General features: G+C 56.5%; 6 protein-coding genes across 10 annotated transcripts in view; 3 read left to right on the plus strand and 3 right to left on the minus strand.

The window, feature by feature from the left end:
• Nucleotides 1-13,602: 13,602 nt before the first annotated feature.
• PAK6 (p21 (RAC1) activated kinase 6) lies at nt 13,603-53,865 on the plus strand. Of its 3 annotated transcripts, none has more exons than XM_055131471.1 (12): nt 13,603-13,683; nt 14,890-14,960; nt 15,288-15,492; nt 27,117-27,234; nt 44,474-44,682; nt 45,580-46,212; nt 46,893-47,390; nt 47,484-47,617; nt 48,080-48,206; nt 48,542-48,667; nt 49,283-49,417; nt 52,448-53,865. In XM_055131471.1, the coding sequence occupies exons 5-12, from the start codon at nt 44,479-44,481 to the stop codon at nt 52,613-52,615; spliced, it is 2,025 nt and encodes a 674-aa protein (XP_054987446.1). In that variant the 5' UTR covers nt 13,603-13,683; nt 14,890-14,960; nt 15,288-15,492; nt 27,117-27,234; nt 44,474-44,478; the 3' UTR covers nt 52,616-53,865. The 3 variants fall into 3 exon arrangements, with proteins under 3 accessions (XP_054987446.1, XP_054987447.1, XP_054987445.1); XM_055131470.1 differs by lacking the exon at nt 13,603-13,683 and adding an exon at nt 13,790-14,356; XM_055131472.1 differs by lacking the exons at nt 13,603-13,683; nt 27,117-27,234 and adding an exon at nt 13,789-14,356.
• Nucleotides 53,866-55,618: 1,753 nt separating this feature from the next.
• On the minus strand, nt 55,619-59,552 carry ANKRD63 (ankyrin repeat domain 63). The gene has a single exon (XM_055129864.1). It carries the CDS (start codon nt 58,818-58,820, stop codon nt 57,675-57,677), a length of 1,146 nt encoding a protein of 381 aa, XP_054985839.1. The 5' UTR covers nt 58,821-59,552; the 3' UTR covers nt 55,619-57,674.
• Nucleotides 59,553-60,450: 898 nt separating this feature from the next.
• Nucleotides 60,451-100,524, minus strand: PLCB2 (phospholipase C beta 2). Of its 3 annotated transcripts, XM_004609767.2 has the most exons (34): nt 100,346-100,524; nt 85,730-85,899; nt 83,912-84,114; nt 80,674-80,751; nt 80,084-80,152; nt 79,409-79,549; nt 79,240-79,319; nt 79,113-79,166; nt 78,749-78,824; nt 75,058-75,158; nt 74,753-74,919; nt 74,517-74,663; nt 74,278-74,435; nt 74,035-74,117; nt 73,757-73,841; nt 73,171-73,318; nt 72,929-73,059; nt 72,712-72,808; nt 71,587-71,671; nt 71,350-71,474; nt 70,756-70,910; nt 70,085-70,249; nt 69,572-69,671; nt 68,989-69,093; nt 68,824-68,918; nt 68,623-68,698; nt 68,349-68,405; nt 68,058-68,265; nt 67,800-67,959; nt 67,636-67,712; nt 67,449-67,544; nt 66,932-66,989; nt 65,839-65,925; nt 60,451-65,570 (listed from the first exon to the last, which is right to left on the minus strand). In XM_004609767.2, the coding sequence occupies exons 3-34, from the start codon at nt 83,993-83,995 to the stop codon at nt 65,379-65,381; spliced, it is 3,540 nt and encodes a 1,179-aa protein (XP_004609824.2). In that variant the 5' UTR covers nt 83,996-84,114; nt 85,730-85,899; nt 100,346-100,524; the 3' UTR covers nt 60,451-65,378. The 3 variants fall into 3 exon arrangements, 2 of the variants coding, with proteins under 2 accessions (XP_004609824.2, XP_054985838.1); XM_055129863.1 differs by lacking the exon at nt 83,912-84,114 and having other exon boundaries at nt 60,452-65,570; XR_008629098.1 differs by lacking the exons at nt 60,451-65,570; nt 65,839-65,925; nt 66,932-66,989; ... (8 more) ...; nt 69,572-69,671; nt 70,085-70,249 and having other exon boundaries at nt 70,774-70,910; nt 71,350-71,479.
• A 338-nt stretch (nt 100,525-100,862) lies between these two features.
• INAFM2 (InaF motif containing 2) lies at nt 100,863-106,230 on the plus strand. The gene has a single exon (XM_055129865.1). The coding sequence runs from the start codon at nt 101,217-101,219 to the stop codon at nt 101,682-101,684; it is 468 nt and encodes a 155-aa protein (XP_054985840.1). The 5' UTR covers nt 100,863-101,216; the 3' UTR covers nt 101,685-106,230.
• Nucleotides 106,231-109,412: 3,182 nt separating this feature from the next.
• CCDC9B (coiled-coil domain containing 9B) lies at nt 109,413-117,342 on the minus strand. Its single transcript, XM_055132508.1, has 11 exons — nt 117,238-117,342; nt 116,208-116,321; nt 115,974-116,072; nt 115,278-115,433; nt 115,108-115,188; nt 114,321-114,511; nt 114,013-114,071; nt 113,592-113,645; nt 113,391-113,490; nt 112,864-112,903; nt 109,413-112,784 (listed from the first exon to the last, which is right to left on the minus strand). Exons 1-11 carry the CDS (start codon nt 117,247-117,249, stop codon nt 112,260-112,262), a joined length of 1,431 nt encoding a protein of 476 aa, XP_054988483.1. The 5' UTR covers nt 117,250-117,342; the 3' UTR covers nt 109,413-112,259.
• A 14,051-nt stretch (nt 117,343-131,393) lies between these two features.
• DISP2 (dispatched RND transporter family member 2) overlaps nt 131,394-137,510 on the plus strand; it is an 18,493-nt gene continuing 12,376 nt past the window's right edge. The window contains exons 1-2 of the mRNA XM_055130902.1: nt 131,394-131,573; nt 137,090-137,419. Of these exons, the coding sequence (XP_054986877.1) occupies nt 131,458-131,573; nt 137,090-137,419 (446 nt within the window). The 5' untranslated portion in view covers nt 131,394-131,457. The remainder of the gene's footprint in view (nt 131,574-137,089; nt 137,420-137,510) is intronic.

Here is a 137,510-nt window from a genome sequence, read left to right on the forward strand (position 1 = left end):
TAACCCCTGTACATCGAGAGGTGTGACCCAAAAAGAAAAAAAATCTGTCATGTGTTTGGTAACTTAAAGATAAGGTGAGAGATTGGAGCCATAGGACAGCAGGTTGGGCTTTTGCCTTACATGCGGCCAACTCAAGTACAATTCCTGGCATTACTCATTACTCAAGCACCGCCAGCAGTAATTCCTGAGTGCAGAGCCAAGAGTAAGCCCTGATCCCTGCCAGCTGTGCCCCCAAAAATGAGAGAGAGAGTCTGGAGTGATAGCACAGTGGGTAGGGCGGTTTCCTTGCACACGGCCTACCCGGGTTCAATTCCCAGCATCCCATATGGTCCCCTGTGCCCCACCAGGAGTAATTACTGAGTGCAGAGCCAGGAGTAACCCCTGTGCATCTCTGGGTATAACCCGAAAAGAAAAAAAAAATTCACTGTCACTGTCATCCCGTTGCTCATCGATTTGCTTGAGAGGGCACCAGTAACGTCTCCATTGTGAGACTTATTTTTTTTTAAAGAATTATTTATTTATTTATTTATTTATTTATTTATTAGTTTGTTTTTAATTAGAGAGTCATCGTGAGGGTACAGTTACAGATCCATACATCTTTGTGCTCATGTTTCCCCCATACAAAGTTCGATAACCCATCCCTTCACCAGTGCCCATTCTCCACCACCAGTAAACCCAACATCCCTCCCCCCCTCCCCAGTCCCGTCTCCCCCCACCCCACCCTGCCACTATGACAGGGAATTCCCTTTTGTTCTCTCTCTCTGATTAGGTGTTGTGGTTTGCAATAAAGGTGTTGAGTGGCCATTGTGTTCAGTCTCTAGTCTGTATTTGGCCCACATCACCCTTCCCCCACATGACCTCCAACCACATTTTACTTGGTGGTCCCTTCCCTGAGTTACCCAGAATGAGAGACCAGCCTCCAAGCCATGGAAACAACATTGTGAGACTTATTGTTACTGTTTTTGGCACATCGAATACACCACAGATAGCTTCCAGGCTCTGCTGTGCAGGCGGGATACTCTCGGTAACTTGCCGGGCTCTCCAAGAGGGACAGAGGATTAAAAAATAAAAATTAACTGATGCCAGTGGCTTCTGTCCCAAAGGGTTTCAGGGACAGTTCTAAGTGCCGAATGGCCACTGCATATGTTCAGAAGTTCCTCGGCTCACAGCACACCAGCCTGGAGCTGGCGCCCAGGAGGCAGCTGGGGCTGGAGGAACCCATGGTGCAGTCCGAACCAGGATGAAGATGCCAGACATGCTGACTCAGGCCCCAGCTTCAACCTGTTGACTCCTGTCTTCCTCGTCATTGAAATGTGTTCACTTACACCCTCCAGGGCAGCGCAGAGTCTCTTGAAACGTGTCAAAGAAGATTAACCAATAAATATTTATTAAGCTCTACTGGAGCGCAACACTAATGGCAAGGCCCCACCGAGGCTATAAAGAAATGTGTGGCATGCACACTCCCTCCGGGCAGTTTGTAATTTGGAGAAACGGGATCGTGCAGGTTAAAAGGCAAGAGACTATCGAGAGAAATCAAAGACATCTCTAGGCAAGCCATGACCAAGAACCAAGAGAGCAGATGCTACGAGCATCTTGAGATATGTGAGTATCTTGGGATATTCACGGGGTGAGGGCCGGGGGCTGGAGCAGCAGCACAGCAGGTAGGGTGCTTGGCTTGCACGTGGCCCACCCAAGCTCAGTCCCCGACCACCACAGCTGGTTCCCCAAGCACTGCCAGGGGTGATCCCTGAGCACAGAACCAAGAGTAAATCCCGAGCAATGCTGGGTGTGGCCCAAAAATAAACAGATGAAAATGAGGGTCAGGTATGCTGGGGTATCCCAGAAGCCATCACGTGGCAGGGATTAGAGCTGGTTTATACTGAGTAGTTTTCAGCTGCCAAAGAGAAAAAAACCTAAGAGGGAAAGGAATATCTGTCTTAAGGGAGATAGTACAGTGAGGATAGTGTTTGCCTTGCACACATCTGACCCCTGTTCAATCCCTAGGATGAACACATGCTTCCCTGAGCATCACCAAGACTAACCCCAAGCATCAATTATTGTGAACAACTTTATGAAAATAAAGTTTAAAAATTTATATAAAATAACCCCATCAAAAAATGGGGAGAAGAAATAAACAAAAGTTTCTTAAAAAAAAAATACAGGTCTGGTGGCTGGAGTGATAGCTCAGCAGGTAGGGCATTAGCCTTGCATGCGGCCAACCCGGGTTCGATTCCCAGCATCCCATATAGTCCCCTGAGCACCGCCAGGAGTGATTCCTGAATGCAGAGCCAGGAGTAACCCCTGTGCATTGCCTGGTGTGACCCAAAAAAGCCAAAAGAAAAAAGAAAAAAAGAAATACAAATGGCCAAAAGGCACATGAAGAAATGCTCCACATCACTATCAGGGAGATGCAAATCAAGACAACAATGAGATCTCATCTCACACCACAGAGACTGGCACACATCCAAAAGAACAAAAGCAACCAGTGCTGGCGGGGAAAAAGGGACGCTTTTTCACTGTTCGTGGGAATGTCAACTGGCCCAGCCTTTCTGGAAAACAATATGGACAGTCCTTCAAAAATCAGAAATTGAGTTTCCATATGACCCCACGATACCACTTCTGGGAATATATCCCGAGGATGCAAAAAAGTACAGTAGAAATGACATCTGTGCCCATATGTTCATTGCAGCACTATTCACAATAGCCAAAATATGGAAACAACCCAAGTGCCCTAAAACAGACGACTGGTTAAAGAAACTTTGGTACATCTACACAATGAAATATTATGCAGCTGTTAGGAGAGATGAAGTAATGAAATTTGCTTATGAGTGGATAAACATGGAGAGTATCAAGCTAAGTGAAATGAGTCGGAAAGAGAGGGACAGACATAGAAGGACTGCACCCATTTGTGGAGTATAGAATAACATCACATGAGGCTGACACCCAAGGACAGTAGAGACAAGGGCCAGAGGATTGCCCCATAGCTGGAAGACTGCTTCATGAGTGGAGGGTAAAGGATGATGGAATAGAGAAGGGATCACTAAGAAAATGATGGCCGGAGGAACCAGTTGGGATGGGAGATGTATACCAAAAGTAGATAACGGACCAAACATGATGACCTCTCAGTGTCTGTGTTGCAAGCCATAGTGCCCAAAAGTAGAGAGAGGGCATGGGGAATATTGTCTGCCATGGAGGCAGGGGGAGGGTGGAAAAGGGGGGGAGGTATACCCAGGATATTGGTGGTGGGGAATGTGCACTGGTGGAACAATGGGTGTTTGATCATTGTGTGATTGTAACCCAAACATGAAAGCTTGTAACAATCTCACGGTGATTCAATAAAATTTAAAAAAACAAAAATTTATATAAAATAAAAAAGACTAACCCCTGAGCATAGAGCCTGAAATAAACCCTGAGCACTGCCAGGTGTGGCCCCAAATCCACCCTAACCCCCATAAAAGAAGGGAGAAAAAGGTACCTGTCCTCTTGTATACCAAGCAGAGTTCAGCAGTGTGGGGAGGACACGATGGAAACTCCACGTTTCCCTTCTGCCTTCCTTGGCATGTTGGCTCTGTCTTTGGCCTGGTCCCCTTTCTCACCCCAGTTGGCAGCCACAGTTCCTAGCTCAATCATTTGGAGAAGCGCAAGACTTTTCCCAGAAACCCTCCCAGCGAACTTCTTGTCTCTTGGCTGAATTGTCACATTCCTGGAGCCTAAGCCAATCCCTGGCAGAGAGAGAGAGGAATTACCAAGATTGGGCTAAACTAATCAGAGATATTAATCAAGGCGAGGGCTGGCGCTGGTCGCTCAGATAAGAGAAGGTGTGCATGCAAAGGAACTGGGTTCATCCGGCAGGTAAGAAGAGAGGAGGTGGGGGTGCAAAGTGATAGTACAATAGGGAGGACACTCACCTCACATGTGACTGACCTGGGTTCGATCCCTGACACCCTATATGGTCCCCCCAAGTCTACAGGGAATGATTCCCTAAGTGCAGAGCCAAGAGTGACCCAAAAAACAAACAAAAAAAGAAGAGATGGGTTGAAAGGTACAACCAACAGTGTCTGTTGCATGGATATTGGCAGAAAGGGAAAAAAAAAAAAAGAATTTACTAAGGAAATAGTATTTAGGTCTGACCCACATTGTGAGTTGCCAGCACCGAGGTGGACTGAGGTGGAAGGGCACAGGGTATAGCGATATGTCCGAGAACATCGGCCTTCAGCCACTGTTGCTGTAGAGACCATTGGATCCTTCCATATCTTCTTGCCACTTTGCACCGCCTCTGGCCCCCATGAGTCACAGCCCTGGCTCCTTGCAGATGCTGGCATGTACAGAAGCTCCTTCCTGCCGAATGAGGCGAGGCTGCACCGTCCATGCCATCTCTGCGACCGAGGGGCCACCGTGAGTCCAATCCTTAGAACTCTCTGACTCGTGGCCAGCCCTCACGGCCATCCACTCCTCAGGGCTCACCCTCTGAGAGGTACCAAACTCGCTCCTGAGGACTTGTAACCTGAGTGGAGGGCCCAAGCGCGGTGTTGCTTCTTTCTCTCCCGTGAAGACCCAGCCTGGTTCTGCCACTGCCTCCTGGCCTGTTCCTCCCCCCACCCCCGTTGCCCCTCCCCCCAGTTAGCCGGCACCCCAAGGGGCTCCTGTCCGTCTGCTGTGCCCCATGTTCTGCCATTGTGCTCCCAGTCACTGTGCTCACCCATTCCATAGCCCTTGGGTCCCCCCCAGAGCAGGTGGTGGCCGATCCCCAAATCAGCAGTGCCCTTCAGCTACATGTGCAGGGCACCCATAGCTCAGAGCCCCCGGGTATGACGTGGGGAACACCCGCCTCGCCTTGCAACCATGCTCTAATTTGGAGCAAATTATTTAAATTGGACTTGGATTCCTCATTTGTACAGATGGGGATAATCTGGGTTCAGGGGCTCAATAAACAGGCGGGAGGAGACCGAGAGGATGTGTTTGGTGCTTGGCTGTCATTTCAGCTCATTTTCTCTGTCGTAAGCAAACACACCTGGTCCTCAAGAAGGAATTTCTTTCCCATCGCCTCTGTGAGAAAGCCTGTGTCTGGGCTAGAGAGAGAGCAGGGGGGTGGAGGTGCTTGCCTTGCACGTGCCCACACCACGTGGGGTCCCCCACGCCCACCAGGAGTGATCCCTGAGCACTGCCGAGGGGGATCCCCAAACAAAAGCATAAATAAATAAATAATCACGTTTCTCCTGAGAAAAGACTAATGAGCGGAGTGCCTCGGTGGGAGCTGGTCAACAAAGCCCAGTTCTGTTCTTCCCGGTGCCCTACTTCCTGTCCCCACGCACTATGATAGGAGGGTAAGGCCAGCTGTCCTCACACGCCCCGGCTAACTGCCCCCTCCCTGGGTCCATCTCCTCGCTGACTGTGCCCCTGTCCCCCTCTCTACTCACTTTGCCCAGTGGCCCCAGAATAGCCCTGTGTCTCCTGAGACCAGGTGAAATTTTCTTCTGTGACTCCATCCTACTCATCAGGTCTCTGGATGGTTCTGCCACCCCCATGGGCAGCTGGACAACCTAATCCTTCCCTCTTCCAGGCATTGAGCCAGCCCTGGGCCTCCGGCCAAGGTCACGGGCAGCAAGGCTGCTGGCCAGAAGTAACCTCACCCCTGGGCTTTTCCAGTCTGCTTTTGTGGACCAGAAAAGTTTCCAGAGGAATTCCCTGAGGTGCAGACTGGCAGGACCCCCTTCCCGGATCCTTGGGGAAGAACCTTCTGGACAGCGTCCTCGTCCCGAGGGGAGGGATGAGATCTATCCCAGCCTGGCTCTCTGACCAGGCCCGCTAGCTCCCCCCCCCCCCCCCGCCACACACACACACACACACACACACACACACACACACACACACAACACACACCCCGCAGCCCCCTGGCACTTGCCCTGCTTATGCCCTCTCCCCTGGAGAATGAGGGGGTGTGCTGTGCAGGGTCTGCTCCCAGGCAATGCACTTGCCATGCAGGAAACCATCTGGGAAAATCTCTTTTGAGGTCCCTGCGTCTGGGCTGGGCTCCTGGAGTCCTGGGGCTGCGTGATACCTCTGAGCTCCTACTAGCCACATCCAGGCCCTGCCACACCCGAAGCCCTTTCTGGAACCTTCCCCGGGCCCAGACTGGAGGGGGTGAAGGCGGCCAGAGGCTTTTCCTCCCTCTACCGCCGATGAGGAGCTGATGGGAGGAGGCAGGCGGGGACAGGCCCGGCACAGCTGTGGTTAAGCCCGACCAGTACCTTCTGTCCTGGCAGCACTGGGCAGGACATGGGGAAGAACCCAAAGGAGCCAGGTGAAGGGCCCTTTCCCTACCATTAGGCCTCTAGTCTTGCTTCTGAAACTTTTTCTTCTTTGGGAAGCTTTGCTCCGACCCTGTTAGGCCCTTGTTGTTACAGTAGCCTTACCCACTGCACTGTCTCTCCAGTGCCCTCCAAGTGATTTTTTTTTTTTTATTAAATCTATTGCACGTGCCTGACCCAGTTTCGATTCCTCCATCCCTCTCGGAGAGCCTGGCAAGCTACCCAGAGTATCCCGCCCGCACGACAGAGCCTGGCAAGCTTCCCGTGGCATATTCGATATGCCAAAAACAGTAACAACAAGTCTCACAACGGAGACGTTACTGGTGCCCACTCAAGCAAATCGATGAACAATGAAATGACAGTGATACAGGGATACAGTGAATTAAATCTATACATGGGGCCAGGGATGTGGCTCAAAGGGAGAGCACATGCCTCATGTGTGTGAGGCCCTATCTTTGAGCCCTGGGATAAAGCAGGGAGTAAATAAACTAGCTAAAAAGCCATGCAGGGGTGCAGTGTTGATGTAAGCTGTCTTGGACCAGCCTGACCGCAACTTAAGACCAGGGGTATCTGTAACTCAGTGGCAGAGCAGTTTGCTTTACAGTGTGTGAGGCCCTGGGTTTGATTCCTATGAAAGTAAAAGGGGAGGACAGAACTGGAGAGACAGTACAATGGGTAGGGCACTTGCCTTACATTCAATCCCTGAGCTCAAGCCCCAGCAATCCCGTGGTCTCCTGAGCACCACCAGGAGTGATCCGTGAGTGCACAACTAGGAGTATGCGTTGAGCACCACCAGGTGTGGCCCTCAGACAAAACACAAAAAGAAAAAAGAAGGAAGGAAGGAAGGAAGGAAGGAAGGAAGGGAGGGAGGGAGGGAGGGAGGGAGGGAGGGAGGGAGGGAGGGAGGGAGGGAGGGAGAGAAAAGGAGGAAGGGAGGGAGGGAGGGAGAAAAAAAATCACATCCAGCTTGAACTCATCTCACCAAAATGAAGCAGATGAGGCAATGCCTTGGGAAGCGACACAACTATGTCCATTCACAAAAACAAAAGCTCCAAGTGAAAGATTTAATTAAGAAACTGTAAGGCGCCTGGCATGACTGAGCTCCCCGGAGGCAAGAATCCCATTCATGGGTTGGTGACAGCCGCCTTGCTGTGCAGTCCAGAAACATGTGGCTTTGAGTGACAAGGGCCACTGTGCGTCCAGTTCCCTCTCCTCCCTTTTGTTGAGTCACTTCCTTTTCTCACCTGCCGGAGGGGTGGGGCTGACAGTCTGAAGTCCCTTTCAGCTCTATGATGCACCACGTTGGAAGTGTGGGTGTGGGTAGCTGGAGCTGGAGCTTTTCGTGCTGGAGTCCCTGGTTTGATCCCAGGCACCACATGGTCCCCTGATTGGTCTCCAAGAGTGACCCCAGAGTACAGAGCTGCCAGAGCTACTGCCAGTGTGGTCCAAAGAACAAACATGGGCTGGAGCCATAGCACAGTGGGTAGGACGTTAGCCTTGCAGGTGGCCAACCCAAATTCGATTCCCAGCATCCCATACGGTCCCCTGAGCAATGCCAGGAGTAATTCCTGAGTGCAGAGCCAGGAGTAACTCCTGTGCATCGTCGGTTGTGACCCAAAAAGAAAAATAATTCAAATCAAGTGAGGGTGTGCCTACGAGGCAATGAGGCATCTGCATGTGCCAGGCACCGCACTGCGCTTCCTTCCCTAGAGAGGTGAAGTCTGTGGCACTGAGCAGAGGTGCCTGGAGGGAAGCAGGGACAGGGCGTGGCACTGACCCAGAACACAGGCATCCGCCCAGGCCGTGGTGACCAGGCTGAGGGCATCCGTCCAGGCCCCAGGAACCCTGTGTCCTTCCAAACTCTTGCCCTGCATGTTCCTTCCCAGATTTCTCTCTCAGTGTCCGGAATTAACTGCCCGATAGCGCCAAGATTTCTCTTCCCCGGGACAGGGATGGAACTGGAGCGGCCGAGCCCGGGCCTGGCATGTAAAAGGTCCAGGTACAAGTTCCATCCCCCAAACCCTCCCTGCCCTCGGGCACTGCCTGAGCACTGGCCTGGCAGGTCCCTACCACTTCACCCCTGAGCACCACTCGGGTTAGCTCTATATGTAAAAGGGAAAAAGAAGGGGGCCCCAGGGGTGGACGATATTCTCTGAGGGGTAAGATGCTTGCTTTGCATCTCACAGACCCCAGTTTGAATCTCCGTGACAGTTTATGGTCCCCTGAGCATTACCAGGAGTCACTGCTGAACACAGAGCCAGAAATAGCCCCTGAGCACCAACCTTCCCCCCTACCCCTCCCCAAAACAAAGAAAAGGGAGAAAGATTTATACTATCTGAAGAGAGGCTGGAGCAATAGATAGGCTTTGAATGCGGCCTACCCAGGTTTGATCCCCAGCATCCCATATACGAAATAATTCCTGAGCACAGAGCCATGAGTAACCCCTTGAATATCACCAGGTGTGACCCCAAAACCAGAAGGAAAGAAACAAAGAAAGAAAAGAAGGAAGGAAGGAAAGAAAGAAAAAAAGGAAAGAAAGAAAAAATTCCAATGAAGATTGGAGAAAATGAAGTATCATCAAAAAGAGATGGGGCTAGAGCAATAGTACAGTGGGTAGGGCATTTGCCTTGCATGTGGTCGATGCAGGTTTAATCCCTGGCATTCCATATGGTTCCTGAGCACAGAGCCAAGAGTAATCCCTGAGCACTGACAGGTGTGCCAAATCCTCTCCCCCCTCCTCACCCAACAGGGAAAAAATTCCTTTTGTGTTTCAAATGGAGGAGGAAGAAGTTGGAAAGTTGAATCCTTCAGTTGCTTGTTAGGGATCTGTCTCCAGCTTCAGGGGAAGTGGATTTGTTAGCAGATCTGTCATAAAATAGCTGTTTTCTGCACTTGTTAGGTGCAGAAGCAGAAATCTGGACCCCATGATTTTTCTCTCCATTGACATTGTTGATTGTATCTCTCTGCTTCTCAGAAAATAGCAAAAAATTGTAAATACTACTCTTTTAAAATAGGGCTGGAGGATAGCACAGCAGGTAGGGCGTTTGCCTTGCATGTGGCCGACCCGGGTTTGGTTCCTCTGCCCCTCTCGAAGAGACTGGCAAGCTACCAAGAGTATCCTGCCCCGCACGGCAGAGCCTGGCAAGCTCCCCGTGGCGTATTTGATATGCCAAAAACAGTAACAAGTCTCGCAGTGGAGACGTTACTGGTGCCCGCTCAAGCAAATTGGTGAGCAATGGGATGACAGTGACAGTGACACTTTTAAAAGTACTTTTGGGGCTGGAGCAATAGCACAGCGGGTAGGGCGTTTGCCTTGCACGAGGCCGACCTAGGTTCGAATCCCAACATCCCATATGTTCCCCCGAGCACCGCCAGGAGTAAGTCCTGAGTGCATGAGCCAGGAGTAACCCCTGTGCATCGCCGGGTGTGACCCAAAAACAAAACAAAAAAAAGTAATTTTATCTGAATAAGTTGTTTTGAATTTAATATAATAACTTGATTTCACAGCTCCTTGACCTGTCCCTCTAAGCTAGAACATTTTTGGAATTTGAAGAGAAAGAAAAGTATTTTCCGCTCTCAATATAGTAAATGGAATTTGGGAGGGTGGGGGGTAGGAAAAAAAACTGTCCAGACACATTGATTTTAGGTGATCTCCAGAGCTTTTGGATTTATTTGTTGAGAGATTTGGCACCCTGAGGTATTTTCAACATGACATTTATTTATTTATTTTGCTTTTTTTGTTTGTTTATTTGTTTGTTTGGTTTGGGGTCACTCCCAGCAGTGCCCAGGGCTGCTTCTGGCTCTGTACTCAGGGATCACTTCTGGTAGGGCTTGGGGAACCATATAGGATACCAAGGATTGAACCAGATGTGCCACTTGCAAGGCAAACACGTTATCCTGCTATACTACCACTCCAGCCCCATACAAGGAACATTCCTATACAAACATCTTGGGGTCCACATACAATGACTTCTTAGAATGGATTACCACAGGACCATTTGCCAGATGAAGTGGATGCACATCTTGCTTTTTCTTTGGTTTTGATGATGCTCAGGGCTTACTCCTGGCTCTGCACTTAGGAATTATTCCTGGCAGTGCTTGGGGGACTGTGTGGGATGCTGGGGATTAAACTCCAGTTGGCCACGTGCAAGGCAAGTGTTCTACCCACTGTACTGTTGCTCTGGCCACATTGATGCACATTTTAAAATTCTAATTAAGGAAGATAGTTCAGAAGACTAAAGTGTGCTCACACGATCCTTTATATTTTACCTCGAGCTTCCCAGATCACTTGTGAAACTGAGCAAAAGTGAGCTATTTCTAGCTAAGTTTACTCATAAAATTATGTGATATTTTTAAAATAATGGGAATACTGATTTCCACTGCAAAAAGAACTGAGGGGGAAGAGAATGAGGACAGCAGTGAAGGCACATGCCTTGAATGCAGCCAACCCAGGCTCAATCCTTAGCACCACATGGTCCTCTGAACATTGCCAGATGCAGCCCAGAAGACCCCCGAGTGCTACCAGCATCACCCCCAGAAACCTATAGCACTAAAGAGCTCAAGCAGCACCGCCCCCTGGGTCTCTCACCCAGAAACACTGGCCCAATGGTATGGGAATCTCTAGAAGTACCCCCGGCCCCCTCTCGACCCAACCACCACCACTTGGACGCTCCCTTAAAAAATGAAAATCTGACAGCTTAGTTAAAGAAAAACGCTCATTTGCTCAAAGTTCACCTGAGAGCAACATTGAATATTCGGTAGCCACTGTAGCACTGTCCTCCCCTTGTTTATCGATTTGCTCTAGTGGGCACCAGTAACGTCTCCATTGTGAGACTTGTTGTTACTGTTTTCGACATATCAAATACACCACACGTAGCTTGCTAGGCTCTGCCTTGCGGGCAGGATACTCTCGGTAGCTTGCTGGGCGGAGGAATCGAACCCAGGTCAGCCACGTGGAAGGCAAACGCCCTACCTGCTGTGCTATCGCTCCAGTCTGAATATTCGGTACAAGATGGAATTTGTGATAGGCAAGCTGGAAGAGAAGTTTGTTTAGTCTCAAGCTATGATCAAGAGTCTACACAATTTGCTGAGCCCACTGGTCAGCTCAGAGTGGCGTCATACTGGCTGCCTGCAGGGGCCCTGGGAGCTAGTGATGCACGTCTGTGCTGAGGCTGATGCTCACCGTTGAGGGAACAGGCAGCAGACAGCTTGTGAGGTAACAAGGTCACGAACTGTTCACCATTTGACCAACAGGATCATGCCCTTTGTTCCCAGCGAATGCCAGTTGTGAGCAGTCAGTGTGAGATGCTGGCGCGTTCTCTGTGTCAATAAGATGTTCTTCATCAGGAATGGTATCATCTTTAAGGTGAACCTTGAGCAAATGAGGTGTTTTATGTGACCATCAATAACAGTGGGTAACTTTTCCAGTTTGCAGTTTCAGGGGACAAATATTAGTTGTTTAGCATAGGACACTGATTTAAGTTTAGTATTTGCACTGTTTGGATAATTTTTAAAGTTTTTATAGACACTATGGAGACTTGGTTGCTGATTTGCTTTGAATATATTTCCTCTCTGTATTTCTCATCCTTTGTAATGTCCTTCACCTTTTGTATTGTTTTATTTTTTTTGGGGGGGGGAACATCCAGCAATGCTCAAGGGTTACTCCTGGCTCTGCACTCAGGAATTACTCCTGGCGGAGTATTGGGGGACCATATAGGATTCGGGGATTGAACTCCGGTCAGCCGCGTGCAAGGCAAGCGCCCTATCCACGGTACTATCACTCCAGCCTCTGTCCTTCACCTTTTATTGGAATGTAAGTGAAAAGCCACTTGTATATGTTGCCAGGAAATGCATTTTCTTAGTTGAAATCTGTAATCAGCAATAAAAGAGCCCTAAAATATATTTTTAAAAAAGAAAAAAGAAAAAGTGTCAGGTCAGAGTGAGAGTCCTGTGGGTAGGGAGCTTGCCTTGCATGCGGCCGTCCAGGTTTGACCCTCCGTGCCACATATGGTCTCCCCAGCCCTCAAGGACTGACCCTGAGCATCACCAGGTGTGGCAAAAAAAAAAAAGGAAGGAAAGAAAGAAAAACTATATAATGCGTCAATAATCAAAGTTTGTGGCTAATGCCATGTGGCCTAATATTTGCAATTCAATCAATGTGTGTGCAGCTTGTAACCTCTAGAGGGATGGGCAGGACCATGGCTCTGGAAGGCTAGTGCACCTGTGCTGTTGGCACATGGGTAAGAGCGAGCAACGACACAGCGGGCAAAAGTTGAGAAGGACATTAATGGCCTTTTTTGTTCGGGTTTGGTTTGGTACTGGGAACACACCCAGCTGTGCTCAGGCCTTCTTCCTGCCTCTTTGCCCAGGGGTCACTCCTAGCCGAGCTCAGGAGACCCTCTGCAGTGCCAGATATGGTACCACAGTTGGCTGCATGCAAGGCAAGCACCTGCCTATTATACTATCTCCCTGGTCCCGAGAAAATTAATGTTTACCGGACTCTGAGGAGGAGCAGTCCCTGCCCCTGGAGCTTCATTTCTTTGATTCCCACCACCCCGGTGAAGCTGGTGAAATTGTCCCATTTCATGGATGAAGAAATTGAGGTTCTCTTGGTTAAATAATATATCCAAGGCCCCTGGGCTGGGGTGTGAAACAGGACCTGGAGGACGCAGGATCCTGGGACACGGGATCCAGAGGACGCAGGACACCAAATCCCACATTGCTGGGCTCGGAGAGGTGAGGATGGATCTCAGGCACCATCATGAGGGTTCCCCTGAGTGGGAGAAGAGAGAACCACAGGAACCGCTGTATGCTGCTCCCCAGGTCCACGGGGGTGGCCAAAGCCAACAGTGGTTAGTGTTCAACCCAGTGAGGAGCCAGTCTGGTGGGGTTGGGAGGGACAGCAGAGCACCAAGGCTGGGTTTGGGTTCCCCTTTTTTGGACTCTGGGATAAAAACGGGCATAGGAAGGAGAGGAAGCTTGGAGGCGTGAGCGCTTGGGGACTTCACCTAGCGCCCCTGGTGCCCTGCTGGAGCAGCTCTGCCCCACTGACCAGCTTCACCTGGCCCCCCATGGGCAATTCGGGCGTGTTGGGAGGGGGGAGAGCGCGGAGGTTGGGGGGGGCTTCTCGGAGGGAGTAGGCAGCCCTTCCTCCCCCTCCTCCCCCCTACAGCGAGACAGGGTAAAACGTGCTTTTATAAATAGCTCCAGCCCCAGCTGATTTGTAAATTCAGTGGGTTTTTTTGTGTGTCAATGACATCACCCTCCTCCCCATGGCAACCCCCGACGATATCCGAATTGCCAAGCAACGTTGGAGCAGATCGGCGCCCCGAACGAGCAGGTCTTCGCCCGAGGATTTTAATGGAGGCACCCCAAAGTGAGCGGGGGTGCTCGGTGGAGGAGAAGGAGGAGGAGGCGGAGGAGGAGGGGCGCGCCTCCAGGGCCGAGCGGGAGGCCGCGGCCCGCCCACGCCGCGCGCCCCGCAGCCCCGGGAGAGCGCGCGCCCCCGGGCCCCGCGCGCGCTGACAAGCCCGCGGGGGGCGCCGGCAGGTGGGGGAGGGCGCCGCTCCCCGCGGGGGGACGTGCCGGGAGCCGGGAGCCGCCATCCAGGTGACTAAGCCGGCCCACTGGCTCTGAGTCACCCTCCGGCCCGGAGCTTTTCTGGCTTGGCGTTTGCATCCGCGGGCTCGGCGAGCTGCAAACTTGGAGCTGCACCTGAGTCCCGCCCCTTCCAGCTCTCCCCTCCCTCCCCGCCTCCCCGAGGCTCCGCGGAGATGGGACCCGCCGGGACGCGGCCGCCACCCCCCGAGGCGATGGAAGGCCCTGGAGGGGCCCGAGGAGGGCTGCGCGCCGGCCAGGTGCAATAGCAGAGATGGGGAGCGGGCTGCCCAGGGGGCCTGGAGGTGTCCGGAGAGGCGCGGCCGGTCCGCAGGCTGGAGCCCGCCCGGGCCGGCTTTGAACTCCCCTCCCGCGGGAATCGGCGGTCGGTGAGCGGCTCCCAGGGCGGGAGCGAGCGCGGCCCCATTGGCTTAGGCCGCCCCGGCGGCCAGGTAGGTGGCTGCGCGCTGGGTGTGGCCCCCCGTATGCGTGTGCGCCCTCCCCCTGCCCGGGACCCAGAGCTGGGGGGCTCCCCCGGAAAGAGAAGCTGGGGAAAGGGTCCCCGCGGCCCTGGCCTGAGCAGGCTGGCCGCGAGGACCAGCCCTTTTCGGAGGCGCTAAGGACCGAAGCCTGGGAGGGGCTGGGTCAGAGGGTCCGCTGACGACGGAGCCCACCAGGGCTGGGGCGGCGGGGCAGAGGCGCGGCTCCCACGCGTGAGCCTCCCCGCGCGCTGCCAGGCAGCACCTGTGCGTGTCTCTGCCGGCCGGGCATGGCGCCCCCTTCCTCAGGCCAGCCCCAGTGTGTCAGGCAGAGGGGCGTGGACCCTCCGCCGCCCCCACGCAGCTCCGGGTCCTGCTCCTCAGGGGCACCGGAGTAAGCTGGCGCTGCCAAGGGAGGCAGGAGGCTGTGCCCACGGAGCAGGGCGCGCGGGAGCGCAGGCCAGCGCTGAGGATGCCTTTTCCTTTTCTTCTTTTCTCCCCTGAAGGGAGAGCTGCTGCCCCGCCTGCCTGCGCTGCTGCAGAACCGGGGGTCCTGGCACCCCTTGGAGTCACCAAGGTAACCTCCTCCCCATAACTGCCACCCCCACCCCCCGCAGTTTGGACTTCCGGGGGGTGGGGGGGGAAGAAGACGCTGGACAGATGGCTCTGGGTTTCCTGAGTGGGGCCCCACACCCCCCCAGATATGACTCTTCCTTATCCAGTAATTGGAAACATTTTGCCCAGCAGGAGTTGGGCTGGCTCGGGAATGGGTTTTGTTTCTCTTTCTGCCCTTGCCTCCCCCTTCAGCTTGACCAGCACGGGTGCGGTGCAGCCAGGACACCCCTCCACCAGCTCCTCTCCCCACACTGCCTCTGAGACACTCCCCTCCTGTTTCACCCCACAGATATTTATGAGGCGTCCGCAGGCTCCCGCTCACCCGCGTGTGCCCAGCTTGGCCTGGCACAGACGCTGATCTGACCTGGGCACTGGGCCGGGTTCAGGGGCTGTCTGGCTGAGTGCCCTCCTTCGCCCAGGCGCCCAGTTCAGGACCAGACTGGCTCCCGGGAGCTCAGGCTGATACAGCGCTCGGACGCCAGCAAGAAGCCAAGGTAACGCTGCATGATCTGGTCCTGCCCGGTCCTGCAGGGGTGTGTGTGTTGGGGGAAGAGATAGGCTGTGTGGTCCCCCAGGTGTGCTGGGCCGGGACCCCACCTCGCAGAAGCTCGTCCAGGCAAAGGAGACTTTTGTGCTGCCAGGAGGAGTGCCAAGGGCCCCTGGCCAGGACAGGGGATGACTCTGGAAGCCCGGCTTCCAGCAGTGGCTGGTTGGGGACAGCTGTGCTCCTGAGAAGGGCAGCAGGGTTGGGAGGTGAGGGGGGAGGTCGCTTGTGGCCCTTTCAGACCCCCAGTGACCAACGATGAGCCGAGATCTCTTGACTGTGCCGTGCACAGGGAAGGTACAGGCAGGTGGGGGCCTCCCATACCACAACCCCCCTTCCGCATGATTCCCAGGGGTGACCAGGAAGGCTATCTAAAGTGGAGGTGCACATGCACCCAGAGTCAAGATGAACCCCCCCGAAAATGACCCCAACTGTGGGGTAGGAGGGTACTCTTTATAAAGGGGACACCAGGCTTGGGGGTCACCTGTGTGTGCAGCAGCTGGTCATTACTGGATCAGACACGGGTCAGGGTGGCAGTGGGTTGCAGGGCGCAGAGCTGGAGCCGGCAAGGCTGCAGCTGTGGGAGGGCCACGGACGGCTCTGGTGCTCTCGGGCCTTCAGACCTGCCTCTGCGCGGGCGGTGGGAAGGAGGCCGACGCTGCAAGGCTGCATTCCTCACCCAAGGCTGCTGTGCTCTGTGTCCGGGTGCAGAAGGCAGGAAGGACTCCAGGAAGCCGTCCTGACCTGAAGCGGAGCCCTGCCTGGAGGAGGGGGACCCTGCCACAGCACAGGGGCCTTGGGAGTAGAAACTAAGCCAGGGGCAGTCCTCTTACACTACTGGACAGGGCTTTCTGCAGCCGGGTCCCGGCGAAGCTGACAGGCCTGCAGGAGGGACCAAACAGGGAGGATGGGAGCTATGAAGGCAGCGAAGTTCTCAACTGGCCCTGCCAGCTCCCGGGAGAGCAGCGGGCTGACAGGCTGACAGGGTGACAGGCTGACGGGGTGCTGGTCTGGGGAAGCCGCCCCTGCTCAGTTCTGCCCCAGGGTCCGTAAGTGGGTGAGGCCTGAGATGAAGGAAGCGGGTGTCTTTTCTTGGCAAGCAGGAAGTGCTGGGAGATGGCACTTGGCACCTTGTGGCTCATGCGCATGCTGGCAGGGAACAGTATCTTGACTACTGAGTACAAAGCACGGAATGGGGGGGGGTGAGTGGGGCAGTGACGGGGGCGGGGTGAGGGGGGGTGAGAAGTGCTGAAAAGTGAGCAGGACAGGTGCCTGCTGCCGACCCCTGCCAGGACCAGCCCAGGTACAGAGCCCAGCTCAGTATCAGGGTGGGGGCAGGGGGGAGGGGGTTGCGCACATACCCGCCACCCGCCCTTGCAAGTTCACATTCATCACAGAAGCAGCCAACCATGACCCATCCAGTCCCGATGATAAATTTAGTCCCATGCCCCGAGATGACTCTTAACATTGAACTTTAAAGTGATGGACGACAAGCGGATTCGTGGTGAATGAGAAACCAAGGGAGAAGCGGCTTCTGCAGGTCTGAGCAGAGACTGTGCTCGGGGGGCTGTGAGCTTGGGAAGAGGCAGGATGGTGGGTGGATAACAGGGCAGGATGGTGGTGGACAACAGCATCAGGGTGGCTGCTGCCCGGCCCTGCCACGGCTACCTCAGGGAAGTGACTACCTTGTTCCAGTCTGAGTTTCCTCTCATGTTAGTACCTCTGAGAAAGGATCTGGGGGAAGGACTGAGTAAGACAACATGTGGGCATTTAGTAGCCCAACTGCCCAGCAAAAGTAATTTATCACTGGGGCAAGTCTTGTCCCCATCCTGCATCCTTGTCGACACTGTTTCTAACAACTTCTTACAGTTGCCACATACCCAGCCGGGTGCTGGGTTAGTAAAAGTAGAAAGAAATCTTGGGCTGGAGAGAGAGTACCATGGGCGAGGAGCTTGCTTGCCTTGCACTGGGCCAACCCAGGTTTGATTCCTATCACTGCATATGGTCCCTCAAACTCAGGAATGATCTCTGAGTGCAGAGTCAGGAGTAAGCTGAGCACATCTGGGTGTTGCCCAAAGAAGGAAGGAAGGAAGGAAGGAAGGAAGGAAGGAAGGAAGGAAGGAAGGAAGGAAGGAAGGAAGGAAGGAAGGAGGGAGGGAGGGAGGGAGGGAGGGAGGGAGGGAGGGAGGGAGGGAGGAAGGAAGGAAGGAAGGAAGGAAGGAAGGAAGGAAGGAAGGAAGGAAGGAAGGAAGGAAGGAAGGAAGGAAGGAAAGGAGGGAAGGAGGGGAGGGGAGGGGAGAGGAAGGAGTCATCTCAGGGAAGCTTCAGTTCTACTCTCAGCTTTCAAGTGAATTTCTTTGTCTTTTTTTTTTTTCTTTCCCTTGTCACTTATTTCTTATGGCTAAAATATCTTATGGCTGAAAAATCAGTGGGATTTCAGGGATTAAGCATTGTGCTCTGTGTGTGAAGTTCTACCAAAGTTCCAAGGCCACTTGACCACCAAATGGGTCCCCTGACCCCCTGAGTCCCACCCTGCTCCCCCTTCCTCTCTGGTCAACACCACCGTTTTCACCACATCTTGATTTTGTAGTTTTCTGTCTGTTGGTTTGCTTTAGTCATTCACATTCTACCTGAGTGAAGCCATAGTACTGTCTTTATCATCCTTATTTCTCTTGACCTAATCACCTAACATCCATCCATGTTGACCTCCAAAGGCCCAATTTCATCTTTTAAATTTAGGAGAATGTTCCGTTGAATATGAAAAATTATAGCTGCTCCATCCGCTCACATCTCCGTGGCATTTAGGGTGAATCTATGTTTCAGTTGCTGTGAATAATGTAACTATGAATACTAGGGTACAAATACCCTTCCAAATTAGTACTCTCACATCCTTTGAATAAATGCCTGGGAATAGTACTGCTGGATCACATGAATTTTCCATTTGTTTGGGCCATACCCAGAAATGCTCAGGGCTTACTCCTGGCTCTATGCTCAGGGATCACTCCTGGTGGTGTTCAGGGGACCGTATGGAGTGTCAGGGACTTAACCAGGGTTGACCACATACAAGGCAAGTGCCTTGCCCACCATCCTATCTCTCCAACTCCCTGTTTTGTTTTATTTTTAATTGGATCACAGTGAGATTCAGTTACAAGATTATTTATGATTGGGTTTCAGTCAGTGTTCCAATACCCATCCAGTCACCAGTGTACATTTCCAACCACCACAGTTTTATTTTATTTTATTTTATTTTGCTTTTTGAGTCACACCCGACAGTGCACAGGGGTTACTCCTGGCTCTGCACTCAGGAATTACTCCCGGCAATGCACAGGGGTTACTCCAGGCTCTGCACTCAGGAATTACTCCTGGCAGTGCTCAAAGGACCATATGGGATGCTGGGAATTGAACCTGGGTCGGCCGCATGTAAGGCAAACGCCCTACCCACTGTGCTATTGCTCCAGCCCCTGTTTTTTTTTTTAAAGAAATCTTCATACTATTTCCCATCATGTTCTTGCTAATTGACATTCCCACCACAAGAGAAGTGCACCTTTTTCTTCACATCCCCACCAATCTTTGTTTCCAAGCCATTTGACAAAGGCCCTCCTACCCTGTGAGGTTTCAATTTGCAGTTCCCTAATAATAAGGGATGCCACCGAGCATGTTTTCCTGTGCTTTGTGGTCACTTCATATCTTTGGGAATGTGTCTGCTAAGGTCTTTTATCTATTTTTTGTGTTGGGTTGCTTACTATTTTGTTGTATGAATTTTGGAATTAGCCCCTGGACTGGGATGATTATCGGCGTTAGAGGAACAAAGAAAAAGGGAATTAGAATAGACTTTATGGCACCTGAGCTCATACTTTGTATGTGGAAGCCCTGGGTTCATTCCTCAGTACTACCCAGTCCCCTGAGCACTGGGAGTGACCCCAGGCATTGAGCCAGAGAGTAGCCCCTGAGCACTGCCAGGTATGATCCAAAAACCAAAAAAAGAAAATAATGAAAAAGGGCAAAAAGCCTCATGGAAGAAGTGGCTTTGGAAGACTCCTGCCCTAAAAACACAGCGAAAGGTCTCAGGATACCACATAACTGCAATACCAGGCAGAACACACAGTACTGGATTCATTTTCCCCCCAAATCACAATTTATTATTTTCCTGGGTTTTTTTTTTTGGGGGGGGGGGAATCCACATTGGCAGTGCTCAGGGCTTACTCCTGGCTCTGAGCTCAGGGATCACTCCAAGGAAGATTTGGAAGTTGGGGCTGGAGCAATAGCACAGCGGGTAGGGCGTTTGCCTTGCACACGGCCGACCCGGGTTCGATTCCCAGCATTCCATATGGTCCCCTGAGCACCGCCAGGAGTAGTTCCTGAGTGCAAAGCCAGGAGTGACTCCTGTGCATCGCCAGGTGTGACCCAAAAAGAAAAAAAAGAACAACGTAAGGGCAAATCCCTTGCCCACTATACTACCTCTCCGACCCTACCCGCCCAATATTAAAGGCGACCTGTTCTATGAATTTAAAAATGTAATCCCAGATTCTGCTCACCTACAAGAATGCAACAAACCCAGGGGCTGGAGCGATAGCACAGTGGGTAGGGCGTTTGCCTTGCAGGCAGCCTACCAGGGTTCAATTCCCAGCATCCCATAGGGTCCACTGAGCACTGAGTGCAGAGCCAGGAGTAACCCCTGTGCCTCTCGGGGTGTGACCCAAAAAGCAAAAACAAAAAACGCAACAAACCCAGAACATGCCAGATTAGAGGGATTGGGGGAAGGCAACTAGGGGAATTAACAGAGAGCCAGATTCCTTTCTACCTCTCAGACTCCATGTGAGCCCCACCCTGCTGGACAGCATTTCCTACAAAATCCCCTGTGACCATTAGGCCCTGCAGAGATCCATCCCTACGGGGGATGTGGCGGCCTTTTGTTCACCCTCGGGTTCTCTGAGACAGCTTCTCTCCTTCCAGGTCTTGGTTTCCAGTGCTGGCACCTCACTGCTTTTCACTGCGTCTGTCAGAATTTCAAAGCACTGAGCCCCCCTGGGCTTGTGGCCCCCGAGGGATGTGTCCTTCATTCAGCACGTTCTGGCTGTGCAGGATCTGGAGAGGGGACCTGGGTCCAGAGCGTGGAAATCTCAGGTCCAGATTTGTTCTGGACCCTGAGCCCAGGGCAGGGAGACCCAACCCACTTACCGCAGGGCGCATAGCAGAGTGAAGAGCCCGGCACCTTGCTCAAGGCCTGCTGCCTGCGCCCAGGGCCTGGGGTGAAACTGGATCAACTGGTTCTCAGCTTCAACTTCCTGAGGCTGGGCAGGAACAGCCAGCTTCCCTCCCAGTTCTCTGTCTCTCTCAGCTGCAAATGAGGCTCCAAATGGAAGTGAAGGGGAATGCACGGGGGGGGGGGGGGGGGGGGGGGGGGGGGGGCGGGGGGGGCAGGAGCACATACCTGCCAGTGGAGCTGGGAGAGCTCAGCGGGCTCTGCATACAATCCCTGGCGCCACACAAACCCCTGAACACTTGGGGGCCAAGACTGACACCCCCCCAGTGAACAGGCCAGGTGTAGCCCCCAAGACTGCTGGATGTTGTTCAAAAACAAGCAAAGAAGGGACTGGAGCGATAGCACAGCAGGTAGGGCGTTTACCTTGCACTCGGCCGACCCAGGTTCGATTCCCAGCATCCCATAGGGTCCCCTGAGCACCGCCAGGAGTAATTCCTGAGTGCAGAGCCAGGAGTGACCCCTGTGCATTGCCGGGTGTGACCCAAAAAGCAAAAAAAAAAAAAAAAAAACAAGCAAAGAAAATAATGTTTACTCCAACCTCCCCCTATCCAACAGGACTCAAGCGGAAAAGAGGGTAGGGGGAGGTTTCCCACCTCCCCCACCCCCATGCAGCACCCTCAACCCCCAGGTCCCTGCCTGTCCCTCAGTGGCAGGGGCAGAGGTGTTGTCCTTGGGGATTTTTTTTTTTGAGGTGGGGGGTCACGCCTGGCGATGCACAGGGGTTACTCCTGGCTCTGCACTCAGGAATTACTCCTGGCGGTGCTCGGGGGACCACATGGGATGCTGGGGATAGCAGGTCGGCTGCGTTCAGGGCAAACGCCCTACCTGCTGTGCTATTGCTCCAGTACCATCCCTGGGGATCTTGACGGGGTTGGAGGCTTGGAGGAGAGAAAAGGATAAGATATTTCCATACACGGAGGCTCCCAGCCATTAGTGCCTCCCGCAGACAACAGAACCCTGGAGCCCGTTAAAGGCCCTTGCAGGGAGAAGATATTAAATGAATCCATCAGGCCTCCAGAATTGTCCTTAGCGTAGAGGGTGTCCTGGGGACAGGACACCCCAGAGGGCACAGAACCTACCCCCAAGCTCCTGAGGCGGGTGCCAGAACGTGCCCTGCCCCAGCCTCTGAGTGGCTCCTTCCTGTCACCAGGACCCTTTGGGACTGTTAGGCAAAATGACACCTTCCCCCCCACCGGCCCCCCAGTGCCAGCCTGCACAGGGGGAAGACAAGCCTGTGTATTGTTCTTGGCCTGGGACCCCTGGCAGAGGCAGGCCCTGGGGGAAGGCAGTCTGGGAGGAGCAGGAGCCCTGGGTGTGGCGCTTTGCTGTAGCTCAGGTGCAGGGTATGGGGGATACAGCTGTCCTGCAGTGTGGCAGGGATGTTTAGAGACTCTCCCCACCATTCACTGCCCCCGCGTGGGGCTCACGGCTATCTGCAGGGCCGGATGGACACACTTAGGTTACTAGCCAGTTCTGCAGGAGCACCAGCGTTTTGCCCTATGGGCAACCCCCTCCCCCATCCCGCGCTCTGTACACACACACACACACACACACACACATACACACCACCTCATAGTAGCTGCATGCATGGTGCATGGTGTGGGGGTCCAAGTTCCCACCTTGGTTCTTTATTTTTGTTTTGGGGAGCCACACCTGGCAGTGTTCAGGACTCTTATGCCTGTCTCTGTGCTCAAGGATCACTCCTGGCAGGACTCAGGGGTCCCTATGGGATGTCGGGGATTGAATCCAGGTCAGAAGCATACAAGCAAACACCTTCCTCGCTTTACTGTCTCTCCTCTCCCTAGAAGTGCCCACCTTGAGCCTCAACCCCTGGCGAGGCTGAGGGCGACTTGCCTCATGCTGTTTGGGGGTGCTTAGGCCCCAGTACACCAACACTCCCACATTTATTTATTCCAAACCTCCTTTTCAAAAAATCAGAAATACTTAGCATCCCCTTAGCACCTTTTTTAAGCCAACAAAGAGAAAGTGTTCCCAGCTGTAGAGAGGCTACACTGCACTCCTGACCCCAGCTGCCCCGTACCCCTTGTGGGAAACTGCTCTAGACCTCATTCCAGAGAGGGGCACCTCCCCGACTCCCACAGGAGGAAACAAAAGCAGAGACTTGGGGGAGGTTTAGGGGGACAAAGGGCCCAGGGTGTGCAAGAATCGGGCTCAACAGCTGGGCGGGCCCTGCCTCCAGCCGAAGGACCCCCAGGCTTAGCAGCATGCTTCGGCTCTCACCCTGCCTTCAGACCCTCTGCTGGAGGGAGCTGGGTGGGCCCCCGGGGTGAGGGGTGCTGACCCAGGCCACCCCAGAGCAGGAGGGGAGGAGGCGACAGGCAGTGACAGTGAAGTGCCTCTATGTTAGGGCTGGGGTTGCAGGCTGCGGTGTGGGGGGAGGGGCGGAGTGGCAGCTTCCCGACACCCTCTCAGGGTTCTCCTGGCCACCCCTGCAGGGGGTCTTTGTTTATGCCTATTCCAGGTCTGTGAGGACACATATTTTGGTGCAGGGACTTCAGGGGGGTGCTGGCCTATAAGTAGGAGGTCGAGCACTGGTCCCTGGCATGTGACTCAGTAGCAGGGATGGGGGAGCCCTGGGCACCCTTTGCCCCCCACATCATGCGGGGATGCTAATGTGAATATTGCAGCCAGGGCAGCCCCCGACCCCTCTGCCTCACAGGATGGGCCTTCTTAGGCGGCAGCCAGAGTTGGCATCAGGGAAGCCAATGATGACCAGCACCAGCTGTCCCCAGGGACTGGGCCCCACCCAGGCAAGTGACACCAGACAATCCTTGGAAGCAGGGACTTCTGAGTGGGTCTGGCTCAGAGTCTGAGGCGGGGGTACCTGCACAATGGTTGAAATTCTGGCTCTACTGCTCAGTAACCTCAAGAATTGAGCAAGTTCTATGACCTCTCTGAGCCTCCATTTCCTCATCCCTCAAAAGAGAATCGTCACAGGATTGTCCCTTCTTGGCAGGAGCCAAGACTGGACAGATAATAGGCAATAAGGGCTTTGCCTGGGGGTGAGAAGAGGTGGGGAGAGGGTAGCAGTGGGTGATGGACAGCTCTCTGGGGAGGGCGCAGCCCCAGAGGGTCCCCAGAGGAAAGGAAGGATGGAACTGCCAGCAGCATTGAGCCCTTGATTCCCAGGCAGCTTTTCAAGTTCTCAGAGCAGAAAAGTGCAAGGAAAGGCTAATGTGTTTGTGTTTCTAAACCGCAAGGCGATCCCTATCTCTCCACTTTGGCCCTCCCCTGGGCTCGCAGCCCCGGCCGTGTGTAGGTGCTCAGAAGTTACAACACGCCCAGTAGACAGAAGTTGGGAGCTGGTAAGCGGCCACCACACCTAGGGTACCTGCCCTGGGTGCCTGGACAGATGGGCTGGAGCAAGGCAGGGCCCCAGCAATCATGGTTCCAGGTGAAAGGTCTCCTCTGGGGTCCCAGACAGAGCACCTGACCAGTTTGTAGAATGGCAATAAGGCACTTGACAGAGGTGTATGCTGCAGCCTGGCGCCTATTTCCTGCAGGACTGTGCTGGCATTGGCTGAGAGTCACACAGGTCCAGCTAGTCCCCCCCCTCGGGCAGAGGCCTCAACCCTGGGAGTTGCTGATCCACCAGGAATTCTGACTGGAAATGCAGAACTGGGACTGGAGCTGCCCCAAGATCCGGTCTGGCCACCTTTTCTCGAGCATTTCTGACTGCTGATTATCTGCTTTCTTTCTTAAATACCTCTAGTGCCTGGAGACTGGTTACCGCCTGGCTCAGTCTTATTTGGGCATATCTGCCTCCCTTGAGGCCCCAAACTCCATCCAGGTAGGAGGACCCCAGGGTTTTCTAGACTAGCTCCCTATAGAGTGAGAGAGTACCCAGCCCATTGCCCTCCTGGGAAAGGGGCCAAATTCAGGCCAAATGAATCTCCTGTTCATTTCTGATCATCTTCTAATGCTCACACTTGCTGGAAGAGTTCTACAGCACTGTGGCATGAGCTGTGGGTGAGGTGGAGGGCAGATGAATAATCAAGTCCTTTCCCAGTGTTGCCTCTCTGGGAAGTCAGGGAAGGGAGAGCAATCCTGGCTTTCTGGAGCTGTCAGAACTGAAATGAAAGGAAGTTCAACCCTGTCAGGGGTGGGTCTGCGTGCTTCAGAGGGTTTCCCGTGCATTACCTGGGAGCCCAGAGATGATGGTAAGTGAGGACTTAACTGTGTCAGGAATTTATAGGGAAAGAAAATACTGTGCATGTGCGTCTGTGAGTCAGTTCGAAACAATTTAGGGTGTTGATTTTAGGTTCAACAGCGTAATGCATTCCTTTGTAGCTTGGGTTCCTGGTTTAGTTCAAATCCTCAGCAACTGATCCCTGTCCCAGCCCAGCCTAGCCACCTCCTCTAGCCAGCTCAGCTCTTGTGGACCTGAGCACCCATAGTTGATCTGTAGAGACCCTCACACTCCACTTGTCCTCTCCTCGCTTCAGCAGGCCACTTTGGGGGGCCATAGAAGGTCAGGGACTGGCTAGTGGTAGAGTCTGTAGTGCTGCATGGTGGGAAGGAAAAAGGCTTTCTGGGTGCCATGCAGGGAGTAGGGGAGGCGAGGCAGGGTAGGGACAGGAGCCAGGAGCAGAGACAAGGATTGTGTGTGTGTGTGTGTGTGTGTGTGTGTGTGTGTGTGAAGCAGGGTCTAGAGCACCCCAGTTTCTGACTTCCACAGCATCCTCCCAGAGCACCACAGGTCAGAGATTCTCACACCCCGGCATGGCCACCTTTTCCCCAGGGAGGACTTGTGGCGCAGTCAGATAGGGTGCCAGCCTCTGAGCCAGCAGTGCCTGCAGACCCCCTTAGCTCTGTTTGAGGGAGCCTCGAGTGAACTGGAGGAGGAGCACTAGAGTCCCCCACCCGCACCCGAGTGCCTTACCCAGAAACTGCACTGATGCACTACAATAGTCTGGACATGAGTCTGTCCTGGCCCTGGGATGGGGAGGAGCCACGCTGTCCTGCCCTTGAGTCCACAGCATCTAAGGCCCAGAAACCCTCCCGCCAGCCCCCAGCAGCAGTGCAGGAGCCACATCTGGGGCACCATCCTGGCCTGGGCCAGACAGGGAAGGGGGTGCAGCTGGGGTGGTTGGGCTGTTTGGTGGGGCGAGGCTCCTGGAAGCTTGCTTTCCCTCACCCCTATCTTTCTCTTTAATCCTGAGGTCTGGGGGTTCTCAAAAGTGAGCCGGGGAAGTGGAATCTCTTTCTACTCCCGCCTTTCCCCACCTGCAAGGGTGCGGGGGGGGGGGGGGGCCTAAAAGGGCATGAGGGCCACAGAGCCCCACAGAGCCAGAGCACAGCAGTGAGGGGGCGCGCCTTCAGGATCCCCCGAGGGGTCCACAGCGAGCCTCTGCGGAGCGCGGTAACGACTTAATGACACGGAGCTGGGTCTGCAGGTGAGCCCTGGGCCACCGACAGGTAGCAACTGGCCAGCATCAGGGCCCCGGGGGGCGAAGGGCTGGCGGGTGGGAGCTGGATCTAAGTGGTTAGACAGACGGACTGAGTTGAGTTGAACGCGGTGGGAGGTGGGGGGTGGGGGGTCACCCGACGGGCAGGGCAGAGAGAGCCGGGAGCCCTGCGCCCCGCGGTGGCGCCTCTCCCGGGCGCTGCGTTCCCGGGTGCTCCCGGGAGCCCCACCCCGCGCTCCCGCCAGGTGCGGCCGGCGCTGCTGCAACTTGTCGGCGCCGCCGCTGCTGCTCGTCCCTCCCGCGGGGCGGGCCGGTCCCGCGCGGCTCGCGGCGCTCCGGGGGGCTTCCCGCTCGACAGGTGGGTGCTGGGACTGGGGTGAGGGCCGTGGCGGGTCGTCCGGGGACTGGCGCCAGGACGGGGAGGAGGCTTGGGGCACGGAGCAGACCTCCCAGCTCCCAGCTCGGCCGGCACGCCTTCCCCGGCTTTTCATTTACCGGAGTCCGACTTGGCCTGCGCCCCGGGGTGCCCGGGAGGGACCTTAGGGAGACGTGGAGTAGAGGAGCCCTGGACCGCGGGGGCCTGGGGGGGGGTTGGAATCGGGGGAGTGGAGGGCGCCTCCTTCTACCCCCGCGCCCCGTGCTCCCTCTCTCTTTCTTCCACCTCCCTGGGGCTCCAAGAGATGTGGAGGGCGGGATCTGAGTCCCTGAGGAGAGCCAGGGAGAGGGGAGCACAAGCCCCCCCAGCACCTCCCCTCTTACCTGGGAAGGAAGGGGGCCCGATGGGGAAGGCGGTGCCCGCGCGGTGTTCTGGACGCTGGCCAGGGCCCCGGATGGGGGTGGTTCCTCCGATCTGCCCATGGCTTCCTGTCTCTTTGCACGCAGGCAGGCCAAGGAGGACTGGCCCCCGGAGGTCCTCAGCCATCCTGCCGGGACCCGAGTGCTCCACCCGCCCTAGAGTGAGGCGTGGGGAGGAAGAAGCAGTGAGGAAGGCAGCCCGGAGGTGAGTGAGAGCCCTCCGCTCCCCCAGGGGGAGGTCTGGCCATGCTTTCTCAAGAGCTGCATGAAGGACAAGGCTGGACGGGACAGTGGGCAGGCAAGCCAGCATGTGCCCACGCATGGTGCTGTTGTAGGCCCCAGCCGGGCGCCATTTCTCAATGCTTAGTAGCTTCTTCCCTCCACCCCGCTCACCCCCCAGCAGGACTGCAGGGGCCACCTCCCGGCTCCCTGGTCCAGCCTGGTGGTCAGGTCTGGCTGCTGTGTGGGCCCTGTCACCAAGGCCACACAGAGTTCCTGCTTGAGAAGGGGCTTTGTGTTCCCCGGGCTGGTGCCGAGCTGAGCTGCCTCAGGCAGAGGTGCCGTGGGCACATCCCAGCCTGCCTGCCCATTGCCACATCTCAGCCTGCTCCGGGCTGAGCCCGCTTTGCCCACGGCCAGCGGCACCTGGTCCAGGCTGCTCCCGGGCCAGCCCGCACTACGACAGGAGTCCACGTGGGGAAGGACTTTCCGCCTTCTGCCTCCTTCTGGCGGGTGTCCCGGCTCTGACTGGTTTGTCTAGGTGTAAGGAGGCGGTTTGTGGTGTGCCTGGGTCATTTTTACCATGGAAGGGAACTTCCGAACAATTCTCAGGGGTCCGGAGACACTCACCTGCCAGGCTGGGAGGTTCAATGCCTGGCCATGCTGTGCTGTTCAATCCCCGGTGGCACGAGGGGTCACTCGGTCCCCCTGACAATGCTGACAGGGGGAACGGGAGCACGTGGAGCTGGGGATGGAACCCGGGAAAGGTACTCCAGCCCTTTGAGCAATGACCCTCGTCCCATTGTCTTCTTTTTGGTGCCAAGGATCAAACTGAGGCCCTTGAACAAACCGTGCATCTTCTCTACCCCTGGGCTATATCTCTGGTCAGTGCTCGGGTGTGTTTGGAGACAGGGGGTGCTTAAGCAATGCAGAGGGGTCCCGGGGCAGTCGAGGCTCACTGAGCCTGTGGTTCAGCATGAGGGCTCGAGGATGCAGTGCTAAGATGACTTGGGGCCACTCCAGCAGTGCTAGAGGACCCTAGGGATATACCAGCATGTCCAGAGGCCTCTAGGGCAGCAGCTAGCAATGGTTGGGGACTTTGTGGTGCTGGGAGTCAAATGGATGTCAGCCTTAGGCAAGGTCTTAACTCCTGTACTTTCTCTGTGTCCCTGTGCTCGGGAGTTTTGTAGTCAGGGTGACAAACATTGCAAAGCTCCTTGGGCCATACACTGGACATTTGAAACAAGATGGAGCTGGGTCCAGATTCTCACTTTTTCTTTTTTTTCTTTTTTTTTTTTTTTGTGGGGGAGGAGTATATGGGCCACATCCAGCAGTGCTCAGGTCCATGTTTGAAGGTCTCTCCTGTTGATACTCAGGAATATTCAGTGCCACGGTTTAAACTGAGGCCTCCACAGAGCTGGAGCAATAGCACAGCGGGTACGGCATTTGCCTTGCACGCGGCCGACCCGGGTTCTATTCTCAGCATCCCATATGGTCCCCTGAGCGCCAGGAGTGATTCCTGAGTGCAAGAGCCAGGAGTAACCCCTGTGCAATGCCAGGTGTGACCCAAAAAGCAAAAAAAAAGAACCAAAAAACAAAAAAAACTGGGGCCTCCTGCATACAGAGTATACAACTCAGCACATTGAGCTATCTCTTCTGCTCTGCTGTATGTGTGTGTGTGTGTGTGTGTGTGTGTCTGTCTGTCTGTCTGTCTGTCCGTCTGTGTGTGTGTGTGTGTATTTTTTTTGGGGGGTGGGCTATACTCAGAGATACTCAGGAGTTATTCCTGACTCTGTACTCAGGAATTACTCCTGGCAGGACCATATGGGATGTCAGGGATCGAGCCTGGGTCGGCCACATGCAAGGCAAGTGCCCTGCCTGCTGTTCTATCACTCCAGATTCTGCCTTTGGTTTTTTTTGTTTTTTTTTTTTTCTCTTTTTTGGGTCACACCCGGCAATGCACAGGGATTACCTCCTGGCTTTGCACTCAGTAGTTACTCCTGGCAGTGCTCAGGGGACCATATGGGATGCTGGGAATCGAACCCGGGTCGGCCATGTGCAAGGCAAATGCCCTACCCACTGTGCTATTACTCCAGCCCTCTGCCTTTGGTTCTTTAGGCAAGTTGTTTCACCTCTCTCCAAACTGTGATCTTGAATATTCTCATCCATAAGACAGGGGCTTGGGGTCATGCTTTCCTCCTCAGACAGTTGTGAGAAGTTGTAATGACTCATGATGACAGTCCTGACCAGATCTCACCTCCCATTCCTTAGTTTCTGGGGAAAGACTAAGCACCCCTCTCTCTGCTCCCCATGCACTCTCCTCTCTTGAGAACTTTGAGAATGAGCTGGGTCCAGCCTCGTGGTTGTGGAGGTGTGAAAGGGAAGAACACTAGACCTAGGGAAGGGTTCCTATGGCTGGATGGGTCAGACTTGCTCGTGGTGACACCCCAGGTCAAGGGTGCCTTTGGCTGGATCCTGCCAGGCCTGTCTCTGCTCTAAGCAGCTGTGTGGGCTGGGCAGGTTGTTTGGCTTCTCCTGGCCCTGAGGCTCGGATCTTGCAGGTCTCATTGGGATCCCAGCTCCCTGCTTGCCTTCTTGGATAATTTTCTCCAAAGGTTTCACCATCATCTTTAAGAGAGAGCTCATAATATCCACCTCATAGAGTGGATATGACTATTAAATGCACTAATAAAAAGCACCCAGCACTGTCTGACACGTGAGAGGCGCTCGCTATGTGTGTATCCCCTGTCCTGGCTCTTCCTTCCTCTACCCAGCTGCCGTCCCTCTTTAAAATATAACCAGTGGGGCTGGAGCCACAGCACAGTGGGTAGGGCATTTGCCTTGCACGCGGCCGACCCGGGTTCAGTTCCCAGCATCCCATATGGTCCCCTGAGCACCACTAGGAGTAATTCCTGAGTGCATGAGCCAGGAGTAACCCCTGTGCATCGCTGAGTGTGACCCAAAAAGCAAAAAATAAATAAAAATTAAAATAAAATAAAATATAACAAGAGGGAGCACTGGCGGGAAGGGCATTTACCTTGCATGAGGTCAACCTGGTTTCCATCCCTAGCACCCCATAAGGTCCCCCAGGCCTGCCAGGAATAATCCCTGAGTGCAGAGCCAGGAGTAAGCACTGAGCACTTTCAGGAGCGGCCAAAAAACAAACAAACAAACAAACAAAACCTCAGAGGGCCTGACAGACAGAGCTTAACTGGGTTGAACATCTGCTGTGCATGCAGGAGGTGCAGGTTCGATTCTTGGCATTTGGGGGTTGGGGGGAGCTGCTCTCCTGAGCACAGAGCCCCCAGTAACTCTGGGTGGGGTACTCCAAACCAATATATAGGCAAGTTGTTTCACTTCTCTCCCATCTTTGATCTTGAATATTCTCATTCATAACACAAGGGTTTGGGGGGCTGGAGGGATAGCACAGCGGGTAGGGCATTTGCCTTGCACGTGGCCAATCCGGGTTCGAATCCCAGCATCCCATATGGTCCCTTGAGCACCGCCAAGGGTAATTCCTGAGCCAGGAGTAACCCCTGTGCATCATTGGGTGTGACCCAAAAAGAAAAAAAAGAGAGACAGGGGTTTGGGGTCATACTTTCTTCCTCGGACAGTTGTGAGAAGTTGTAATGATTCATGATGACAGTCCCGACGAGGTCTCGCCTCCCATTCCTTAGTTTCTTGGAAAAGTCTAAGCCCCCCTCTCCCCACTCCCCATGCACTCTCCTCTCTTGAGAACTTTGAGAATGAGCTATATACTTATATATAGCATATAAATTTATCATGTGCATAATAAATGTATTAAATGCATAATAAATATTTATAATAAATACAACCAGATAAACAGGCAGGGCCCATCACACAAGTGGATTGTGAGTATAAAGTGAAGAGGAAACAAAATAGAGGTATAGAAAGTGAAGGGTCATGGGGGCCGGAGCGATAGTTCAGCCGAGAGGGTGTTTGCCTTACATGCTGCTGACCTGGGTTTGACCCCCGGCATCCCATCTGATCCCCAAGCACCTGCCAGGGGTAATTCCTGAGTGCAAAGCCAGGAGAAGCTCCAGAGCATAGCTGGCTGTGACCCAAAAAGCAAGAAAAAATAAATAAATAAAGTGTAGGGTCATAAAAGAAAAAATCGTGTGTGTGTATGAGAGAGAAAAAGTAAAAGAGAGGAGAAGAGAAAGAAAGAGGTGGGAGAGAGAGAAAGAGATCAAGGGAGTAATCCTGTGTTTCAGGGGCTTCTAGAGGGTTTCTCTGGCTGGCACTGAGGACCCTGAGGTGTTGGCTCTGCGCCCCATGTGCATCCAGGTGAGTGAAAGGGGGCCAGGCCACGCCCGCCCTGCAGTGCCAGGCTACGCAATGCAGTGCACTCTCCCCCTGGCTCCCCTGTGCTTAGAAAAGCCCAGAGCTCCTGATGGGGAGGGCGTCTGGGTTCCCAGGGCATTGGACAGAGGCCAGTCTGGCTGGAGCCGCCACTGGACCTCAGCCCCACACGTGCAGACTAGAACCAGGCCGCAGTCATATGAGTCAATATTGACCTTCCCCCAGTGGCCAGCCCGGACTCTCATCTGCTGGAGTGTTGACACTGCCACTGAACAAGCTTTATTATCATATTCTTCCCAGCAGCCGCCCCATTATCTCTGCTCTGGGGCTTCCCTGGGTCCCGCCGTGTGGGAATGGTGAACAGGCTGGCAACCCCGACCATCGCGTGTGCCCCACCCTCTGCTCTGCCTACTCAGCCCCGAGCTGGTGCAAATCTCAGGCCTCTGGGGACCTCCTCACCTCAACCAGGGGCCCCGGGCAGAAAGAACCTCCAGATCCAAAGGTTGTGCCAGTGAGGGACACAGTTTTGGTGCAGAAAAACAATGATTTTTGTTTGCTTTTGTGGGGGTCATGATGAAGAGATTGGACCACACCAGAGGTGCTCTGGCTTACTCCTGGCTCTGAGCACAGGATGACTCCTGGCGGGGCTCAGGGGACCACATGGGGTGTCGGGAATTGAACCTGGCTTGGCTGCATGCAAGGCAAGTGCCCTCTCGGCTCTACGATCACTCTGGCCCCAAATTTTATTTTCTTTCTCATGTCTCCCAGAGCCCAAACTAGATAAATACTTATTTGAATGGGTAAATACATAATGTAATTGTATATGGAAACAAACTTCGTTTGAGTACAGTTTGAGTGAAACTTTTGTGACCTTGGGGGCAAAACTGGCCCGGCTGGCTGCGGCTGGTAGCAGCCAGGTTCACACCGTGGGGCTGCCCCTTCTCTGCTACTCTGCCTGGAAGTGTCACATAAACCCCTGCACGTGGGCGCCCCCTCTGGGTGGGTCGGGCTCGGGAACAGTCTCACCTCACCAGTAGTGCTGCTGAAACCTCAGAGGGGATGTGGTCTGGGGCCACAGCCATCGTACAGCAGGTAGGGCACTTGCCTTGCACGCCGTTGACCTGGGTCCGATCCCTGGTCTCCATTATGGTCCCCTGAGCACCGCCAGGAGTGATCCTTGAGTGCAGAGCCAGGAGTAACCCCTGAGCATCATCAGGTATGGCCTGAAAACCAAACCAAGCAACAACAACAACAACAACAACAAAAACCGGAAGAAGTGACATTCTCTGTGCAGTGGGGTGCTCCCACCAGGCACTCCATGAAAACCCCCTGCGTGCCCACTGCCGTCTATGCCACACCAGGTGCTGCTTCTCTCCTCCCTGTACCCAGAAAAGCTGGCCCAGGGCTGATGATCACGTGTATTTACTAACACCAGAACTGCCAAGGCCCGGGAGGGAGGAGAGTACACCAAGGTCGCAAGTGGGGACTTAGACAGGCGCCCCCCCTCCCCCTCAGGGCCAGTGTACAGTGCTCAGGAGCAGCCCCAACCATCCCCACTCTCGAAGAAGCTGGGGACCCCACTCCCCTGCTTTCCTCTCTGGCCCTGGCACCACGGGCACCTCTCCCCCAAACATTGGACATGAAGGTGAATCCCAGCTATTTCCTAACACCCACACATCCCAGAACTCACACACCCAGCCCAGAGCTGCCGGCCCCCGGGTCACCACCGGTTCCCCTGGACACCATTTCTGGGAGCACGGTCCAGGTCCGCCGCATACTCATATCAGTAGGTGAAATAAAAGCCCTGAGACCCCATCCCACATACACACACCAACAACGCCCCCCCCCCAGCCCCAGGCCCGTTTGTAGAGCCCCCTAGGAAGGAGATTCACGCAGCCTGGGAGGTGGGATGCAGCAGGGGCTTTGGAACCAGCTGTGGGCTCCAACCCCGCACCTGTCACGGCTGGGTCTGTGAGCCAGGGCAGCCCTTGGCTTCTCAGAGCCTCATTTGGGTTCAAGGCAGTCACAGTCCAAGCTGTGATGAGGGTCCAGTGAGCTGGACTCAGAGGCCTCTGACCTGCCCCATCAGTGACCTCCAGCCTGGAGTTCCCCTGAACGGTGGGGGAAAAGTCTCGGGGTCACTCCCCCTTTCCTCTGGCAGCCAAGAAGTTCTGGTGGCTTCCCATGCCCCCACCCCACCGCCACTGATTTTTGTTATTCACCGTCCTATTAATGATGCCCACCTCATCCCTCCCTGCCCTCTCCCCTCCCCCCCTCAGTAACCTGAGTTCTTCGGCAGAGTCCAAGGGTTTGTTTTCATTTGCCATTGTGCCTTCCCTTTCTTTGTTTCTTTGTGTACCACATGCTTCGGGAGTGAGATCATCGGCATTTGTCCTAGGATAAATCTTTAGAAATAATCCCCTGCGCCTAACCTGTGTCGGCAAAAGCTCTGCTTCGGACAACGAAAACCCTGATTATTTCATTCACCTCTGGGACTCTTGACATGGGCGGGTGTGGACCCCAGGAGGTGGGGGTGCCAGGAGAACCTGCCAGCTCCTGAGTCGCTCATTTGCCTGGGACAGAGCCTGGCCAGACTGTGGGGGGTCTCCCTCCCTTGACCCCCATCACTCCCACCTCCTGCATGCAGTTCCACCTTTCACATTTAGACCCCTTTAATGTGGCGGTCCAAAATGAGTTCATTTTGCAGAATTTTTTTTTTCCATCTGTATATGGGATTGCGTCACTAAGTTTATGGAGAAGCCAGCTGTTCCTCTCCATGTTGCAGCATCAGCTCTGCGCAGATTAGGGGGCCTTCTCTGGGTGGATCTCTTTCTGAGTCCCTCTCCTGTTCCACTGGTCCTGCACACTAGTTATTGTTCCTTTGCAGACTCATATTTCAGATATCTAGTAGTATAATCTTGCATCTCTATTCTTTTGTTGCTGTTGTTGTGGTTTTGGGCTTGGGGCCACACCCGACAGTGCAGGGCTTACTCCTGGCTCTTCGCTCGGGGATCTCTGCTGGCAAGGCTCAGGGGACCATAGACAGTACCATATAAGGTGCTGGGGACTGAGTTTCCTTGCCACGTGCAAGGAAAGCACCTTACCTACTGGCCTATCTCTCCATCTCCATTCTTCAAAAATATCTTGGCTCTTTCTGGTCTTTTTTTTTTTTTTTGAGAGGTGGGGGGGGCAACAGTTCATAGCCAATGATGCTCAGGGGTTACTCCTGACTCTGTGCTCGGGAATCACTGCTGGTACTGCTGGGGGACTATATGGTATGCCAGGGATGGAAATTGGGTTGGCTGCATGCAAGGCAAATGCCCTACCCACTGTGCGATCACTCCGGCCCCTCTTCCTGGTTCTTTGTTGGTTGTTTGGTTTTTGTCTGGAGGCCACACCTGGTGGTGCTCAGGGCTTACTCCGACTCCGTGCTCAGGCATCACTCCTGGCAATGCTTGGGTCGGGGGACCACATGCAGTGACAAGAAGCAAAATGAGGTTGCCCTGATCCGCCCCTACCAGAACCCTGGGGCACCCACTGCCCCTTCTGCTGCTCCCGTGCCCGGCCAACTGCTCTGTAACACCTTCAAAGCTTCTCAGGGGCCTTCTTGTGCGTGGCCAGCATGAAAAGCAAATGCATCTTGCCCCCTGTGCTATCTCTCTGTCCCTGAGCTGGACAACCGAAAAGTTAGAGTTGGCAGGACCGGGTATCCAGAACCGGAAGGTGCTACCTGCACGGGGCCTTTCGGACACCATGATTTTGATCAGCCTCTTCCTCTATCCAACAGAGGTTGCCGAACTGTTTTGGTCACCACCTCCTTTTCTGAAAAATAAAAATCATTCAGCTCCCCTGGGAAACCTGCACGCTTCCAATGCCTGAATAGAAAGGTCCCCCAAGTGCGCCCGAGGCTATTGCTGCTCCCCCAGGTTCCATCAACGCTGTGGTGGGGAAACAATAGCCCATAAAGAAACTCTTCTCTAAGTTTAATGAATTTTGTTTGTTTGTTTTTTGTTTGGGGGGGGGAAGGGGGGGCACACCCAGCGATGCTCAGAGCTTAACTCTTGGCTCTGGATTCAGGAATTACTTTTTTTTTTTTCTTTTTGGGTCACACCCGGCGATGCACAGGGGTTACTCCTGGCTCTGCACTCAGGAATTCCTCCTGGCGGTGCTCAGAGGACCATATGGGATGCTGGGAATTGAACCTGGGTCGGCCCCGTGCAAGGCAAACTCCCTACCCGCTCTGCTCTCACTCCAGCCCCTGGATTCAGGAATTACTTCTGGCGGTGCTTAGGGGACCTGGGTCCATCTCATGCAAGGCAAGCACCCTACCCACTATACTATCTCTCGAGCCCCGCTTAATGACATCTATACACAGACTCATTCCTGGGGGGTTTTGCAGCACTTCAGTTTTGTCCACACTTCCATATCCTTCGGTCTGTACTAGGTTTCTCAGTCTCTAGACTAAGTTTCTGGGTTTCGGCCTAAAGCTTTGACATAGCACTGAGAGGAACCAGAATGATGCCAGCCTTGTTCATGGCTCAGAGGTTCATCTGTGGCTCTGTTAATGCCAACAGTGAATAGGATGTGCAACCATTGGACCCATTGAGCCTCCATTTATGTCGGTGGCCAAAGTTCGCACAGCTTCCTTGCATCGCTTCCTGTCTGCCTTGGAGAGAAGGCCGGCTTTGAGACAGGACTAATGCGTGAGTCACTGTTTGCTGGATCTGGTGCTGGCAACAAGCCATGATGTTTGACACTGTCATGGCAGCTCCTTCTGCAGGGCAGTGTTGAAGAAGGACGGCAAGTGCTCTTGCCATTACGGCCTGAGTCTGCTTTTTGGTCCCAGTGACACGTCCTGTGGCTCTTAGTACAGAAGTCACAACTCGGTGATTCAGTAGCTCGAGTGGTGATTCAGAGCTTCACCAGGTGACACACAACTCCCCTTTTCATGACCATTTTGATCCATTCATTCACCAGAGAGGCTCAAAGTGACCCAGCAGGTATCTGCTAGTATTTCTGGATCCCTGGGTGGCAGGAGACAAATTCAAGCAAAAAGCTTTGGCCTGGCAGCTAGCAGGGGGTGGTGCTGGAGGAACGATGCCATAGCAAAAGCTGCTGAAGCCCCTTTTGAGACAGCAGATTAATTGCACCGCCCTTGCCAACCGAGTCTCAGAAAACAGAGTCATCAGCTGCGAGGTTCCCTGGGGCGCGGGCCACTTGTTCCCAGATGTGTGCGTGGGATGGGTGGCAGCAGAGAAATGAACGCTGGGCTGGCACCTCCGAGTCCTGCAGCCTGGATCTCTTCCCGTGTCCCGGGAGGATTGCTGGTGGGCCCCCGAGAGGATTCCGAGGGAACTGGACAAGAATCTCTTCTGCCCAGAAGGATGCAGGGTTGGGCATCAAGCCCAAAATTGTATTGTGGGGCTTGGGGGTGGGGGTGGCTGTTTTCTCTAGAAAGCAGTTTCCTAGCAGCGTGAGGAGCCGCGTGGAGCCGGCTCTCCAGATTGGGCTTCTTTGTGCTTTTGACAGTGTGTCACGGTGGCCCCGCTCGCGACGGTTTCCTGCAGCAGACTGGGAGCATAAAGGAGCTCATGCCGCTCCTTGTCTGCCTCTGGCTTCGTCCCTGCCCCCCTGCCCCCCTCCCCCCTCCTCGGTCGGTACCACCTTTCCCCTGGTGCTCAGACGCGACGCCGGGGGAGGTAGCCTTGTCACTGCCCCATCATGGCTTCGAGGCTCAGGGCCCTCCATGGGTGGTGCTGCCCCCAGGATGTCCCCCATAACCATAGGGTTGCCCCCAACTCTTTTTTGTTCTTTAGCTTTCATTTGGAAGGGTCTTTGCTCTTGGCTCTGTGCTCACAGACGACACCGGACAGTGCCCAGGGGAACGAATGGGGTGCTGGCAGATTGGCAGCATGTGAGGCAAATGCCTTACCTGCTGTACTATCTCTCTGACCCTCTCATTGCTAAATCTCCACTCTCCCACCCCTCAGGCCCCTCCCCCTCCCCTCAGGCCAGGCTCACGTCTTTTTTAAAAAAACCAACAAGTTTTTTATTTATTTATTTTATTTAGCTTTGGGGGGTCACACCCAGCAATGCTCAGGGGTTACTCCTGACTCTGCACTCAGGAATTGCTCCTGGCATTGTTTGGGGAACCATATGGGATGCTGGGGATTGAACCCGGGTCTGCCGCATGCAAGGCAAATACCCTACCCGCTGTGCTATCGCTCCAGCCCCAAGCTAGGCTCCCTTCCCTGGTCTTGTAGAATGGCTGTTGGGGCTCTCAGGTGAAGGAACCCCAGAGTTCTTGGAACCACTTGTTTAGTTTTGTTTTTTCCCCCTTGGCTACTCTCAGCAGTACTCAGGGCTTACTCCTGACTCTCTGCTCAGGGGTCGCACCTGGTGGTGCTTCAGGGACCACATGTGATGCCCAGGATCAAACCAGGGTCAGCCATGTGCAAAGCAAACGCCCTACCCACTGTAGTATCTCTCTGGCCCTGGACCACTTGTTAAAGATGTTCACCCGAGACCTTCCTGTGGCCAAAGCTGCAAGATCAAGAGGGTGTCAGGGAGCTAGGGAGAGGGACCCTCTGGGCGAATGGAGAGAGGACTAGCTCTTGTTTAGCTCCCTGGGGTGCCCCGACTTCCCAGGAGGGTAAGACAGTTGCTAAGCTATTGGGGAAGAAGGGTCTGGGGGGCGCTGTGAGGATAGGGCCGAAGAAGGAAGTCTTGGGCGAGAAGAGAAGGTTCAGAGGGAAGGGATCAAGTTTTACTAAACTCTGGATTAACGAGGGGAGCAACTGCATTCCCGAGAGCCTCCGAGCTGCCCCTCCTGCATCTGCTCCCACCTGCCCCCGTGAATCCTGCTTCCCAGCCAGAATGAAACTGAGCTGTGAAGAGTCTGCGGAGCAGAGCAGGGCAGCGGGAGGGCACCTGGCCCCCAAAGCTGGCACGTTGCTCCCTGCGCCAGCTGATGTGAGAGGAAGGTGTTTGGCTGTGCTCCCAGCCTGCTGTCCGCCCCGTTCCCTGTCTGGGGCCTGAGAGTACAGACAAGGGGGCCCAGTGCAGAGCCTAGCTTGAGAAATTGATGTCGCTGGGCCCCACCAGTGACTTATGTTAAGTGGGGAGGAGAAAGACGGTCACTTTCTCCCCAATCGCCTCTACCACCCGGGACCCAGGGTTACTGGGTTCTTGTCTCGCTCACAGAAAAGAATTTCAGGAGTAGACAAGCAGTGAAGTGAACAGATTTTATTTAGAGGTTTTTTTGAGGGAAGGGGAAAGGGATAAGTTGTAAGAGAGAATAGTAAGAGTAACGCGCTCAAAAGAGAACACGGGGCTTCTCCAAGGGTGGAGAGAGTTCTGCACACATCCTAGCACTAGACACGAAAGCATGAGAATACACATCTCAAGAGGGGAGATGTGCTCGGGCACTGCATGTGCTCGGCCACGTGGGCGCAAGCAGCACATGGGCTCAGGCAGCATGTGCACGCCCATCCTTTGCTCAAGGTGGCCTTTTATAGGGTTTCTTCAACCTGCCCCCACGTGGGGTTTCTTCCCAGGTAAAAGTCCATTGCTAAGGAGATTACCAGGGAAATTGGGAGTGGTGATGGTCTTCTTTAGGCTGGATCACATTTTAATCAGATTGAGGGAGAGGCCTGAGAGTTTGAGGAACTTCATGGGGAGGGGTCCAACCTACTCAGGGTCTCCTGAAGGTCTTATCAGGTCTGTTTTCTGTATCCACAGGGTGGATCAGTCTTAGGATTCTGCTTCCCAGAGACTTTGTTAATCTAAGTTTCATTGCCAAGGGCCTTTCCCTATCTACCTGCCTACATCAAAATGGCCTCATTTCCTGGGGATCTGCTCTCCTGAGCCTCCCCAGCAGACCCACTAAACATCTTTATTATTTTTTACATTTTTTATGCGGTGTTTCTTTTTCCCTCCCGCCCTTTCTCTGGTCATCGCCATGTTCATTGTGGTGCTGCCTGGGGCTCGTGGACGAGGCCACGGACCACACTGAGGACCACAAGCCTTTAGTAGTGCTGCTCACACTCACGTTTGCGGGGGTCACGCTCTTTAGCTGCGGGGCTGACACACGGTCAGCCAGGGGCCTCTCCCGTGCTCACGTTGGCCAACCCCAATTTGTAGTGGAAGCACCATGGGGCTCAAATCACCTATAGGTCACTTATTCCCAGTCTCCTCAGGTTAGTGAGATATCCTAGCATTCACCTGTTACCTCAAGCGTATTCATTCCAAAGGCCTCAGGCCTTGGGGGTTCTGCCCAAGGGGCTTTGCAGTGGTATTTAGGGACAAGAAGGAAGTTGGTTGAGTAAAGTGAGAAAGAATGAACCGAAAAGAAAACTTCTGATATGGGCTGTTATAAGGCCTAGGATATGTGTCCACGATATACAAAAGGAATCACCACAAATATCCTGCTTTGCCCAATCCCTTTGTCTCTCCACCTTGCTCATCTAGATCACTTATTCCGAGGCTCCACAGATTAGTGAGAGGTCCTAGCGTTCACCTGCTAACTCAGTCCCCCCAGCTAAGAAGATCTGACGGAGCTTTAAGAAGATAGCAACGGTTTTCCATCTTTTCTAGGCTTCCTACTAAAGGACACCCAGACCCTAACTCCCTTCCCTACCCTTCCTTATCGCAAATAAAAGTTCTGCGGAATTCAGCCAGCTCATCTTCCGTCCTTGTTTCCAGTCTCGGCGGTTTGAGGAGAAGGGTCTATACCCGCTCTCCCAGCTTTGCCTATAAGGAGTGTGTGGTCAGCATTCAAACACAGAGGTCCTGAAGCAATTTTCACTGGCCTTCCCAGAGTTCCAGCGCGGAGTCCATTGATTCAGGCCTGATGAGGATTGATTTTTGCCTGGTGACTCTGTGGAGAAGCCCAGGCTGTCTGAGGCCTCCTTCCTATCCAAGTGGGCCCCCCGCAGCCGCCCAGTTCTGGACCTGCTTTAGTGCCTGCTCGAATGACCAAGAAGGTCTCTCTCCAGAGCAGGGACAGGAAATGAAACAAGCCCTGGGCTTATGATCTCTGGCGTTCAGTCCAAGAAATAGAGGTGCTGCTTCTTGAAAACTAGACGGTGATCTTTCATTTTTTTGGTTTCTGTTTGGGTCACACCCAGCGATGCACAGGGGTTACTCCTGGCTCATGCACTCAGGAATTACTCCTGGCGGTGCTCGGGGGACCATGTGGGATGCTGGGAATCGAACCTGGGTTGGCGCACGCAAGGCAAATGCTCCACCCGCAGTGTTATTGCTGCAGCCCCTAGACATGATCTTTCTAAGCCATGGAGTAAATTTTTGCATATTTAAAAAAAAAAAAGGTGGGCAGACAGAAAAAAAATCCTATTGATGTGTTTCAAGCCCCTTCAGATACAAATGCTCACGGGCATCACTCCTGCTGTCTTGCAGGATGGGGCATAGGTGTCAGCGTATAGGTCGGCCTCACAGCAGGTGAGCTGGGGCAGCCCTTTGACCCCTCCGCCTCCTGCGTTTCTGTTTCTTGAGTGCATTGGAGCTCAGGACCTGGCCAATCCCAATCAATGAGGCTGGTGTGGGGACCGCGCAGAGGTCTGGTATGGCCAGCGTCTGAGACAGGAGAGAAACGCCCCAGAGCATGCAGGCACTGCCTCCCCTACAGAGTTTTGCCCCAAAGAGAGCTGCGCCTCAGTGCCCTGCTGTGCCCCTTGCTCAGGACCTTTCTGGAAGGAACCCCTGGTGATAAGAATGTTCCTGTTAGGGTTCCTGGTTCCCCTGATAAATGCTTCCAGACTGGACATCATGTCTTCTACATGGGTGAGACGGCCCTTTCGTCTGCTTGGTTGGTTTGGGGGCCACAGCCAGCAGTGCTTAGAAATCAGTCCTGGCTCTGCGCTGAGGGATCAATCCTGGAGGGGCTTGGAGGATTATTTGTGCTTGTGAGTTCAAAAAGCATGGGTTAGAGGGGCTGGAGCAATAGCACGGCGGATAGGGCATTTGCCTTGCACGCGGCCGACCCGAGTTCGATTCCCAACATCCCATATGGTCCCCTGAGCACCGCCAGGAGGAATTCCTGAGTGCAGAGCCAGGAGTAACCCCTGAGCATCACCGGGTTGACAGGGCGAGGGAACTTGAAGGAATGGGGGAAGGAAGGAACAGGGGCAACGGGCTGATTGGTAATCAGTGATCCTTTGTTTTATTCTCAGTCTGCATTCTTACAGCTTCATTCTCCTACACAGTGTTCCTAAAGAAACAATTACAGCATAGTTGTTTCTTCCTCTTCCTCCCTCTTACACCATAGTTGTATAGAAATCATGAAGGGTGGGGCAACACATTGGTGTGGTTGAACATTATCATAACAACTAATAGAGGTAAAGCCCCTTCTTCAGGGGAACTTCTAGGACATTAGCTCAAGGACAAAATCTAATCTGGGGGTTCAGCACTCTCGATTTCTAGGAGATCCGCTCAAGGGTGGGATCCCATCTAGAGCGTATTACTTTCTCCTTTCCTCAGCTAGTAATCCATTTAAACAATCATAGTAAATTTACTTCTTACTAATATTTTGAGTCATTTTGTATGAACTTAGTAAGAGATATATTAACTTTAAAGGGTGACTCTTCCTCGGGACATCTCATTATATATCCCAGACTATAGTCCTCAGGCCTGCGGCTGGAGTAATAGCACAGTGGGTCGGGCATTTGCCTTGCATGCGGCTGACCCAGGTTCGATTCCTCTGTCCCTCTCGGAGAGCCCGGTGAGATACCGAGAGTATCCCGCCCTCACAGCAGAGCCTGGCAAGCTCCCCGTGGCGTATTCGATATGCCAAAAACAATAACAGCAAGTCTCACAATGGAGACGTTACTGATGCCCGCTTGAGCAAATCAATGAACAACAGGATGACAGTACTATGACAGTGCTACAGCCCTCAGGCCAGGTTAGTCTTTCCTAACCCGAGTGGGGTCCTTATTCAGTTACTTCTTTTGGGGTCATGACAGAGTTTGTTTCATGACTGTGCTCTTAACTTATTATACTTTTTTTTTTTTAGCTTTTTGGGTCACACCCAGCGATGCTCAGGGGTTACTCCTAACTCATACACTCAGGAATTACTCCCAGCAGCACTCGGGGGACCATATGGGATGCTGGGAATCAAACCCAGGTCACCCTCGTGCAAGGCAAACACCCTACCCGCTGTGCTATCACTCCAGCCCCATTAACTTATACTTCTTATGATGCTCAGCTTGTCCCTTTTTGATGCCAGGGTAGCTCACAGCTGCCCTGGGTTCATCCTTTTCCCTCACTGGGATCCTGCTTTTGGGGGTGTTAGGAACTAAGGGCAACTAAGGCTTAAGTCAGGTAACTATGATGAATGCCCAGGAATAAATATTATTCAAAGTCAATTAACTCTTATTTTACAAAAGCATAGCATCAACTGTCTCCCTGGGTCTACCAAAAAGGACATTGGGGGCTGGAGTGATAACACAGTGGGTAGGGCATTTGCCTTGCATGCGGCCAATCCAGGTTCGATTCCCAGCATCCCATATGGTCCCCCGAGCACCGCCAGGGGTAATTCCTGAGTGCAGAGCCAGGAGTAACCCCTGTGCATCGCTGAATGTGACCCAAAAAGCAGAAAAAAATTTTTTTTCAAAAAGGACATTGCTAAACCACACAAAGGACATAGAGCAAAGAGAAAAGCAATATAGGATTATTAGTGTCTGATGGAATTGGGTGTGCCTCAAGAGCACGGTTGTGGGAGTAACTCAATAAACCTAAGCTCCCTGCAGAAGGAGCAAGGACAACTCAATGCTATCCAGCATTTGTGGTGTTGGGGATGGAGCTGAGTTCAGCTGCATGTGAGGCAAGCATCTTACCCCTGTACTGCCTCTCCAGGCCAAGATCAGCTTTTTATGAATGTTGTATGTCACAGTGATGGGATTTCTATGCCATCATCCTTGTCCTTGTCGAATGTAATACAAAGCAAAAATAGCAGGGCCAGAGAGATAGTATAGCAAGCAAGGTGTTTGCCTTGATTTGGCCAACCCGGGGCTCCATCCCTAGCATCCTATATGGTCCCTTGAGCACTGCCAGGAATAATTCCTAAGTTCAGAGCCAGGAGTAAGCACTTAATACTGCCAGGTGTGGCCCCAACAACAACAATAACATAAAAAGCAAAAAACAAACAAACAAGAGATTTTCAGTCATGCTGCCTAATTCGGATTGGAGCAATAGCACAGCCTGTAGGGTGTTTGCCTTGCACGCTGCCGACCCGGGTTTGATTCCTCCATCCCTCTCGGAGAGCCCAGCAAGCTACAGAGAGTATCCTGCCTGCACGGTAGAGCCTGACCAACTACCCGTGGCGTATTCGGTATGCCAAAAACAGTAACAATAAGTCTCACAATGGAGACGTTACTGGTGTCCACTTGAGCAAATCGACAAACAACGGGACGACAGTGCTACAGTGCGACAGTGCTGCCTGATTCGGCCTGCTGGCTTTGTGTCCCATCAGGCCTCAGGCGCACAGAGATGGTTCTGTTCCTGCTAGTCTTGCATGCTGCTCATCTGCTTTGAGAATCAAGGCCCTGGTCACTTCGTGAAATGTTTGCCTGCTCTCTTTTCTCCGGCTCCCTCGCTGAATTCTTTGGCGGTGGGCTTTGGAACTGATAAAAACACACCCCAGTGCCTGCTTGTTCAGCCGGGGGCTCGGCAAGACAGACACCACCGTTTCCTTGTTTCTCATCTCTGCAGCTTATTTATGGTGTTTGTGTTGTTTCTGGGAGGCCCTGCCGAGAGCTGGTCATTTCCCTGAGGAAGTGGGGGTGGGGGTGGGGGGTGCTATGTGAAGTGGGAGCTCACTGCTCCTAGGCCGGGGCCCAGCTCCAGGGAAGCCGGGGACCCTGCTCAGCCGGCCCCTCCCCACGCAGGCACCATGTTCCGCAAGAAGAAGAAGAAACGCCCCGAGATCTCGGCCCCACAAAACTTCCAGCACCGTGTCCACACCTCCTTCGACCCCAAGGAAGGCAAGTTCGTGGGCCTGCCCCCACAATGGCAGAACATCCTGGACACGCTGCGGCGCCCCAAGCCCGTGGTGGACCCTTCACGCATCACGAGGGTGCAGCTTCAGCCCATGAAGGTAAGGAGAGGGGAGGGCGTGGGGAGCCCCAAGTTCAAACGCCTCCAGCCCCACCGAGAGCTGTGTGGGGGCAGGGGGAGTGGCTCAATGGCTGAACACGTGCCCAGCATGCCAGAGACCCGGGGCTCAGCCGCCAGCTCCACCTCCACCCAGTACCTCCCCATCCCCTTTCCCAGGACCTGGCAAAGTCACAAAAGGCACCAGAGGAGTATGGGAGTGTGGGTCAGTGGTCAAGTGCTTGCCTGGCATGTTGGAGACCCGAGGTCAGGCCCCAGCACTGCAGTCTAAGAACACATAACAGGGGACCCAGAGAACCGGTGTCAGTAATATCACTCCCTGGGTGGCCCAGGGCAGGTGTGAGGAGCCCCTCTCCCTGCGAGACACCCAACAACACGGGCTCAGTGGAACCTCCTCAACATGAGTGCATCCCCCAGGACCCGCGGCCCATCTGTGGGTCCTTCCCCAGGGCAGCGGGGTCCTGTTACGGTGACGGTAGAGAGATGCAGCAGCTTGGAGGCCAGGCTAGGGCCACCTCAGGGCTGGAGCTTGACCCGCATGCCAGCTGGGCATGTTCCCTCGAAGGCCACAGAGCAAGCGAGCTAGGGGACGCAGCAGGCCCCAGGAGGGAGTCTGGGCCCCCCACCCGCCACCGGGGCCCATTGTACACCGAGTGGGTGCTGGACGTTCAGCCTGTGGTCACCCGCCGTCTGGGGTGCAGCACTGCAGCCTCTCCCCACCCACCCCCCCGCCAGAGAACAGGCATCCTCTGTGTCCTGCAGCAGCAAAGGCCGAGCCGCTGTGCATCCTGGCCAGCAAGTGACCACTCAGTGGAGGGCCTCGGAGGTTCCCCTGGGGCTGGCCCCGCTGCTCACCCACCCGCGTCTCCCTTCCCTGCAGACGGTGGTGCGGGGCAGCTCGGTGCCCGCCGACGGCTACATCTTAGGGCTGCTCAACGACATCCAGAAGTTGTCGGTCACCAGCTCCAACACCCTTCGTGGCCGCAGCCCCACCAGCCGGCGGCGGGCCCAGTCCCTGGGGCTGCTGGGGGATGAGCACTGGGCCGCTGACCCGGACATGTACCTGCAGAGCCCCCAGTCCGAGCGCACTGACCCCCACGGCCTCTACCTCAGCAGCAACGGGGGCACCCCAGCAGGCTACCGGCAGGCGCCGTGGCCGGAACCGCAGACCCCACGGGTCCTGCCCAATGGGCTGGCCGCAAAGGCCCAGTCCCTGGGCCCCACCGAGTTCCAGGGCGCCACGCAGCGCTGCCTGCAGCTGGCCCCCTGCCTGCAGCCCTCCCCGCCGGCCGCCTCCGGCAGGCATGGAACCAAGGCGGCCAGGCACGGCTCCGAGGAGAGCCGGCCGCAGTCCTGCATGGTGGGCCCGGCGGCGGGCAGGCCCGGCGGGGAGGGCACTCCGAGCCCCAAAGCCCAGGAAAGCAGCCTGAAGCGTCGACTCTTCTGGAGCATGTTCCTGTCCGCTGCCCCCGGTCCGCTCAGCAGCAAGTCGGGCCCCCCGCCCCAGAGCAAGGTACTGCGGTGGCGGGTCCCACTCAGGACGGGGAGCCCTGCTGGGTGGGAGATGTGTATTGGCAGCCCCTGGCCCAGGGCCCAGAGTGTCACACCCCAGCCTCTATGTCCAGTCTCGCCCCCTGGTTACATCACAGACCCCCCCACCTCTGCCAGCCCTCCCTCACTGGGGCTCAAACACGGGCAGTTTCCTGCTTGGGGTGGACAGGCAGGGCGCTGGTCCCGAGGCTTGGCTTTGACCCTGCCCGCCCCGACTACAGCCAGGTCTCTCTGCAGTCACCTCCCCACCCCTGTGGTCCTATGGCCTGGAGGCATAATCCCACCCAATGTGGACCCTGTGCTGTCTGGGGCCTCTGCTGGGGATGCCCACACCTCCTCCACTGCTGCAGTGGGGGGCGCCCTGGATTGAAGACCACCTCTTCCCCCTTCCCTGGGCTGCGGAGACCTTTCCAGAGCACTCCCAAAGTCTGTCAATGACCCGGAAGACCCCCGGGGAAGACCCCAGAGAGCAGCAGGGAGGATGCAGGGGCTGTGTTGGGTTGGGCTGCACACGAACCGCAGCTCACTGGGGTCCGGCTTCAGCTCACAGCGCACCCCCCCGCCTCAGTTGGCTGGCAGCACTGCTGGGAGGCTGCAGTCGCACCCACAAGCCACCCTCTTCCCTGTTTCTGTTCTCGGCAGCCCAGCTCCTCATTCCGACCGCCCCAGAAAGACTCGCCACCCAACCCAGTGGCCAAGGCCCAGTCGTTGCCGCCAGACCAGCCCGCGGGGCCCTTCAGCCCCCTGCCCCCCTCCGACACCAGCAGCCCCCACAAGCCCCCGCGCACGGTCCCAGCCGCCGGCCCCCCGCCCCGCCGCTCATCCCCGGCGGGCTCACCCCGCACCCGGCACGCCCAAATCAGCACCAGCAACCTGTACCTGCCCCAGGACCCCGCGGCGGCCAAGGGGGCCCTGGTGGGCGAGGACCCGGGGGTGGTGACGCACGAGCAGTTCAAGGCTGCGCTCAGGATGGTGGTGGACCAGGGCGACCCCCGGCTGCTGCTGGACAGCTACGTGAAGATCGGCGAGGGCTCCACCGGCATCGTCTGCCTGGCACGCGAGAAGCACTCGGGCCGCCAGGTGGCCGTGAAGATGATGGACCTCAGGAAGCAACAGCGCCGGGAACTGCTCTTCAACGAGGTGGGTGGGGGGCTGCGCGGGGGTGTTGGGGCGCGGGGGCGGTGATGTCTGCCAGCTCATGCGCTCAGGCCCCGCCCCGCGCCTCCTCCCCAGGTGGTGATCATGCGGGACTACCAGCACCTCAACGTGGTGGAGATGTACAAGAGCTACCTGGTGGGGGAGGAGCTGTGGGTGCTAATGGAGTTCCTGCAGGGCGGGGCGCTCACCGACATCGTCTCTCAAGTCAGGTGGGTACTGTCAGCTGCAGGGGGCAGTGTGGCAGGGGCCTGTCAGATCACCCCCCACCCCCCACCCCAGCCCCTCATATGTTGGGATTAATAATCTCAGGGGATGGGAGCCAGCTGGTTGCATGCCTGGACTTAGGCCCAGTTTCTGCCCGGGTTCTGATGACCGTGCCCTGTATGGGGTCAGAACCAGGGGCACCAACTCTGTGCGTCCCTGTACCCCGTCCCCCTCCCCACAAAGCTCACATTCTCCTTTCATTCATTTATTTGTTTGGTTCTGAGGCCACACCTGGCTGGCTCTGTGCTCAGGGATCCTCTTGGCTGGGGTCTGGGAACCACTTGGGGTGCTGGGGTTCCAACCTGGGTCCTCTGCATGCAAGGCAAGCGCCCCACCTGCCGTCCTGTCTCTTGGCTTCCCAAGCTCTCACACTCTCCCCCTCGGGGCCTGCCTCTTTTCCCCCACAGACTGAGCGAGGAGCAGATCGCCACCGTGTGTGAGGCTGTGCTGCAGGCCCTGGCTTACCTGCACGCCCAGGGCGTCATCCACCGGGACATCAAGAGTGACTCCATCCTGCTGACCCTCGACGGCAGGGTAGGGCCCTTGCCCTGCATGAACACGTGCACACACACAACACACACACATACACAAACACACACATGTGCATACACACATATGCACACATGCATGCATGCACAACACATACGCACACATGCAGATGCATGCGTGCACACACAACACACATACATACACATATGCACACATGCGTGCATGCACTCACGTGCACATGCACATACACACAGACATGTATACACATATGCACACATGCATGCATGCACACACACACACACGCACACCTCGTACCCCCCACTTCGTTGCTCCCTCGCTCACTGCTCACACCACTTTCTGCTGCTCTACCTCAACCGCAGGTGAAACTCTCAGATTTCGGATTCTGTGCTCAGATCAGCAAAGACGTCCCCAAGAGGAAGTCGCTGGTGGGCACCCCCTACTGGATGGCCCCTGAAGTGATCTCCAGGTCCCTGTATGCCACTGAGGTACTGCTCCCTCGACCCCTCCCCATCCCCTGTATCCCAGCAGAGGCCCTTCCCTGGTGCTTCCCTCTCATCAACTCCCCCAAACAGCGTCAGGTTCCCAAGTGGCCCTACCCCTCTGCTCATTGCCCCCGATGCCCTGTGCTTTAAATATATATATATATATATATATATATATATATATGTATATGTATATTTATTTATTTATTGCTTTTTGCTCCATACCCAGCTGTGCTCAGGGTTTCCTCCTACTTCTGCACTCAGAGATGACTCCTGGAAGGCCTGGGAGACCATATAGGGTGCCGGAAATCGAACCTAGGTCAGCCACATGCCAGGCAAGCGCTGTGCTATCGCATCAGCCCCGGTCCCTGATCTTGCCTGTGACTTTACTACCGGACTAGAGACCAAGCTGCTCCCTCCGGGCCTTGAGGCAGGGCAGGCTATGAGCATGCTTCCCCGCCCCCCCTGCTGGTGGCCAACAGGTGTATCCCCGAGGCCAGAGGCGCCTCGTGCAGGAAAGGTAGACAGGGAGGAGGCTGGCTCACCAAGGACACGTGGGCAGCACATTTCCACCGAGGGGCCAGATGTCTGTGAGTCCAGGACTGTCTCCTCCTGCAGGTGGACATCTGGTCTCTGGGCATCATGGTGATTGAGATGGTGGATGGAGAACCTCCATACTTCAGCGATTCCCCCGTGCAAGCCATGAAGAGGCTCCGGGACAGTCCCCCACCCAAGCTGAAGCATTCTCACAAGGTCAGTGGCACATGCGTTGGAACCAATGGGCACCCTTCTCCCTGGGCTGAGCTGGCTCCTCTCCCCACCACAGAAGGCCACGACGACTTCTCCCTTCCCACACAAAAGTGGGCGTGTGCCACATCTATTTCCTGGGCAGTGGCCACAGGAGTAGCTCCCTGTGGGTAAAGTTCAGGAGCTGTTCCGGAGAGAAAGGAAAGAAAGGTGTCCAGGACTCCCCAATGCCCCCCGGAAAGAACCCAGAGAAGCTAATGGAATGGACCACCTCGGTAAAGCCACACAAACCCGCAGGCCTTACTTGTGGACACCCCCTGCTGGCAGCCAAGCCCACAACAGGGCTGTGAAATAGCACTGCCACCTGGTGGCTAAAATGAGAAATGTCCCAGAGGATGGACGCCCAGACCCTAAATGGCAAGCGACATAATTCCACAGGGCTGGGAGGACAGGCAAGAAATGCCTCTTCAGACATCTGGTCCATGGAGCCTGTGCTGCTAACAATGACATATCCCGATCAGGGAGATTTCCAGTTGTCTAATTCCCAGCAGGTGTATTTTTCCAGCAGCCCAAGACAGGACCATTCTATTATTAGCTTAAAACAAAGCAACATTAAACCCTTATCTTCAAGCCGATGACTTAGAACAATTCATCTTCCCTTCTTTTCTGCTTTTCAAATGACTTCTTTATCCCTGGCCTTTTTATTTTTTCTTTTTGGGTCACACCCAGCGATGCACAGGGATTACTCCTGGCTCTGCACTCAGGAATCACCCCTGGCGGTGCTCTGGGGACCATATGGGATGCTGGGAATCGAACCTGGGTCGGCCACGTGCAAGGCAAACACCCTACCTGTTGTGCTATTGTCCCAGCCCCCCTCTCTCTTTTTTTTTTTTTTTTTGCTTTTTGGGTCACACCCAGTGATGCTCAGGGATTACTCCTGGCAGTGCTTGGGGGACCATATGGGATGCCGGGGATCGAACCCAGTCGGCCGCGTGCAAGGCAAACGCCCTACCCGCTGTGCTATTGCTCCGGCCCTATCCCCCTCCCTTTTTTTTTAAGTAAGAGTTTCACCCAGTGTAGCTGGGGAGATTGGGGCTCCTCCAGACAATTCTCAGCCTGCACTGCAGGCCTAACAGTTGGGGGTTCAGCCTAGCGAGGTGATGCCAATTTACTAGCCTCTTTGGTTTATCTTCACATCTCAGACAGGGCACCCACACTGGATCATCAGTTCATTTGTTTGTAAAACTGAAGTCCAGACAAAACTTCAGCTTGTGTCAGGAAAAATTAGCCACAAAATTTGCCTATAAATGATGTACCTGGAGAGTATTGTGCTGAGTGAAATGAGTCAGAAGGAAAGGGACAGATATAGAATGACTGCACTCATTTGTGGTATATACAAATATATATAGTAGAAGAATAATATCCATGGCTAGGGAAAATAGGGGTTAGCAGGAGTGGTCAGTGGTTGTAACTAACCACAAGTGTGTGGGAGGCTGAAGGGAGGTGAGATAGAGAAGAGACCAGTATGACAATAATAGCTGGGGATGATCAGGCTGGACAAGATCTGAGGGTTAAAAGTAGGTGGGGAGGTGGGCTGGAGCAATAGCACAGCAGGTAGGGCATTTGCCTTGTACTCGGCCGACCCAGGTTCAATTCCCAGTATCCCATATAGTCCCCTGAGCACCACCAGGGGTGATTCCTGAGTGCAGAGCCAGGAGTAACCCCTGTGCATTGCCAGGTGTGACCCAAAAAGCACTGTCACTGTCATCCCATTGTTCATCGATTTGTTTGAGTGGGCACAGTAACGTCTCTCAATGTGAGACTTATTGTTACTGTTTTTGGCATATCCTATACGCCATGGGTAGCTTGCCAGGTTCTGCTGTGCGGGTGCGATACTCTCGGTAGCTTGCCGGGCTCTCCAAGAGGGGTGGCGGAATCGAACACGGGTCGGCTGCGTGAAAGGTGAACGCCCTACCACTGTGCTATCGCTCCAGCCCACCCAAAAAGAAAAAAAAAAAGTAGGTAAGGGATATTCTTGGTAACCTTTCAGTATCAATATTGTGAACCACAATGCCCAAAAGGAGAGAGAAAGAGACAGAGAGAGAGAGAGAGGAAAAGCACCTGCCATAGAGGCAGGCAGGGGGTGGGGGGCTATGGGAGGGAACCTGGGGACACTGGTGCTGGGAAATGTACACTGGTGGAGGGATGGGTGTTGGAACACTGTATGACTGAAATCCAATCATAAACAGCTTTGTAATGGTCTATCTCACAGTGATTCAATTTTTTTTTCTTTTTGAGTCATACTCGGGGATGCTCAAGGGTTATCCTGGCTCTGCTCTCAGGAATTACTCCTGGCAGTGCTCAGGGGACCATATGGTATGCTGGGAATTGAACCCGGGGTGGCCACGTGCAAGGCAAATGCCCTATCCCCTGTGCTATCGCTCCAGCCGCTCACAGTGATTCAGTTTTAAGAAGTTTAAAAAAAGAAAGAAAGAAAACTTCAGCTTATCCAACATCAGGGATATACTCAAGACTGAGTCAGTTATTCCATTCCTTGACCTTCTGCAGAATACTGAGAGCCTTGAGAAGGGGTGGGGGTGGGGGACTGTATTTCTGCCTTTGGGTTTGGGTTTTCTTTAGGGAAGGAAAGGACCCCTCCACCACCCCCCATCCCCCCAAAATCTGGCCAGTCTGTGCTCAGGACCAACAGTGCTGGGGGCCACCAGGATTATACCTCGCTTTGCTTGGGTTGGGGGGGAAGGCGTGTAATGTGCTGCTGGGGATCAAAGTCTATTCATGAGCATGAGCAGAGGCACCCGGGACCCTCTTCCCAAGGGGTCATATTTGTAATCCAGTGCCCCTGGGGCTCCGGGCGTCCTAGGTCCATTGCTCAATAGCACCCCCTGGTGGTGAGCGCGCCACTCTTACTGGACTGTTGCCAACTTGGTCATCCAGAATGGAGCCTGGGAGAAAGCAGGAAGTAAGACCGAAGAGAATTCCACAAGGTGGCTTCCTCTCTCTGCCCTGTCTCCACAGGTTTCCCCAGTGCTGCGAGATTTCCTGGATCGGATGCTGGTGCGGGACCCCCAGGAGAGAGCCACAGCCCAGGAGCTCCTGGACCACCCCTTCCTGCTGCAGACGGGGCTCCCCGAGTGCCTGGTGCCCCTGATCCAGCTCTACCGCAAGCAGACCTCCGCCTGCTGAGCCCCCGGAGTGCGCCTGCGCCCACAAGCAGGGCCCCGGGCCGGGGCAGCCCGCCCTCCTGCCCCACTCTCAGTATTCTCTCTCCAAAGATGGAATGTGAACTCCCCCCTCCCGTCCCTCAGCCCACTGGGCCAGGCCGGACCTGTCCCCTCGGTCTCTCCCTCCCGAGTGACTGCCCAGCTGCCTTCTGCAGGGTGACCTTCGTATTTGCATAGGGATATTTCTAAGCGGCACCAGGACCAGAACTCCTGGCCTCTGAGGCCACTGCAGCAGAGGCTGCTGTGGTTTTTTTTAAAGGTTGCTGTGTCCCCCGCATCCCAGGCCACCCTTGAGGGCAGACCGCCTATCCGCACCATCATTCTCAGTCCAGCTCCGAATTCTGGGGTCCAAGGAGGGCCTCAGGGACGGTGTTCTTGGCCCAAATCCGTCTTTGGGTTTGCCACCTCAGGTTTGCCACCCTGAAGGCACAGCCCTCACCCCATCCCCATGCAGTGACCCCTTAGCCTGCTCCTGGGTGTCCACTGCCTGCTTGGACACTGGGGGTAGGGTGGGGGGGAGGGGGTTAGTGGGAGAAAGAGAAAGAATGGGGCCTGCAGTGAGGGAAGCCAGAGCCCCTCCCAGATGGGGAAAATGTGTGTGGTGTGCACGTCGTCGGAAGGTGACCCAACATCCCATCTCTGTTAGCCGTCCTGTCCTTCCCCCTCCCTCCCCCCCATGCCCCCACAAAGTTCTGCTTCCGGCCTGGGTAGCCCCGTCTGTCTTCCTGGTTGGGAGGTCTCCGTGGCTCGTCTCCAGCTCTGGGCCCAGGGAGGCTCTGTGTTTCTCCTGCACCCCGGAATCTAGCACTGGAGCCCAGCATGCAGGAGGGACAAGGGCGGGTTCCAGCTGGGAGCCTGAGCGCAGGAACCAGCATTCGGGGACCTGCTGTGCTTTTCAACGCCCTGGTCTAGGGGAGGTGATGGGCACCCCACTCGTGCAAACCATCTGCCCCTCCGCTGCCTCCTCAGACCTGTCTCCCCGTCCTCCGGCCTTCCGGGCCCCGGGGAGACAGGGAATGCCAGGGAAGAACTCCAGGTGTCTGGACCCTCTCCAGATGACATTTTTATTTCTGCTCCCTAGTGGACTGCTTTGGGGCAAAAGAAAAAAAAAGGACTTTTTTAAAAGAGTTTTAAAAACAAGTCTCTTCCCTAGAACCTTTTGTGAACTGTTTGCACTTGTGCCTGTTTTAAATTAAACTGAGTGTTCAAAGCCTCTGGCATTTCTGTGATCTCTGGGGCTGCAGCCAGGATATCTTCCATCTTCAAGCTAGACACCCTGTAGTGCAGGTTTGGGGGTGGAGGGGCCCTCTGGCCTCCCCGTGTGAACACCCCAGTTGGTCATTCTAGTGCACAGAAAACAGTTTCCTTGGCCACTGGGCCTGAGAAGAGGGAAACAGGAAGTGAAAGGGACTGACAGGGGCAGGGCTCCTCCCCAGGGGAGAAGAGCAGGGCCAGCAAAACCACAGGGACTTGATGCTGGTGGGGGGGGGGGAGGAGAGGTGACCTTTCCTGCTTCGGCTTCTGCCTCCCTCACCCGCCTTCACTCCTGCTCCTTCCAGTAACAGCAGGCTGCTTTGAGTGAGGAGGTGTGAGTGGGCAGGGCAGTAGCCGGAAGTCAAGAAGCCAGGGCTCCAGTCCAAGGGTGAGGGAAGTGCGGGAGGAAATTATCTTTAAACTGGCTCAGGGGCTGATTGCAGAATTTCCCTCCTCATCTCACTAAAATGAGTGATCATGCAGACCAGTTTGTGCTCACACAGCTTTCTTTCAGCTGGGGGTGGGAGTAGGGGCGGGGTGGGGGGAGGGGAGGGGGCAGAATGGGAGGGGCTCTGTGGGAGAGCCCTGAGGTCAGCCTGGAAGCTGGGGCAGGGATGAAGGCTGCCCCTCCAGCCAGCCCCCTCTCCCTCAGAAGCTCTGAGTGGCTGCAGAAGCAAAGAGAGGCCAGTTCTCACCACTGAATAATACTGGATTTATTAACTCTCCCAACGCGTTCTACAGTCCCTCAACCATGTCACTGCAAACGTGTGTGCGTGCTGTGTCGCTCCTATGTAGACCTGCTCTGAGCTTGAGTTTAGGATCCAGTGGCCTGGGGGGAGTCTTCACGACAACGATGTTGATGATGACGATGACGATGAAAGCAACAAGAGTTGGAACAGCAAACTATTTGGGGAAGTCTCTTCTAGAAGAGTGGAGAGAGCTAGAAGGGAGCCCAGCCTTGTCACCTGGGGGCTGAGGAGATTAGGAAATGGATGGCGGGGCTCCCTCCATCAGCACCGAACTGGGGGGGGTCGGGGGGGCAGAGAATCTGCAGAAATAGGGAGTCCTCCACACCCGATCCGGTCCAGGTGGGAAAGAGGTGCTGCCCTGTTGGGAAACCTCACTTTGGTTCCCCAAATAAAGAGACTCTGGCCGAGTCCAGGAAGCCTCTGTGGGCAGCACCTTTCTGTCGAGAGAGCCACGCAAACCTCAGGGCGTTTTTGAAGAAGCCAAAAACACTAGTATTCTTACACCATCAAAAAAACTTAATGGAAATTAAACACAGTTTAAAAGGAAGGAAGCGAGCAAGGGTTGGGGGGTGAGGTGTGGGGATCTTGGGTGTCTGATTATGCCCCATCCCACCCCAAACCCTCTCCCTGGCTTTTCTGGGGGGCTTAGATCCAATCCATCCCCCACCCAGCCTGTTGCGATTAAGGAGAGGCTGACGACTTGGGAGGAAGGAGAGCGGAAAGACTGAACCGCCCTAGAAACAAAAGCAAACCGCACCGGGAGGAAGCCGCATAATCAGCAGGTCCCGGGGTTCAAAAATCCCCAGGAGGGGCTTGGGCAGCTCCAGCTTTGCACAAGCCAGCAGGGGCGCCCAGGACCCCGCTTGACTGGAAAGTTCGTGGGGTTCCCAGTGAACGATCTGACTGCCACTCCCACATGCAAGTCTCTTGTTCGTGGTCCCCCTCCCTTCAAAACCACGAAATGACTTCAAGTATCCGGATTTAATAGACTACAAAAGGAAGAAGATTGCGGTGGGGGGGGGGGTAAATGTACACGGAGGGAGAAGCACACAGCGGTGATCCCACAGAAAACGCAGCATCTTAACTCGGAGTTCGCGCGCAGCGGAAACAGTGCCGCTCTGCCACCAGGGGGCACCAGAGATCACGTCCAGTATGGGGTGGGGTGGGGTAGGACCCTTCGGGAGCTGGACCAGGTGGAAGGATGGGGCAGAGAGTGACATGCCTAACCCCAAACTAAAGGAGACCCATTCCTCACCACCCAGGCTCCGTTTCTCGGCGCCAGGACCGATTTCTTTGGGGAGTGCGGCTCTGGGCAGTGCGCTTAGTGGTGAGAAGCCGTCCTCTCTTGCAAAGACGATTAGATGAACGTCTAAGCAAAGATGCAGGCCCTGGTGGGCGAGGGGCTGCTGGCTCGCCCCGCCCCACCACCGGGTGCACGAAAGCAGCGCGGGACGCGGGGCCGGAGCTGCCGGCGCTTCCGCGGGGCCCGGGGCAGGCGCTGACTCCGCAAGGCCGCCTCTACAGTCTCTGCCGGATGGACAGAGACGAGTGCCCCGGGCAGGGCGGGAGGGGCCCGAGGGCCGGGCTGCGCAAATGGCCCTTAACCACCTCGGCGGGGTGGCCTCTGACTCACTAATCGCCCCCGTTAATGAAGACGGGGCCGGCCCGGTCCGGGCGCGCGGCCGAGCAGGGGTCCTGGGTCTCCACCTCCAGCGTCCATCATCCGCCCTGCCCTCCATTAGCGGCCCAGCGAGGAGCAGGAGCCTTTGCCAGCCCCCCTCCCGGCTCTCTCCCGAGCGCGATGTAATTTAAACCGGGACCTGCGGCTCGTGTGGGCTCCCGACTCCCGCTAGCGAGCCGAGCCGCCGCTTAACGTGGCAAACACTTCAGTCAATTATCCCCCTCGCGGAGCTTCTATTTAAAGAGACATTGTCAGGTTCTTAAGCCTCGGATCAGACCTGCAGCTTTCTGCTTCCCATACAAAGACTCAATACACGAGCTCTTTGAGCACTGGAAGAATACAATTAAGCAAAACCTTCGCAAGCGTTCCACCCTGCAGGAGCACCCACGTGCGGGACCAGGAGCTTGGGAGGCGGTGGGGGTGGGAGAGTGCTAAGTCCTTTCCATTTCAGGCCTCTTGGGAGTGAGAGGATCCGGGATGGAAAGGGGCTGGAGGCCTTAGCAACTGAACACAGCCCTGAACACAGCCCAGCCCAGGCTGGCCCAGGCCACCGAGGTTGGATTGACCTGGACCATCACCACACATCACCTGTGAAGTAGGAGTTGAATTCTGGGTGGACCTCGGCAGAGGCAGATGGACCTGGAATTATCCAGAACCTTATTCTTGGGACTACTGGAATTCAACACCAGGGGCTCTGTCACCTCCATCCCTCAAATACGCTTTCATTGTCTTGAGGCAGGAGTTTCTCAACACCCCCCCTCCAAATAACCAAACAAGCAAAAAAAAAAAAAAAAAAAAAACCTTAAATCTCCATTTCTTTTCCCCATCAGCCCTCCTGTTGAGAAAGGCTCTGAGACTGGTGTCTACGTTCCCTGTCTCCAACACGAACAGGAAACTGACTTAGGTCTGGGCTACAAAACAGGAGGTGCCAAGGCTTTTTGTTCCCCCTTCTGCCTGCCCTGGGAAGGGAACCAGGCAGGAGCCAGCAGGACTCAGGGCTGAGTCCTAGGGCTGAAGGTACGGGTTTAGGAGTGGGGGGGCGTCTAGCTTCCAAGCTTAAAAAAAAAAAAAAAGCTATAGCCTGTGGAACCAGCGTTCTAGTGCTCGCCTTCCGGGAAAGGAAAGGCAGAGATAGCGGAGGATACGACAAGCACACACAAACACAAAAAGAAGTGACAGGGCTCCCTTTCAGAGAGAAGGCCTCCTGCCTTGGCAGTGGGGCAGGTTCTGGGCTGACTGGTGGGGAACTGCCACAAGAGTCGAGGGGCCTGGAAGAGAAACCCCAGCGGGGCAGCGGCTGGAGGGTGATGGGTTGCAGCGCCGGGTGTCCACGCCATTTACCGCTGAGCGTGCGGCACTACGGCCTCCGTGCCCTCCTGCAACTGCCCCGGCGCCGCCGGCTCGGGTAGAGCGTTGGCCTCCGCCTCGGGGCCGCCTTCCGAGCTGGGTGCATCACCCACCAGGCTGGGGATGTCTGGGGCGGTGGAACGTCGGCGCAAACCCAAGCGGCCGCAGCCAGAGCCGCCCTCGGGGTGGGGGCTAAGGCCGATAGGGGCTTGCGCTAAGGTTGGGGGCAAACCCTCTAGCACCTCATGCGAACGCCACCTCCCGGAGCCCTGGGGCGAGTTGGGATGGGCCAGCAGGGCTCCCGCCCGCAGTCGGGCCGCCTCCTCCTCGGTCACGGCGCCCAGTGCCAGGCTCATGCTCCGGCCCAGCTCGGGGCGCTCGCCGCCCTGCGCCCGGTGTCGTCCGGAGCTCTTGCCCCCCGAGCCGGCGTCGCCGCCGTGGCCGTGGCCGTGGCCGCCGGCCGCTCGCGCAAAGCGCGCCAGGAGAGGTCGCGGCAGGCGGCGGGGACTGGGTCGTCGGCGCTCGGGGCTGGGCGCGGGAGCCGGGCGGCCAGGGGGGCTGTCGGAGTTGGAGCCCCGGGCCGCGGCCGCCGCAGCCGCGCGGCCCCAGGGCCCGGTGAGCGCCTGCACGCAGGTCCCGTGGCCGCGGGAGGCGGCCAGCTGCAGCGCCGTGAGGCCCGCGCGGTTGGTGCGGTCGAGGCGCAGCCCGAGGCGGCGGAAAGAGCGCACCAGGAACTCGAGGACCGCCCCGTGGCCGCACGCCGCCGCCCACATCACCGGGCTGTTGCCCGCCGAGTCGGCCGCTTCGGGGTCGCCGCTGAACTGCACCAGGAGCTGCACGGCGTCCAGGTGGCCGCGCTCGCACGCCAGGCTGAGCGCCGTGCGGCCGCGTTCGTCCCGCAGGTTCACGGCCGCGCCCTGTTCCAGCAGGAGCCGCACGAAGCGCGCGCGCAGCGCGGGGTCCGGCAGCCCCACGGCCACCATGAGCGGCGTGCGGCCCTGCTCCGCGCGGCAGTCGATGATGCTGCGGTCCAACGCGTCCAGCACGAAGCGGGCCAGGTGCACTTTGCCCGCCTGCATGGCCTCCAGGAAGGTGCGCGTCCCCGCGCGGGGGCACAGGTCCTTGGGCTTGAGCATGGCCCCGGCCGCCGCGCCCAGGCGGCCCGGCAGCTCCGCACGGGGGCGCCCCTGTTCCCGCACCCCACCCGGCTCCGGCCGCCGCGGGTGCTCAGGTGCGGCTCCCTCGGCACGTGGGCGGCAGCGGCCCAGGGTCCCGGGCGGCCCACTCTCGTACCCGTGCGGCTCCAGCTGCCCCGCCGCTCCCGGGCCGCGAGCCCGGTGGCTCGCCGCTCCTTCCTCGGGCTGCCCGCCTGGAGGTGTCGGCTTCTCGCGACCGGGAGCTCGGCGCCCGGCGCGCCCCGGAGACGACGGAAGCCGAAGCTGGGTGGGGGGAGCCCCCCACCTCCTGGTGGTCCCGTCGCTTTCCCCCACGTCTGGCGCCTGTCAGTCCCGCATGGCTCGGAGCCGGGCCCCGCACCCGCACCCCTGCTGAGACGGTGGCGTCCGCCGTGCGCGCCTGCCTCCAGCCCCGGCGGGGAGCGCCGCTCGTCAAGCTCCTCCGCCTCCTCCCCTCGAGCGGGGGCCGGGCCACGCCAGGGCGCTTGCTCCTTCCTTGGGGGGCTCAGAGGCGCGGGAGCCACCGCCCGCCGGGGGTACCTGGCTTTATAGCCTCGGGGGTCTCCATGGCGATGGCTCCCGTGGTAGCGGGGCTGAGCCGTCAGGGCGAGAAGCGCAGGCGATGGGGAGCCCGCCCCTGACCTCCACCCCTTCGTGGGCCACGAAGTCGGGGAGCGGCACCTCCTCCGCACTCCCCTGGGGCTGCGGCGGCAGTTGCGGGGCGGTGGCGGGGGCTGCTTCGCCGGGATGGGGGGGGGGTGGGGGCACTTGATCCAACCAATCCCCAAGTCCCAGTCTTCTCTGCCCGCCTTCCGCCCCCACCAGAGTCGGCGCTCCGGGCTCCTTAGAAACTGGCGGGACCTCGGGCCGTCGGGGGGGAAACTGAGGGTCGCCCCCCAACGGTGCGGGTGCAAAGCAAAAGAGACCCCCTTGGGGGCAGAACTGGATCCACCAACTAGGGGGAGGAGGGTGGAAGCAAAAGGAAGTGGGAGTCACTGGGGGTGGGGGTACCTGCGCCGCGCGCGGGTTGGGGGCGCGCAGTCTGGCTGGGAACTGCCGCTTGAGGTGTAGCGAATCGCGCACTCACAATTGTTCCCCGCGCACACACGCTCGCTGGGAGCGGGGGTGGGGCAGAGCGTGCGCTCGGCTAGCAGACGTTTGCAACCCCAACAGCGCGCCGCCCCGCAGCCGCCGAGCTGCAAGAGCAGCGAAGACTTGGTGGCCAAGATGCTGAGCGCTGCACCCGAGTTAGCAACTCCCTGGCGGCGCTCCAGGATTCGCCGCCACCCTCGGAAAAAGCTAGGGGCACACGCCCCTCTCCACGTCTTCTTCCTGACCACACCCCCAGACCAAGGATTCACATCCTGACCACTAGCTGACCACTTCAGAGTGGAAGAAGAACGCGAGAGAGTCAGGAGATGGTATGGGAGGGGGGGAAGCAACTTCACGGCTCCAGGCTGAGGGTAGGAGATGGAGAGGCGGGGAGTGGGCAGGCAAGGATGGATGCAGTTTAGGGCACCCCTAGGCTAATGCAGGTGCCAAGGTGTGTCGGGTTGCAATAGTTATTGGTAAAGTAAGAAGGGAGTTGGGAATCAACTACAGTATTTATTGAGGCTTTTATGAGCCTGTGACTGCGTTCCTAGGTTGGGAAATAGAGGCAGAAGTGGGTTTCTAGATGCGAGAGACCTCGAACAAGAGAACCAAGGCCAGAATTTCTAAAGATGGGATAATCTCTGAGGCTGAACACCTCGAACCCAGCCCATGACAAAAATCATTGGAGCACAAGATGAGGGGGGGGGGAGGCGGCGGCAGTCGGATCTGCTGAAGGATGGGACTCTTGAGATCTAGGATGGGGGATGGGAAATAATGAGGAGGGGGCTGGGGATGTAGCTCAGTGGCTGAGCACGTGTCTGGAATGTGTCTGGCCCAGGGTTCCATCCCCTGTGGCACAAAAGATAAGTTCCACACTGGACTACTGCATGGGTTTGGGGGGGAGGGGTGCTCCCAAGGGAGCTCAGGAGGCCTGAGATCAATCAGTCCCAGTGATTCTCTGCCAGCTGGCAGAGGACCTTTCCTCAGGGCTCTGTGCTCAGGGCCCACACCCAGCCGTGTTTTAGCGAATCATGTGTTGCCTGGGGTTGAGCCACCATCAAGACATGCACCTTAGCCCTTCCCTATGCTCTCTCCAGGAAGAAAGCATTTTGGGTTTGGCTTAAGGAGACCCGGCTTTGCAGGAGTGAGGCCGCAAGTTCCACCCACACACCTGCACCTGATGGTAGCAGCAGTGCGGCTGGGGGCCCACAGGGCTACAGTACAGTATATGGTGTCCATAACAAACTGCCATCTCAGGCCAAGTCTGTCCCACCCCGCCCTGACAGCCAGCAACAACATCCACAGAAAGAGAGGGAAAAGAGAAGAGCAAGAGAAACACACACTTTCAAGGGCCAGGGGTGGGTCTGCTTTCAGGGTCCCTTCCTACAAGGGATGGGAAGTTAAGGGAAGAACAAAGGTGCTTTCAGCATAGACCGGAAGCTTGGCTACCAGGGGCGACCCGGGGAGGTCCAGGATACTGGCCTCTACAGCAGGACAAAGGCCTGGAACTGCCCAAGTGGCAAGGTAGGCTTACGGCCCTGTTCCCTGAGCTGCTCGCCTCTTTCAGGCACCCAGACTCCCAGGACCGGGCCCCCAGGTGGGGAGGTGACAGTCAGGGAGCAGGGGCTCCCCTTTCCCGCACCCCTCTGTCCTGGTGGAGCAGGCTCGTTCCTGCACAGGGGCTGGCCACCTGCGTGCACTGTGGAGTCTCTGTTTTTCATTTCATATTCCTCTTCCCCTCCCCTTGTTATAGTGTTGGAGACCAGGGGTTGTGCTGCACACTGGGTTGTGGTGTACCAGGCATCACACACTGGGTTATGGTGCCAAGGATTGCGCCCACAGATCCGGGGACTGCATCAGGGGCAATGTGGGGTGGTGGTGGGGATCAAACTTATGACCTCACACAGTAAAGCAGGCACTCTTGGGGAGGGCCCGCCCTGAGCCCTCTTTCTGTATTATTTTTTTTGGGGGGGGGCTGTCACACCTGGAGATGCTCATGGGTTACTCCTGACTCTGCACTCAGGAACTATTGCAGGCAGTGCTCAGGGGATAATTAGGAGATACTGGGATCAAACCCAGGTCAGCCACATGCAAGGCAAATGCTCTACCCTCTGTACTATTGCTCCGGCCCTCTTTTTTGTATTCTTTAGTCCCTTGCTCATGCTTAGCCGACATTCTCTCCCATTGTCACAGAAAGAGCGCTCTGCTTAACATCAGTCTGAGGCATTTATCAGCCCGACCACTACAGGCTGCCATATTCCCTGCACAATGCGGCTGGTAGCACTGGCCCTGCCCGCTTCACTCAGATTCCAGCAGGAGTGTCAGGGAGGGCATTACTGCTTGCCAGAGTGCAGAAAACCCAGACTTCCAGGTTCCAGGCCCCAGATCTCTACTCTGCCCCCCATATAGATGGGCACAGGACTCAGCTGTTCCTTTGTGACTCAATTTCCCTTTTCTGCAGCACAAGGAAAAGTGTTTTCACCTCTTCCTTGGTGTTTGTTATTTTGGTTTGGGGGCCACCCTGGTACTTCTCAGTGGCTACTCACTGTCCAGTGCTCAGCAGTATAGAGAAGATCACATGGGTGCTGGGGATCGAACCCAGACCTCGCACATGAGATGCCCGTGTACAAGCCCTTGGAGCCATCACCCCACCTGCTTTCTCCTCTTCTCGGTTGCCAGGGCCAGGGGAGGGGATAGCCTGGGATTCTGGCTGAGGTAACAAGTCAAGGCAGGACCACCCCACATGGGGACAGAAGAGAGGGGCGATAGCAGGGTCAGGAACAGGCACTCTGTGGCCTCTGAGGAGCACTGCCCGGCTCCCTGAGGAGAGGGTTTGGGGGAGCAGGCTGGGGTAAGACCCGCCGAGGCTTCGTCTAACAGCGGGTGCCATGCTGAGGACTGTCTGGAAGGAGCAGCCAGTTCCATTGGGCCCAGCTGCGGTGGGACGGGGGTGGCATTGGGTCTCAGGCCCCAGAGCCTTTGCTCTGACTTCCCTGTGGGCTCAGTATGTTCTGAACAGGAAAGAAATAGCAGAGCTGAAAAAAAGCTGAGACTTCGCTGCACAGCACAGAGGCAGCCGGAATTAGAAGCTGTCGCTGAGGGAGCCGAGGGCTGACAGGAGACGGAGCCCAGGCAGGCAGGGGCAGGCCCCCAAGTCTCCTCCCTGCCCCCCCACAGAGCTGCCTGAAGGGGGGGCGGGGGGCGGTGCTGGCTGGCAAAGGGCTTCCTCTGGGGTGGGCAGGCAGCAGCAGTCTCTCACTCTGTCTGCAGCTGCCCCCAGCAGGCCCCCTGCTTTCCTCCTCAAGTGTCACCAGCCCCCTCACCCTGTCACGTTGCAGCCGCTCAGCAGGGCTGGGCCCGGTGGCACGTGGCTGGCTGGGAGATGGGAGATCTGCTAGGAAGGGGGGGGAGTAGGGGGAGGGCTGAGTCAGCAGGGGACGCTGGCATCTGAGTCAGCAATGGGCTGGGGAAGGAGGGCATCCACACGGGGGAAACTGAGGCACGTCCAGGAGCAGTCAGGCAGCCTGGCTGCAGCCCCAAGAGAGTCAGCAGGAACGGAACTCAGGTGCCCTTCACCTGCCTGGTGCCTGCCCTCCCTTTGCACATCCCCAAGGGCCCTGAAACTCTGGAGAGTTCCAGAGGATTCTCTACCCTTAAAAACATTTCCCCCCTTCGAGAACAGAAAGGTGGGGGGTGGCACTCTAGGCCTGATCCCATGGGAATCCCCCCACCAACCTCCCTGGCTTCAGAGTGGTGTCCCGGGCCAGGCCTGGAGTCTCTAATCTAGGGGGAGGCGGCTTCTCCCCCAGCACTCAGGGGACAAAGCTGCCCTGACAGGGAGCTCGGGTCTCTGCTCACTGCGCCTGGGCCAGTCCCGTGCCCTGGGTCTCAGTCCTTACCCTGACATGGCTCTCCCTGGGGTCCGCTGATGGAGACCGGCATGGTTCCAGCTGTGGCTGTGGCTCTGGGGGTCCCACCCTCGTGTGTGCAGGCTGAGAATGACCGGCCTGCCTCACCAGGCATGGCCCAGCAGCAAGCCTCCCCAAGGCCAGGCACCCAGTGGGACTGGAGGGAGGGGGGAAGGGCCGGGGGAGTCCTGTTTGTTTTCGGAAGGCACAGGTGCTTGCAGCAATGGCCTGTGCCGGAACTCTCTGGAAAGAAAACAGCCTCTTCCTAGAATCAGCCTTCGCCCGTGCGCACTGGGATTCAGGACCCAGCTGTCCTGGGATCACAGTGTTGGGATTCGCACGAAAGCTCACTGTATCTGGTCTGCCTAGGGGCAGGGGGAAAGGAGGGGAGCAGGGGAGAGGGGCTGCTGAAAGCCTTCAAGTCCCAGAGAAGAGAGGAGGCCCCTGTGCACCCAGCACTGCTGATGCTGTCGCTGTGGCCTGGGGGTGGGCCAGAAGGCCCCCATCGCGGGGGTTGGGCAGGGTGACATCCTTTTTCCAGTGGTTGTGGCCTGGGGTGAGCCGAAGGAAAAGGGGTTCCTCCTCACAACCAGAGGCAGTACGACCCCTGCGTGCCAAGGGGCGGGGGGAGGGCTGCAGCCAGGTTCTGCTCCCTGCAGCTCCCCCCCACCCCCAACCCACTTCATCCAGGGGCCACACTCCTCCCTGGCCCCATTTCTTAGTTCTAAAAGGGAGCCCTGGCTTAGGCCCGAAATAGGGGGACTTGGTTGTTGAGGATTAAGAAGGAGAAGAACAAACAAACATCACAGACTCCGAAGAAAGGAAAGGAAGCTGGCCGGGCAGGCAGCCAGCCTCGGGTGCGAGCTAGGAAAGGGGCGAGCCGGGCTTAGGAGAGGAGAGTACCCACAAGGCCATTCTTCTCCCCCCAGCACCATATTCGTGGGGGGCAGGAGGACACGGACTGCAAGGCGGAAGATGGGACCCGGAGGCCTCCAGTCTTCCCTCCCGCCCCACCAGTGGTGCCTGCGCGGAACTCCACTTCCTCCCTGGAGGGCTGGGTCTGCCACCCTGAGCCCTGGCACAGAGCCTGGCACGACTTTTCAGTACCCCGCAGGGCGGCATGGAGTGCCAGGCTCTTCCTTCCACTCCTGCCACATGAGAGGGACCCTGGGAGTGCGGGGGGCGGGGAGCCGGGTCAGCTCTCTGCTCCCAGGATGGAGGTTCGTGGGGGAGGGCAGCTTTGGGGGCACTCTCCTGCCCAGAGCCTGGCCCACCCCTGGCATGTGCCCCCTGACCCGAGTGGGGTCAGCATCTTGCTCCCTTAGTGTCTTTAGTGTCCTCTGAGGATTCCTTCTTGCTCTCCTCACTTGAAGATAGAGATGGGGCATGGGAGGGGTGGGAGGCCGCCAGAGAGGCCCCGAGGTGCCCACAGCCTCCCTCTGGGCTGGCCGTGAGGCTGCCGAGGGGCCCGTGGCCAGGGGGTGTGGGGGACTGAGCATTCCTGCAGAGTCTGGGGGCATCAGAAACGGCTCTCCTGGGAGTCGGCCTCTGCAGAGGGCAGGTCCTGCTCCATCAACTCCAGGGAGGCCCCCCGGGGTCTTCCAGGCTTGCTGCCTGCCTCGGAGGGGAAGCATGTTCTCAGTGACTCTTTCACCTCGGCCTCCAGGCCCGCCATCCTGGCTGTGTACTCCGCCAGCGCCTCCTTCTGGAACTGGGGAGGGGCAGGAAGGGGGCATCCCCTGTCAGAAGGGGCCACCTGTGTACCCCCTTCCACTAGACAGTGGATCAAGGACATGCCCAGCCTGCTTAGAGTCAGAGGGGAGATGGGGGCAGTGGAAACCACTCGAGAGCCTCTCCAGGTCAAGAGCCTGCAGAATGGCCTCATTTGAAAACACTCCAGGATCTTTTAAGAGTCAGAGCCTGTGACCCCTCCCGACCTCCGCGTGGTCGCTGGGGGCTGTGGGGGCACCCCCTGTCACCTGGTTTTCCATCTCCCGGATCTGCTCCAGGCAGGCCGCCTGCTTCTCCTCTAGCTGCTCCTGGTGGCGTTCCAGGTTCACAGTCATCTGGGCAGGAAGGAGGCTGGTCACCAGCCGGCCAGGCCATGGATGGGAGCCAGCCACAGTCCCAGTGCAGCTGACCAGCCCTGAGGCTATACACAGTCTTTCGTCTGTTATTATGGCGCCAGGGATCATCCCCCGGGTTTTGTGCTCGCAAGGTACCTGCTTGGCTGCTCCCCCAACCCGACCCACTCCCCTCCCCCTGCCCAGCCCTGGACAAACTTGTTTGTTTGTTTCTGGGTCACAACTGTATTCAGGGCTTACTCCTGGCTCTGTGCTCAGGGTCAAGGCAATGCCGGGGATCAAAACTCTGTTGGCCATGTGCAAAGCAAGCGCCCTACACACTCTTACTCTGGCTCCAGCCCCTGGATGAGTTCTTTAAGCTCTGAACAACTTCTGTTGTTGCTGGTTGTCGATTACCCTGCAGTGAAGGACTCTATATGTCCACCTTCACTCTACCACCCCAAGAGGTGACCTTGGGGGCCCCTGTTCGGTGCCAGGTCAGCCACATGCAAGGCAAACGCCTTGCCTCCTCCTCTCTCCCCAGCTCTGGAAGGTTTCTAAAGGTTCTAAGATGGGGGGGAGTAGTCCCTGTAATGCTGGTCTGGGGAGGGTGGTGCTTACTGGAAGCAGCCGCTTAGTGCCTGGTGTGGGGTCAAGCAGGCTCAGGACTTGGGAGGGAGGGAGCAGCACAGCAGCCTTAGCCCCATCCTCACGGGACTGTCCTTCCCCTTAGGCTTCTTCTGAGCCTCAGGAAGCCCCCCTCACTCCCATCATCGGCTTGCCCTGGCAAGGCATTCCCACGCACACATACAGCTGGCCAGAGACAGACCCCTTGAGGTGGGGACCCCAACAGCCCCACACAGAGGCCGGAGCACCAGGCTCACCAAAGGCCTCCCTGTCCAGGGAAGGCCTCAGTCAACCCTCGCTGTACAGATCACACCACCTATACGGGTGGAGGAAAGCTCTGGGGCAGACAGATGGACAGACAGACAGAGGAGACAGTTCCTACCTGCTTGAGCACCTGCACCACCTCCTGAATGTGTGAGTTGTTAATCTCTCTCTTCAGCCTGGTAGGGAGATCATGTCAGAGTGGGCAGGACCCCCCAAGAATCTGCTCAGGGTGTCTGCTGCATGAACAACAGCAGGATGGGGGGGGGTCTGCTACGGGGGCAAACAGGGTCTGAAGGTTCACTGGGAGCTGGGGTGCCTGAGGGAAGATGTCTCCCCTAAAACACTCATCCATCGAGCTGGGACTGGGGGCAGAGCGGGCAGCCGCTGTGCTAAGGCTCAGCTTCCCCCTGCATGGAGCCATCCGGCCGCTAAACTCTCTCTGCTCAGACTCTTGGCGCCAGGACTTGTCACGGATCCAGATGAGAGAGGCACTTTGAAAAGCCCCGCGGGGACAGGCACCTTTGTGAGAGGACACTCAGGACCCCGGGGAAGGCAGGCGGGTGCCCCCAACTGCAGCGGTTTGGTGGGGGGCCGGAATGGGTCCTGGGAATGGGCACCAGGAGGACCCTCCTCACCTCTCCTGGGCCATCTTGTCCGAAGTGACCTTGATCATGGCCTGGATCCTCTCCAGCCTCTTGGCCTCCAGCTTTTTCTTTGTGGCTTTGGTATCACTGGGGAGAGAAGTATTGGGGAGCTATTTGGGGGGGGGGGTGCGGAAGTCATGCTCGCGGGAGGGCTGGGGTGGAGGGGGGGGAGTCCTACGTCTGCAGCGTCCCCTTGAGGTTCTTCAGCTCTGCGGCCTGCCTTGCCCGTGCCAGCTCCAGCATTTTGGCTGTTTGCTGCAGGGGAGAAACGGGTGTGGGTGGGGGCTGAGCGCAAGGCCCTTGGCCGTGGAGGAGGGCGTGGTGCCTGCCCGGCCCTGGCACCTCGGCCACGTGGTTCTCGCGGAGCTTCCGCACGCGGTCGTGCTGCGCCTCGCCCAGCCGCAGCAGCTCCTGCTCCAGCCGGCCCTGCAGCTCCCGCACGCGTGCGTCCGCGCCTTCGGGGCCCTCCGGGGCGTCCGGGGACTCCTGGGCCTGCAGCGCCCTGCGGAGGCCACCCACGTGCACGCAGTCAGGCCCTGAGCGCGGGTTCCGCGCTTGCGCCCCTGTGCACGCGCGCCGCCGACAACAGGCCCCTCTCACCTCTTCTTGCGCGAGTCCTTGTCCGGGCCGGCCCTGCGGCCCCCAGCGCTGCCCGGCGGGCCCAGCTCGGCCGCGGCCCGCTGCAGCAGCTCCTGCCTGCGCGCCTCCCCGCGCCGCTGCACCTCGCGCAGCTCCTTCTCCTGCCGCCGCTGCAGCTTCACCATGTCCTTCAGGGCACGCAGCTCCTCCAGGCTGGCCGTCTGCGGCTCTTATGGGGGGACCCCGTGAGGCGCCGAGAGCCCCCAGCCCACCCATCCGCGTCCTGCCCCGCTCGGACTAGGCATGTCTTACCTGCAGCTGGCTTGCTGGCCAGCTTGCTGACCTCTTCCCTGGCAACGGCCCCCGCTGCTGCAAAAGGCAGAGCGTGGGCCCTGGGGGAGGGGGTGTCCCCTTATCTCAGATGGGTCTCTCCCTGTCCCGGCTCCCCCGCCCACACCATGGCTTGTCTAGGGTCCCTGCAGAGCACAGGGGTAGCTCTGATGTCCCAGACCCCAAGTGCAGCAAGCTGGGGTGCACCAGCAGAGCAGGGTGCCCCTGGAGAGGTGGAGGCACTGGCCGCACGTACCTGCTGACCCATTGCTCCTCGGGGCAGCAGCCCCATTGCCTGGAGCCACAGCTGGGCTGCCCACAGGAAAGGACATCTGTGTGGGGAGGACAGGTCAGCCCTGCCCGCTCAGGGTCCCAGGCACACCTTCTTCCCCGACTTCCCACACCCAAGGCAAAGTTGGGGCCGGGGGCAGTAGCGGTAGGGGTGTGGCACACGGACCTCAGGCCCATCTCCCATGGCAGCCTTGAGCTTCATAGACTTCTTGTCGTGGGCATTGAAGAACTTGATGGGGTTGGCCAGGGCCACGGTGAGATCTGGGGGCAGCAGTGCAGTGAGAGAACAGCATGGGCACCCTCCCCACTGCCCGGAGTGGGGGGCTCCTACCGGCCAGGGTGTCGGGCACGTAGTCCTTCATCTCCAGGAGGACAAAGAGTGCAGGCATGGTGAGGGGCATGTTGCTCTCACTGTGCAGACACAGGTGGTGGTACCCTGCGGGATCAGGGCCGCGTGTCAGAGTCTGCGGCCAGAGGCCTGGTCCAGCCCGGAGCCCTGCCGGCCACACGGGTGAGGACAGACACCTTCAAAGCTCTGAGAACTTCCTCCTGTGCTCAGGGCTCACTCCTTACTCCGTGTTCGCGGTGTTGGGGGCGCCGGTGTGCGAACCAGGGTCAGCCTTACCCGGCACGCTCCTTCGTGAGTTGGAGGGTGAAGGGAGGTAACTACATCTACCTCACATGGTGACTGAGAACCTGTTCCAGGCCCTTAATGCATGCTAAGGACCTGCTCCTTGGAAAACTGCCCGCAGCATTTCAGAAAAGGACAGCAGTGCCGTGGAGTGACACTGTCTCCACCTGTGGGCAGTCCCTGGAGAGGTCTGATTCCTGCCTCGATTCCCTCCTCCGCCGGTCCCCGGGACAGCCATGGTCTCAGCCCCTCTGGGCACAGTGAAGGACCCTCCTGTCCTTACCCGAGTTCAGGGCATTGATGGGGATGATGCGGTGCCCAAGGAACTTATTGCCTTCCTCCATCACGGCCACCCTGAGCGAGGCCAGCTCAGGCATCAGGATCTAGGGGTGGGGGGAGTTCAGGACGGGATGAGCCGGGGAGGGAGAGCCCCTCCAGCACTCCGGAAGTCTTGGGGTCAGTGGGAGAACATGGCAGGTATTACTAGACTTGCAGAGGAGAGTGGCCACACTCTAGGCCATAGGGACAGCTGTGCTGGCCACCACCAGGAGAATTACACAGGTAGCCCATGGGCCCCCCCCCAGGCTCCTCTGATTCCATGGGGGCCTGCTCCCAGCACTGGGGATTCGCATCTCCCCCCTGGTCTCTCACATGCGTGCATACACAAAACCCACCAGCCCTGGACAGCCCCAGGGGGTTCATGGAATTCGGGGCGTGGGGGGAGAGAATGGAGGGGTACAGAGGGCGTTCCTTGATCTATTTCTTCTTTTCTGCCCTACCGGGCCCTGGCCCCCACCTTCTCGAAGACAAAGGGCTCCTCCTTCCAGACAGGGTTGATGGAGTTGGTGTTGGGGGACAGCTTGGTGCGGTAGCGCCTCTTGGGGTCCCCAGGAAGGCCGAACAGCTCTACCTCCACGTAGGTGCGCACACTTCGTTCCGACAGGAACTGCCCCGAGATTACCTGGACGGGGGAGCCATGGTGGGCTGGCATCAGCTTCCCGCACCCCAGTGCCTGGCCCCCACCCCACATCCCCAGCATCCATTTTTGGGTCCCCGTTCAGCACTGGCCACCAGTGGGGTTGCGTGGCTCCAGGGTTCCAGCTGCACCGTGGTGACCAGTGACCAACAGGCTTCCAGCAGGCGGCCCTCCCCCAGCAGGAAGGACCGGGCCCTCCCCCGGACTGGGGCTCCTGCGGCCCCACTCTGCCCACTCTCCTCCCCTCCCCCACCCCAGCCTCAGCCCTTCCCCTTGGTTGCCATGGGGACTAAGAGGCAGCCTCAGAGCTGAGGAGGAGGCAGTTTCCAAGGCAACTTGCTCCTGCACGAACTGGCTGCGGCTGAAGTTTCCAGGATATCAGGGGAGGGGGGTGGGAGTGGGGGAGTGGGGCTTCTGTGTCCCCCCCTCCCACCCCGCTCGCCCCCAGCCCAGCCCTCCCTCCTGGCCACGGGGCCTCTGCAGGGCCTTGCCGTGATGGAAAGGGTGGTGGCGACCACCACGTCGATGCGGTCCACGGAGTAGGGGTTGAACTGCTTGTCCGGTCGCCGCATGAACTCGTGCTTGAGGAGGTAGCCGCTCTGGCCGTTGAACTCAAACAGAGCCATGTTCTGCTGCATGGGCAGGTCTGGGGGAACCGGGGCACACTGTGAGGTGTGAGGGGGAAGCAGATCTCTTCCGCTCCTGCCTTGTGACGGGGAACACTGTGTGGACAGTGAGAGGGAGGGGTCTCGGGTCCCAGTTCCTAGGGAAGTCTCGTCTGCTAGGAGGGAGGAATGCCAAGCTGGTGGCCAGCTGGCCCCAAGCAGGCCAGCCCCCAGCCCCACCACACAGAGCCGGGGTGGCAGCTGCCCACGCACAGCTAGACACCTGCGGCCACAGTGGCCTGCGGGGAGGGGTCTGGGCCCCAGGAGACAGCTCACCTCACCCCTACGTGTGCTCTCAGAGTCCAAGCCAGTATCAGCACGTCCCTCTCTGTACTATGGATGGGGCCAAGGTGGGAAAGGCAGGTGTGTGTGTGGGTGGTGCTGGTATCAGTTTTCAAGGAGGGGAGGAGGTATCCTTACCCATGGTCTGAAAGTTGAGGGCCACCATCTGGCACCCGGCGTTCCAGAACATCTGGGGCATGTAGTTGGAAGAGTCCATGCGGGTGCCCTTGGGGTAGATGCGGCTCATCTGGCGCTTGTTGTAGCTGTCCTCAGAGTATAGGAACCGCCCGCCCCTCAGAGCCCCCTCTATCCCCCTACAGAGCCCCCTCCCCCGCACCCCAGCTGGGCCCCCCGCCTCGCAGGTGCCAAGGATACTCCACAAACTGCACCGAGGCCTTGGACAGCAGGTCGTAGGCCTTGAGCTCCGTGAAGGAGGAGATGACATAACTCTGGTTCTTCTCTGTGTGGGCAAAGGTGGGTGGGAGGCATGTTAGATGGTCCCCACCCTTGGTCCTGCCCTCCCCAGTGGGCAGCTCTGTCCAGTGCCCAGGAGGTGCCCACCTGGCATTTCCACTGAGGAGCTGCCCCAGAAAGTATGGGGGTACCCTGTGTGTGCAGGGGGTGCCTGGTGGGCACGCATAGGGAGGGGGCGTCACACAGTCCTAGAGAGTGTGAGTGCGGGATGCGGGGTGCAGGGGACAGGTGAGGCAGGGCCCCTTGGTCAGGAGTCTGCAAAGACCAATAAGGAGCTGAGCACACATGCTGGGGGCCTAGGGGTGGCCACACACCCTGAGGAGGGGTGCAGTGTGTGGGTCAGTGCCACCAAGCTCCTAGTGTGGGGCCATGCTAGAGGGTCAGAGGAGGGCAGAGTTCAGAGGGCAGGGTTCAGAGGGTGAAAGGAGGGCGGGGTGCAGGGCTAAGAGGAGGCCAGGATGCAGTGACTGGAGGAGGCAGAGGGAGGCTGGCCCCCCAGGTGCCGCAGAGGTCAGGGGTCCCACTCAGAGGAACACCAGCTGCTATTCCTGCTTCCCCAGCAGTCACCCTGCTCTAGGGTTCACTCTGGGAGCCACGGCCAGCCTGCTGAGGGGGCCTGGCCCTGGCCCCCACCTAGCGCTGACACTGTCCAGAGCACCCCGCTTGCTAGCTCGCACCAAGGTCCCCGGAACACTGTCAGGAAGCTCGGAGCCACAGCCACTTAAACCGCCCAGGCTGACTCCGGCCGGGGTATTTATAGACACAGGCTGAGTTCAGGGCGGGCTGGGGGATTGGGGGGGCCTTCACTCACCTAGACCCATGAGAGTATCCTCTTTTGTTTTGTTTTGGGGTCACACCCGGCAATGCTCAGGGGTTACTCCTGGCTCTGCACTCCTGGCAGTGCACAGGGGACCATATGGGGTGCAGGGATAGAACCCGGGTCAGCCGCGTGCAAGGCAAACGCCCTGCCCGCTGTCCTATCACTCCAGACCCCACACTTGCGTATCCATCCCCTCCCTGACTCACCAGCCGAGAGCTCGAAGGAGATGAACTTGGTGGGCTGGATGTAGTTGACCAGACTGGACATCTCCTCATACGCCGTCACCTCCAGACCCGCTGTGCCCTGGGAAGGAGGGCGTAGGGTGGACAGAGCCCCAGGACCTGGTGCCAGTGGGGCCCCTCCCCCAGGGCAATGGGGTGGAGAGGACAGGAGGAGCTGTGGTCCCCACTGGCCCCCACACACCTCATCTGACTGCATCTTTTTTATCTCCTCTTCATCCAGACACCCCAACTCTTCCTCCTCTTCCTCTTCTGCCTCCTCCTCCTCCTCTTCCTCCTCCTCGCCAGTCCACACAGATTCACAAGGCTGCACCACTGCGAGGTGGGGGGGCCATGGTGGGGGCAACAGTCTCCTCCTGGACCTGCTTCTCTTCCGGTCCAGCTGCTTCTCCCCCACACCCCACCCCAGTCTCCCCCAGGACTCACCTGGCTCCTCACCCGCTGGGGTACTGGGTGGGCAGCTGCCCTCTGGCTCCCCACCTGCTTCCTTGCCACAGAACTGGTTCTTCTTATTCTTGATGAGGATTTTGCCTTTGAGATCCTCAGGGCTGGGCAGGGGGGTGCCTGGTTTCAGCTGGAAGGGAAGGGAGAGGCTCGGCACTGTCTCCTCACCCCTACCTGCCTCCCTCTGCCTGGAACCCCTTTTTCTGCTGTTACCCAGGTAAGTCCAGTTGCTCCTAGAGCATCTTCTGAATTACCACTCACACCAGGAAGCCTTCCTTGATCCCCAAGACCAGTCCAGGCACCCCGGGGCCCTCCCCAACAGTCCCTGAGCTGAGCCCACCTGGTAGTCGGTGTCCCAAGGGTGTCAGCACCCAGAGTTCAGGAATGTCCATGTACGTGAGCCCCGAAACCCAGCACCAGCGCACATGTGTGCTATGAGAGGGTCCCAGCACCCCAAGGTGGCCAAATTAACCCCTGCATCCTCTGGACACATCCTCATCCTTCATTTGGCCCCAACCCCTACCCCGGGTCCCCAGTCTGCAGCCCCAAAGGGCCCCTTCACCCCCACCGGGAATTTTTCCAGGGGTTCCGTGAGCAGCATGTCCCCAAACATCGTCCGGCAGTACTCGGCCATTTTGGCCTGTTGTCGGGGTCTGTAGGGATGGAAGAGACCTTGGGGTTCAGCAGCTCCCCCCACCCAGCACCCTCACCCCTCCTTTTGCAGGGGCCCAGGATGAGGTGGCAGGAGAGCTGTGGGGGAGGGCCTGGCCAGGGGCAGGGGCAGCTCGGGGAGGGCAGCTGCAGACGGGAGCAAGGGTGCGGGAGGAGGAGGCTGAGGGTACACACGAGTCCACGTGGTTTTCGAACGACAGGATGACGGGGTACGGGGAGGTCTTGAAGGCGCTCTCTGCAATGGCTTCGATGGCTTCCTGCAGGAGAGGGGCTCCATGGCAGCAGGCCAGTGCCCCAGCCTTTCCCGCCCTGTCCTCACAGGTCAGAGGCCGCCTTGTCTCCTCGGCTTCACACCCAGAGCCTGGAGTCCAGGCCCCGCCGCGGCCACGAGGCTTCCCAGGCCCTGTGCAGGCCCACCTTGAAGTAGATGTCGGTGGTCATGGTGAAGCCGTGCGTGATGATGGGCTCCTCGTCCGGGGGTTTCCCCTTCCAGCAGTCCAGCTCCACGCAGCGGCAGCCCGCCAGCAGCACCTGACGGTACATCTCGGCCGAGGAGAGGCCAGAGAACTGGCCCGCTGGGGGGTGTGGGGGAGGAGAAACGGGGTCAGGCGCATCCGTCTGGATTGCAGCGACAGGACCCACGGTCGCCCACCCACCTGTGAGGTAGGTGTTGTGCGAGGAGTTGATGAAGTAATGGTTGAGCGGCTGCGTCATGTCCTGGTGAAGCAGGAGCTTGTCCTGGGCCAGCACACTGTTCTCCGGCCCGCACAGGAACCACACCATGCCCTCGGGGGACAGCTGGCCTGCAGGACGGGGGCTGGCAGTCAAGGCTGCAGCCAGTAGCTGGGGTGGACTGCGGGGAGGGGGCAAGGGAAGGACCCCCGTGTCTCACCCCTCTGCACGTTGATGCAGCTGGGCTCGTACTTGTGGATGAGCCCCTGCACCTGGTCCGGCCGGGCTGGCGGGAACAGCAAGGAATTGAGTCGGGGGTCGCGCTGCACCTGGTTGATGAATTTGGTCAGGTGCTCCTTGGTCATGTAGGGTTTGGCCTTGGCGTGGCTGTGGGCCAGAGTGGGGAGGAGTCCAGGTGGCCTCCTGGGCCAGGGGGATGCACATGCAGCCCCTCTCCATCGAGGCTACCCCATTCCCAGCACGGGAGAACCTTTCTCCAGGCCCGGCCTGGCCCAGGGAACTCACTAGGACGTGAAGATCTCGTCTATTTCGGGCCGAGGGCAGAGGCTCATGAGGAAACTCTTGTAGACCGATTCTGGGAAGTCTTCGGGGTTGATGGCATCATTCTGGGGGTGGTTGGGGGAAAGATTCTCTGATCACTCCTGACCCCCAAACTTCTCTGGATGAAGACCCATATTTTAGACCCAACACTGTGTGTGTCGGGGGGAGCGGGGGACGAAGCGGGTCTGGTCCACAGAGGAAATATTAGGTCGGGGTAGGGAGGAGGGACACTCCAAGTGCGCGCTGTCCAGGCCCAGATAGCTAAGCAGAGAGCAGAGAGTCCGTTTAGCTGGTTTGCTTTGGTCCTAAATTTGGGCGCTTGTCAGGGAAATACCAGAAGGGAAGGAGAAAGGCCAAATGTCTTTGTACCTGTCAGCAGATGCTCATTGTTTGGGGTTTGTTGGTTCATTTTTTAATAGAGACCTTGGGGCGCCATGGTGCCTGGGATCAAATTTAGGGTCTCATATATACCTGTGCTCCACCTCTTCAAGCTATCTCCCTGGCCTGATCTCTTTTGGAGGGGCACACCAGCAGTATTCAGGGATCACTTCTGGCTCTGTGCTCAGGATCACTCCTGGCAGTGCCCGGGGATCATCTGTGGTGCAGGGCATCAAATCTGGGTCAGCCACGTGCAAGGCAAACACCACACATACTGTACTATCATTCTGGACCTGATCTTTCTTGGGGGGTTGGGTTTTTTGGGGGGGTTCTTTTTGCTTTTTTTGTGGGGGGACACACCCAGCAATGCTCAGGGGTCACTTCTGGAAGAGCTGAGGGGGACATATGGGGTGCTAAGGATCAAACCACGTGCAAGGCAAGTGCCCTACCCCCTGTACTGTCTCTCCGGGAGCCCTTTTGTAAAGCAGAGGACAGAGTTTTAAAAATATATTTTAACAAAGCACAGTATAAACAGATCCCAAGATACACGAAGCACAAACACCAGAGATGAAGAAAGAAATAGGCAAACCAAAAATAATAGTTTACAACAACACCCAATAAACAGGGAACACCAGGAAGGGCCATTTGCACTTCACTCTGAAAATGGTGTTTCAAAGGGTCCCATCAAGAAGGTGAAATGCCCGTCACAGAAAAGAATAAAATGTTTGCAAATTATGTTTCCAGTAAGAGATAATTCAACAGCTTACTCAACAGCAAAAAAGACAAATAACCCCATTGGAAACTGGACAGTGGAGTTGAATAGGCTTTTCTCTAAAGAAGAGAGGCAAACGGTCCAGGAGCCCATGAAAAGATGCTTGATATCATTAGTCATTAAGGAAATGCAAATCTAAACCACAATGAGATATCACTTCACTCCCACAGCAAGACTAAAATTAAATTTTTTTTCTAAAAAGACGATAACAAGTGTTGGGGAGAATGTGGAGAACTTGGAACCCTCCATCCAGTGCTGGTCGGAATGTAAAATGGTTCAGTTCCTTTGGAAACCATGAGCAGTTCCTCAAACATTAACCACACAGTTGGACTCTGACCCAACAACTCCACCCCAAGTTTACACTCAAAAGAAACAAAAACATACATCTAGACAAAATTCCCGCATGCGAATATTACAGCAGCTTGATGCATGCATCAAAAAGAATGTGCTAACCATCCAATGTCCATCAACAGATAAATGAACAGACAAGTGAAATGTGGTATATCCATTCAATGGAATATGATTCAGCAGCAAACGGGAATGAAGCACTGATGTCTTTTATAATGTGGATGAACCTAGGAGCACTCGCTAGGTGCATTTGGGTGGCATGAAAGAGCACTTGGCGCAAGATTCCATTTCCATGGAATGTTCAGAATGGGGGTGTGTGCTAGAGAGAGAGAGGACAGTGGGGAGGGCACTTTCCTTGCATGCAGCCTACCTGGGTTTGTTTCCTAGCACCCCATATGGTCCCCAAATCCCATCAGGAGTGCCCCTGAGCATAGAGGAGTATGCCTCAAGAACCTTCAGATGTAAGAAGGAAGGAAAGGAGGGAGGCAGAGAGGGAGGGAGGGAGGGAGGGAGGGAGGATGGGAGGGAGGGAAGGAGATGCCTATGAGGACTCTGCCTATTCCTCCCAACCCAGGAAAACCCATCAAACGTCTTCCAGGATCACAGTGGAAGGCCAGCATGGGTGTCAGGCCAGCAGAGGGTCAAGCAAGTGAGCCAGACTGCATCTGCCTAAGCTCCCAGGTGGACACACCAGCAAAAGATCCCAGCAAAAGGCCTGTGGCTCCTGCTGGACAGATAAGGAGGCCTGACCATTGCATCACAGGAGCAGGGGAAGGAGAGAAGGAAGCAGGAAGCATGAGGCCATCCCACCTTCCCAGAAACCCCACAGAGCTGCAGCTTGGGGACATTCCCCTGGATCCATATGGACAGTGACCAGGAAGGTCTTAGTTTGTTTCCTATACTCTACATACTTAGAAAAAAAAAAACAACAGACTCCCAGTGTTTTTTGTTTGTTTTTGTCAAGGGTGCCCTTGGCAAAGCACTGATCCGGGAGCCACATGGGAGCTGGTACCCAGCCCCCACCTTCCTGAACACTGACTCAGGCACATCGGCCCACTGGGCTCCCTGGTGCCAGTCACCTAAGGTTTCTCCTGGGGTGACCTTGCGTACAGCTCGCAACATTTTCTTACTGAACTAAAAGCAAAGAAAAAATGATTTTCTCGTGTGGAGCTGAGGTGTGTCCTGCCAGCTTCCATCCTCGCTTTACTCCTCTCCAGCTGCTCTCATGCCCCCTTCACTCACGTCCCTGCCAGCTTCGGACTCCACCTTGCTCCTCAGGGCAGAAACTTTTACTCTTAACTTCTACGTCAATAGGAACGCACCCCCCTAAACAAGGTCCCTCAACTACTGCCACCCCCAGCCCCCCTATACTGCCAGGGCTAGGGGTTCAGTCCTACCAATCACCACACAATCACACATAGTCACACACACACACATGATCACTACACACTTGCACATACATGCACACAGTCACACAATTACTCATACATACACATACATCACACACTGACACAGACACAATCACACTTAAAACACACACACTCACATGTAGTCACATGTGCATCACACACATTGACACACACACACTTAGACACAATCACACTTAAACACATACACACACATAGTCAAACACACATTCATGCATAGTCACACATACACACAGTCACACACATCACACATGTGACCACATACACACTTGCACATACATTCACGCAGCGTCACACACAGTCACACATACACATTCCACACACTGACACATACACACTCGCATATGTATTCACACACAGTCACACATACACACATCACACACACTGACACACTTTGACACTCATACTTACAGTCACACTTTAGCACATGCACACTCTCTCTCTCCCTCTCTATCTCCCTCTCCCTCTCTCTCTCTCTCTCTCTCTCTCTCTCTCTCTCTCTCTCTCTCCTCTCTCTCTCTCTCTCTCTCCCTCTCTCTCTCTCTCTCTCTCTCTCTCTCTCTCTCTCTCTCTCTCTCTCTCTCTCTCTCTCTCTCCCTCTCTCAGCCCTCTGTCTCGTTCAGTCTGTGGCCAGGCCTGTGCCGTCACTCCTGCCTTCCCGCCCGAGCGGCCCCTAGTCAGAGCACCTGTGAGAGGAAGAAGTGTGGGGTGGGGGCGAGGAGTCACTCACCTTGCTTTTGGGGAGGTGGCAAGCACTGAGGGCAGCTTCCACCCGCTTACGGTCAGCAGGAAACATCTGGAAAAAACTGAAGGCACAGAGGATGTCCTTGGGCAAAGAGGGGAATGGATCTTCCTGGGCATGGATCTTCTGTGGGCCCTGGGGGGGCAACTGGGAAGGTTCACTTCTCTTCTCCTATTTTGAGGGGGTGGAGCACGCCCAGCAGTGCTCAGTGGTTAATCCTGGCTCTGCATTCAGGAATCACTTCTGGCGGCTGGAGGGACCATCCAGAGTGCTGGGGATTGATCTCAGGTTGACCCCATGCAAGGTGAACGCCCTCTGCGCTGTCCCTGTGCCAGCCCCGGGGCGGACTCACTTCTTGACAGGAATCTTCCCTTCAGGATTGAGCTGCATCTTGAGCTTCACCAGGCTGGTGGGCAGAGGGCAGGGGGTCAGGGCACGGGGAGAGTCAGGGCCCGGGGGACAGACAGGCGGGCACTTACATCTTGTCCAGGAAGGTGCTGCGGGGGGCGTTGGTGGTCAGCGGGTGCTTGGCCAGGGCCAGCACATCTTCAGCCCAGTCCTGCAGGCGCGCAGAGCACATGGGTCAGGCCCCGGACCCTTGCACCTCTGACACCCCTTGCCCACGCAGGCGGCCAGGCCCCAGCACACCTTGCCCACGTTCTCCTTGTAGGAGACGAAGTTGTGGAAGGTGAGGTCCACCAGGTCGGGGCCGGACACCACGGTGAGCGCCTTCAGCAGGAAGGTGTTGTCGGGAAAGTCCATGTTGAACACATCCCGGAGCTTCTGGCTCTACTCCGGGAGGGGAGAGACAGGCGGTCACCCCATCCCTGTCGTCTGGTCCCTTCCCATCTTCCCTCGGCCCCAGAAGCCTGCTCGGACACAGGACAGGTCCCAGGAGAGGAGGCCGAGGGGCCTGGCCGTTGGGTCCTGGCCGGGTTTGTGTGACCTTCATCTGCAGCCGAGTCTTTGCTCCCAGCCCAGGCCATCCTGTCCCCACCATCCCTCCCTCCTGTTTCCCACCCAGCATTAGGCAAATGCAGGCAAACAAGCCAGGGTGGGGTGGGGGGAGTGTATTCTCAGAATCTCCCGCACAGATCTGGGGGCCAGAGCTGGTTTCGGGACACCCTTCACCATCCTTATAACCCCCGTCAGTTCCAGAAAGTTCCAGCAAGTTCTGGAACAGCTACACTCCTTCCTCAATGGGGGATAGCATTGTCGCACACCGGAGGACCTCTCAGCCTGGAGGGTCCCCCCACACGCCTATCCTAGGGGACTGCCAGCCTGGCCCCCGTATACAGTCCTTAGCCACTTGGGCCCACCTACCTTGGGCACTTTGGCAAACTTCCCAAAGCGGGTGTCCCGGATGCTGGTGATATCCAGAAATTCCATCTCCTGGAGGGAGGGGTGTGGGTGACTGGGTGGGGTCGGGAATGAAAAGCAAGGAGGAAGGAACTACCGCAACCCTTCTCATCTCTCCAGCCAAGACAGGGGGGAGGCCCCTGCCTCCCTCCTGGGGTCTCCCGTCCATGGCACCTCCTCTTCCCCTCTGGACATTCCTTCTCTGCTCACCTGGCTTCCCTGGGGCTTACAGTCTCACCCCCCACCCCAATCTGCAACACCCCCGGATCCTCCCTCCTACTGTCCCTCTGTCCTCTGAGCCCTCAGTTTAACGCACGGCCTGGACAGATGCCCTCTGCAGCAGCTCTCCCGCTTTCCTTCTCCCCAAGGACGCAGAGGTTTGACCTGCCGGCTGAGGCAGCCCTGGAGGGTGCCTGGGTCCCCCCTTCCTCAGTGGAGGAGCCTCAGGTGGGGCCCTTCTACCTCCCCCAGGTCCCGCCTCCCCTCCTCATGGCCATCAGGCTGCCCTGACTCAGTGGACACACGGGCGCTCAGGTGGAGCAGGGGCTGTCTACCTTACTCTGGTATGTCCAGTACAAGTAATAGCCCTTGGGGTCCACGCGCAGAATAACCGGGGAGGCGATGGCCGTTTCCTGCAGAGAGAGCAGACTGGGGGTCAAACGTCCCTGGCCCCGCTTCAGGAAGCCCAGAGTTCACTATCTCCCCAGGAGGTGGCCATTCGCAGTTCCCTTTTTCTGCAGAGCTAAGTCCAGAGCCGTAAGAGCTCTGCAGCAGGGGTGGGGAGGACATTTCTGGAAAAGGAGAGGCTTCCCCTGTGAGTCCCCAGAGGGCCCCCAGAGTCCCTGCTACCAACGGGCGTGGCTCCGTGGAAGGAGTAGAATGCCTCCCCCGGGACCCCCACCCTTCTGAGGGCAAGCCTACGTAGAAAGAGGCTGAGCCCAGACGCTGCCCCTGCACGCCATGCCCTGTGTGTTGCAGCCACACCTCAGCTGCCCCTCAGAGAACTGCCTCCCCACGACCGTCTGGGGAGCTCACCCCCGAGCCCAGCGCACAACCAGCCCCGCTAAAAGACCATCAAGGCTCCTCTGGGAACTGCCCCTGGAGCTCTAACCACGGTGTGGAGGCTGCTTTACAGTCCCAGAGCCCTTCTACAAACTCTCCAGAGGTTCATGGCTCTAGGGAAATAAGCCCACGCTAGTCCATGAGCACTGAGCTAACCCGGGAGCATTGTACTAGCCCGTGAGCACTGGGCTAACCCGTGAGCACTGTGCTAACCCATGCGCTCTGTGCTAACCTGTGAGCACTGGGCTAACCCATGAGCATTTTACTAACCCGTGAGCACTGTGCCAGCCCACCAACGGGGTGCCCCATGTTTCCTACAGGAGAGAGTAAACTCACACCTGCTGAAGTTCTAATCTTCAGTGAAAAGGTTACCTTTTCCCTATAATGGTTCCCTTTTCATTGTCATGGTCTCTTTTTCTGTGTCACTGTCATCCCGTTGCTCATCGATTTGCTCAAGCGGGCACCAGTAACGTCTCCATTGTAAGACTTGTTGTTATGTATTTGGCATATAGAATACGCCACGGTTAGCTTGCCAGGCTCTGCCGTGCAGGCAAGATACTCTTGGTAGCTTGCCGGGCTCTCAGAGAGGGGCGGAGGAATCAAACCCAGGTCAGCCACGTGCAAGATGAACGCCCTACCCACTGCACTATCGCTCCAACCCTCTCTTTAAAATGGAGACACCCCAGGAGGTGGCCATTCGCAGTTCCCTCTGACTCAGCAGTAGAGCCTATGCCTCACACATGTGAAGCTCTGGGTTCAATTCCCTGGGCACCGACAACAAGGAGGCTCAGGAGGGGTGTCAGGGAGCAGCTGGGAACTCACAGTGAGGCGGCTCACTCTGGAGAAAGATGATCCGAGGACTCCCCACCCGTCATTCCTCAAGCAGGGGTGGGGTGCCTGATTCTTCATCTTAAACCCAGGCATGACCTATATACCACCCCTCCTCCGCAAATTATAGACCACCAGAGGGGAAGACAGACATCTTAGCTTTGGGCCGGGCCCCATGGGTACGGGCTGGTTTGTGAGGCTCCCCTGTTCAGTTCAGAACCTCAGTCCCTCTTTCCCACTTCCTTCCCTGCACGCTATCCGGGCAGGCCCCTTCCACTCGCAGGAAGCCAGTCCCAGAGGGAGGGGGCAGAGACCAACCGAAGCTCTCAATTGACGCTGGAGGTCTGAAGAGTTTCAAACTGGGGCTGGAGCAATAGTACAGTGGATAGGGCAAGTTTGCCTTGCACGCGGCCGATCCGGGTTTTATTCCCAGCATCCCATATGGTCCCCCGAACACCACCAGGAGTAATTCCTGAGTGCATAAACTGGGAATAACCCCTGTGCATCACCGGGAGTGACCCAAAAAGCAAAAATAAAATAAAATAAAAAAGAGCTTCAAACTGGCTTTTGTGATGAAAAGTGCTTGGGGATGTTTATGTTCCCCAGGAGCCAAGAGCATGTCTGGTTGAATGTGTCCCCCCAAACACACTGGGAAAGGCCACAAGGCGAAAGAAGCAGAGCTGATTTCCTCTGGTGCATCCCACAGACCTGAGCCGAAAGCAGGAGCCTCGACTGGCACCCAGGAGCACCGTGCAAGGCCATGAGCACTGAACTAGCCCATGAACGGCGTGCCCCAGGCCATCTTTTTCTGCAGGAGTGAGTAAACTCACCTTCTGAAGCTCTAACCTGTCTACAGGTTCCCAGTTCTAGCAAGCCAGTTGGGCAGCCAGCAATGTCCCGCCATGGGGCGAGGGGGCACAGCCAAGTTTACAGGGGCAGGCTGGCCGTAAAGCCTGTGCCCACCATCAGGGGCCAGCCTGGTCAGTCCTCGGCACAGGGGAGCCCACTTCACTTTTCATTCTGAATCACTTTCCTCATTCCTGCGGCTCCTGGGACACGCTACCATGCCTCAGCAACCACACTTCGGCTCGGAAAGCAGAAGAGCCTCCCAGCAGCCCCCACCCCACAGAGACACCCCCCTCCCCGGGCCAGGCCAGAGCCAGTGAGCAGCGTTCCGTCCCCCACCCCCGCCCGCCACTCCCATTCTTCTAGAACATTCTCCTTCCTGGGATCAGCAGCCCCGACTCTCACCAGGTCAGTCTGCAGTCCCCCACCCAGAACCCTGAATGCTTCTCCTCATCCACCCAGAGAATCCCTGTCCTGTGGCAAGGTCTCACCGGTTTGTATAGGAGCCGCTGGGGTGTAGAGAGAGGTGCAGGGCCAAGCAGAGACACCCCTTTCCTGACACTGGGCTGGCACTCGGGCAGCAGGGGTGAGGGCAGCTAGCCCAGGATCCAGGACACTGGAGGTCGTGTGTGTGTGTGTGTGTGTGTGTGTGTGTGTGTGTGTGTGTGTGTGTGTGTGTGTTTCCCTGGGACTGAGACAAGCCAGGTAGCAAGCAGGAAGTGATTCTAGTCTGGGCACCCAGCAGGGGCTCAAAGGGCCTGGACTCTGGTCACCACTCCCGAGCATCCTCCTTGGACTGTGGGGATCAAGAAACCCCACTCTCTAGGGTCCCTGGGTGGGATGGGGGAGAACAGATCCGGTGCAGAGATGAGGCCTCGGGCCAGCCAGGCAGCCCCTCTTCACCGAGGCAGCTGAGGACATTCACTGTCAGGTTTATTTTATCTCCGACAGCCGAGCGGCCAAGCCTCACAGGCGCCTGGTCCTGGCAGACATAAACCCACCCGCCCACTGGACTAGCCCCTCCAGCCCCTGCCACCGCCTCTGGCGCCCACTCACGTCATCCCATTTGATGAAGCGCTCTCCATGGCTCAGATAGGTCTTCACCTCGGGGGGCAGCAGGACGGGGCTGAGCAGGGACATGGCACCCAGGCTCCCTCTCTGACGAGGCCGGCAGGCACAGGCGGGCAGGGGTGCCAAGCCGGGTCACGGCTCACATGGCGCTGGCTGTGGCTTCTGTGGGGATCCGCTTACAGCCCAGCCTGGACGTCCAGTGCCGGGCTGAGTGCTTCCGCAAAAGGCCTAATCTGCCTCTTTATATGACCCTCCCCCTCCTGCCTGCGGTGGGGGGCTCCTCCCCAAACTCTCCTCCCTCGCCTGCTCCCAAAGCCTCCGGACTTCCTGCTCGGGGTTGCAGGGGTTATCTTAGCCGTTCAGGACAGGAGGGGAACGTCTGGGACCCAGAACCTTGGAGAGGGGTCTTGCTGACTCCCCAGAGGAATTCCTGGAAAGTTGCTTCTGGGGAGCTGGAGAGACAGCGCCCCGGGGATGGAGCTGAGGGGCCTGGGGTCCCCCTGAAGGTGACCATGAGATAGGAAGGGCTCAGCTGGGGCTGAGTGATTTTGGGGGGGTTTACCTGCCAAGCTTAGAGACGTTGGGGGGTCCTTCCCTGCAATACTTCACCAACTAAGTGAGGCAGAATGCAGGGGGATTGAATTCAGGGCCTTTGCATCTCCCCAGCCCTGAGAGCAGTCATTTTTGACCACAGTGGCAAGGTGGGGGGAAGGGGGGATGGGGAAATGTGTGCAGGATTCACACCTAGCACCTCCTTCACACCATCAGAGCACTGATTGCACCCCAGGTCCAGGGATCTTAACTTTTGTTTTAGTTTTGTTGTGGTGCCGAGGGATCAGAGGCGGAATAGAACTGAGCATTTTGAATAAGCAAAGTTTGCTAATCACCCAGCTCCTCTTTCTCAATGCTTCCTCCCCATGAAAATGAGGTGCAATCACATCCAACACACACACACACACACACACACACACACACACACACACACACACACACACACACGACTCCCCTTCCTGGCCCCTGGCGCCACTCACCAGCCATCACTCCACACATGGCTGCTCTGAGCAGCCCTTGGCCAGCCGCCTCCGGAGCTCCTTCCTGCTGGCTGCCCTCCTCTGCTTAGTGCCCAGGGCCTGTGCCAGGGGAACCTAGCTCTGGTGTGAGCCCAGGGAGCATGGCTCTAGCATGCCTCTGCCCCAGCCCCGCCGCCCAGAGCTTCCTCTCTCTAACCGGCTCTTCTTATCACCTTCCTATCCAATGAGGGAGGCAGTTTAATCAGTTGCTCATGGACTTCCTTCCCCTCTCAGGGCCTGGGCCTGGGTACCCCCCCACCTAGAATGTTGCACAATATCACTGTATCACTGTCATCCCGTTGATCAAGGATTTGCTCGTGCGGGCCCAGTAATGTTTCCATTCATCCTAGCCCTGAGATTTTAGCAGCCTCTTTTACTCATCCTTCCTAACAGTGCCACATTAGAGGCTCTTCAGGGCCAGGGGAATGAGACCCATCATTGTTACTATATTTGGCATATGAATACGCCACAGGGAGCTTGCCAGGCTCTCCCGTGCAGGCAGTAGACTCTCAGTAGCTTGCCAGATTCTCCAAGAGGGAGAACTAGGCTATCAGATGTCTCGAGGCTGCTTAGTTTTATAGTCTCTGGATGTTGGCAGTTGATGGGATTACATGGCGCTGGGGGCAGTTTCTGGGTGTGACCACCTAGCTACTGGAAAATGGGGGATCTGGGTGGAAGAGGCCCAGTCCCAATCCGAGCAGCCTTGGAGATTTCAGCCCCGGGTCCCACACACCTGGGTTCCTCTGCCGGTTCCATCATGCGCGAGGCTCATCCAAACATGTGGAGAGGGACCTTGAGCATGGCCGTGGCTGGGTTCCAGAGGTCTTCAACTGCCGGAGCTCTGCTGTATATTGTTGCACAATATACATCCTGCAATTCCTTGCATTGTCTCTGCTGTTCAGTCTGAGCAGGGAGACAGGGGCCAGTGGTAGGAGCTGAGAGAATTTCTACCACTAACACACAGTCCTCCAAAATAAATAAATAAATAAATTGCCATTCTAGACCACAAACCTTTTTTTTTTATTTCTTTTTGGGTCACACCTGGTGATGCAAAGGGTTACTTCTGGCTCATGCACTCAGGAATTACTCCTGGCGGTGCTCGGGGGACCATATGGGATGCTGAAAATTGAACCCGGGTCGGCTGCGTGCAAGGCAAACACCCTACCGGCTGTACTATTGCTCCAGCCCCTAGACCACAAAGCTTTTCAAAACAGCTCATGATCCCCCCTGTGTTTCCGCATCCCTCTCCTGAAGACTCATCTCTGGGGGCCCAGAGCAATAGGACACTTGTTTTGCATGGGTTAGATTCCCGGTACCATATTCAGTCCCCACCAGGAGTGAGCACAAAGCCAGGAATAAGCCAAAAAGCAAATAAATCATGAAATAAAGATTCAGTCCCTAGAGTGAGTTCCCCTGCAAGCCCTGCTCTCTTTTCCCTGCTTCCCTCCAGTCCCCTTTGGGGGCCAGCCAGTGACCCTCCCTGGGATCACGTCTCCGCTGAGTGTTTGAATGGGTTTTGCAAGGGAAATCCCCACTGCTTCCCGAGCACCTGGCACCTGCATGGCCCGCAGGCCCCTCCTATCCACCCTGCAGCAACCGAAGAGATAATGCCCTTTCCCCCTTCACCCAGGGACCTGGGGGAGTAGGAGGGGTGTCACCTTCCCCTTGAAGAGATGGAGTGCCTCCAGGAAGGCAGAGACTTTGGGGGTTCTTCCTTGGGTTCTTTCCATCTCAAGCTCTGAATCCATGGGATATAGTGATCCATACCCCCTGACAGTGCTGCCTGAACCCAGTTCTTGTTTGTTTGTTTGTTTGTTTGTTTGGGGGGTCACACCTAACTGTGTTCAGGGATGATTTCCAGTTCAGTGTTCAGGGGACCATGTGGTGATGGAGACAGAACTCGGTTCTCTTGCATGCAAAGCAAGTGGTCAGCTCTCTGAGCTATCTCCTGACCCTGAACACAGTTCTTTGGTTTCTTTGGCGGGGAGGAGGGGATTGTTGTTGTAGTTTCTGTTTTGCTTTTGGGGTCACACCCAGTGGTGCTCAGGGCTTACTCCTGACTCTGCACTCAGGGATCACTCTGGGTGGGACCATACGAGATGCTGGAGACTGAACCCAGGTCGGGCACAGGCAAGGCAAATGCCCTCCCCACTGTACTATTGCTCCAGTCTCCCCCTGAACCCAGTTCTTGAGGCCCTCCTAATGATAGCTTGTGTGGAACCTGTCCTCCTGCCCACATCCTGCAAAGCAACGCTCAGAATACACAATACAGAACACCGGGAAGCCAGGAAAATATACCTTCGTTTAAAAATACACTTAGATTCCAAAAAAAAAGTGAGTCAAAAACAAAAACCACTGCATCAATAACGGTAAGGGCGATATGGAGAACACGAGTGAGGGCAGCAAAACACCCCATTTTGGAAAGGCGCCTCCTGGGCTGAGCCGAACAGAGAGCACCCAGGTGGCCAACCACACCCCAGGGCAGAAGGTGGAAGGGTGAGGATGCCCCCTGCTGGGCACAGTGGAAATCACATGCCTCCTGGGGAAAAGCGGACCCCCCCCCCCCAAGGCCAAGGCCAACTTCTGGCAGCCTCTGGTCCTGGACAGTGTGGCATGTGTGTGTTTTGGGCCAACAAAAGTGTTCAAAGCTCCCATTCCCAGGGAGATGCTGGTGGTCTGAACCCAGGAGGTAGTTTCCAAATTCCCTTGATTATGTGGCAGTTCTCTGAGGGGACTTATGCACTGGTTCTCAACCAGCAGAGAAGCTGAATGGTGGAAGTTGAACTGAAACCCAGTTAAGAGCCAAGCAAGAGTGTCAGACGGGAACAATTTATCCGCTGCCCGCCCCCATCCCCCACCTTCCCTCTGTGTGTATATTATTGTTGCCATGGGCTGGTGGGAGGGCAGAATCCTGCACACGCTCTTGGTTGTGCTCACATGTTTAGTCACTCTGCTTGCACACGTGCTTGCCTGGGGTTGCTGTAGGAGCAGAGAGCCAACACTGCCACTTACCTAACGCTGTGGGGTTTGGGAGCCCTGACACCTGTGGTGGTGTCACTTGGGCTAAGTGCTAGCTGACTCTTGGTATAAAAATGGCTCCGGTGTTGCCTACCCTGGGGTTTGGTGATACTTACCCTGACTATGCCTCTGTGTCCTAACCTGTAAAATAGACATAAAAATACTCCCAGCAACATTAAAGACATTTTTAATCTTTTTTTATTTGTTTAAAAATTTTGGATCACATGCAATGGTGCTCAGGGGTTATTCCTGGCCCTATGCTCAGGAACTACACCTGGCCATGCTCGGGGGACCTTATGGGATGCTGAAGATTGAACCCAGAATGGCAGCATGCAAAGTAGATGCCCTATCCACTGTACTATCACTCCAGCCCCAAGATTTTAAAAAATCATAAAGGGTCAAAGAACCCTCATCCACTGCTGATGAGAATATTGACTGGTTCAACTTATTTGGAAAACAATGTGCACATATCTCAAAAGAACTAGGAATTGAGCTTCCAATTAACCCAGAAATTTCAATTCTTGGGGCTGGAGCGATAGTACAGTGGGTAGGGCGTTTGCCTTGCACGCAGCCGACCCAGGTTCGATTCCCAGCATCCCATATGGTCCCCTGAGCATCGGCAGGAGTAATTACTGAGTTCAGAGCCAGGAGTCAGCCCTGAGCATTGCTGGGTGTGACCCAAAAAAGCCAAAAAAAAAAAAAAAAAGAAATTTCACTTCTTGGCATCTACCCCAAGGACCCAAAAACACTATTTCAGAAAGACATTTGCATTCCTTTATTTTTCATGTTTTGCTTGTTTTTGTTGGGGGGGCAGTACTCAGGGCTTACTCCTGGCTCTGTACTTAGGGATCACTCAGGGCTCAGGGGACCATTTGAAGTGCCAGGGATTGAACTTGATTCAGCCACGTGCAAGGCCAGTGTCCTTCCTGCAATACTATCGCTCTCCAGCTCTACATCACATTATTCATCAGCAGAAGCAGATACCAGCAAGAGAAATGCAGCTTCTGAATCGTGCCTCCATAGCCTATAGCTTCCCCCAGCATCTTCACTGACTTACTCTTGGGTCAGTTTCACGTCAATCATTAGCATGGCACGGGGGCTGGATTCCCAGGGCAGGCTGAGTCACTCCTGGCTACAGACCAGCTGCAAGAGAGCAGTACCAACTGCCCACCACCTCTGTACCATACAGCCCATAGGGTCAATGATGCAGACAGGAGAGGAGACTCAGGAGCTGTCCATCTGTCTAGTCGTCCAGCCACTGGTGGCCCCACAGTGAGAGAGTAGAGGGAGTCTCAGGTCCCAGGAGCGGAACCTCATTTGGGTAGCAGGTGCTGAAGCAGTGCTGGCTCCAGTCCCCCAGGAAGGAAAGACCATTGGGGGTTCCCTACAGAAGCCCAGTGGGGAGCTGCTGTTTGTCTGCCCATCCCAAGCTCCTTCTAGAATCACAGAAGGAACCACTTGGGACTGAGCACTAGATATTAATCAGTCCCACGTGTGTGAGAGAGAATGAGAGAGAGAGAGAGAGAGAGAGAGAGAGAGAGAGAGAGAGAGAGAGAGAGAGAGAGAGAGAGAGAGAGAGTTTCCCTTTGAAGTGCCTTTGTGGGGAGGGGCACGCCCGGCTGTTCTCAGGGTTTACTCCTGGCTCTGCACTCGGGAATCACTCCTGCCAGGGCTGGGGGACCATAAATGATGTAGAGGATACAACCAGGATCAACTGTGAGCAAGGCTAGCACCTTAACCCCTGGACTCTTTCTCTGGCCCCTGAAGTGCCATTTTGGATCAAACTTGCCTTGAGAAGTAGCTAAGTGAACTCTGGATTTGGGGATGAGGAGGAGACGGCTCAAAGGGCTGGAGTACATGCTTTGCAGGTGGGAGCCTGGAGTTAATCCCTGGCACTGCTTGGTCCCCAGCACTAGGTGTGCATAGCCCCTGAGCACCACCCACGTGTGCTACCTCCTGCCCCCCCAAGAGAGAACAGATTTTAGTCCTAAAAGAAGTAAAAGCTTGCTTGTGATTTTGGTGATCTGCTTTGCTTTTTTTTTTTTTTTTTTGCTTTTTTTTTGGGGGTCACACCTGGCGATGCACAGGGGTTACTCCTGGCTCTGCACTCAGGAATTACCCCTGGCGCTGCTCAGGGGACCATATGGGATGCTGGGAATCAAACCCGGGTCGGCTGCATGCAAGGCAAACGCCCTACCTGCTGTGCTATTGCTCTAGCCCCTGATCTGTTTTGCTTTTTGTAATTTCTTGTTTGTTTTTCTTTTGAGGCCACAGACACCGGTGCTCAGGGGTTATTCCTGGCTCTGTGCTCAGGAATCACTACTGGCAGTGCTCGGGGAACCATATGGGATGCTGGGGATTGAACCCAGGTTGGCTGCGTGCAAGGCAAGCATCCTACCCACCATACTATGGCTCCAGCCCCATAAATTTTTATCATTTCTAAGATTCCTTCCAACTCTAAACATTTATTCCCTTTTTTTTCCCTTTTGCAGTACTGGGGGGATCAAACCCAGGGCCTCACACAGGCATGGCATGTGCTCTACCAGTGAGCCATAAGCCCAGCCCATCTCTCTCTCTCTCTCTCTCTCTCTCTCTCCCCGTCTAATCAGAATGACCAGTCTTGTCACTTTCAATCTCCTGCCTTTCCTCTAAGAGCTGACAAACCGAGAGATGAGCACTGTAGATGACAGGAAAGGCCCTGGCCCTAGCCGCAGCAGGGTTTTCTTGGCGGTATCACTTATCTCCTCTGCCTCTGTACATCTGCAGCTGTGAAATGGAGCTGTTTTCATGACTGTGCTGAGCTAGGAGTAAGTTAGATGAAGCCCCACTCCCCACCGGCTTGGAGCTTTGCTCAAAAGAAATGCCCTCTGGCCAGAAAGACAACACAGCAGTTAAGGCCCTTGCTTTGCACAACTGTTGACCTAGGTTCAATCCCCAGCACTGCATTTGGTCCCCCAAGAATCACCAGGAATGACCCCTGGGCACAAAACCAGGAGTAAACCCTGAGCACAGCTGGGTGTGACCCCAAAACCAAAATAATTAAATAAAACAATAAATGTGCTCTGGGCTGGAGAGAGTTGGATGATGGAGAGCAGACTCTTGCGTGCAGGAGGCCCAGGTTTGATCCCCAAGCTGGTACTGAGTGGTCCTCCAGCAAGAGAGCAAGCAGCAGCCCCCAGACACTGCCAGGTGTGGCCACTTCTTTCTGTTGCTTGTTTTGTAGTGCTGGGACTACCCGCTGAGCCCAGCCCCGCCCTTGGTACTCCTCATTTCTGTCCTGGTCCACTTTCATTTTTGTTTTGTCTTTTGTTTGGTTTGCAGGTCACATAAGGCAAGAGTGTTCAGAGGTTACTCTTGACTCTGCATTCAAGAATTACTCCTGGCGGTGCTTGGGGACCATATGGGATGCTGGGAATCGAACTTGGGTCAGCTGGATGCAAGGGCAAGCTCCCTACCTGCTATACCATTGCTCCGGGCCCTTCACTATATATTTTTTTTTCAATCAATCTGGGCAAAGTCACAATAAACACACCCCTTAACCCTGTGACTAACCCAGGGACCCAGGGAAAACAGGGAGTCCATTGGGGAAACTGCGTAGGCTCCCCCAGAACTCCCTAGCCTGCTGGAGTAATAGCCTGCACCTCCCAGGGTAAAATGAACGGGGCTTAACTGAGAGATCTAGGCTTGGCTCCAAGGCTCCGACTGTACAAGGACAGGGTGGAAAAGTGGCGGCTTAGCAGAAGGATGTGTGAATAAAACTGAGGGTTTTTGCTGACAGCCAGCTCCATCTGAGTCAAATGACAAAGCTGCCAAAAAAAAAAAAAAAGGATCTCGAGATTCTTATTCCGCTGGATTGAAGTCGAGTATCCGGCCCAGTCATTCTCCATCTTGATATCTCATCAGAATTGCCTTGATGGGGCTGTAGAGATTGTAAAGTGGGTAGGGCGCTTGCCTTGCATGTAGTCGACCTGGGTTCAATTCCCAGCATACCGTATGGTTCTTTGGGCACCACCACCAGTAATTCTTGAGTGCAGAACCAGAAGTAATTCTGAGCACTGCCAGGAAATGCAAACAAACAAACAAACAAACACACAAACAAGAATTGCCTGGAAAGCTTGAATAACATTGGATAGTCCTTGCCACACCCAGAACTCCCAATGGGGACTTGGACCTGGAGGTAGGGAGAGAGAATGGAAGATGAGGAGGTTTTAAAGATTCCCCTCTCACTTCCAACGTGCAGCCAGAGTACTAGAAGCCAAGGAGACCTCGCCGCTTTCTCAACCTCAACCTCTGGCAGACTTGGGGGTGTCAGTTAGGGTGCTTGGTCGTGGGGGGAGCACATGCCGGAAGGACACCTAGTGGAGGGTGGCCAGGAAGGACACTTAGGATGGGCTAGCCATGCAGGCGAGACAGCTTCCTCTGCAGCTGGGTAAGCCTTGTTCACAGGGACCCTCAGGGTTGGACTCTTAGGGACTCTCTTGATTATGTTTCCCATGTGCCGTCCTGAGACAGATTTAGTGGCAAGGAGTCTGGGGAGATGTAGGGGAGTGAAGACTTAGGGGAGAAAGACATGAATCCATGACTCAATCACACACAGCAAAGGATCCTTGAAACTCCTTTGAGGCCAGAGGTTGACCTGTGAATCCTCAAACAAACCAACCGACCCTTGTTTGGTTGGCTGGTTGGTCGGTTGGTTTGACCAGGCAGGTGACCACTGCAGGTGACCACTGCAGAGCGTTCATGAGCAGCTGAAGGAAGTACCCAGCGCCACACTCAGCTGTGCGGAATCTTCAGCCAGCTTGGACAGGACACATATCTTGGTCCTAAAGCCGAGGTTTGGGTGGTGCATGATAGCAACTGACCACCGTCCACTAGCTGCTTCTGAGGAGAGCTTGCTCTTGCCTCCCAGAGAAGAAAACAGTTCCTTGGGCACTCTGAAGATCACTTGCTCTGGGAAACTCGCAGGCCACTGAGTGGGATGAACAACAGCCTCCACGACTGCAGTTCATTTTGGTGTCACATCCTATCCAGCATCCCATTATCCACTGTATTGATGCGCTGGTTGACTTATTTTATTGTTAGCGGGGGGAGGGGGCGGGGGGCACCCACTGGCAGTGGTGTTTGGGGCAAGGGAACTGTGTGGTACCGGGGATTAAATCTCTGGCCCCACATGCAGGCCAGCAGCTGTGCCCCTTGAAACGCATTCCTTGTCTCTCTTTCCCACGTTAACTCTCTTTTCCTTTAGGTTGGACCTCTGCTCAATGAGGCTGTTTGTCTTAATTAGGGGGTGATGCAATTCTCATTCTTGTGGAGTCAGAACTCTTAAAGGACTGTGCTTTTTTTTTTCTTTTTTACTTTTTGGATCACACTAAGCAATGCACAGGGGTTACTCCTGGCTCTGCACTCAGGAATTACTCCTGGCAGTGCTCCGGGGACCATATGGGATGCTGGGAATCGAACCCGGGTCGGCCGTCTGCAAGGCAAACGCCCTACCCACTGTACTATCGCTCCAGCCCCTGACTGTGCTCTTCTTGGGTCCTCCTGCTGATGTATTTGCCCATCATCAAAACCAAGCCAGGGAATGACAAGTGACAAAGAGGATTACCTGGGCATCAAACACACTCTTTCCTGGCCCACTATGTAATGGCAGTCCTGTCTACCTGCATGCCTTCCATGATCTGCTGACCTCATGGCATAAGGCGTGTCAGAACAGAAAACCATCACACCTCAGGTTTATGGAATTTTTTGTTGTTGTTGGGTGGGTTTTTTTGTTTGTTTCTTGGTTGGTTGATTTAGTTTGGTTTGGGGGCCACATCTGGAGATTCAGGGCTTACTCCTGGCTCTGTACTCAGAGATCACTCCTGCGTTGTAGGGACCATATGGAGTACCAGGGATCGAACCCAGGTTAGCTGTGTGCAAAACAAGTGCCTGACCCACTATCAGCCTGTATTACCAGTCTGGCCCTGGGCTTACAAAATTTTTGTGTCTGTTCATTCCAGTTCTGGTGGAAGAATTCAACTTTGGGAACCAAATTCTCTAAACTAAGACCTGAAACTCTAGTTCCAGGATCTCAAACTTTCCCCACTGGGGTCCTAGAAACTATTGATCTTCTCTTTCCTATCTCTAGAGTTTCTCTTTCTAGACCCCTAATCAGCTAGTCAAGCCATTTGCCCATGAGGCTGTACCTATTTTTTCCTCCGGCCTCTCCACTGGGAGCCATGGTGATAACCCAGGTCCCCAGATATCAAATCAACCAGATGCTGCATCCAGCAAACCTTTAAGTGTTTACCTGGGGTTTGGGGAGATAGTTAATAGTGCTAGAGTATATCCTTTACATGCAGGAGCCCCGGGTTCCATACCTATTATCACAGGGGCCCCCAAGCACCACCAGGAGTGACTCCTGAACACCATCAGGTATGGCCCAACTACCTGCTTCTCCCCCACCACACACAAGAAATTTCCTATTCCATTTTCTGTAGTGGACTGTCATCTCTGTATCACTGTCATCCCATTGCTCATTGATTTACTTGAGCGGGCACCAGTAACGTCTCCATTGTGAGAATTGTTGTTACTGTTTTGGGCATATCGAATACACCACAGGTAGCTTGCCAGTCTCTGCCATGTGGGCGAGATACTCTCGGTAGCTTGCTGGGCTCTCCAGGGTGGAGGAATCGAACCCAGGTTGGCTATATGCAAGGCAAATGCCCTATATCCTTGGGAGGAGAAGGAGTAGGTGTATCAACATGTTACTGTTATAGTATTACAAAATTCTCTATTAGTCATTGGAATCTAGATCTGGGGCTGGAGCGATAGCACAGCAGGTAGGGCATTTGCCTTACACGCGGCCAACCTGGGTTTGATTCCCAGCATCCCATATGAACTGCCAGTAACAATTTCTGAGTACAGTCAGGAGTAACCCCTGAGCATCGCCGGGTATGACCCAAAAAGCAAAAAAATAAAAAAAAAAAAATAAGAGTCACTGGAATCTAGATCCAAACACTGAATTATGTCTGGAAACCAGGGAAGGCGTTGACTTTCCACTGGAGCAAATGCCGTCAACCTCCTGTCTTTCCACTTCCACTGCACAGCTCAGGAATTCTGTGTACAGCCGAAAGAATCCTAGTAGTCTCTGAGATCATTTCAGAAGTTCTACATGGTCAAAAAATAGGCATAAATACTAGATGTGATTTGCCTTTTTGACTGCTTCGACATTTGTGGTGATGATATAAAAGCTGTGTTGGGGGATGAAGAGAGATAGCACAGGATCAGGGCACTTGTCTTGCATACATGTCACCTGGGTTCCATCCCTGTCTACGAGAATCAGCACTACATATGTTCCCCCAAGAATACCAGGATGGGCTGGAGCAATAGCACAGCAAGTAGGGTGTTTTCCTTGCACGTGGCCGGCCCAGGTTCGATTCCCAACATCCCACGTGGTCCCTTGAGCACTGCCAGGAGTAATTCCTGAGTACATTGCCAGGTGTGACCCAAAAAGAAAAAGAAAAAAAAAGAATACCAGGAGTGATCCCCTGAGCACAGAGCTCGAGTGAGCTCTGAGCATAGCCAACTGTAGCTTCAAATCAAAACACGAATGCAAATAAAGAAGGAAAAAAAAAACCTTTGGTCTTGGGGGTGTGGCAGGGGAAAATTAGTTAAATAAGATTTGGGGTCTTAATAAACCCAAAGAAGTGGCCCCTAAATTGTTCTCAGAGTTAACTGTAAAAATGGTGGGGTGGCAGAGGATGGGGGAAGGAGATGGTGGGAAGGAAAGAAAAGTCAACCTAATGTTTTAATGAAATAGTAAACATTTTTAATTAATTACCATCAATAAATACATGACTTTTAAAAATCTTTTTTTTTTTTCTTTTTGGGTCACACCCGGCGATGCACAGGGGTTGCTCCTGGCTCTGCACTCAGGAATTACTCCTGGCGGTGCTCAGGGGACCATGTGGGATGCTGGGAATCGAACCTGGGTCGGCCGCATGCAAGGCAAACGCCCTACCCGCTGTGCTATTGCTCCAGCCCCAACTTTTAAAAATCTTTGTGTGGGGCCACAGATGCGGTTCAGGGTATAGCGCATGCCTCAAAGACTTCACATATAGTAGTCCCCTGGCAGCACTGCCAGAAGTGATCCCTGAGCACAGAGCCCAGAGGAAGCCCTCGTATTTTTCAGACCTTTCCTGGAAACCCCAGGATACCAGGCCCACTTCTCCATCTCTGGCCATGTTTCTCCTGGCATTTCCATTGCACTTGGGTGGTCTTGGTTTTTCTTTCTCCTCTCTCCTAGGATCCCTCCCCATGATCTTATTTCTTACCTTGTTAAATCCTGTTTCATAGGAGAATGCTCCTTGATCAATAAACTCTCCCTTATCCAATTCAGTATGCACCCCTCTCCCCACCCCACCTATTGGTCCCCTCTGCTACTGCTTGGAGCAGGGGGTGGGGGAGGTTCAGCCCTCATCCTTTCTTAGCAGGCCCTTGCACATCTCTGGCTGGGTTGTATTGCAAGTTGGCCCTATCTGTTGCTCTCGGAAGCCAGGAAAGAGTGCAGCTTCCCTCGGCAACAGAAGGCAATTCCCGTGGACAGTGACAGCTGCAGGCCAGTGCTCTTTCCTGCCCATAACAGCCCCTGCTAGAGAGGCAAATCCAGCTTCTGCTGTGAGGCCCCATGGAGCGGGGATGAAAAGCTCGTGGCCTGGAGTCAGAAAGACTCAGGTCTGAGTCCCTCTAGTGACATGACTTGCAACAAGGCACTTTGTCTTTCGAAGCACATTTAGAGATGGAGATAACCTCTCCATGTCTTAAAAAAATGAAGGTTAGGGGCCGGAGCGATAGCACAGCGGGTAGGGTATTTGCCTTGCATATGGTCAACCCAGGTTCAATTCCCAGCATCCCAAATGGTTCCCCCATATGGCTACTGAGATCCGCTACTGCAAGGAATAATTCCTGAGTGTAGAGCCAGTAGTAACCCTTGTGCATTCCCGGGTGTGACCCAAAAAGCAACTGTAGCACTGTCCTCTGGTTGCTCATGGATTTTGCTTGAGCAGACACCAGTAACGTCTCCATTGTGAGACTTGGTGTTACTGTTTTGGGCAAATCAAATACACCACGGGGAGCTTGCCAGGCTCTGCGGTGCAGGCGGGATACTCTCGGTAGCTTGCCGGGCTCTCCGAGAGGGATGGAGGAATCGAACTCGGGGGTCGGCTGCATGCAAGGCAAACGCCCTACCCGTTGTGCTATCGCTCCAGTCAAATGACACAAGAAATGTGAGTGTTTAACTGCTTAGTATGATTCTTGGATGTCGCTGCTGTTCTAAGAGGTTAGGCTTGCCAGAGCCTCAATAAAAAACGGTCACCTTTACGGAGTCATCAAAAAGGAACACCACGGGGTTGGGGGAAGGTGTAGCTCACTGACTCTGGAGAGAGCACCATAGGGATGTGGAGGAGGAGGTTCTAGGAATTGTGGTAGCACTTACAAAAAAGTGAACTTTGGGGCCCACTGTATCCTCAAGCTGCTTTGATTCTCTGATTGGCCCTACCCCGGGGGCAGGCGGGGACCGGAAGGAGGGGAGGCACTTAGAGGAGCATATTCACTTTCAGGCCACTAGGGGGCCATTTAGTTGTCTGCCACAGGAATAGTACACTAATGGTTTCTTAATGGCTCAGGCACCAGGGAGATAAGGGCTCAATTATATCTGAAAGCACTTGGAGTTCCTGGGGTAAAAGACACTATGCAAATCCAGATAATAAATAGGGTTTATTGATGACAGGTTAAAGAATCTGGCACTGTTTGGTTTGCAGAAGAATAGGGTAAGAGAAATTCAATAGAGACTTCAAGTATATTATTCTGGAGTATAGAAGAGTGACAGGTTGTTTTCCTGAACTCCACTGGGGAATATGCAAGAAGTTTAATTTGCAACAGAAGGAACACAGTGCATCGGAGAATGGGGATGGGAGGAGGCTTTGAGGTGGCCTTAACCTGGGATCTTTGAGAACAATTCGGGTTGGTGCAGTTGGTCTGATCAGACCTGCCAAGAAGGCCAGCGAGAAGAGAAGACAACATCTGAGATAATCTGGGGTTTCAACTTGACAGGCAGCTCTGGCTAACCCAGGAGCCAAGTGTGGAATGAGTGGCTGTCTTTTCTTCATCAGCTTAAACAAAGAATGTACTCAAATAATCTCAGAAAATAAAAGGCTGCTCCTGATTGGCCACTGAGAGTGACAGACTCACATCAGAGCCTCAAGGATGAGAGTGAGGCAGGGTCCAAGAGATAGTACAGGTGATAGGGCATTTGCCTTTTACTCAGCGACCTGGGTTGGAGCCTGGTCACACCAGGTGGTTCCCTGAACCCACCAGGAGTGAACCCACCAGGAGTGCAGAACCAGGAGTAAGCCCTGAGGACCACATTTTGTGGTTCTCTCAAACCCCTTTCAAAAAAGAATGAGGGGTTGGAGTGACAGTGAGTAGGGTGCTTGCCTTACAAGCAGCCAACCTGGGTTTGATACCAGTATCCCATATGGTCCCCTGAGCCCTGCCAGGAGTGATCCCTGAGTGCAGAGTAAGTCCTGAGCACAGCCAGTTGTCCACAGCTGGGGGTGACCCCTCCAAAAAAAGAATGAGATGCCAGAAAGCTAGTACAGGGTTTAAGGCACAGGCAAGACATGTGCCCCAACCCTGGCTTGACCCCCAGCATCCTGTGGTTCCTCAAACATCACCAGGTGTGCCCTGGAGGGCCCCAAGGAGCACCATGTAGCCCAGGTGGTCCCCAGCACCACAGAACCCAGGCAGCAACACATCCCTGGGTGTTGCTAACACTGAACTTCCACTGGATGGTCCAGAACCAGTCCCCCAGAGCAACGCTTCAGAGGCCCCTGACAGGGATAAAAAAAGAATGTGAGGGGCTGGGGAAATGCTGGTATGAGGGAGCACGTTTTACACACAGGAGCCCTTGCGTTCAATCCTCAGCACCACAAAGAGTCTGGAGCACCACTGGGTGTGTCCCGGCTCCCTGCCCCCCAAATGACCGTGAGCATCATGACTAAGAAGATGAGCAAACGTCACAGCCGGGAAGTGTGGCTCTAGGCAGCACTCACGTGAGCACCCTTGGTGACCTCAGTGAGCACCATGCCCACGACTTGGAGCCCTGGTGAGTACTGTGCAAGCAACTACAACTAAAGGGGTTGCAGTGCTCAGCAGCGGAGTGAGCTGATTGTGACCCCCCCCCCATACACACACATCACAGCTAGGTATGTGTGCAAATCTCCCCCCAATTAAAATAGCATTGACAAAGACAAGGGAAGACTGGGAGCATAGCGATATATATATATATATATATATATATATATATATATTTTTTTTTTTTTTTGAGCACACTCAAAAAGAAAGAAAGAAAAAAAAGGCTGCTTTCCCCTGCATGGTTGGGGTGGGGGAGGCACAGTGTTGGTGATGGGGGTCCTCCCCAGCGGGTATCAGATTGGAAACTAAAGGAGATAGAGAAATGGAATGGCTAGACAGGGTCGTGCCCCACAGAGCCAGCGGACAGACAGTGTCAGGCCCACACCTGGGACAGAGGCAGGAGGTGGTTCACTCACAGAACCCCCACCACGACCAGGGTCCCCTGCCTGCACATACTCCCGCAGGCACAGCCTCCCACAACCACTGAAACACCCAGACGGGCTGCACGCCCAGCTCTGGGAACACAGGAAGTAGAATTCAGGCAGGAGGGAACTAGAAATTCTGGAGAGAGAATGGATGGGGGGCGGGGTGGGGGGAGTGACGAGGGGAGAGAGAGCGAGGAAGATGGGGGTTGGCACGGAGAGGGCGGCTACTGAGATCCACTTGGAGAAGAGCCTTAAGCACACACTTCAACTGGGCAGGAGAAGGGGCAATAGCAGCGGCGGTGGGGGGGGGGCGGGAAGAGAGAGAGAGAGAGAGAGAGCTGGGAGCTCGCACCAGAGGCTCAGCTCCTCCCCTCCTCGGGTCCCAGTCCAGCCCAAACCGAACCGAAGGATCTCCCTCGATCCCGACCTGGGGCTGTCGCAAACTTTGGAACTCAGGCGGGAGGAGTGTCTGGGTAACCTGCTGAGCACGTGTCTGTCTCGCAAGCTCCGGCAGATCTGGGCAATTTGACTCAAGGCTCTTAGAGGACAGACAGGGGTAGGCAGGATTTCAGCAGCACCCCGCCACGAAGCCGAAGCCGAGAGCTGGGGCTGGCAGGGGGGAAGAAGGGAGGGGAGCAGGAACACGCCCCTGGCGACCCCGGTAAGCTCTCCAGCCTCCTCCTCGCCCACCCAGAACGCAGACCAGACTCGTTAGGTGTGAAGCAACCTACCTGGAGGACCCATGGGGAGGGTACCTGGAGCGGGGCGCGCGCCGAGAGCACGAGCGTGGCATCCTCTCTTCTCTTCGGGGGGGGGGGTAAACTGAGGCCCGGAGGGGGGAAGGGCGTCAGCAGCTGCGGCCCGTTTCCTCCGGGCCACACGCGACAGTCAGGGCGCACGGGGGCGGTGCCCGAGTTGACAGCTCGGCGCCCCGCCCGCCCGTCTGCCCGCCCCTCTCGGTTCCGCACTCCGCCCCCCAACGACGCCTCTTTCTTTTTCCCCCCTTTTAAAGAAGCGCCCGGGGCTCGGCTCCGGCGAGCGCCGCGCAGCCCGCGCGGGACCACGCGGGGCGTCGCCGCTTTAAGAACCGGCCTCCTTTAACTCTGTCCTGACGGGGCGTCCCGGGGTCCGCGGCCCGCCTCCCCGCGCCGCACTTCCGGACCGCGGCGTCGCCCTTTTAAGAGGCGGGCCTCCCGCCCCCCCCCCCCCGCGGCCCCCCGGAGCCGGCGCGCGAGGCGGGGGAGCCCAGCTGGAGCGGAGCGCGCGGTCTGCGCGGCGGCCACTGGAGAGCGGGCGGCCGGCGGGCGGCGGCGGCGGCGGATGGGGACGCTGAGCCGGGCGGCTGTGGCGGCTGTGGCGGCGGCGGGGAAGCAGCTGACGGGCCGGCGGCGGCGGCGGCGCTGGCGGCGGTGACGGGCCCAGTCCCCGGCGGCGGCGGCGGCGACGCGCTGGCGGGCTGCGGGCGGGCGTCGTGAGGCGCGGCGGAGCGGCCGGGCAGCGAGAGGGCGCCGCGCGGGCCGCCCCGTGCTCAGTGCTCGCGGGCCGCCAGGCCCCCCTCCAGCCGGGGCCGTGGAGCACCGGGGCAAAGGCCGGGGCCCCCCCATGAAGGAGCGCGACGCGGGCCCGGCCGAGCGGGGCAAGCCGGCCACCTACACCGGGGACAAGAAGGCGAAGATGGCGGCCAAGACCAACAAGAAGTGGGTCCGGCTCGCCACCGTGTTCGCCTACGTGCTCTCCGTGTCCCTGGCCGCCATCGTGCTCGCCGTCTACTACAGCCTCATCTGGCAGCCGGTGGGCGCGGGCACGTCGGCGGGACTCGCAGGCCCGCCCCCCGGCGGCGCCTCCAACGCCACCGGCCCGTCCGGGACTTCGGGGGCGGCGGCGGCCGAGTCCAACGCCACGGGGTCGTCCCGCCGCGAGGCGCCGCGCGACGCGCCCCCGCTGCAGGCGGCGCGGCCGGCGCCCCCCGAGCCCCCCGCCGACGGACCCCCGGCCGGGCCTCTGGAGCGGCCGCGCGGCGCCGAGGAGGACGCGGACGGAGCGGCGGCGGCGGCGGCCGGGAGTCGCTGAAGCCCCCCCAACCCCACCCCCTGCTCCCCATCTCCACCGCGAGCCCGGAGGCAGGACTTGGCTGCGGGACGGGGCGGGGGGGGGCCCGCGGGAGTGATCGCCACCCCCCGCGCCCCCATCACCACCACCCACCGACGGTCGCCAGCTCGCCCCGGGGGGCGAGTAGCCTGCAGCCCGGATCGCCAGCCGAGGGACCACGATGCGCCGGGGCTTTGGGTCTTCCCAGGACCGTGCTGCGCCGCGGGGGGAGGCTGGCCCTGAGCCGCGGGGAGGGGAGGAGGCGCGGGAGACCCCCCCGGCTCTGCTCGCTCTGGTGTATCCAACGTGGAGGGGTGACTCGGGCTTCCCCACCCCAACCCCGACCCCGGTCCCCCACCCCCTCCGAGACTCAGGGGAACGAGCTGTAGGGGCTTTTCCGTGTGAAGCCGAAGCTCTCTTGCTAGGAGGGCACCAAAAGTAGTGGAGCTCAGGTACGTCCACCTAGTTGCAGTGGCAACAGATGCATTTAATTTATAGGTCCCTGTATATAGTTGTTGACATATGCACTCTATAGAAGCTAAAATTACCTAGAACTATATGTATCCTACCACACCCTGGGTAGCTAGTGACTGATGGGGTCAGGTGAGGGCTATTTGCTGGCCCCCAAAGTGCAGCTAGCCAGAAGGGCACAAATACTTTTTTTCCCCACCCCCCACCCTCACTTCTTTTCCTAATCCCACTCCTATGACAGAGGAGATAGGGTTGTAGCCCAGAAAAGTAGACATGTCGGAAGGACCTTAGGAGAGTGTAGAAGCCATTGAGGGCAGGGGATGTGCTGATGGTGCCTGTCCCCACCAGAGAACCCCACCCCCCACACTCAGTAAGGCTTCTTGGGGTGCCTGGCTGTGGGCCAGGAAAGAAGGGAGAGCCAGGGCGTCTGTGCTTTGAGCTTGGGCCTTCTCTGGGTTCTGGGAAGAGTGAGCTTTTGTAAGTAGAGTGACTTTGCAAGTGGTGGTTTATTTATTTATTTTTAACTCTTCCCCGACCCCCCCACCCCCCCAGATCTCTCATTCCTGCAATCACCTTGCAGTCCTGCCCGCTCTCTTGTCATTCCCTTGTCCTGTAGTGACAGTGGAGGCGTGCAGTTGGGATGAAATGTGTTGTGAAGCTTTGGGCACATTTTCAGCAGTGCTGGTTTTGTATAACTGGGTTTGTATAATACCACTAGTTTTGAGTTGTACTATAGGAGAGGCAGAAAGGTGGTCTTCAAACTCAGGATTGGCCAGTTAATCAGCCAGCCCTGGGAAGGTTGGACTGGCGGGGCTTTCCCTCTCCTGACAGACCCGACTGATCTGCCTCTACTTTTATTGAGGTAGAAGGTGACATGAATAGCTGTGGGGGGGTGGGGGATCAAGAATTACACCTCCTGAATTTGGATTCCGTTTCCTTCTGCCACTTGCTTTTAGACAGTTGAATGTGGGTAGTGACAAGGTATCAACCCCTTACTGTTTCCTTTTTGGGAAATGAGGCACTTTAAGAGAGACAGTGGATCCACCTGAGTCCTGAAAGGTTTTCTCTTCCATGGTCTGGCCTAGGCTCAGTCTGTTAGCCTCCATCCCAGTTAATGGGGCAACAGCCTTGCTTTTAAGCTTGCCCCATTGTGACCAAGATCATAGCAGCTGAGCTGTCAGGGCCCAGGAGCCACCCGGTAGCACCCCCAAGGCGTCTTGGCTTCAGATTTCTGAGCTGCTGACTTGACTTTGGACATTAGAAAGCCTTTGAGGCCTTTTTAAAATTTTGGTGGGGGCTTAGGGAAAGAAACAAAATGACACTTTATAACTTCAATAATAATCTGTAATTTATATTTATTGTGTGGATTTTTAGTCCTATATTTTAATAATTTGTACATTGTTCTCTTATTCCAAGAATCCTTTGAACTTGCAGGAGAACATCTGGGAGGCTAATCCCCTCTACCCCTGCTGACCCCTGCATTGTGGACTGTAAATCCAGTTTGGGACCGATCAAAGAGTCTAGAGGGACTTCCCGGAGGGCCGGCTGCGGCCTCCCGACTCTAAAGCCTTCACTGGAATTGGACAAGTAGCTCCAGCTCTAGCTGTGAACATGACCAGAGACATTATTTCTAACTCAGCCATTTAAGATATACCTGTACTCAAAAAGTCCTGTATATTTTTTAAAAGTTTTATTTTTCAGGTGAACAAAAATACATTCTAAGAACTCTACATAAGCCTGTGTAAGTTGAGCCTTTTTTCTTTTCATATTTCTTGGGGGAAGGAGAAGAAATTGGAAGAAGAAATAGGCTGAGATGAGGTGGTGGATGGGTGGTGGTAGATGAATAGGTGGAGGAGGAGAAAGCCAATGCCCTGATGCTCCCTGTGCCCGAAGACTTGACTGAATGGAGTGAAAGGCGGCAGGAATCCACCCTAGCTGGAAAGCAAGCACGGGGCCCAGCTAACGGATCCCCAGCGGAGCCACCTTTTGCCAGCCTTACGGAGGTTGAAAAGTTCTGCTTTTAAAGGAGTCTGAGCAGATGCTTCCCTGAGGCAACTAAGGTGCAGTGCACGGGCTGGTGCGGCCAGGCTGGCAGAGAGCCGCGGGAGAACAGTCTCCTGACAGCTTCTCTTCTCACCTTTAAACCTCCGGCCCCTAGATAGCTCCTGAAGTGCTAACACCGAGAAAGACACCAGGGCCTCAGTGGTGGTGACTGGTCAGTTTTGTCTACAGAGGAGGAAGTGAGAGAGCCAAGGGCTGAGAGAGGTGTAGGAGGCGCAGGTTGCTTCAAAGGTGAGGCTTTTTCTCCCCCCCTATAGCAAACAATAAGGCATGTGGGTTGAAAGGCTCAAGGAGAAGGGATTAGTTAGACTGCAAAATACATGGCAAGCAATTGAGCGCCCCTCATTATGAGACAATGCTGACCCAGAACACAGCCATGCTACACGTCAGTGTCGGTAGAGCCCCCTGAGGCTTGCACTTCTCCAGAGCTGTTGGGGGGAGCCACTGTGCTTTTACATCACCTTGTAGTCTGCAGGGAAGCTGGGGAAAAGACCGCCCTTCTTTTATTTCCCTCTCCAGCCCACACAATGGCTTCCTGTAACGCAGAGCAGAAGGGGAGTGCAAGATTTTTCTGCAGTTCTTCAAGGCAGCCCCTCCTTTCTGTAGACTGTGGCATGTGGTTTCTGCAGTTCCACATGGCTCCACGCACGCGCTGGGCACAGACAGGGCGTGTGCGACGAGCAGGCACCGCTTAGGGCCTGTTGCTGGGCAGCTGTGGTCCAGAGAGCTTGTTTTCATGGGTTAGAAAAGAGCTTCAAGACTGTCCATGAGGGGCTGGAGCGATAGTACAGTGGGGAGGGCATTTACATTGCATGTGGCTGACCTGGGTTTGATCCCCAGCATCCCATATGGCACCCTGAGCACCACCAGGTGATTCCTGCGTGCAGAGCCAGAGGTAACCCTTGAGCATTGGGTGTGAGCCAAAAAGGAAAAGTAAGAGACTATCCCTGACTCCAGGAGCCTCCCTAGGTGTGTGCTTACATTAGAGGGTATCGTGTGTGTTCACTGCAACAGCCTCGATTCATTTGGCGTTGTTTTTGCAGTGCTGAAAATTGAACTCATGACCTCAGACATGTGTTTTACCATTGAGCCATAGACCAGGCCAACAGCCTGAACTTGAAGGAAGAGATAAGCTCTTAACAGTGATTTGTAGTAGTTGTAGTAGTAGTAATAGTAGTAGTAGTTGTAGTAGTAGTAGTAGTTGGTTTTAGGGCCATACCTGGTAGTGCTTAGGGCTTACTCCTGGCTTTGTGCTCAGGAATCACTCCTGATAGTGCTCAGGGGATCATACATGGTGCCGGGGATTGAACCTGAGTTAGCCACATGCAAGGCAAGTGCCTTCCCCACTGCACTATCTCTCTGGCCCAGTAGTAACTGCATTTAGCACATGAGGGGTCAGGGAGTTTGCTAAGCCACTGAGACCTGACACTGTGGGTATCATTTTCCCTCTGATGCTGAGAATTCGAGTATTTCTCTGAAGTTTTAAGGAAAGATTTTTCTTCCTAACAGCTTTTTGAAAGCTTTTTTAATCTACCTTGTTTTTGAGCTTTCGCTGGGGAATTCTAAGATAATGTGTTTTTTGGTTGAGTATTTATATCCTGTTTTGAAATGCTGAGTGGAGACATCTACTTGTTCCTACATGTCTCTTTAAGGGGAACTGAAAGCTCAGGTCCTGAGCTTTAGGGCTCCCATTGCTATTTAAAAGGGGGCATAATTGTCTTCCTGTCTGCAGAGAATGGAGGTATTTCTGGAAGTGTGGTACAGTGACAAAAGGACCACAGCTGTAGTTTTGTTGTTTGTGTGGTTTTTTTTTCTTTGTTTTTTTCCTTATTCTTTTTGTCTCCCTGGGTGGAGGAAGGAACTGCATGGCTTTGCTCTGTTCACAGGCGCGTTCACGGGCGCGTGCTCAGGCCAGCAGCTAACAGAGCAGTAGGTGCTCTGAGTTGGTTGACTGCTCGCTTGAGCCCTGTGTTGAATAAAACTAGTCCCGAAGTCACTGTGATGTCACCTGTCATCATTCATTTGTGGTCACATCCAGAGCCCCTGATCTGGTTCAGGAGAGCATGTTGCTAAAGAGAACCCCCACAAACCACAGCTGCATGGGTCACTGCGGCCAGTTTCCTTACTTCTAGGTTGAGGTAGTCGGGCTTGCCCTGCCTGTCCTCTCCAGACACAGAGACCCGCAGCTGTATTCCACAGGGCTCTGCAGAGAGGCAGCATGAAACCCATTGACCCTTAATTGTCTCTTCTCTCCTGGCGGCCTGGCTGAGTGCTGAGCCATAAAAATACCTGCTCCACCGGCAGTTTTTTGGTCACATCTGCTGTCTTGCTGCCATAGCCTGTCATTTGCAGCTGCCAGATTGTTATGCTCCGTGGTCCCTCCAGTACCTAGTTAAATCAAACAACCCTCCTGCCCACCCACTCGCTTTTGGTACCAGACACCCGTCTCCAACTGCATCCTAAGAGCAGCCCCTGGTGTGGATCCTGAGAGTCAGATGTTCTGAAAGAAGCAGCCTGGGGCCAATCTAGTTTCTTTGTGCCCCACTCAGTCTATAAGCTACAAAACTAAGGGGCCAGACAATTACCACCTAGTTTTGCTCTAAAAGAATTCAACATCATGTCTACTAGAACCTTCCTTTATTCATTCCCCATCTTGTTGGGGGGGGTGGAGAGAATGTTTGTATATGGTGCCAAGGATCAAACCTAGAGCCTCACACATGCAAAACAAGAGCTTTGGTGCTGAGCTAGAGTTCTACTTCCCTGTCTATTTAAAATAGCAATAATCTGGGGCTGGAGGGATAGCACAGCAGGTAGGGCATTTGCCTTGTACGCAGCCAACCTGGGTTCGATTCCCAGCATCCCATATGGTCCCCTGAGCACCGCCAGGAGTAATTCCTGAGTGCAGAGCCAGGAGTAAGCCCTGTGCATTGCCGGGCGTGGCACAAAAAGCAAAAATTAAATAAATAAAATAGCAATAATCTGCTTTGGGGGAGGGGGGAGGGAGAAGCGCCCTTTGGGCTTACTCCTGGCTTTGCCTAGGAATAGCTCCTGGTGGGGCTCATAGGAGGTACTGGGAGCAAATCCCAGTTTGGCTGCATGAAAGATAAATTCCCTACTTGCTTCAGGCCCAACAATCTGCTTTTGCAACAGCTTCTTGGTAAAGTAGCAATAAGATTCTCCCTTTGCTTCAAAATATTTTCTAGAAACCACTGCCATTAATTCAGGAACCATTTAGGGCCTTCAGCCTGCCAAGTAAGTCTCAAAACCCCCAAAACCAACTTGACCAAAAGAGCAATTATGTTGATTACCAAGGATTTCTTTTTAAAGAAGCCTCTCTCTGTAACCGCACTGTTCAGAGACAGGGCTGGCGGTCTCCCCTCAGTGTGGCGTATCTAGGTGGCGGGCAACCTCTCAGCTCCCTACTGCCGGCCTGGGCAGTGCTCCATCCCTGCACCCAGCCTCTGAGCCACGTGCAGCCTGGGGCCTAGGTGGCATGCTTCAGGGAGGGACCTGTGGAGTGAGGCCACATTCAGCATGGACCAGAGTCTTGCCTCCTCACTTTCCTCCTAACCAGCTGGGAATTGATGAGAGAACAATGAGGTGACAGGTGTGTCGGGATGCTTGAGGAGGGATGTGAGGCAGGCACGTGGATGGGGAAAGGCCCCCAGGGCAATACAAGGAAATATCTCTATGGCATGCCGTGTTTTCCAGGGCACGTGGTCCCTTTGGGCAGAAACCATGCATAGGAAGGAATATGAAGGGACAGGTGGTAAACATTAGGCCAGCGCCTGTCACCGGGGAAGCAGCCTTCCAGGAGATTCCCCTGCTAAAACCACCGTGGAGACCCGCTGCTCCTGCCGCCTCTGATTCTGTAACTTAGGGTTAGGATGTTTCTGTTTGGACAGATGGTTATCAAGGTGACTTTTGACCCCCTTTCTCGGTCAAAGCCAGCTGCCCTCCAGGAGGGGAGAGGAAACGCCGTGTCCCCAGAGTGCATCAGGGAAGGAAAAGGCCCAGCGACTGGTTATTTTTGAGGTTCGCAGGAGTGCTCGCCCTGGAAAGCTTGCGAAGAGGCCAGACAGAAAGAGCCTCCCCAGAAGGCTGTGTCTCACCTCGTGCGCCGGAGCCTGCGGCTCCAAGAGCCGGTCCTTAAAAGGAGTCATGGGTGCCACATTTGCTCTTTCTGGTGCCAGGTCTGCGTTATTTCACTCCCCACCCCCCCACACACACCCCGCCGGCGTCAAGTGGATGCTTAATGAGCTGCTGTGACGTGGGGCTGCTGACTTGAGAGAAAGCAGCGTCTGTCCGGGCTCTGCTTTGCCTTTCCCAGCCTCAGCGAGAGCCTGGCCCTGGGCACACCCGGCACCTCCTCGGAAGTGCTGGTAACCCCCGACAGGGTTGCCTGCTGGGGCCTGTGGCCACTGATAAATGACCTAGGCACCAGTGAAGGGGTGACTAGTTCCTCCTTTTCCCTTGTCCCCCCTCCTGCAAGAAGATATGGCCCCAAAGGGACATTTGCCATTTCCTTTGTCCTTTGGGGGGGTTGGGGGCGGGGGCAGTGCGGTCTTTTCCTGTTATTCCTTCCCTGGAGCCAGGGGTGGGGCTAGAGCTGGTCGAACCTTCCCAACTTGTACCTTGAGAGCCAGCTGAGGAGCCCTGCTTGCCGGCGTTTCCCGGTGGAAAGCGTCCGTCCTTGCCACTGTTTTTAAGACGGGAGCTTAACTGGATGGCTTGGAGTTCCGAGAGGGAGTTTATTATTTTGGGGGTGGGGAGTCGCAGGATAATAGAGAAGCCTAAACTGTGGTGTGAGAGCATGAGATCCGGCTGATGTAAACAGACCCTGGAAGCACTCGCCTGCGCTTGCCTGGAGAGAGCCCGTTGTGAGGCTGAGGGAGAAGACGGGGCGTCCCCATGATCCAAGCGGGGGAAAACAGGGTCACTACAGGCTTGGGGTGTTGAACTCCTCTGTCCCCCAGGGACTGAAGGAAGCAGGCTGTCCTGGAAGACCGTGAACTACAGCCCACCCCTCGCTGTCCCGAGCGTATACTGTCCAGAGTCCAGGGCAAGATTCCAGAGAAGGGAAAGGAAAAGAGAAAACCAAGTAGACTGCGATGACACCAAATAGCCACTTCATTTATTCCACAGATATTCACAGAGTCTTGTCTTTCTGTGCAGGGCGCTGCTGGCCCACGGAAACTAAGCTTCTGTGGTCTGAGTTTTGCTCGCTCCACTACTTTCTCAGCAACCCTTCAAGGTTCAGATCCCTGGCCCCCTTTCTCAGATAAGAAAACTGAGGCTCAGGGAGGTTCAAATAGATCAAAGTCCCCTTGCTTAGCACTTTGCAGATCTAGGGTTCTGGTTCAGACTGTTAGCCACCAAAGCCTGTTGTCCCCTTTGCTGCCATGCTGCCAAATGCACACCCTTCTCTAAGGCCAGGCTGGAGATGTCTGCAGTTCCACTTGTGCCCTTGTGCCCTCTCTCTGTGGCCGCGGTTTGGGAACATTGTCTCATGAGTATCTCCCTCTCAGGATCACCCTTGCCTATGGGAGGGAGCACAGGACATCCATGGGGAGGTCCCCAGTCAGGTCTTTAAACAAGGGGCCGGGAGCACCAGCATCAGGCTTGCATGACCCCAGGACTGGTCGAGGGACATCTAGCCTGTCCTCGGGTCCCTCACTGGACCCACCAGGGAGCAGGAGGGGTGGCTGCCATGTTTGCTGGTTCACCCCATTTTTGCATGGAAGTCAGGAGTCTTTGCCTTGTACTCGTCTTCCACAGAGAAGCTGCCCGGTGCCGGGCTCCCCTTGCTCCTCCCGTGGCGTCCTTCCTCCTACTGCTGTGGGAGGGAAGCCCTGTTTCCCCTTAGCCCTCTGTCCCACTTTCTCTCGTGCTCCTCAGGGACAACCAGCCTGGCACCAGCCCGCAGCCAAACCCGCCTCAGTACGTGCCCTTTCATGACATTTCGTACCCTTGGCACCATCAGGGCTGGGGGTGGGGGGTTGTGGAAATCTTAGAATATGAATTTTTGTTCTGTGAAGTGGGGTCAGGTGGGTCACACCTGGTGCTGCTTAGGGTTATTTCTGGTTCCAGGGATCATTCCTCGCAGTGCTTGGGGGATCCTGTTGGGGATGGAACCAGACTGACTACATGCACCTTCCTGCCTGTACTTCCTCTCAGCCCTTAGCGTTTTGGTTCCCGATCACGATGATTCTTGACGCCTGGAACCTGCCGTCTCACAGCCACTGCTCTGGGGGTTATGGTTCCAAGACGGAAGAAAGAAGACGGCCAGCTTGGACTCTTCCACGCCCGTCTAGTCATGCCTCAGGGTCATGTCTCCCCCTCACCCAGCCCCAGTCACCAAGCCCTCTCAGCAATGCCCCTTCACAGTCTCTCCTTCTCCTCACCCCTGCCTGGCCAGCTTTCCACTGCAGAAGCAGGCAGTCCCCCAGCCCCATGGGTGAGGATGCCTTAGATGCCAGTAGCCTGTCCCCACCCTCCAGAGCAGCCCTGGTGGAGACGCGTCACCACCCCTAGCCCTGCTGTGCCCTAGTCCAAACACTCAAAGTGTAGTTGATGATCCCGTCACCTCAGCCTCGCCTGGAGCCTCTCGGCAACACAAATCCTCAGGCCCACATGGCCCTGCTCTCATTAGCTCACTGCTCTGCACGCCCTGGTGTGTGAAGCATCCCTCCCGTAGGCCTGGACGGCGGGAGTGAGCCCCCAGTCCTTCCCAAGCAGAGGGGTGCGGGGTGAAGCGCAGGAGAGTGGGAAAGTCCCACTGTGACCCTTGATTTAGGCCCGTGGGACAGTGGGGAAACCTTGAGAAGAATCTGGGTACACTCTCGAGAGCCCAGAGGGGCCGGCGAGGCCAAGGCCTGATCAGAAAGGAGCAATAATGGCAGGGGGCAGGGGCTGCCTCATGGGAAGATCCCGGCAGGAGCCACGCGTGACTAGAAAAAGGCGATGCAGGCCTTTGCCAGCAGGCGGTGGGGCAGTGCCCCGGGCTCCTCCCTTCCCCAGCCCCGGTCAGGCCCTGGCGCCAGGATCCGTGCCTGCCACGCAGCCTGGCTCCCCCGGCTCCCTGCTTCCTTCCCACCCCCAGCTGGCGCAGCACCATCGCCCACCGGCTGCATTGCTGGGAGTGGGCGCGCAGGAAATGTTTGTTGAATTGAAAGGCAGCCACAGCTTGTGCGGAGTCCGGATCATTCACCAGACGTGGGCCTCCGCGGAGGGACAGGAACGGGAGACCGAGCAAGGAGCACCCCGAGGCCTTAGCTCCCGGGGCTGCTGCTCCCTCTGTCTCCCCGCTTTGGCAGAGGCCTGGGTTTCACCGAGCCCCCACGCCCTGGTGCAGAGAGGAGGGGCACGGGGAGAGGACAGGAGGCACCCAGGGCAGCAGGGGCCCCACTCACTTGCTCAGCCCAGGGCGCGCTGCTGTCTGACCTGGACACAAAGGGGGTCCCTGGGGCAGCCCCCCCAGCCCATTTGAGAGGGGGCGCCTTTCCTGAACCCTCTCCTGCCGAAAGAACCTGATTTCTGCTGCCCAGTCCCCGGCTCTGTCCCTGCCAGCTGTGGGGCCGCCCTCTCTCTGGGAATCAGTTTGTCTCTCCAAAAGGCAGAGGCTGCCAGCCGGTTGCCGTGACGCCCTGGTTTGGCCTCCCTGTGACTCGGACTGTGAGTCACCTGGGTGCAAGGCAGGGGCGTGGGAACGGGGCTGGCCTCTGCCGGCCATGCCCGCTGCTGCGGCTGCCCGCACCTGAGCAGCTGCAGAGAGAGGCCACTGGATGCAGGGCAGGAGGGCCGTGTCCCGGGCAGCCTCAGAGAGCAGCTGTGGCCGGGAATAGACCAGGGGCTGGGCCTGCACGCGGACGTGCCCGGGAGGTGCCGGGCGGGCCCGCTCCTGGCCTTCACTGTGTCCCTCTCCCAGGGAGCCTGTGTACCGCTCAGCCGCCCTGCCGCCACCAGCCGCCCCTCACGCAGACAGCTCCAGACTGTTCTTCCCTCCTCCTCCCCCTCGCAGCTTGCTCAGCACCTCCCTGCGTGGCCAGGACCTCCCGTCCTGCTCCTCCCACCTTCTGTGCCCCTTGTCCTTTGCCCAGACCCTCTGGAGGGCCGGTTTCGGGGTGCCAGGCCCTGCTGGGCCTCAGCCTTGCTGTCCAATCTGGTCTCAGGGGGCCCCGATCCTCTTGGTGACTCAGAGCAAGTTTGGACTTCAGGCCCGGTCTGGGCACCGAGCGACACAGAGGGCTGCTCAGAACCCCCAGGCTGGGCCCCGGGGCTCTCCTGGGCCCCCGACTTGGGGCCAAGCACACTCATGCCCTCCCTGGACCCAAGGCTACTGGCCCCTCCCAAAGAAAGGTCGAGGGGAGCCAAGTCAGTGTGTGGTGGCGAGGGAGGGACTGCAGTGGCCGGCGAGGCTGCTGACTCCTCCTTCGGCCCCTCTGGGGAGGCCGGGCAGGGGCTGGGGGCGCTGCCTGGCTTGGGCCCCATGGGCGCCCCCGGCTTCTGAGGCTTGGCCTTCTCATCCGCCGAGTTTCTGCTCTGGCCTCCCTGAAACAGAAGGTGGGCTTGCTGCCGGCGAGTCCAGGCCTGTGTCCGCGTCCACCCCGTCCTCCGCCCAGAGACCCACCTCCTGGCTCTCGGGCTCCTTGTCTTCCTTCGCGTCCCACCTGTGGAAACACAACGCGTGGCAGACCCTGCTCCCCCCTACCCCTCCGCCCCACTTCATCTCACACGTCAGTGGCTGGTGGCCCAGATCCCCAGAGGAGGAGAGTCAGAAGGACCTCCCCGCCCCGGGATGCTGGCTCCGAGCCCCCAGTCCAGCCATTTCCCCTGATCACCTCCCACCGCGGCCCTCCCAGGTCCCCAGCTGCTGTTTATGGCCACGCGCAGCACCTGCAGCTCTCTGGGGACTGCCGGCATGTCCCTGCCCGCACAGCCTGCGAAAGGGCCGCCTGCCCCACTCCCCGGGGAAGGAGCCGCTGTAATTACCACCTCCTCTCCCGCACCTCATTAACCTGCCACCAGGCTCTCAGCCGGGAGCTGGAGCAGGAACCTGGACAGGGCAGTCCTCCCCTCCCAGGGCAGGGAAGAGTCAGGAGACGAGGGTGAGGGGGCCCAGAAGACCCCCTCAACAGACCCTAGGCTGCCTATTACCTTCGGGCCCTGCCCGTCAGCCTTTCCATCCCCCAGGCCTTGCTGCGGGGGGCTGGTGCCCCAGAGGGTCTGCTGGCTTGCCCACCCCGAGGAGTACCACCTGCAAGAGAGGATCCCCACATTGAAGGAACAGGGACCCCTCACGGTCTGGCCCCTTTACCAGGAGACAGGACCCCGCTCTCTCCTCCTGACCCAACTCACCTTTGCCACCAGGGGGCGATAGTGAGGGCTGAAGTTTTCGGGGGCTCCTAGGACCTAAAGAGGTAAAGGGAACGGGCAAGGATGGGGTTCCCATAGCACACACGCCCATTCTTCCAGGACTCTGAAACTGTCATCCATCCTCTTGGCCCAGGGGAGAGCTCTGGCTCCTTCCAGAGAGCAGCGAGGCTGGGTCCCGGAGCTCTAGGACCCCTGAGGGGAGGGGGTGTGAGAAGGGGTCAGCCATTCCCTCCAGGGGCCCCGAGCAGAGTCCCTCCAGCCCCCGTCCCAGACTGCAGGGACAGCACCCCGGGCAGGAGCGGGGCGTGGACAGTGGGGTCACTGGGGACGATCAGGAGACAGACTGGGCCGAGGAGGGAGAAAGCCAAGGAGAAAACGGGCGTGAGGCAGGCATGAGGCTCACCCCTGGCGCTGCCTGCCCTGGCCAGGCCCTCTTCCCGAGGCTTGCTGAAGTGCTGTGGCCTGCATAGAGAGACAAGGGGGTCTGGCTACCATGGCGGGGGGGGGGGGCAGAGGCGGTGACACCATCCCCAGGGATACGGTCACCCTCACACATGAACGCTCCAGGGAGAGGGTGGGCCTGAGGAATATAGGGGACAGAGAGCCCTGAGCCAGGGCCCAAGCTGATCCCCACCCCGGGGTGCCCAGACCCAGTTCCACCAGACCCCGCCCACACGTCAGCCCTGCGGCCTGCCCGGCCCCACCACCCACATGGGCGCGGCCTTATCCAGATCCCACGGGCGGCGCCATTCCCCGTGTGCATCCCTGTGCCGTGCCAGGCGTGCCTGGTCGATCTGCTCCCGCTCCTGCTTCCACTGGGCGTAGTCCCAGCCCACCTCCGGGGGGCTCCTGCCGGGGCCTGGGCTCGTGCCCTGGCCTGGACCCCGGGCCTCCCGAGCAGCCTGCAAGGAGAAAGACCTCAGCACCGAGAGGGTGGGTGCCTGCAGGGCTGGGTGTCGGGCTGGAGAGCAGGGGTTCCTCTCCTCCCGGCTGCCACCCACCCCCCAAAAGCAACGCTGCCTCTGACAGGCTGTCTGTGAGCCCGTATTTGACCCGCTTATTAGCAGAGCCTTTGGGACCACTAGCTCCCTGGGTCTCCTTCCTCCTGTGTGTCTGTGGGGGCCACTGAATATTCTGGGTATCCTTCATCCTGTGTGTGTAGGGGTGACAGCAGCCGAGGCCCAAGGGTAAGGCTAGCCCTGGAGGTTTTGCCTCCAGTATCGAGCTACTGCCACCTAGAGGCTACACCTGGCACAAGGCCAGTACCTACACACACACACACACACACACACACACACACACACACACACGTCCCCTTTCCTCCAGAACCCATGTAGGTAAGGGCTGACCACCCCCTGGCCACCCCATCTCTCAGTGGGGCCAGAGAGGAAGGGGATGGGAATTCTCTTTTGGGGGGCTGTGTGTCCCCACAGATGGGGGGACATCTGTGCCTCCCTCCAGCAGGGCGGCCACATCCCACCTGCTCCTGGAGAAGTACCTTCCGGGCAGAGGCTGAGCTGTTGGCTGTCTGAGTCTGGCTCCGGGCTCCCGGGGGCTTCTCACTGACAATCCGCTTGGCCTAGGGCGGGCAGGAGTGTGGCAGAGCCAGGGAGGGAGGCGCTGCCCCCACCGTGCCCACCGGCCCACCGCGCCCACCGGCCTGCTCACCTTGGCTTTGTTCTCCATAGTCACCGCCAGCTCCACCCGCTCCCCCAGGCAGAAAGCCCCTGCTGGACCCGCGGCCTCATCATCCTCCAGACTGTCCTCAGCCACTCCTGGTCCGGGCAGGCGGCGCACCCAGTTCCGGCTGACCACCCGCTTCCCCTGCAGGACAAGCCGCTGAGGCCCCTGGCCCCGGGGCAGCACAGACCAGAGCTGGGATTTAGCTCTCGGGTGGCTTCCCGGCTGGGTGCCCGTGCTGGCCCTTCCTGGGCATGCCCACAGAGTCGCTGGCTTGGCAGGGCATCCACATGCCAGTGACATTAGACTAGTCAAGGCCCGGGGCCACCCTGGACCCGGGGTGCCCGGGTGACACCCCTCCGAGCTGGGACTCACGCAGCCCTCACAATGCTGCTTTGTCCTTCATCACTACTCCTAGCATTCAGCCGCCCTTATCCAGCTCCCTGGAAATGGGGGTTCAAGGGCAGCCCGTGCTCTGCTTAGGGGCGAACATGCAGGGGGGACTGGGAAAGGGGCCGCCATTCGGTGGGGTTTTGGCTGACATGCCCTGGGGACAGAGGGATGGAGTGCCACGGGCATCCCAGAGCCACAAGCAAGGAAAGAAGAGCGGGCCAGCTCTCTGTCCCCCTGCACCCCGCCCCCGGCCCCCCCGCCCTGTCTCCCGCTGTGGCTAATGCCTGGAACCTGGCTGACGGTGATGGTGAGGCCATCGGGCTGGAGCTGCTCAGTGGGTGGCCCAGCTGTACCCCCCTGCTCTGCCAGCCTCTGGTCTTCCTGGATCTCCTGCGGGAGGGCACAAGGTCAGCATCGTGGCAGCCTCCTAGCAGACACTGATGCCAGCAGGCCCCATGACAAAACACCAGTGGGCAGGGCAGAGCACGGCTCCAACCCTGCACACCAGCCCCGCCGGCTGCTCACCTGGTACCTGCGGAGCAGGGCCTGGTTCTTCTTGCGGAGGGCAGCTATCCTCCGGTCCAGCTCCGCATCCTTCTCCTGTTGCTTGCTCAAGTGGGACTCGGCCCGCTGGGGCCCCTGCGGGTGGAACGGGGTCTAGACTCGGGACTGCCAGGCAAGGTCCCTGCTTTCCCCTTCAACTCACCCCCACATTTGTTGTTGTTTTAAAACCACACCCGGCAGTGTTCAGGGCTTCCTCCTTCCTGGCCCTGTGCTCATGGGTCACCCCTGGTGGGACTCAGGGGACCAGATAGGGGTGTTGGGGATTGAGCTGGAGCCATCTGGGTGCAAGGCAAGTGTGTTACCCGCCATCCTATGCCCTACCCGCCCTTCTACCACTCCTCCCCTTCACCCGTACCCTTTCCCTGGAGGAACAGGGCCAGACCCCATGCAGGGTCTCCACGGGGAGGGGTCTCAGGAGAGGCCCTGAACCCCCACTTGCCTGTCCCCTTGGAGGCTGGCTCTGTCGTATGCTCTCTCCCCTCCTCCCGCTCCCCAGGGAGCCCGGCTGAGCCGGCCTGGAGGGGAGTTATAAATGGCTCTGGCAGCAGAACCTGCTGGGACTGGGGTGTTGCCAGGGCATTCGGGAGGTCGAGGGGGAGCAGTCTGACTCCCAGGCCTAAAGCCACAGCGAAACAGGGCAGCTCTGGCCATCCTGGGCGCCCAGCCCCTGGACCCCACACTCTGGCCTGTGTCCAGTGGGTGGGAAAGGGTCTCTCTCACCCGGCCCGGCCCTCTAAGCCGGAGCTGCAGGCAGCCGGGCAGCACAGGCCAGCCCAGGAGCCTCTCTGGAGCGAGAGACCCAGCCCCTCCCTGTCTCGGGGGTCCCCAGGGGGCTGCTGGCTTCTCCGGCCCGCTCCCACCAACTTGGCACAGCCCTCTTCCTCCCGGCCCCAGCTGTTCCCAGCTGCCCCCTGAGAGCGACGGGCCCGGCAGCCCAGCCCCCACCCCCAGCCCAAGAAGCCCCCCACAGAAGGGGCGAGGCGCCACTCACAGCCGAGTGCATGGCGGGCGGCACCAGAGAGTTCCAGGGCAGCCCCAGGGGAGCCAGAGACCGAGGGAGCCGGAGCCGGAGCCGGAGTCGGGCCTCCGTGGCCTCTCCCTGCCGGCCCGGCTCGCACACGAGATCATGTTGTGATTACGAGACTCTCTGGGCTGCCGGCCAGGAAACGGCGGTGGCCACCGCCCCCACCAGCCACTCACAGAGCCCGGGACGGGGCCGCCTGCTGGCCCTACCCCGCACCTCTCCCTGCCCTGCCCAGCGTCCCCAGACAGACTGGCTGGGACACATCGCCCGGTGGCCTCTGCCTGGCCTCTCCCCCCCCACCCCACCCCCACCCCCAGCAGCGCCCCATCCCCTGCCTGCTGCAGACCAGATGTGCTATGAGAAAGTCTTGGGGGGCGGGGGAGTGCGGTTCAGTCCTTGTCCCCCACCTCAAAGGGGCTCCCTCCCACTTTCCCCACCAGCACTTGTTTCACTGGAAGGGATCAAACAACTCCCCACTAGCCCCTAAATACTACACATACCTCAAATACCTCCATTACTCACTCATTCCTCGGGTTCCGGCGTCTTCCCTACACTTCAGCCGCTCACAGACGCTCCCCCACCCCACCCAGTCTCCTGCCCCAGGCCTGGGGTGCTTGCCCCCGCCTCAGCGCCTCAGGCCAACCCCTCCCCCCTACTTACCTCCCTCAGACCCCTCCCCCACTCTGACACTTTTTGGTTTGGCTTTTGTTTAGTTTTGTGTTTTGGGGTCACACCCAGCAATGCACAGGGGTTACTCCTGGTTCTGCACTCAGGAATTACTCCCAGCGGTGCTCGGGGGCCATAGGGGATGCTGGGAATCGAACCCAGGTCGGCCACGTGCAAGGCAAACGCCCTACCTGCTGTGCTATCACTCCAGCCCCTGGTTTGGTTTTTGTTTCAGGGTCACACCAGGCAATGCTCAGGGGTTACTCCTGGCCTTGCACTTAGGAAACACTCCTGGCAGGGCTCGGGGGAGCCGTATGCATATGGTCTGTCCAGATGCAGCCCAGGTCAGCCATGTGCATGGCCAGCTCTGGCACTATGTCTCTGACGCTCTGGGCCTCCTTGCCCTTGCTAAGAGTTGGGAGGTGGCCCTTTCTGCCTCTGCCTCCCCAAGAAGGGAGACTGCTTTTTTCCAAATCTCCCTAAACCTGAGACTGGTGCCTCCAGGGGACAGGGCAGGGTGGGGTCCAAAGTAGACAGGGGTCCAGTCTTAGGAGCACTGGGAGGGGAGTAATCTCCTGTCTCAGATTCTCTGCTTTAGTAGTTACAAGCTAACCCCCCACACCCACTTCTGGCCTTGTCAGGACAAAGAGCAAGGGAGTACCCCTCCAACCTCTGCATTCCCCACATCGCTAATCCACCAGGACTCAGTTTCCCCAATTTCAAGCCACCACTTTCCCCTTGTCTTTGGAGCGAAAGCCCCATGGCTTTCCTCTGCTCCCCAGCAGCTGGAGATCCAAGCTTTACTCCCCCTCACCCCCACCACCACCTCTTCCTGTCGGCCCTCCCATGTCCCAGCACTGAGCATCACCCTGACCCCTCACCCTCCCGCCGCCGGGAGCCCCGAGTGAGCACCGCCCCAAACTTCCATCCCGCTGCAAGTAAATGCCACCAGCTCGCTGGCTCCCTCACTCGCTGTCTTCCTTCCCGCCGGATGTTCCCACTGAGTCAGCCCCGGTCCCTTCCCAGCAACAGTGACACATCAGAGGCGCATCGGAGGGGCCTGTCTCTCACCTCTTCCGCTCCCCCTCTCCACGTGCTGCCCCACAGACTGCTGGGTTCCAGCCTACCCACCCCCCACCCCGCCCCACACACAGCTGGGGTGTGCTCCTGGTTAGCTGGGAGGCTCCGCAGCTCGCACAGTGCTCTCTGCCATCTCTGGAACCGGGCCCTGAGCCAGGTGAGGTTCTCAGACTCAGGGCCGGGACCCCTGCCCCCCTCCACCCCGTCTGTGGATCACCCCGGCCTTTCACAGGGGCTTGCAGAGAGAGGGAATGAGTACCCTAAACCAGTGGCTAAAATGTCCCAGAATGTCAGGCTGAAGCCCACAAACTCAAAACAAACCGACAGACACTCGCAGACACAGTGTTCTGGTCACACCTGTCCCAAGCGCCACTCCATTTTCTCCAGAGTCTGTGGCCTAAACCCTCTGTCCCTCTAGTGCACAGAGGCTCCCAGAGGGCAGGGACAGTGTGCCCAGGGCCTTGCCAGCCCCAGGTCTGGGCACTGGGTCCTTGCAAACTACAGAGCCTGCCTTGGGGATTATAGAATGAGGACACGCGTGAGTCACTCAAGGGTTTTGTGCACGGTGTGCGTGTGTGTGCGCGTGTGCGCGCGGGGGCGGCGGGTTGTTTATAACAGTCTCTCTCCATCCACGACCCCCAGCGCCTCAAATGGCAACAACCCGCCTTGCGCTCTCCTGCCCCAAGCCGCGTCCCCTTCGAGAACGGAGCGCTCGTTCTCTGCGCCACCACTAGAGGGCACCAGAAGCCCGGGGAGGGGGTGGGCTCTTCCTTCGCGGCCTCTGCCCAGGAGCTCCCCCCAAAATGTGCCTCATTTTATCGACCAGGAGCCCCCCCTCCCCGAGACATTGCTCCTTTTGCTCGGAGCAATCAGCGTGTTTGTGGCGCAGATGAGACAAGAAGCCTGGCTGGCTGCGTTGGTGCCCGCCCTGTCCTCCCCGCCCACACCCCACACCCCATTCACACGCGAACACCCCGCATTCCACCACGCCTGCACTCTGCAGCTTCCCTCTGCAGGATGGGCAGGGCGGTTGTCCCCGTACATCGGCCAATGTCCCGGGTCACACCTTTTCCTTAGCTGCTTATGACCTGCGCAGCCGGCCGGCTGGACCCACAGCTCCACCCTTGGGGTGCAGTGTGTTTGGGCGGGGTGGGTGGTCCCTGGTGTGCAGGCCTGGAGCCTGCCTTGGGAACCAGCTGGCCACAGTTCTGAGTTTCTGCCTGGAGGGCCAGAGGGAACAGCGCCTGGGCTGTGCAGGACAAGGGAGTCGATTGCCCCATGGGGCTGAAGCAGACAGGGAGGGGGGTCCTGGGGCTCACACCTCCCTTCCCAGAGCTGCTGCCCACTGACGGCTCATGGCCGGCTAAGCCCTTCCCCCTCCTGACCTTAGAGCAGGCTGCGCTGTGGGTTCCAGCTCAGTCTCCACCGCTTGCTGGTGACTTCGGGTCATTCTAGCTCTCTGGTCCTCATCTGGATGGGGGAGAGTCCTGCTTCCCTGGGTCCCTGGCAGAAGAAGGGCATCACAGAGGGGTCATTTGTCTGTGGGGCTGTCCCACAGCAACCACTGAAGGGTCCAGAAGCTGCCACCTGCTGGGGCCTGAACTCACTGAAGCACTTCTGCGGTCTGGGGGCCACTGTGGCCTCAGCGGGGTGACCCCAGGGCAGCTCGGTCCCGCCCAGCTTTTACTGCCCACGCTCCCTCTCCCAGCAGTTTTCCCGGTCTGTTCCCCACTGAAACCCCAGGCACTGGCCATCCTTGGCCTCCTGCCAGCCTTTGAGGTTCCCGAGACTGCCCCACCTGCCTCTGGACACCCCTGCCCAATTCCAGGCTCAGGGTCCAGTTCTGAGGAACATCCGGGGTCAGCCCGAGGTCTTCAGGCTCATGACTGGGTGTGGGGAAGCCCAGAGATGGGGGGGGGGACCCTTCAAGTGGGAAGGGGCAAGAGAAGCCTTAGAACACAGTGTCTCTATTAACTCTCCGCCCTGCGCGTGGGAGGCCGTCGGCCAGGGGGAGCAGGGCTGGAAGGCTCCAGATGGCCAGGCTCTGGGCGTGGCATCTCCCAGGACAGCATGCCAGAGCAGGGTGGGGCCGGGCCAGGGGAGCAGACGGCTGGTGGCAGAGGTCGGCAGGTCTGGGGCCTCACTCCTCCATCCAGTCTCCTGGACACGCCCCAGCTGGCCCTCTCCTCCCCAGCTCCCCAGATCCAGCAGGCCAGTGAACCCCGGTTTGGGACTAAACCTCTGGGATTCTCCTTCAGGTGGGTGCAAAGGAGACTCGCTGTGTTTTCCCAGAACCTCACAGAGGCTCAGGGCTGCCCTGCCCAGCCCCCACGGACTGTCCCAGCTGGCATCGGAGGGACGTGAGAAGCCAGTCCCATGGCAGGGACATGGCCAATACCAAACCACACCAGCCAGTGGCTCCAGGTGGCTCAGGAGTCTGCCAGGGGATGAGCTTTGGGGCGGTGAGCAAGACTGAATGGAGCACAGGGAGTGGAGAGTCCTCGGGCACAGGAGGGTGAGTGGCGCGGGGCGGGAGGGCAGGCGGTGGGCAGGATCTCCAGCAAGGGAGGGGGGCCAGGAGGGAGCAGATCTGGATTGCAGAGGCAGCATTGCATGCAGGGCAGCTGGAGTTCGAATCCTGGCACTGCCTGGTTCCCCCAAGCACCAGGGAACTCCCCCCAAAAGAGGGGCTGGGGCTGGAGCGATAGCACAGCAGGTAGGGCGTTTGCTTTGCACGTGGCCAACCCGGGTTCGATTCCCAGCATCGCATGTGGTCTCTCGAGCACCATCAGGAGTAATTCCTGAGTGCAGAGTCAGGAGTAACCCCTGAGCATTGCCGGGTGTGACCCAAAAAGGAAAAAATGAGGGGCTGAAGAAATAGTAACCTTCCAGAGGTTATGACACTTGCTTTGTATGCAGTCAACCATGAATCGATCCCCAGCACCCCCCTATGTTTCCCTGAGTCCCACCAGGAATGATCCCTAGTGAAGAGTCAGGAATAAGCCCTGAGCAGCAGCGTAAGGTGTGACCCAAACTTGTGTCTCCCCCCAAAAAAACTAAAAATAGGGGCTAAGCGATAGTACAGCAGGTAGGGCATTTGTCTTGCACACAGCTGATCTGGGTTTGATCCCTGGCATCCCATATGGTCCCTTGAGCCCCACCAGGAGTAATCCCTGAGTGCAGGAGCCAGGAGTATCTCCTGGTGTAGCAGGGAAAAAAATAAGAAATAAAAGTAAAGAAATAAGAGCCTAAGAGGAGAAGAGGTCGGGCAGGGAGGGCGCTGCTGAAGGGCAGAGTCCTGGCATCAAGGGCAAAGGCAGCTGCCTGGGGCCCGAAACTCCCCATTTTAGTGTCCTGTGTCCAGACGGCCCCTCAGTCCTCTGCCTCCTCAGGCAGAGGAGGATGACTGTCACCTTAGCAGGAAAAGGGTATTGCAAGAGGCAAGGACGGGAGCTCTCGGAGCCTGCCAGAGATCATGAAGTGAGTGGGTGGGGGACAGTGCAGGAGGGAAGAGCCCCTGTGTGCCCAGCGGGTTGATGTGGCAGCCAGGAAGACCCAGAGGTTGGTGAGTGCCCCCAGGGAGGACTACCTCTTCCTCCAGCCCCACCGGCCCCTTGCACACGTGCTGCAGTGGCCCCACATGCTGGCCAGTGACTAGGCTGGGCAGGGCACACACTCACTTCTCCCGGGAGATCCAGCCGTCACCTGCCCCAGGAGTCTTCAAGGTGGGACGCCCCCACCTACTAGCCCTGTCCTGAATCACCATCCCCATACTGGTTCCGGCGATGCTGCCTGCACCCCCTTCTCCATAATGCCCCCAGAAAGCTGTCCATGAGGGCAGCCTACGAGTAGGGACAGGACAGCTCTGCTGGCCGGGATCGGAGGTAGAGTGTATCCGCCCCCAACTGCCTTCCAGTCGTCATTGCCAGTTCACACCTCCCCACAGTCATCTGCACCCCCGGAGAAGCTAAGGGCTCTCTCCTCTCCTTGAGACCAGCGCCTCCCCGCCAAACACTCCCCTGACGCCTTCGCTGCCTTTTTTGGGGGAGAGGCACCTCGCCTCAGGCCAGACTCCAAGCCTCAGCAACAGGGTGCCGCAGTCACCAGGGCGAGGGGACAGCCTGGAGACCTGGCTGTGGGCTCTCACGCCTGAAGATGGGGAAGGGCACCGAGGAAGACAGACTCGGGCCTCAGCTGCCGCACTGGGCTGCAACCGGGCAGCCTTCCCTCCGGGCCCCCGTGGCCCTGGCCTGCTGTCACCCCACCGCACCGTTCATCTCCCTCCACGAGAGCCACAGGCCCATCCCCACTGTGAGCACAAGCCCCCACCGCTCTCCTCAGCCTGCAGTGACCCCGCCCCCCAACTCCACTGCCTGGGGAGGTATGAGGACACAGGCCACTCAGTCACCTGCTGCCAAGGGCCGGCGGTGGCAGGTGGCCCGAGCCTCCCTCCGTGCCCTGCCTCCCCTCAGCTCCCTCAGACCGAGGAGTGGATGCAAAAGGGCCCACGGCCAGGAGCCAACGCCCTTTGCCCGAGTTACCAAAGCAAGCGCGTTCCTGCAGCGAGAGCTGGCTGGCCAGACACTCACCAGCGCTGACCTCTGGCACGTGTCCGCCGCTTTCTGTGCCCTGACTCCTTCCCCGAGATGGGGTGGGGTGGGGGGAAGGACACGCGTCTCCCAGGCAGGCTAGGGATGCTAGCGAGACACCGGCTCAAAATCCCACCCTCCCTGCCTGCCGGGAATGAGGGAGGGCCACTCGTCCCTCCTCGCTTGTGTTGTTTTGGGGTCACAACCTGTTTCGTGCTGGGAGGCGATTCCTGGAGGGGCTCAGGGGAGAACGTATAGCACCAGGGATTGACCAGGGTCTGTCATGTGCAAAGGAAAGGCTTAACAACCTCAAACTAGCACCCCGGCCCCTCACGTACGTGATTTTTGGTTTTATTTTGTTCTGGGGCCACACCTGGCGATGCTCAGGGGTCTGTCCTTTGAACTGCCCCTCCAATCCCCTTCCACTTTTGAAACCAACTCCTAGGTGGTTTTTTTTTTTTTACTGCTCTGCCCGAAGCCAAACTGACACATCAGAAACCAAACAAATGATTCGATGTGATGTTTTCCATATGCAGACACCACAAAACCACCTTCCCAATCAAGATGAGTATAAAGTCACTGCCACCAAATTGATACCCGAGGCCAAGTCTGTTCTGGCTGTGGGTCTTGTGACCCATGCAGCCTGCATGCACTGGGTTATCCCAGGGGTGTATGGGTGCCTGGGTGCCAGCCCCAAGCGAAACAGACCGGCCCTGGCATCAGAGCATCTCAGCTGCTCCAGCCAATGTGTGCACTGGTCGTAAACGACAGATCAGCTGAAACCCAAACCTCCCTTCCGATTTCTTTCCAATCCTGATGGGAGGAAATGGGAACAAGAAGGTGGGGAAGAGGCCCGAGTGATAGCACAGTGGGTGGGGCATTTGCCTTGCACGCAGCCGACCCAGGTTCAATTCCCTTCATCTCATATGGTCCCCCGAGCACCACCAGGAGTAATTCCCAAGTGCATGAGCCAGAAGTAACCCCCGTGCATCACCGGGTGTGACCCAAAAAGAAAAAAAAAAGAAAGAAAAAAAAAGAAGGTGGAGGAGGGGCTGGAGTGATAGCACAGCGGGTAGAGCATTTGCCTCGCTCTCGGCTGACCCAGGTTCGATCCCCAGCATCTCATATGGTCCCCCAAGCACTGCCAGGAGTAATTCCTGAGTGCAGAGCCAGGAGTAACCCCTGTGCATTGCCAGGTGTGACCCAAAAAGCTAAAAAATAATAATAATAAACCAAAAACCTTATGATGCGTCTGGAGTGGATCTGGGGGCTGGTGAGGGTATGAGTGTGGGGTGCCGGGGACAGTGCACGGTGCTTTCACCTCTCTATCTGCCCACCAAGTGGGTGAACTTCAACGGCCTTGCCTGGCACCAGCTCAGTGCTGGGAAACATGCAAAGCCAGAAGGGGCAGCTTTATTTCTCGGAGGCTTAAAGGGGTTGCATGTCTGTACACCTCTTGGAGGGAGGAAGGAGCCATTGAGATCACAGAGAACTAAACTCTCTACCTGTTAAACCGCTAGTTTCGTGTGTCACTCCCTGCACTGGCCACATGGAGCTGGAGCCAGAAGGGCAAGGAGGGCTCAATTGGAGAGCACAGGAATGAAGGCAGCCCTGAGCTGGGATACTGGCCTTGCCCTGCCCTGGGTGTAGCCCGCGTGACCCCTAAACTATGCTGGGGTTGAGCCCTAAGTGTCACGCCTACACTGCATTGTCAGGAGTGGCCTCTATTGTTCTTTTTTTTTTAATAAAAAGAATCTGGGTGTGCAGCTGGAGGGGTCAGGAAAGGCAAGAGAGCACCAGGGGCTCCAAAAGGAAAGCAACCTATGTGTGCGTGTGTCTGTTTATATATATAAATATATTTATATATGTACATATTTATATATAAATACATTTTACAATGTATATATGTATAAACCCATGTGTATATAAAAGTGTATATACTATATGCATTTCAGCGTAAACATTTTGAAATTATTTTCTGTTTTGGGGCCACAGCCAGGGGTGCTCAGGGTTTATTTCTGGCTCTGTGCTCAGGGATCACTTCTGGTGACATTCAGGGGACCATATGGGATGCAAAGAATCAAAGCTAAGTCAGTCTCATGCAAGGCAAACACCCTATCAGCTGGATTACCTCTCTCTGACTCCATAATAGCAATTTTTATTATTGCTTTTATTTTTCTGTAGCACTGTAGCACCGTCGTCCCGTTGTTCATTGATTTGCTCAAGCAGGCAGCAGTAACGTCTCCATTGTGGGACTTGCTGTTACTGTTTTTGGCATATCGAATATTCCACGGGTAGCTTGCCAGGCTCTGCCATGTGGGCAGGATACTCTCGGTAGCTTGCCAGACTCTCCGAGAGGGACGGAGGAATCGAACCTGGGTCGGCCGCATGCAAGGCAAATGCCCTACCTGCTGTGCTAAATAAAAGATAGCTTTTATTTTTCCTTTTTATGTATTTGGGCTTTCTGGGGACACAACCCAGCAGTGCTCAGGGTGCTCCAGGGACCTTATGAGGTGCCCGGGGTCAAACCCAGATCAGCTGTGTACAAGGTAAGATAGAGCAAACTTAGATGTAAAGCAAGTAATGAGCTACCAACACATAAAGAAGCAATATTTTGTGGTTGTCACCTGTGTCTTAATCCTTATAGGTTAGAGAGCATTTTTTTCACGATTTCAGTCTGGCCCAGTGGCAAAGCAGATGCACGGCCTGGCAGGGCGGGAGGGTAGGGGCGAGGGATGGCTCTCTAACAGCTCTAGCCCTGCTGAGTCCCAAGTATCCTTTTGAGGGGGGGGAGTGGGGCACATGCGGCAATGCTCAGGAGTTAACTCTAGGGATCGCTCTAGCACTCAGGGATCGCTCCTGGTGGGCTCGGGGGACCATGTGGGATGCGGGGAATTAAACCTGAAAAGGGCATGTTCGAGGCAAGCGCCTTCCCCACTGTGCTCCGGCCAGCACAGCCTTCACCTCAGCTGAGCTTTGCTCTCAAGGTGAGGCAGGCAGAGTCTTCTCCCACCTCATATGCAACGCCCAGGATTAGGGGGTCACGCTCAGGGTGGCGTCTGGGGCCCAGAACTCCACTCTTGGCAGCTGTGCCACCGCTTGGGAGGGCAGACAGAGGCTGGATAAGCAGCCAGGCTTCCTAACTGACCTCCTCTGGCCACTCAAGCCAGCAGGGTATCTGGGACTTTTCACCTATAGCAGTCTGTTTCTGGGCCTGCCGGAGTGAGTGCGGGGGGGATGATGGGGAGCCAGGAGGCAGAGGAGGGGCACTCCCTGGAGGAGCCGCACTAGCTGCCTCCTTCCCTTCCTCTCCCCAGGGTTGGAGACAGGCTGCTTCCTCCTCCCCCCGCTGCCAGGCTTCTATGCCTGCCAGGCCTCCAGCCTTCTTCAGAGGCCCTAGGAGAGCATCTACTTCTTCCCCTCACAGGAAAAGTGGGGTGCAGGCTGGGCCTCTGCCGCACCCCCTCCCACCCCCACCCTCCCTTGCAGGCTGCGCTTCTCTGCACCTCTCCTGCTTTCCCATCTGTCTCCCTCCTTCCCCAAGCCCCTCCCAGGCCGGATCCAAGCTCTGCTGCCTTCCTGCCCCGCCCCCCACTTCCCCACTCCCCAAGGTCTCCCGGCATGGCTGGACTGGTCTCAAACCCCGGCCTCATGGCAGAGCCGCTAAGAGCTACCTCTCCCAGAGAAGGACCCCTGCGCCCCTTTCCTGCTCTCCCCACTCCCCTGGCTGCCATCCGCAGACGCCACTACAGAAGGATTAAGGAGAAGCGGGTGGGGTGGTAGCTGTTTTCAGGGTCACCAAATCTAGATCAGCCTCTCTCAGTCTTTGCCCTGGAGACGCCCCCCCATGCCCTCCCCACCCCTACTCATACCTAAGTCTTCTCAGGCCCTTAGAGGCAGAAGCAGACTTGGGGGACTCTCCCCACAAGTACCCCCAGGTCCCAGGCTCCTTGCACCTGCAAGGTGATGACCTTCTCCTCCCAGGGCCTCTGGCCTCCAGGCTCAGCAGTGGTTCCAGCAAGACAGAGGGTTAAATCGCTGCCTCTGCTGACTGAGGCCACCCAGCCTTTCCTTTCTCTCCTTCCCAGGGCTGGGGTCAGGCAGCTACTCAGGAACAGGCTTGCACTCACCCACTCCCCCTGTCAGGGACACACAGCCACACGCAGCTTTGTGCTCGGCGGGTACCCAGCAGGCACGGGTACAATACAGCCGCCACGGTCTGTACACTCCGGCACACACCACACCACACCAGCACAGCCCTGAGCCCCGCTCTGCCAGGAACACAGGCACAGACTAGCCTCACCACCTCCCACCCTCCGGCCTTGCTTCCTGGGTCGCAGTGCATCTCTCCTGGCCCTGATGACACCCTCCACCCACTCACGGGGTTTCTGGAGCCACCAGGTCCCCATCCTCAGCTCTGAGTACAGTCAGTCTGCAGTTCTGAGACTGAAAAACCTCCAGTTGCTTGGCAAGGGTTCCTGGGTGAGAGAACAAAGAAGATGAGCTCCTTCTGCTTTCAGTTACAGAGAGACTGAAGTTCGGAGAGTGGGAACTGGGTCTCAGCTGGAAGAACTGGAACGGATGAACCTTTGTCTTCCACCATTTGTCGCCTTGGTGTCTTGGCTTTGCCGAGGCTGCCCCTGGTGTCTCTGGCTCAGGACCTTCACCTTCATGACGCCCAGCTAGTGCCAGGAACCCCAAGTCTCCTCTCATAGGGCACGAAGGAGGGTGCTGCTCTTGCTCTTGCTCTGTGACCATGAGGGAAGGCACCCCTGCAATGTGGCCATCCGCAGGTCACTGCAGGCACATGTCTGGTATAATCCTGGGAGGAGTCATCCCACAGGCTCCTGGGGAGCCTCTGGCCATGGCCAAGGACACTGTCCTGAGGAGAGCCACTCCTAGGGCCTTTTGTAACCCCTCCACCCCACTCTGCCTCATCTGTATCAGGAAAGAAGACACAAGAATGGAGTGTCTGAGTGGGTACTTGCTTACCCTGGAATGATGCTCAAACAGAAACTTCTGAGTTTTTTTTTATTAATTTTTTTTTATTGAATCACCATGTTGAAAGTTACAAAGCTTTCAGGCTTAAGTCTCAGTTACATAATGCTCGAACACCCATCCCTTCACCAGTGCGCATATTCCACCACCAAGAACCACAGTAAACCTCTCCCCTACCCCCCCACCCCTCAGCCCCCCACCCAGCCTGTGCAGTTGATAAATTTCACTTTACTTTCTCTTTACTTTGATTACATACAAACTTCCAATTTTAGTATATGTGCTGCCGAAGCGAGCACTAAGTTGAGTTTTTTAATCAGGACTCACACGTGTATGTGATATAGATATCATTATCACTATATTACTGTATCACTGTATCACTGTCATCCCGTTGCTCATCGATTTGCTCGAGCGGGCACCAGTAACATCTCCATTGTGAGACTTATTGTTACTGCTTTTGGCATATCGAATACGCCATGGTAGCTTGCCAGGCTCTGCCGCGTGGGTGAAGTACTCTCCGTAGCTTGCCGGGCTCTCCGAGAGGGGCGGAGTAATCGAACCCAAATTGGCCGCGGGCAAGGCCAATGCCCTACCTGTTATGCTATCGCTCCAGCCCATCACTATATTACAAATGAGAAAAGTGATTAATGAAGCAAATTGATTATTAATAAAGCAAATGATTAATAATTAAACGATTACTGATCAATCAATCTCGTTTTTCCAAGGACACATAAATAGTGGTATATATAAGTCTTCAAATTCAAGTGCATGGGCTCCAGATTAGAGGGTTTTACACCACTCATAAACTTCTTCAGGACGAAACAGCCTCCTGGAGGCCATATTCCATTCTGAAAGAGCCCCTCTTTTATCACATCCAGTCTGGCATTGGCTGTGCCACAGGGGGTGCCTGGTGGTCTCAGTTTTCTTTGTGAAAATGGTGACCCCTCTCAGGGTTCTCAGGAGGTCCCCACAGCTCATGGTCCCATAAGTTCACCCCTTCTTTTCTCTGCCCCTCCCCCCGGTCAGCCCACTGCCTTAAGAGTGGCCTTGTGGCCAGACCTCACACACTCTTGGACACAGGGGTCGCCTCATTTCCATATGATCTGCTTTCTTCTACCTCATCCGGGATCTTGGTTTTCCTCATATATTTTTCACCTTAAAATTCCTTGAGGGCCGTAGCGATAGTATAGCAGGTAGGGCATTTGCCTTGCATGCAGCCTAAATGGGTTCAATCCCTGGCATCCCATATACTCCCTGACACCTCCAGGAATGATTTCTGAGTGCAGAGCCAGGAGTAGCCACTGATCATTACTGGGTGTGACCTAAAAGGCAGAAAGAAAGAAAGAAAGAAAGAAAGAAAGAAAGAAAGAAAGAAAGAAAGAAAGAAAGAAAGAAAGAAAGAAAGAAAGAAAGAAAGAAAGAAAGAATGAAAGGAAAAATCCATGAAACTCTGGGGCCATAACAGTAGTACAGTGGGTAGGGTGTTTGCCTCACATGTGGCCAATCTTGTATGTGGTTCAATCCCTGGCACCCCATATGACCCCCAAGTCCATAAGGAGTGACCCCTGAGTGCAGAGGCAGGAGTAACCGCCAAGTGTAGCCCCCAAACAAACCAAACCCATAAAACTCTCTAGCCTCCCCTACCTTGTGCAGACTCCCACTCCCTGTCCGCCCTTCAGGATTGCCTTCCTTTCTACCAACTAGCTAAAGTTTTGCTGTCTGCATGGAACATCCGAAGGCTCCATGGGAAGAGAAAGGTGCTCTCTGCACATGTCTGACTGCACCTCATGCAGTGGACACCCATTTCCAAGCCTTTTACCTCCCCAAGCTGAAGCTAACCAGAGCAGGCCCATCACACCTCTACCTTTACACACACACACACACACACACACACACACACACACACACCTGGTGCATTACTTGCAGAGGATGCTGACATGTTTTAGGAAACCTGTCTACCTTAGTTCCCATTCTGCCTGGCCTTCCCTATACAGACATACAGCCAGTTTGCATGCTGAAGTCTGCCCACCCACACCCCACATCCCCGCAACTCTCAGGCCTTTCCCAGGCCCACCCATACCTATCCTAGTGCCACCACAACCTCTAGTCAGGTCTGCCCAGTCCCCACCCCAGCCCCCTCACAACCACATTCTGAATGGGAGATGGCTGGGGAGGCTGTTGAGCAGCTCTAGGCTGAAGTGGAGTGCGCGACTCCAAGAAAAAGAACTGGGGCGGGGTGGAGGGGGTGTTCTCTGGACGAGAACTCTGCTATTTATACTGGGCACTTGAGTAACAGAATTGGGGCTCCACATCTGAGAAGCACAGACAGACACGGGTCCTGAAGAACCTGAAGAAAGATCCAACTTGAGGAGGTTGCCTCGCCCCACTGGAGAAAAGTGGGGAAGCGCTGAGCCTGGAGAAATGTGGGGATCCAGTGGCCTGGCTGCTCCACCCTCGGGGGTCCCGCCCAATCGAGTGAGGGACGAGCTTCCGTGCCTTTCTGGCTGCAAGACTGCGATTCAAGTTCTGAGTTCTCTGCAGGTGTCCGGGGGCCCGCTGCGCGGTTCCTTCCGGGTAGGCGATGCGCACCTCCGCGTAGCAGCCAAAAGCGCTGAGAGCCCAGCGGTACCCACCGGGTCTAACCAGCCCGGGAGGCTCCAGGGCTGGGCAGTGGCGCCGCGGGAAGCTCCTGGCCCCGCCCACCTGGGCTGCGCCCATTGGATGAGCTTCTCGCCCGCCCCGCCCAGCGACGGGCCCGCCTAGCACAGACGCATGCGCAAGAGCTCCCCGCCGCCGCCGCCGCCGCCGCCGCCGCGGCTTCAGCACCAGCGCCCGGACAGCGGCGCCGCCCACGGGCATGGACGGTGCTAGCTGCAGCAGTGGCAGCAGCGGTCCGGCGCCCGGCCGGGATCCGGAAGGGGAGCAGCGGCCCGACGAGGAGCCCGCGGCCCCGGACGGCAGCTCCCCGGACAGGTAGGGCGGGTGGCTCTGCACACCCAGCTCGCAGACCTTCCCACGCCCAGGTAGCCCCAGTAGCCGCCATATGTCGCCCCATTGGTTTGCCCAGCCGCTCCCAGTGCCCCCTTCCGAGCCTGTACGCTCCAGGCTCCCCTGGCCACGCCCTCATTCTGCCGAGTCGATTTTCTCCATCCCTGTTCGCCGCGACTGGCAGCCCCCAACGCCCTCACCGCCCCGGGGACCTGCCCCACCCACTGTTCCTGCCTTCCCCCTTGAGGCCCTAAGGATCCACCCCACCACCACCTAGCCCCCCACCCCCAGAGTCCTTCACTCAAGGCCTTGCCGCCCCCAAGTCCCCCCACCCGGGTTCCAGCAAGTCAGCGGGGGCTGGAGGGTGCGCATGTATGGTGGACTAGAAGCTCCACAAGGTGTGTATCCGGGGATACCCTCGGACACTTCGCCAGGGACGGTCTTTGTCCGTCACTGCCGGTCACCAGTCTGCCTTTCATAGCTGGTTGCTGCACGTGTGGGCTGAGCGTCTTGGAGCGTGGCGACCACCTGCAGTGGCTGGAGGCCTAGGGTGGAGCAGCTGTGGTGCTCTGAGGCTCGCTTGTGGTCAGTAGGGCCTGCAAGAACCCCAGACTGTTGGGTGTGGAAGGATAATGAAGGGTACCTTCCCACCTGCCCCCCACCCTACCCCAGGGTCCAGCTCTCCATGCCTTTCCTCTCCCTTCTGCCACCCTCCTGTCTGGAATCAGCTCAGACAGGTAACAATCTGGTGCAATTTCTGTGCTCTGCCTGATCGTTGACTGCCTCCAGATACCTCTCCCTGATATCTCTTTCTCTCTGTCTGTCTCTGTGTCTCTCTCTCTCCCTATGTCTCTCTGTCTCTATCTCTCTATATTTCTCTCTGTCTCTCTGTCTCTGTCTGTCTGTCTGTCTGTCTGTCTGTCTGTCTCTCTCTCTCTCTCTCTCTCTCTCTCTCTCTCTCTCTCTCTCTCTCTCTCTCTCTCTCTCTCCTGAACTGAAATAAAATGTATTTTTGGTGGATGGGGTGGCGCCTTAGTACCGGAGAGCAAACCAGAGGTGGACACGTTTTCCAGGACTGCCCCAGTTAAATGTCCATTCTGTGCCTGGGAGCAAGAGGGGGCCCCACAAGTGGAAGGGAGTGCCGTGTTTTCTTCCCTCCATGGCTAACACTGCCTCTGGCTAGATTTAGCTGCATTCTGATGAGGAGAGGTAACAGAGCTTTATCTTCAAGGGGGTGAGACACAGGAGGGTTGTTTTTCTTGAATCGGGGGTCTGCTTGACACTCCGGCCTTACCAAAGAGCCAGGCATGAGCAAGGGAGGGAGAGTGACCATGTAGGACGGAGCTCTGGGGCCTAAAGCATCCCCAGAAAGAGCTGGAGAGTCCTTTGCTGCTTTGGAGATGTTGCCAAGGACCAGCGCTGTCTGGTTTACTGCTTCCCTGCATGCAGACACCATTCTTGGGCTCACAATCCCCTCACAAACCTCAGATACCCTGGACACTAACCGGGCAGAGGAATTCTGTTCAGTTCAACCCCAGAAACGCAAATGTGGTCATGCTGAGCTGAGTAGCACTGTGGGGATAGATTGTTTTGTTTTGTTTTTTTTTTAAAAAAAAAAAACACATCCATAGACCCTGACTAATATGCACAGAAAAAATGTTTGAAATAGGCCATTTTGAGTTGTTTTTAAAATTATCTTTTAAGGGATAGAGAATAGTGCATCAGGGAGGACATCTGCCTTGCAAGCGGCTGACCTGGGTTTGATTCCTGACATCACATATGATCCCTCAAACCCACCAGGAGTGATCTGTGTGCAGAGCCAGGAATAAACCTTGAGCACAGCCAGGTGTAGCCCCCAAAGAACAAGCTAAAAAAAATCCCTTTTTAACTTTCCTAGTGGTATGAGCTGCTCACCACTTAGTCCTGCCCACTTTGCCGGGTCACAGGGATGCCCATGTGGCTGTGTGGCTGTAGGCTTAGGATTGCAGGGTAAGGTGCATTGGTGTCTCTGTGTTAGAAGCCGGCAGTCAGGCCCTGGCTTCTGGTGCTTTGGCCTTGACTGCAGCCTGCACCATACTTTTCTTCCCTCTGCTTGCTACCGTCCTTGGCTTGCCAAGAGACAGGCTGCTGCGAAGTTGCTTACTCCTGTCAGAGCCTTAGAACTGAGAGGGGGAGAGCAAAAGCTGAAGGCCGGGCCTGGGGTACTTGACTGGATTATCAGTAGAGCCCCTGAGAACCCTCAGATGGGTGAGACAAATGCCTGGTTCTATAAATGCAAGAATGGGAAGGGGGCTGAAGAGATAATATGGACACGTTTACCCCAGCTCTAGTCCTGGCACCTTATGGTCCCCAAAGCGCTGCTGGGAGTGACCCCTAAGCACAGAGCATGGGAGTAGCCCCTGAACACAACAAGGTATGGCCCACAACCCCCCACCCCAAACCAAAACAAAATCAACCAGCCAAATCCTGCGATATAGTCAATGATGAACGCAACCCAGAGGATGGGAGTTGAGAGCTGCTGGTCTGGGTCTCTGGAGAGGAATAGAAGGGGTGGAAAGGAAGGTGCTAGAGCCAGGGTGTCACCAGTAAACACAAAGCTGTGGTGGAGGCCGGAACACCCCGTGGGCAGAAGCTTGCTGAGGAGTGGCATGGATGTACAAGGTCTGGCAGATGGACAAAGGGAGAAGGCGCCAGTTTCCTTAGCACCCCCTTTATAAAAAGAAACTGCTCGCATCTCCCAGCTGAACCCTGGTGCCTCGGACCAGCCCAAGGCTCAGTTTACTGGCAGGCCATAGACAGCTTGAGGAAGCCCAGCTACCTCATGCTCCCAACCCGGTCAGAGCCAGCTCTAGGAAGGGTCAGCCAGACCCAGCGGCCAGCCGCATGACTTCAGGAACCAACCCTGACCAAGCACAATGCCCAGCATGTGCAGAAGCTAAAAACAGACCTGCAGGATAAAAATGGGAAAGAGGGGGCCAGAGTGATTGTACAGCGGGAGAGGCTGCACACAGCTGACCTGGGTCTAATCCTGGGTCCCTGTTTGTTCCCCTGAGCCTGCCAGGAGTGATCCCTGAGTGCAGAACCAGGAGTAACCCCTGAGCATAGTTGGGTGTGCTCCTTACCCCACAAGTTAAATGTCTACACTTTTATACATAAACCCGGGCCATTTATCCAGCTTCCCTTCGGTGCAGGGGATGGGCCTATAGGACTTTTGTAGGATTTTTGGGGGGTGGGGGATACATACCCAGCAGTGCTAAGGGCTTACTCCTAGGTCTGCCCAGGGATCATGTCTGATGACGCTGGGATCCATCTGCAGTTCTGGGAGTTGAACTGGGGTCAGCCACATGCAAGGTACATTCTTTAACCCCTTTTCTATCTCTCTGACCCCTTACTAGATTTTTCGTCTGGGTTGAGGGATATAACCCAGTGTGCTTGAGCGAGTACTCTGCATGCAGGAGAACTGAGCTTGATGCCTGGCACTGTATGGCCTCTGAGCAGAGCAGGGAGTAGGCCTGCCCCCCTTCAACCCAAACAAAAGATCTTTTATCTGCCAGGACTTGTATCATTGACTGTGTTTGCTCACCTAAGGCCCCTCCTTGATGCCAGGGGATGTGACTCTATCCTGCATGTGTGAGGCCCTGGGTTCCATCCCTGGCATGCCAATAAATGGACATATACATAGATAAAATAAAACAATGGTGGAATTTAAAAAAAAATTTCTAAATGTTGGGCTGGAGTGATAGCACAGCGGGTATGGAGTTTGCTTTGCACGTGGCCGACCGGGTTTGGTTCCCAGCATCCCATATGGTCCCCTGAGAACCTCCAGGAGTAATTCCTGAGTGCAGAGCTAGGAGTAGCCCCTGTGCATCACCGGGTGTGACCCAAAAAGAAAAAAAAAACATTCTAAATGTTGAGTTAGTAAAAATAAAAAAGTGTCAGTGATTTAAACCATAGGTTGGATTCTGATGCGTTCTTTTGGATAACCCAAAGAAAAACCTTCATGATTATATATGTAGTGAGAATCTCAAGGTGTGAAAAGTTCTAAAATGAAATCTATCATCTGAGGCGCTTAAAGAGGTCAAACTGTAAATATAACTGCACTTCTCAGACCACCTGCTTCCCACAGCGCCATGTACGGATGAGGGGCCGGGACGCAGATGTGTCTCCACAGGCCAGGCCACCAGCCAGCACCTCACATATGTCACCTCAGCTCCTCCTCAGACCCTGCCTGAGAGGGAGGCACCATGCCCAGTCCTTCCCTCGCTCTGCTCTCCAGACTCCTGCATCCTTCCCAAAGCTCCAGACTGGAGGAGTGAGGCGAGGACCCCCATCTCCTATGCTCTCCTCCTTTGACTCATCCCAAACTCCCTCCTGCCCAGGCTGAGGGGCCAGCCTGCCAGACTCCTGAGAGCACGAGGAGAGGCTTGCCTCTTCCTTCCTTCCTTCCTCTGTGCAGAGCTAGTCTCCAACGGGCAGTGTGCGGACTCTGGTCCCCAACCACTTGGCAGTGCAGCAAGCCAGAAAGATGCCAAGGTTAGCTTGGCAGGCACCTGGCTCTCCTACAGGAGTGCTGCCAGCTCCCGCGCTCTGCCAAAGATGCACAGCCCGGCACCCAGTGCCACCTCCCACAGCCCTCAGGCACCCTGTCTGTGGCCATCCTCACCTGTCCTGGGTCTGGTATCCTGCCACCTTCCCCCTCACTTGCAGTGAGGCTGACTCCACACATAGAGATGCCTACATGACAGATTCCAGAATTCCAGAAACCAACTGTTGCCTCCAACTCCGCAAGTTCCTTGTGGGTCCCAACTCACCAGATGGACCTTGCCAAGCCAGGCTCTGCCCTGGGCTCTGCGAGTCAGTAGCAACTTTGCCCAGGGTCCCTGGCTGCTCCCTGACCCTGTCAAAGCTGGGCACTCCACTGGGCTGTTTCCTCCATGACATCCACCCTCCTGACAGCTGTACTCCACATCTGTCACCCACCAGCAGTGGCCTCCATGGACCCTCCCTGTCTAATTCCCTGGCAGTGTGTTTGGAAGCAGCAAAAAAAGGGTCATGTGTGGCCAGAGCAATAGTACTGTGGGTAGGGCACTTGCCTTGCACATAGCTGACCCAGGTTCCACCTCTGGCATCCCGTATGGTCCCCCAAGCACTGTCATCGGTGATTCCTGAGTGCAGAGCCAGGAGTAAGCCCTGAGCACCATTCCTGCAAAAAAGAAAAAAAAAGGTCATGTGTGTACAAGTATTTGAGGGGGTGGTGTCTATTGGGTCGAGCACAGAGAGGTATGAGTGTAACAATGGACCCAGAGGGGGCACTCTAAGGCCACAGACCCAGAACCCCAACCCTTGTCACCTTCCCCCTCTGCCACCAGTCACTGGGTAGTGCCAAGAGAGCAACAGAACCCTGCCCGCCCTTTCCTTGTCTTGATTTACTGAATGGTGCTAGACCCGTGAGCCCCCAAGCCCCCACTGAGTCTTCCTTCCATGCCTCTCTCCCCCTGCAGGTCCCAGAGCAAAGCTGTGGCCTCCGAGGGGAGCCCGGAGAGAAGCTGCTCCCTCCAGAGCTGCCCCCTTGAAGACCCCTCTAGCTCTTCGGCAGCCCCACCAGCAGCTTCCAACCTCCAACCTGTGGGCCAGTCCAGCCCCTTGGCCCCTGCCCAATTCTCCTTTCCCCGGGCACCCCAGGAATACCGGGGGGGCAGTTCCCTGCCAGGGCTAGGGGACCGGGCGGCTCTGTGCACCCATGGCTCCAGCCTCAGCCCTTCCCCGGAGCCGTCACAGCGCGATGGGGCCTGGAAGCCGCCCTCGGCGCAGCATCACGTGGTCAGCGTCAGGTGAGAGGGGCCCAAGGCCGGCCAGCAGGGAAGCGAGCTGTGCTTAAAAGTGGGGGGAGGGCTGGACAGATAGTCCAGTGGGGGAGGCACT

The sequence above is a fragment of the Sorex araneus genome, chromosome 3 (assembly GCF_027595985.1).
Source record: "Sorex araneus isolate mSorAra2 chromosome 3, mSorAra2.pri, whole genome shotgun sequence".
NCBI classification, from domain to species: Eukaryota; Metazoa; Chordata; class Mammalia; order Eulipotyphla; family Soricidae; genus Sorex; species Sorex araneus.

Excerpts from the sequence above, each read along its gene's own strand:
- INAFM2 (XM_055129865.1), top strand. The coding sequence starts at position 101,217 with ATGAAGGAGCGCGACGCGGGCCCGGCCGAGCGGGGCAAGCCGGCCACC.
- CCDC9B (XM_055132508.1), bottom strand. Across the intron at positions 116,073-116,207 it reads CCCTGCTCCGCAGGTACCAG|GAGATCCAGGAAGACCAGAG; the intron begins GTGAGCAGCCGG and ends GCCCTCCCGCAG. Across the intron at positions 112,904-113,390 it reads CTGACGGGCAGGGCCCGAAG|GTGGGACGCGAAGGAAGACA; the intron begins GTAATAGGCAGC and ends GTGTTTCCACAG.
- PAK6 (XM_055131471.1), top strand. The coding sequence starts at position 44,479 with ATGTTCCGCAAGAAGAAGAAGAAACGCCCCGAGATCTCGGCCCCACAA. Across the intron at positions 46,213-46,892 it reads GCCCCCCGCCCCAGAGCAAG|CCCAGCTCCTCATTCCGACC; the intron begins GTACTGCGGTGG and ends TGTTCTCGGCAG. Across the intron at positions 48,207-48,541 it reads TGCTGACCCTCGACGGCAGG|GTGAAACTCTCAGATTTCGG; the intron begins GTAGGGCCCTTG and ends CCTCAACCGCAG.
- PLCB2 (XM_004609767.2), bottom strand. The coding sequence starts at position 83,995 with ATGTCCCTGCTCAGCCCCGTCCTGCTGCCCCCCGAGGTGAAGACCTAT. Across the intron at positions 71,475-71,586 it reads GCCTCGGTGCAGTTTGTGGA|CTACAACAAGCGCCAGATGA; the intron begins GTATCCTTGGCA and ends CTCTGAGGACAG. Across the intron at positions 70,911-71,349 it reads CCTCAACTTTCAGACCATGG|ACCTGCCCATGCAGCAGAAC; the intron begins GTAAGGATACCT and ends CGGTTCCCCCAG.
- ANKRD63 (XM_055129864.1), bottom strand. The coding sequence starts at position 58,820 with ATGCTCAAGCCCAAGGACCTGTGCCCCCGCGCGGGGACGCGCACCTTC.